General features: G+C 45.2%; 47 protein-coding genes across 47 annotated transcripts; 26 read left to right on the top strand and 21 right to left on the bottom strand.

The window, feature by feature from the left end:
• Positions 1–13,447: 13,447 nt before the first annotated feature.
• Positions 13,448–17,637, bottom strand: HO173_000001 (uncharacterized protein; the record flags this gene model as incomplete). Its single annotated transcript, XM_037301952.1, has 3 exons — positions 13,448–15,048; positions 15,101–15,914; positions 16,027–17,637. 3 exons carry the CDS (start codon positions 17,635–17,637, stop codon positions 13,448–13,450), a joined length of 4,026 nt encoding a protein of 1,341 aa, XP_037170531.1.
• A 2,491-nt stretch (positions 17,638–20,128) lies between these two features.
• HO173_000002 (uncharacterized protein) lies at positions 20,129–20,622 on the bottom strand (the record flags this gene model as incomplete). Its single annotated transcript, XM_037301953.1, has 2 exons — positions 20,129–20,310; positions 20,532–20,622. 2 exons carry the CDS (start codon positions 20,620–20,622, stop codon positions 20,129–20,131), a joined length of 273 nt encoding a protein of 90 aa, XP_037170532.1.
• Positions 20,623–20,958: 336 nt separating this feature from the next.
• On the top strand, positions 20,959–21,630 carry HO173_000003 (uncharacterized protein; the record flags this gene model as incomplete). Its single annotated transcript, XM_037301954.1, has 1 exon — positions 20,959–21,630. One exon carries the CDS (start codon positions 20,959–20,961, stop codon positions 21,628–21,630), a length of 672 nt encoding a protein of 223 aa, XP_037170533.1.
• A 2,997-nt stretch (positions 21,631–24,627) lies between these two features.
• Positions 24,628–27,396, top strand: HO173_000004 (uncharacterized protein; the record flags this gene model as incomplete). The annotated part of the gene is made up of 5 exons (XM_037301955.1): positions 24,628–24,982; positions 25,029–26,092; positions 26,150–26,253; positions 26,297–26,908; positions 26,973–27,396. The coding sequence occupies 5 exons, from the start codon at positions 24,628–24,630 to the stop codon at positions 27,394–27,396; spliced, it is 2,559 nt and encodes an 852-aa protein (XP_037170534.1).
• A 1,043-nt stretch (positions 27,397–28,439) lies between these two features.
• On the bottom strand, positions 28,440–28,949 carry HO173_000005 (uncharacterized protein; the record flags this gene model as incomplete). Its single annotated transcript, XM_037301956.1, has 1 exon — positions 28,440–28,949. The coding sequence occupies one exon, from the start codon at positions 28,947–28,949 to the stop codon at positions 28,440–28,442; it is 510 nt and encodes a 169-aa protein (XP_037170535.1).
• Positions 28,950–29,281: 332 nt separating this feature from the next.
• HO173_000006 (uncharacterized protein) lies at positions 29,282–29,812 on the top strand (the record flags this gene model as incomplete). The annotated part of the gene is made up of 1 exon (XM_037301957.1): positions 29,282–29,812. One exon carries the CDS (start codon positions 29,282–29,284, stop codon positions 29,810–29,812), a length of 531 nt encoding a protein of 176 aa, XP_037170536.1.
• A 132-nt stretch (positions 29,813–29,944) lies between these two features.
• On the bottom strand, positions 29,945–31,234 carry HO173_000007 (uncharacterized protein; the record flags this gene model as incomplete). The annotated part of the gene is made up of 3 exons (XM_037301958.1): positions 29,945–30,828; positions 30,893–31,121; positions 31,175–31,234. 3 exons carry the CDS (start codon positions 31,232–31,234, stop codon positions 29,945–29,947), a joined length of 1,173 nt encoding a protein of 390 aa, XP_037170537.1.
• A 2,127-nt stretch (positions 31,235–33,361) lies between these two features.
• Positions 33,362–34,070, bottom strand: HO173_000008 (uncharacterized protein; the record flags this gene model as incomplete). The annotated part of the gene is made up of 2 exons (XM_037301959.1): positions 33,362–33,626; positions 33,703–34,070. 2 exons carry the CDS (start codon positions 34,068–34,070, stop codon positions 33,362–33,364), a joined length of 633 nt encoding a protein of 210 aa, XP_037170538.1.
• A 513-nt stretch (positions 34,071–34,583) lies between these two features.
• On the top strand, positions 34,584–35,305 carry HO173_000009 (uncharacterized protein; the record flags this gene model as incomplete). The annotated part of the gene is made up of 2 exons (XM_037301960.1): positions 34,584–34,804; positions 34,876–35,305. 2 exons carry the CDS (start codon positions 34,584–34,586, stop codon positions 35,303–35,305), a joined length of 651 nt encoding a protein of 216 aa, XP_037170539.1.
• A 1,302-nt stretch (positions 35,306–36,607) lies between these two features.
• HO173_000010 (uncharacterized protein) lies at positions 36,608–38,935 on the top strand (the record flags this gene model as incomplete). Its single annotated transcript, XM_037301961.1, has 7 exons — positions 36,608–36,771; positions 36,824–36,871; positions 36,927–37,093; positions 37,151–37,238; positions 37,292–37,349; positions 37,399–37,779; positions 37,838–38,935. 7 exons carry the CDS (start codon positions 36,608–36,610, stop codon positions 38,933–38,935), a joined length of 2,004 nt encoding a protein of 667 aa, XP_037170540.1.
• Positions 38,936–39,257: 322 nt separating this feature from the next.
• On the top strand, positions 39,258–40,159 carry HO173_000011 (uncharacterized protein; the record flags this gene model as incomplete). The annotated part of the gene is made up of 2 exons (XM_037301962.1): positions 39,258–39,624; positions 39,681–40,159. The coding sequence occupies 2 exons, from the start codon at positions 39,258–39,260 to the stop codon at positions 40,157–40,159; spliced, it is 846 nt and encodes a 281-aa protein (XP_037170541.1).
• A 258-nt stretch (positions 40,160–40,417) lies between these two features.
• HO173_000012 (uncharacterized protein) lies at positions 40,418–41,577 on the bottom strand (the record flags this gene model as incomplete). Its single annotated transcript, XM_037301963.1, has 3 exons — positions 40,418–41,124; positions 41,192–41,330; positions 41,419–41,577. 3 exons carry the CDS (start codon positions 41,575–41,577, stop codon positions 40,418–40,420), a joined length of 1,005 nt encoding a protein of 334 aa, XP_037170542.1.
• A 1,562-nt stretch (positions 41,578–43,139) lies between these two features.
• On the top strand, positions 43,140–43,442 carry HO173_000013 (uncharacterized protein; the record flags this gene model as incomplete). The annotated part of the gene is made up of 1 exon (XM_037301964.1): positions 43,140–43,442. One exon carries the CDS (start codon positions 43,140–43,142, stop codon positions 43,440–43,442), a length of 303 nt encoding a protein of 100 aa, XP_037170543.1.
• An 818-nt stretch (positions 43,443–44,260) lies between these two features.
• On the top strand, positions 44,261–45,031 carry HO173_000014 (uncharacterized protein; the record flags this gene model as incomplete). Its single annotated transcript, XM_037301965.1, has 1 exon — positions 44,261–45,031. The coding sequence occupies one exon, from the start codon at positions 44,261–44,263 to the stop codon at positions 45,029–45,031; it is 771 nt and encodes a 256-aa protein (XP_037170544.1).
• A 147-nt stretch (positions 45,032–45,178) lies between these two features.
• HO173_000015 (uncharacterized protein) lies at positions 45,179–45,733 on the top strand (the record flags this gene model as incomplete). The annotated part of the gene is made up of 1 exon (XM_037301966.1): positions 45,179–45,733. One exon carries the CDS (start codon positions 45,179–45,181, stop codon positions 45,731–45,733), a length of 555 nt encoding a protein of 184 aa, XP_037170545.1.
• Positions 45,734–48,623: 2,890 nt separating this feature from the next.
• HO173_000016 (uncharacterized protein) lies at positions 48,624–51,528 on the top strand (the record flags this gene model as incomplete). The annotated part of the gene is made up of 2 exons (XM_037301967.1): positions 48,624–50,333; positions 50,380–51,528. 2 exons carry the CDS (start codon positions 48,624–48,626, stop codon positions 51,526–51,528), a joined length of 2,859 nt encoding a protein of 952 aa, XP_037170546.1.
• A 538-nt stretch (positions 51,529–52,066) lies between these two features.
• Positions 52,067–52,625, top strand: HO173_000017 (uncharacterized protein; the record flags this gene model as incomplete). The annotated part of the gene is made up of 3 exons (XM_037301968.1): positions 52,067–52,105; positions 52,185–52,398; positions 52,492–52,625. 3 exons carry the CDS (start codon positions 52,067–52,069, stop codon positions 52,623–52,625), a joined length of 387 nt encoding a protein of 128 aa, XP_037170547.1.
• A 591-nt stretch (positions 52,626–53,216) lies between these two features.
• On the top strand, positions 53,217–54,726 carry HO173_000018 (uncharacterized protein; the record flags this gene model as incomplete). The annotated part of the gene is made up of 2 exons (XM_037301969.1): positions 53,217–53,274; positions 53,324–54,726. 2 exons carry the CDS (start codon positions 53,217–53,219, stop codon positions 54,724–54,726), a joined length of 1,461 nt encoding a protein of 486 aa, XP_037170548.1.
• A 1,380-nt stretch (positions 54,727–56,106) lies between these two features.
• Positions 56,107–57,346, bottom strand: HO173_000019 (uncharacterized protein; the record flags this gene model as incomplete). Its single annotated transcript, XM_037301970.1, has 2 exons — positions 56,107–57,025; positions 57,087–57,346. 2 exons carry the CDS (start codon positions 57,344–57,346, stop codon positions 56,107–56,109), a joined length of 1,179 nt encoding a protein of 392 aa, XP_037170549.1.
• A 1,168-nt stretch (positions 57,347–58,514) lies between these two features.
• HO173_000020 (uncharacterized protein) lies at positions 58,515–60,573 on the bottom strand (the record flags this gene model as incomplete). The annotated part of the gene is made up of 3 exons (XM_037301971.1): positions 58,515–58,865; positions 58,913–60,454; positions 60,517–60,573. The coding sequence occupies 3 exons, from the start codon at positions 60,571–60,573 to the stop codon at positions 58,515–58,517; spliced, it is 1,950 nt and encodes a 649-aa protein (XP_037170550.1).
• Positions 60,574–60,975: 402 nt separating this feature from the next.
• Positions 60,976–61,762, top strand: HO173_000021 (uncharacterized protein; the record flags this gene model as incomplete). The annotated part of the gene is made up of 2 exons (XM_037301972.1): positions 60,976–61,079; positions 61,132–61,762. 2 exons carry the CDS (start codon positions 60,976–60,978, stop codon positions 61,760–61,762), a joined length of 735 nt encoding a protein of 244 aa, XP_037170551.1.
• A 167-nt stretch (positions 61,763–61,929) lies between these two features.
• On the bottom strand, positions 61,930–62,872 carry HO173_000022 (uncharacterized protein; the record flags this gene model as incomplete). The annotated part of the gene is made up of 3 exons (XM_037301973.1): positions 61,930–62,598; positions 62,670–62,781; positions 62,835–62,872. The coding sequence occupies 3 exons, from the start codon at positions 62,870–62,872 to the stop codon at positions 61,930–61,932; spliced, it is 819 nt and encodes a 272-aa protein (XP_037170552.1).
• A 542-nt stretch (positions 62,873–63,414) lies between these two features.
• HO173_000023 (uncharacterized protein) lies at positions 63,415–64,427 on the top strand (the record flags this gene model as incomplete). Its single annotated transcript, XM_037301974.1, has 2 exons — positions 63,415–63,805; positions 63,868–64,427. 2 exons carry the CDS (start codon positions 63,415–63,417, stop codon positions 64,425–64,427), a joined length of 951 nt encoding a protein of 316 aa, XP_037170553.1.
• A 903-nt stretch (positions 64,428–65,330) lies between these two features.
• On the top strand, positions 65,331–68,872 carry HO173_000024 (uncharacterized protein; the record flags this gene model as incomplete). Its single annotated transcript, XM_037301975.1, has 3 exons — positions 65,331–66,396; positions 66,734–66,938; positions 67,000–68,872. The coding sequence occupies 3 exons, from the start codon at positions 65,331–65,333 to the stop codon at positions 68,870–68,872; spliced, it is 3,144 nt and encodes a 1,047-aa protein (XP_037170554.1).
• Positions 68,873–68,883: 11 nt separating this feature from the next.
• Positions 68,884–69,201, top strand: HO173_000025 (uncharacterized protein; the record flags this gene model as incomplete). Its single annotated transcript, XM_037301976.1, has 1 exon — positions 68,884–69,201. One exon carries the CDS (start codon positions 68,884–68,886, stop codon positions 69,199–69,201), a length of 318 nt encoding a protein of 105 aa, XP_037170555.1.
• Positions 69,202–69,643: 442 nt separating this feature from the next.
• Positions 69,644–69,859, top strand: HO173_000026 (uncharacterized protein; the record flags this gene model as incomplete). Its single annotated transcript, XM_037301977.1, has 1 exon — positions 69,644–69,859. The coding sequence occupies one exon, from the start codon at positions 69,644–69,646 to the stop codon at positions 69,857–69,859; it is 216 nt and encodes a 71-aa protein (XP_037170556.1).
• A 953-nt stretch (positions 69,860–70,812) lies between these two features.
• Positions 70,813–71,544, top strand: HO173_000027 (uncharacterized protein; the record flags this gene model as incomplete). Its single annotated transcript, XM_037301978.1, has 1 exon — positions 70,813–71,544. The coding sequence occupies one exon, from the start codon at positions 70,813–70,815 to the stop codon at positions 71,542–71,544; it is 732 nt and encodes a 243-aa protein (XP_037170557.1).
• Positions 71,545–71,760: 216 nt separating this feature from the next.
• HO173_000028 (uncharacterized protein) lies at positions 71,761–72,659 on the bottom strand (the record flags this gene model as incomplete). Its single annotated transcript, XM_037301979.1, has 3 exons — positions 71,761–71,866; positions 72,010–72,414; positions 72,481–72,659. The coding sequence occupies 3 exons, from the start codon at positions 72,657–72,659 to the stop codon at positions 71,761–71,763; spliced, it is 690 nt and encodes a 229-aa protein (XP_037170558.1).
• A 415-nt stretch (positions 72,660–73,074) lies between these two features.
• Positions 73,075–76,052, top strand: HO173_000029 (uncharacterized protein; the record flags this gene model as incomplete). The annotated part of the gene is made up of 2 exons (XM_037301980.1): positions 73,075–75,267; positions 75,327–76,052. The coding sequence occupies 2 exons, from the start codon at positions 73,075–73,077 to the stop codon at positions 76,050–76,052; spliced, it is 2,919 nt and encodes a 972-aa protein (XP_037170559.1).
• Positions 76,053–76,290: 238 nt separating this feature from the next.
• Positions 76,291–77,080, bottom strand: HO173_000030 (uncharacterized protein; the record flags this gene model as incomplete). Its single annotated transcript, XM_037301981.1, has 3 exons — positions 76,291–76,572; positions 76,661–76,865; positions 76,932–77,080. 3 exons carry the CDS (start codon positions 77,078–77,080, stop codon positions 76,291–76,293), a joined length of 636 nt encoding a protein of 211 aa, XP_037170560.1.
• Positions 77,081–78,305: 1,225 nt separating this feature from the next.
• HO173_000031 (uncharacterized protein) lies at positions 78,306–78,827 on the bottom strand (the record flags this gene model as incomplete). Its single annotated transcript, XM_037301982.1, has 1 exon — positions 78,306–78,827. The coding sequence occupies one exon, from the start codon at positions 78,825–78,827 to the stop codon at positions 78,306–78,308; it is 522 nt and encodes a 173-aa protein (XP_037170561.1).
• Positions 78,828–78,914: 87 nt separating this feature from the next.
• HO173_000032 (uncharacterized protein) lies at positions 78,915–79,205 on the bottom strand (the record flags this gene model as incomplete). Its single annotated transcript, XM_037301983.1, has 1 exon — positions 78,915–79,205. The coding sequence occupies one exon, from the start codon at positions 79,203–79,205 to the stop codon at positions 78,915–78,917; it is 291 nt and encodes a 96-aa protein (XP_037170562.1).
• A 97-nt stretch (positions 79,206–79,302) lies between these two features.
• Positions 79,303–79,518, bottom strand: HO173_000033 (uncharacterized protein; the record flags this gene model as incomplete). The annotated part of the gene is made up of 1 exon (XM_037301984.1): positions 79,303–79,518. One exon carries the CDS (start codon positions 79,516–79,518, stop codon positions 79,303–79,305), a length of 216 nt encoding a protein of 71 aa, XP_037170563.1.
• Positions 79,519–80,426: 908 nt separating this feature from the next.
• On the top strand, positions 80,427–81,628 carry HO173_000034 (uncharacterized protein; the record flags this gene model as incomplete). The annotated part of the gene is made up of 3 exons (XM_037301985.1): positions 80,427–80,508; positions 80,570–80,913; positions 80,966–81,628. 3 exons carry the CDS (start codon positions 80,427–80,429, stop codon positions 81,626–81,628), a joined length of 1,089 nt encoding a protein of 362 aa, XP_037170564.1.
• Positions 81,629–81,794: 166 nt separating this feature from the next.
• Positions 81,795–83,105, bottom strand: HO173_000035 (uncharacterized protein; the record flags this gene model as incomplete). Its single annotated transcript, XM_037301986.1, has 3 exons — positions 81,795–82,360; positions 82,411–82,575; positions 82,796–83,105. 3 exons carry the CDS (start codon positions 83,103–83,105, stop codon positions 81,795–81,797), a joined length of 1,041 nt encoding a protein of 346 aa, XP_037170565.1.
• A 755-nt stretch (positions 83,106–83,860) lies between these two features.
• Positions 83,861–84,746, top strand: HO173_000036 (uncharacterized protein; the record flags this gene model as incomplete). Its single annotated transcript, XM_037301987.1, has 3 exons — positions 83,861–84,293; positions 84,352–84,684; positions 84,733–84,746. 3 exons carry the CDS (start codon positions 83,861–83,863, stop codon positions 84,744–84,746), a joined length of 780 nt encoding a protein of 259 aa, XP_037170566.1.
• Positions 84,747–96,756: 12,010 nt separating this feature from the next.
• HO173_000037 (uncharacterized protein) lies at positions 96,757–99,450 on the top strand (the record flags this gene model as incomplete). Its single annotated transcript, XM_037301988.1, has 1 exon — positions 96,757–99,450. The coding sequence occupies one exon, from the start codon at positions 96,757–96,759 to the stop codon at positions 99,448–99,450; it is 2,694 nt and encodes an 897-aa protein (XP_037170567.1).
• A 630-nt stretch (positions 99,451–100,080) lies between these two features.
• Positions 100,081–101,614, bottom strand: HO173_000038 (uncharacterized protein; the record flags this gene model as incomplete). Its single annotated transcript, XM_037301989.1, has 3 exons — positions 100,081–101,104; positions 101,164–101,329; positions 101,383–101,614. 3 exons carry the CDS (start codon positions 101,612–101,614, stop codon positions 100,081–100,083), a joined length of 1,422 nt encoding a protein of 473 aa, XP_037170568.1.
• A 12-nt stretch (positions 101,615–101,626) lies between these two features.
• Positions 101,627–101,866, bottom strand: HO173_000039 (uncharacterized protein; the record flags this gene model as incomplete). Its single annotated transcript, XM_037301990.1, has 1 exon — positions 101,627–101,866. The coding sequence occupies one exon, from the start codon at positions 101,864–101,866 to the stop codon at positions 101,627–101,629; it is 240 nt and encodes a 79-aa protein (XP_037170569.1).
• A 970-nt stretch (positions 101,867–102,836) lies between these two features.
• HO173_000040 (uncharacterized protein) lies at positions 102,837–103,234 on the bottom strand (the record flags this gene model as incomplete). The annotated part of the gene is made up of 3 exons (XM_037301991.1): positions 102,837–103,008; positions 103,073–103,154; positions 103,222–103,234. 3 exons carry the CDS (start codon positions 103,232–103,234, stop codon positions 102,837–102,839), a joined length of 267 nt encoding a protein of 88 aa, XP_037170570.1.
• A 3,624-nt stretch (positions 103,235–106,858) lies between these two features.
• HO173_000041 (uncharacterized protein) lies at positions 106,859–108,799 on the top strand (the record flags this gene model as incomplete). Its single annotated transcript, XM_037301992.1, has 2 exons — positions 106,859–106,934; positions 106,983–108,799. The coding sequence occupies 2 exons, from the start codon at positions 106,859–106,861 to the stop codon at positions 108,797–108,799; spliced, it is 1,893 nt and encodes a 630-aa protein (XP_037170571.1).
• Positions 108,800–110,969: 2,170 nt separating this feature from the next.
• Positions 110,970–112,440, bottom strand: HO173_000042 (uncharacterized protein; the record flags this gene model as incomplete). The annotated part of the gene is made up of 2 exons (XM_037301993.1): positions 110,970–111,585; positions 111,653–112,440. The coding sequence occupies 2 exons, from the start codon at positions 112,438–112,440 to the stop codon at positions 110,970–110,972; spliced, it is 1,404 nt and encodes a 467-aa protein (XP_037170572.1).
• An 822-nt stretch (positions 112,441–113,262) lies between these two features.
• On the bottom strand, positions 113,263–115,190 carry HO173_000043 (uncharacterized protein; the record flags this gene model as incomplete). Its single annotated transcript, XM_037301994.1, has 3 exons — positions 113,263–113,550; positions 113,603–114,262; positions 114,393–115,190. The coding sequence occupies 3 exons, from the start codon at positions 115,188–115,190 to the stop codon at positions 113,263–113,265; spliced, it is 1,746 nt and encodes a 581-aa protein (XP_037170573.1).
• Positions 115,191–115,648: 458 nt separating this feature from the next.
• HO173_000044 (uncharacterized protein) lies at positions 115,649–116,595 on the top strand (the record flags this gene model as incomplete). Its single annotated transcript, XM_037301995.1, has 3 exons — positions 115,649–115,693; positions 115,758–115,984; positions 116,031–116,595. The coding sequence occupies 3 exons, from the start codon at positions 115,649–115,651 to the stop codon at positions 116,593–116,595; spliced, it is 837 nt and encodes a 278-aa protein (XP_037170574.1).
• An 870-nt stretch (positions 116,596–117,465) lies between these two features.
• Positions 117,466–118,009, bottom strand: HO173_000045 (uncharacterized protein; the record flags this gene model as incomplete). Its single annotated transcript, XM_037301996.1, has 3 exons — positions 117,466–117,535; positions 117,597–117,938; positions 117,987–118,009. 3 exons carry the CDS (start codon positions 118,007–118,009, stop codon positions 117,466–117,468), a joined length of 435 nt encoding a protein of 144 aa, XP_037170575.1.
• Positions 118,010–119,012: 1,003 nt separating this feature from the next.
• Positions 119,013–120,865, top strand: HO173_000046 (uncharacterized protein; the record flags this gene model as incomplete). Its single annotated transcript, XM_037301997.1, has 2 exons — positions 119,013–119,918; positions 120,674–120,865. The coding sequence occupies 2 exons, from the start codon at positions 119,013–119,015 to the stop codon at positions 120,863–120,865; spliced, it is 1,098 nt and encodes a 365-aa protein (XP_037170576.1).
• A 1,849-nt stretch (positions 120,866–122,714) lies between these two features.
• Positions 122,715–124,588, top strand: HO173_000047 (uncharacterized protein; the record flags this gene model as incomplete). The annotated part of the gene is made up of 7 exons (XM_037301998.1): positions 122,715–122,922; positions 122,973–123,031; positions 123,080–123,112; positions 123,159–123,391; positions 123,482–123,865; positions 123,930–124,374; positions 124,427–124,588. 7 exons carry the CDS (start codon positions 122,715–122,717, stop codon positions 124,586–124,588), a joined length of 1,524 nt encoding a protein of 507 aa, XP_037170577.1.
• Between the last annotated feature and the right edge of the window lie 1,131 nt (positions 124,589–125,719).

Genomic DNA, 125,719 nt, shown 5'->3' on the forward strand with positions numbered 1-125,719 from the left:
GAATCATACCCCTAATTACTGAATTATACCCCTAGGGGTATGATTCAGTAATTTGCCATTACTTGGGGTATGATTCGGTAATTTGCCATTCATGATAAAAATCGCAAAGGAGAAAATTCGCGACCTGGGCCATCCGACCATAGAAAAGAGGAAATATCTCCGACCGTATTCAATGGGTGACCTATCAGCTTAAATATATCAGATGAAAGCCGAGTGGGTGTTAGCAGCAGCCCCCACGGGGGCCCTGCGACGGCCCTACGGGGGCCCTATTTAGGTTCAAATAGGGGTGTCTAGCTTTTAAGCGCAGACACCCCCGGGACCAGACTTTTTTTGCGCTTGACAGCCAGACACCCCTATTTGGACCTAAATAGGGCCCCCGTGGGGGCTGCTGCTAACAGTGGGCTAAATTTGGCCCCCCAGCCTGTCTACACCTAGCCTGTCTTTACACCAATAGTCTTTGTGAACTCTCTACCGATCATAAAATTTTGGTGTAGGGGTATGATTCAGTAATTAGGGGTATGATTCGGTAAGGATTTATAGTTTCGGGGTATGATTCGGTAATTAGCCCAACCTGATGGCTTCGCAAAGTACTACCATTTCCGGACGTAGTACTACTCGGGCGACCCGCCTCTGTACCACTTCATCGCTGCCGTGAATCCCAATCGTTTGTGGAGACCTGATCGACAACAGGGGGCGTTCCACGTGGCAAGTTTGCTAAGTGTCTGCTCACTTCTTGGCATCTGAACTTCATGTTCTTGTGATCTTTTACCAGGATAGTATCAACTCTATTCCCCCCAATGTGACATGCCGAGCAGTTAGAGCTGTGTGGAGGAGCCACGGTTTACCACTGTGCCACAAAGAGGCAACCACACAGCCTGATAGACTGCCAGGATTATCATGGCAGTCTCGAGTTTTGTCACATGATATCGAAATTTTTGACACTATCGTAACTTTCCAGACGGGCCGTTTTGATAATGAGAAAGACAGCGGGAGAGCGGTGCAGCTCAATCCCTGGAGGCAACTTTCCGAAAACAACTCCGTGAGTAGTAGTCACAAAATAGTAGTAACGAGAACACTCTCTGACGGTACTCAGTCAGACTGTGAGAAGCACTATCGAATGGAACAAAACGGGCCGTCTTGGCAACGGCTCAGCTCGATTTCTAGAATCAAGCTTTCGAGAACTCCTCATGAGTAGTAGTCACTGAGAATCAAGCAACGAGAAAGCTCTCTGACATTCCTCGGTCAAGCAATTACAATAGTCTATCACCGCCCTTAGTCAAGCTATGAGAAGCGCTATTGAACGCGGTCAGACGAGCAATCCTCGTGACTCTCCTCGAGCCTCCGTCCTAAGATGAGCGAGGCGCTAGCAAAGCGAGCGCTGGGTAAAGTCTCCTTTGTCCGGCCCGGGGGGACCGAGGAGACTGAAGATTTTCACTCATTCCCTGGGCGCGTAGCGAAGATTTGCGTCGTAGTGTCCTTAGATATCTAGTAAGGACGCGGCCAAATCGTGTGCCCTTCAGCTTCACGGCAAGAATCGCGCCGGTGAAGAATTCAGCCGATATTCTCCAACGACACCCCGGAAACGCCTGAAGGGCCTCAGCTTGGCCAGCCAACGCTGGTCTCGCTGCCTCAAACATTACCATCGGCGATCAAGCTCCAAAGAGTGGAGTAGGCAAGAGAGGATCATGATAGAGTGCTTACCGTCGTAAAATGCCCAGTTATAGGACTCACAAGCAATGCCCCATGACGGCTCGGTGATCTCGATATAGTCTAACGTCCGGAAACACCCGGAGTCCACAAGACCCCACGGACATCACGTGAGATGAGCACTTTTTTGCTGCGGCCTGCTATGTTGAAATTGATGACGGCTTGTTGTTTTTCTATGGAGGAGTACTGCTACTTATAGTCCATGCCAAGCACAATAGGGCTGAGTTGCTGAATTCCAACACTCCCCCTACAGCGAAGGCCTATTTGCTCCCCCCTGGGACTGTAGCTGTAGCTCCATAAATCAATTACCTATATCCTACTTTAAAGCCTCCTTAAACCCGTAAACCTCGCTCGTGTAGGGAAATCGGGAAGAGTGCTTTGGACGTGAGTGTGTGTGCCTACCGTAGTAGGGCTTTCCGAAATGACTTGCTATAGGATATATCGAGTAACTGATTCGTAGACTTCGAGAGGGTGTCTGTTCCTTCATGCCTCTTTTATCCTCTCCTAGAGCCTTATCGAATACCTTCGTAGAGGACTTTATGGCGTGTTGTAGGGTATATCGAGTAACTGATTCGTAAGCTTCGAGAGGGTGTCTGTTCCTTCGTGCTTAGGCTTCGTGGTGTCTGTTCCACGGCCGTTAAATTGTCCTCCCCTAACTATCTTGTCGAATACCTCCGTAGAGGGCTTTGTGGGCGTGTTATAGGGTTTTCCTCTAACTGTCTTATCTAATACGCTTTTACTTTTCTCCCTATATCCTAGCCCTTTAAGCCCCTTAATCTTCTATCTTTAATAGTGTTATAATTAATGTCATATTATAGAATACGAGTAAAGGCCTATAAATTAAATTCATAACCATTTTTTTTATTAGAGCTATCGAGTAAATTTTAATAAGCGATCTTTAATAAGCGATATTTGAATTTCTTATCTATAAATATCTATAAGATTAAATTTAGTAATTCTTTTTTTTATCTAAAAGCTTACATTACGTTCTATAATTTAAATAAAAAATCTTAGAATTTTAATAGAAAACAAAAAAGTTCTTTTAAAATCAAATAATGTATATCTATTTTTTAATTAGGGCTGTAGAGCGAACTTTAATAAGTAAACTTTAACGAGTAAATTTTAATAAGCGAATTTTAATAAGCGATATTTGAATTCCTTACGCTTTAATAATTATAAGATCAAATTTTAAAATTTTTTCATTATTAAAAAGCGTAAGTTTTAGACTATAATTTAAAAAAAAATCTTAAAATTTTAATAGAAAATAGAAAGGTTATTAAAGGGTTAAAAGTAGAAGAATAAATTTTTAATAGTTACGAACGCTAATTTATTTACTCGCGAGGTCGCGATAACTTAGTTAATTTAATTAAAGAGCGTAGATCTAATAAATTAATAATTAGCTATATATATAAATTTAAGATTTTCTAATTTAATTCTATCTTATTCTTTTATATATATAACGAGTAAAGATCTATAAATTAAATTTATATTTTTTTTTTAATTAGAACTATCGAGTAAATTTTAATAAGTAATCTTTAATAAGTAATATCTAAATTCCTTACTTTTAAATATTTATAGAACTAAATTTAATAATTCTTTTTTTATTTAAAAGCTTATATTTTATTCTATAATTTAAAAAAAAATCTTAAAATTTTAATAGAAAATAAAAAAGTTATTTTAAAATTAAATAATATATATCTAATTAGAGCTATTTAACTATCGAGCGAACTTTAATAAACTATATTTAAATTTCTTACGCTTTAATAATTATAAGATTATATTTAGAAATTTCTTTTTTATCTAAAAGCTTATATTTCGTTCTATAATCTAAAAAAAATCTTAAAATTTTAATAGAAAATAAAAAAGTTATTTTATATATTAATAACGTATATTTAATTTTTAATAAGAAGGCGTAAAAGGGCGAGATTTTAATAGTTACGAACGTTAATTTATTTATCTACGATATCTAGTTAAAAAGCGTAAATCTATCGAATTAATAATTAGCTATATATATAAATTTAAGATTTTTAAACTTAGCTCTATTATTAAATCTAATACTATTATAAATCTTAATACTACTTATATTAAGACGCTAATATTATATATATTATATTAGAGTTTCTTTTAGAATTTAATTTTAATAATATATCTTATATACTTAGAAGCTTAATAAATATAGATTTACTTTATATATCTCGAAGTTTTAATATTTCTTAAAGATTAATTCTATTATTAAATATACTATTAAACTTTATAACGATATTACGTCTTTTATAGTCTATATTCGCTAGCTAATTACTAATAAACTACGCTTTTATAATTTTAATCTCTTTATCTTTTAAAGAAAAAGATTTATTATTATTACGATATCGAGTTTATCTTTAAATTATATAGTAAAAAATAAAGATAATATCGAAAGTCGTTATAGCGTCGATAATAAGTTTAAGAATTTCTTATTAATAAAAGATCTTACTATAAAATAACGTCTTATAATTATTAAAGTTAAAAATTATTATTTAAAATAAGAATAAGAATTAATTACGTTAAAGATTTATAATCGCGAGCTTTATAATATTAGCTTATTATCTATAATTAGCGAAAGTCTATCTATATTAATTATTATCGCGTCTCTAGCGAATATATTAATTAAAACGAAAATACTTCGCTTTAAAAGAATATATTTTTATAAGAATATTAATAAGAAAGAGTATCTACGCTAATTTCGCGAAGTCGAAATTAAGTTTCTTATAAGTTTTAAATATTTTACTATTAATTAATTAAGAATTATTTATTATATATAATTCTTAAAAGATAATTTTAATATCTAATAATATAAATACTATTAAATCTATAGTCTAAAGAATATAACTTTTAAATTCTTTAAGTAATTTTTACTTAATTTAATAATAGATTTAATAAATCGTTATCTTCTTATATACGAAAAGTAGAAAAGATTAAATAATACTTTAATTAGAAAATATTTATTTTTAAAATCTATTTAAAGAAGTTAGAGATTTATTTATTTTTATTTTCTAAAAAGTATTAAATTAATTTCTTCTTAATTAAGTTTAGATTAAAGCTTAAGAATAAGATTTTAAATATTAATAATATACTAAAATAACGAGAAAAAATTCTTATCTAGACTATTATATAAAAAAAGATTTTAAAATATATATACTTTAATAACGATTTCTATTCGAAGTCTTTAGAGGGATTCGCTAAGAATAAGTCTTTAAAGAATTAAATTTCGAAGTCTAAATTAATTTTAAACGGCGGCGCTTATATAGCGTATATTTAAGATAATAATATAAAGTATAAAGTTAAATTCTTTAATTTTAATTATAAGAAGAATAATTATTTTTATTATAATAAATAAGATTATTAAATATCTAAATATTTAGATCTTAATAAATTATTTATTATTAACGTCGATATAGTATTAATAAAAAAAGATTAAGCCTTATAATTATCTTAGAAATAAAATAAAAATAATAATTAATAGAAATAATTTCTTTTATTTTTATAAAGAGATAAATAAAGCTTTAGAGTAAATAGAGATAACTTATTACTCTACTCGATATTAAAGCGTATATTAATTTAATTTTATAAAAGTTTATAATTTAATAAGATTTAAAATCTTATAATATTATTTTATTATAATTAAAAGTATTAAGCGATTAAAGTATATATTATTATAGCGTATATTAATTAGATTATTAGTTAATAAATAGCTAGAATTAGAGTAAAGAATATAATATATTCTTTTATATTATTAATTAAAAGGCTTTAATATTATATTAAATATACTCGAATTAAATTAATTATAAGTATTATTAGATTTAATAGCGAAGTAATAATAATTTAAAGTTAACGCTAATAAATTATAAATTAAAGAATTAATTAAATTTATCTAAATTATTAAATAAAAGTTAAATATATTTATAATTATATACGTTATAATAGCGCGTAGCGAATTAAAAAATAAACGTAATTTAAAATTCTCTTAGAAGTTATTAGAGTTTAATAATATTTTTTTAATAAAAAAGTAGAGATCTTATCTACGCTTAAATAGAGAAATTATATTATTAAGTTTAAAAGTAATAAAAAATCGCTATATAATTTTTTATATAATCTATTTTAAATAAAGTTAGCGAAATTATAATATTATCTAAAAGATTCCCTTTAGAAAAATTAAATTTAGTATTTAACTTTCTTAGTCGAAGTATTAATTCTTTTTATTTCTAAAAAGAATAGAGAGCTTTATCTTTATATTAATTATCGAGATTTAAATATAATAATTATTAAAAATCGATATTCGCTATCTCTAATTATTAAGACTCTAAATTATTTATATAAATTTAAAATCTTTATAAAGCTAAATCTTAAGAATATCTATTATTAAATTTAAATTAAAAAAGATAATAAGTAGAAAATAGCGTTTTATAATCGCTACGACTACTTTAAATATTTAATTATATCTTTTAAACTTATTAATATATTAATAACTTTTTAAATATATATTAATAGAGTTTTTATAAATTTAATAAATATAATATATATAGTATATTTAAATAATATTCTAATTTATAATATTAATTTAGCGAAGTATTAATAATATATTAAGTAAGTACTTAAGCGTTTATATTAATTTTAACTATATATTAATTTAAAAAAGTATTAATTCTATATTAAACGAGTTAAGTTTCTAGAGTTTATTATATCTATCGAAGATATTATAATAAATTAAAAATATATTACTATTATTAAGAAGTAGTTAAAATTAAAAAGTTATTAAAATATATAAATCTTTTTAGACTTTATTAATTTCTATTAACGATTTATCTATAACTATTTTAATATAATAATATTACTTATTAACTTATTTAAAGAAAATAAAAATAATAAAAAATTTAAATTATTAAAGTAAATAGATAACGCTAAGCTAGCGTTTTAATAGCTTCGAAATACTTTTATAATTACGCTATTTCTATATTATTACGATTTAAATTTAAAGCTATATCTTAAAATCGACGCTTTTAACTTCGATATAAAGATTATACTTTTATAATTAAATAAAAATAATTATTAATAATTAATAATATTCTAATTTAGAAAAATAATTTTTATAAAGTAAAATTATAAGATCTATAATTAAGAGCTACTCGCTATTATAGTATTTATAAAATAATAATATTACTATCTAGAAGATAATACGTTTTATATTAAAATTCTAATAAATTATAATAATTTTAAAGACTTTATAAAATAAAATAAATTAAATTTTAGATAAACTCGTTAAACGCTAAAATTAACTATTTATAACTTTAAGATTTTTTATTAAGTAGATAAACTAAATTCTATCAACTCGCTATCGCGACGTCTTAATTATAAAAAAATTTCGTTATTAAATATTAAACTACTATTAATATTATAGAATAAACTTATATTTTAAACTAGTAATAAATAATTATAAAGAAATAAAAAGATTATAGCGGTTATAGCGCTTATATTTCGTATTATTAATATTTAAAGAATTATTTCTAGAAGAAAGTCTAAGATCGTATAAGAGATTACTTATAATATATTTTAAAGATTAATAAAAATATTAATTCGAGATTTATAAATTTATAATAATTAAGTAAATTTTTTTTAAATTAATATTAATAAATTAATAATTAAATATCGCGTATATAATTAAGTATAAATCTTAAACTTTAAAAGATTATTAAGATATAATAGTCGCCTTTATATCTCTAAAAATAAAATCTTAAAAAAAAGCTTATTAGTAAATATTATAATAATTTATTATTTAAATACTTTAATACTATAAAAATATATAAGCTATTTATTTATAAATATTATTAAAATAAGAGCTTAAAGTAAATTATTAATTATATTAAAATATATAATATTTATTAGCGAACTAAGACTTCGTAATATCATCTCTATAATAAATTAAATTCGCTTCTTATCGCTATTAAGCTATAAAAGAAAATTTCTATAAATTTTATTATCGACTTATTAGCGAGTAAGTATAAGAATATTATTTATAATATTATTCTAATTATAATAAATCGATTTATAAAAATAATAAAATATATTTCTATATTTATTATAATCGATATCGCTTAGCTAATAAAAGTATTTTATTCTAAAATAATATATTACTATAGTATATTAAACGATATTATTAATAATAAAAACTTTATATTTATTAATAACTTCTAATTTATTATTTATTTTTATTTTAAAACTAAGCGATATTTAAGTATCGTCTTTTATTTATAAATCGATAAATAAACTAAGCGTTAAAATTAGATATTAAAATACTTTTTATATATATTTATTAATAATAAATAAAATATTTAAACGAAATAACTATTAATAATAAAGTTCGCTTTTTTTATATTTAATATTTTTTTATTAAAATAATATTATTCTTTCTAATATATAGATATTATTCTAAAATCTATTAAGAGATCGAGAATAACTTTATCGAGAGGGAGATATCTATTATAAATAATAGAATAAAGAAGTTATAAGTATTAAGAAATAAGATAGTAAAATATTTTTATAGCGCTATTATAATTTAGTTTAAATATTATAATAAAATATATTAACTTTAAAGCTATAAGATAAGCGATTTAGTAATATTAGCGATTAAGAATTTAAAGTAGAAATATCTAAGTAAGAAGTTATTTTATAAATTTATAGAATTATTTTAGATTATAAATAAGATAGAGGCGTAAATATATCGCTTACTTTTATTCTCGATATATAGAATTTATAATATCTTTTATATATCGTTATTTAAGTCTTATTATAATCGCGATTACGATAATATAACGAATATCTTTATATATACTCTCGAGCTTATTAATAACGATAAGCTTTAAAAAATTAAAGAAATCGTTAATAAGATTAAGTATAAGAAAGGCGTTTAATATAAAGTTAAATAAACTAATTAGAATAAAGAGTATAATTAATAATTATTAGATAATAAACTTACTAATAGTAGCGAGTTAATTTAAATTTCTAAATAGATAAATAATAAGTATAAGTATTAAGTAATAGATAATAATAAGTCTCTTATTATTAAAAAGCTTATTTAATTATATAAGTTAATAACGAGTAAGCGAACGCGATAAAATAAGATATAAATATTAATTAGATTAGATATATTTCTAGATAATACTTATACTACGCGCGTATTTCTCTATACTTATTATTATTAAAATATAAATTAATTAAATAATTATATTATTTAGCTATCTATTAAACTCTACTATAAAAAAATTATATCGTATTAAAGTATATATTATTAATATAAATATATTTTTATCTAAGACAGCTATTAAAGAACTATCTAAGAGCTCTATATTAGCGCTACTATAAAAAATTATTATTTAAATATTCTTTATTATCTTAATATTAGATTTTAAATTAAGTTTATTAATTTATTACTTTAATAAGAAGATAATTAAAGTATAATCTTCGAGTTAATACTTATTAATATTTATTATATATCGACAAAGACTCTTAAGCTTCTTCTTTAATAACTTATTTATTTTCTTTAATTTCGCTATACGCTTATTTATCGCTATAAATTAATTTTAAAAATTTATAATTATAATAAAAACGATTAAAGTTATCGCTATCGTATATCTCTATAACTTATATTATTAAATAATTTTCTTATTAAGCTTAGCCCGTTAATAAGATAGCTTTTAAAATTATTTAACGCGGCGATAACGTCGTATTAATTTTCTTATTTATATTTAAAGATATAGAGGGATTTTAATATAGCGGCTAATATCGCGCTTTTCGACTTTATAATTATTATAGAGAGAAGATTTATCTTAAATATATAAATTATTATTTTAATAAAAATAAGTTTTATATAGTAAATTAGATATTAGAATTTATTAATAGTTATATATATAAAGCGATAATAATAGAAATAGTTAAGAGTTAGTAATCGCATTTATAAGACGATTATATACTTATTATTAAAGTTATTATTATTATTAAAAAAGAATATTATAAAATTATTAATCTATATATTAATACGATTAATAATAATAAAATACTTATAATAAAGAGAAGTAGACTATTAATATAATAGAATATATTATACTTATATTAATATTAATATTAACGTTATAATATTAAAGTAAATACTTATAAAAGAGGCGTTAAGAATTATAAAGAATAAAAATAAATAATTTAAAGAGGGTTTTTATATTCTCTATTATAGCGCTATTATTAGTAGATAGTATCTAGTAATATAAATAATAGCGACGCGGTAATATTTCGCTATTATCTATAAAGCCGCGTTATCTATCTATTATTATTATTAATTAATAATTAAGAGTATTATCGCGAACGCGTCGCTCTATCGATTATTCTCTTTGAAATCTTATAATAAAGATTATTATTACGTTACTTCGCTATAGATGTAATACGCTATAAAAATAACGTTATTTATAAAGAAACTCTTCTCTCTTCTCTTATCTATTAGATTTTTAAGATTTTATTATAAATTTTTAAATCTAATATTATTCGCTATAGAAGTTATTAATTAACGCTATAAAAATATTAATATTAAGCGTATTAACTTATTATAAATTATTATTAATTAATATTATAAAAGCGATATTATTCTTAAAGATAGTATTAATATTATTATATAATATATTAATAATACGCCTATAACGCGTAATAATTAATTCTATTATCTTATTAAAATAATATTATAATAGATTAACTTTTTTCCCTTATTTCTCTATTAAAATTTAAAGATTTTTTAATAAATATTCTATTTTTACTTAGACGTCTAGAGATTAAAATCTAAAAGAAGAGATAATTATTAAATTTAATACTATTATAAACCTTAGCGCTACTTACGCTAAGGCGCCGATATTATATATATTATATTAGAGTCTCTTTTAGAATTTAATTTTAATAATATATTTTATATATTTAGAAGCTTAGCGAATATAGATTTACTTTATATATCTCGAAGTTTTAATATTTCTTAAAGATTAATTCTATTATTAAATATACTATTAAATCTTATAACGATACTACGTCTTTTATAGTCTATACCCGCTAGCTAATCGTTAATAGACTACGCTCTTATATCTATCTTATTCTATTATATATACTAATATATAAAAATATAAAAATACGCTAAGAAGTCGTAGAGATATAAGAGTTAGTTCGATAATTATATATTTTAAAAATAACCTCTACTTATTTTCAACTTAGCGTTATATATATATAGAATATTATTTAATTATTATATTTTTAAGATATATTTTTAAAATATCTAAAAATAAGTCTCGAGTCTTATTTTTTAATAAAATAAGGCTAAGTACGCTAAAATAATGAATATTTATAACTAATATATATATAAATATTAGAGTTATTCTAACTTTAATCTTATTAATAGAAATATTAATAGAGATATTAATAGAGATATTAATAGAAATATTAATAGTAATAACGAAGATAATAAAAGTATTAATAATAATTAAAGTCTATATAGTAGTAGTAATAGATATCTTCGTTATAATAACGTGAAATTATATAAATTTAATAATCACTAATAGAGAAGATAATTTTCTTAATTTTTTACGACGTTTCTAACTCAGTCTCAGAAATAGAGTTATCGAACGAAATCGTATATATATTTTACATATTTTAAATACAAATTAGTATCATTTTTAAGTCATATTTTTATTTGTTAAGAGATGACGTTATTTAGAGCCCCTTCGATAATCATATATTTTCAAAATATATTAACATATTTTTAACTTTAATTTTTAAATAGAGATAAGATATTATATTAAGAGAATTTATAATTATACCTCGTAATCGCTCATAATACTTTCCTCGAGAATTTCTTTAGAAACCGTTAAATTCTATAATATAATAGTAATATTACTATCGATTAATACTATTCGAAAGAGTATAATTAATAAAGATATATCTTCTTATTTACTTAGACGAAAAGCGTAAAATTTAAATCGCTATTATATTAAGATTTCTAATTTTTAAAGATTTTCTATCTAGATATCGCCTTTTCTCGTTAGACTTAAATTATGAATTAATTCATAATTTAAATATTTTCAAATATTTAGCCCTTAGGGCTGAAATCTCAATTATTAAAATTTTGGTCTTGGCGCTAAGCTTGCATAATATTTCCATACACGTATTAAAGACGTAGGGCTGGTAATTGACTAACGAAAAGTCAAATGTCATATTTTGAAAATATGTGGTTATCGAAGGGGCCCTAAGTGAAAATAAGTAGGGGTTATTTTCAAAATATGTGGTTACCGAACTGGCCCTAAGTAGCAACTTGTGTTAACGCAGCGGACGTCGACCAGAACCTCTACTCTGTGGCTTGAATTGATACGACGTAAGAATACCTTTAATAATCCTTTACGAAGGAAGCCGTCGTGGTAACGAGTTTCGTTAAATCGAGCTTATAACCTGATGAAATTAATGACGGCTTATTGTTTTTCTATGAAGGAGTACTGTTACTTATAGTTGTTGCCAAGCACAAGAGGGCTAAGATGCTGAATTCCAACGTGCTAGGGCACGGTCCCTGCACACAGGGCTGCAGCGTTGTCGCGAGAGGGTTTTGGGGGCGACTATTCCTTTCGCCGCTAAAAGTTCGTGGATCCGATGTACTCGATGTGCCGAATGCTGACCACCACCGTCCATTCGGACGCCAGCTCGGGGCCAGCTTATATCGTATTCTGTTGTCAAAATTTCTGACACCCCTTAAAGCTGCAGCAAAGGCGTGGAGATGGGTTACCTATGTCGTGTAGATGTGTAGCCCGACGGGCGAGGTCATGCACCCGTAAACATTGTGGTCCTGCGCCCATGCTGCTATGGTCTAGAGCTAGAAACCGAGAGCAGCCGCCGAAAATCTTGACCCTTACTGTTGCTGAGCGTTGGCCTCCACGTGGGCAACCGCTTCCAGCATCCCCAGCTTCTGGCCCGCAAAGTCGAGAAGGTACTTCGTCCCAACCCTTCGCTTACGAGGAACTAGAGGAACCAGCTCCGAAATTGAAATTCCGCGCTTTCTGAGACATCCAGAACTCGAAGCATCCTTGGCACCACTCTATCAACGGCTCCCATGTTTCCTTAGCTTCGAATTTCCACTAGGGCCGTCATCGTTCGTCAAGCGACAACCCACAGATGACTAGATGGTTTAGTGGGCATTGCGAAATCGGAGCAACTTTGTTGGTTTTGCACCCCAGAGTTTGGCTTTGGTAGGGAGATCAAAACGCTCAGATAGTCTGGATCCTCACGGTGGTGGAGAAGGACAAAGGCCAACGTAAAAGATTTATGGAGGAAAGACTTCGGGCACAAAGATATGTTTGGCGGAAAGTGGTAGATGAAACAGCGAAACCAAAGGAGGCACAATACATATACAAAATGAGCATCGAGGTGGGAAGATGTATATACAGAGCAGTTTGTGGGAATGCAGTAGGTATACCGATGACCATGAGAGAACGATCTGATGATGATGAGTGAATAAGACTTCGACCTACAACTCTCAACCCCGTGCAGTACGAAATGAAGCCGTCATTTTTGATGCCTTCGAGATAGGTTGTCGAAGTTCAACGATTGCGAGTTTCGAAGCCTCCACCTACCCCGATTGCCAAAACAGCTAGTCGTCCTTTCAAGGGTGCATCAATAAGAATGCCATATCCAGATATCATTATCATATTGACTGTTGCCGTCTCGCCTGGTGACTATGCTTGTCTTTCCACTCCTTAAACCATGGCAACTGTGTCATCGGGCCCCTCAGGTTCACCTCCCAAGGCGGTATCGGAGCTGCCAGTCCAGTCTCCTCCAAACAATTAGTTCGAAGCTCCTCCCACGACCCACCGCGATTGAAGACCTCCTCTCTCCCCCTCTCACGAAGAGGTGCAACTCTCATCTCTTCCCTCAAATTAGCCGTGCCTTTTGCATCCACAGTGCAGTTCCCATGCAACACGACACCATATCTCCTCGCACCCTCAGCTGTAACGAGCCTGCGACGGACTTCCAGCGCCACAGCCTCAGGGTCGCGCTTAAGAGGATCACCCCAACCGCCGCCACCCCAAGTAATCCACTCCAGTACATCTCCATTACTTACCTTAATACGGTCTTGCTTACTGCCCAGCGCTTCTCTGGGCGGGTTCTCCTGATCCTTCGAATATTTCACCAGCACCTTTGTAGACCGTGCACCCGGCTCACCACCCAGCACACCCCACGGCTTAGACAGCCATCGATCGTCATGAATCGAGATGAATCCATCTTCCAGGAAGCGCCAGAAGATACGCTGTGCATTCCCACCACGATACAGCCCAGGTCCGCCAGAATCTGCAACAGTATCAAAGACCTCAATGCGCAGCGGATAGTAAAGCTCCAGAAACTCGTTCGGTATAGCCTTCATCGCCGGCCAAAGACAGTGTCCATCAGGCCCATCCCCAATCGGTCTCCCCGGTATGCCGCCGAAGCCAATCCAGTAAAGTTGGAACCACTCTCCGCTCTGCCTATAGCCCGAGTACATCAGATGAGGACTGTCACTGAACCCCGCAGCTGTCATGAACTCCGGAGATTTCTGGCCCAGAAGAGCGGACAAGACGTCCATCACTCTAGCTAGGAAATGTGTGCGACAGGACACCGCGGCTGGCCGGATTGGTTTGAGAAGACTGCCTTCTGGAATGTGGACATCTATGAGGTCATGGAAACCGTCATTAGCTACAACGCTAGAGTCGTAGACGACCAAGAGGTAAACGCCGACAAAAATTTTGAACATGTTGACACTGAGGTAGAAGTTGATCGATGATGGCGACTGCGGGTCGGTCCCAGAGAAATCGAACATCAGTCGGCCGTCCTTTTTAAACATAGTGCATGCTAACTTCCAGGGTCCAACACCTTGCCCGTCATCATCGATCCAGTCTTCGAAATAAGCGGGCTCGTCGGCGATGGAGGTATTAATGATGGAGGAGACCGCTTTACGGTTACGACTAAGGAGCTCGTCGATGGCGGCGAAATAGACTGTGTCTCCGAAACGCGTGTAGAGTTCGGTCATGCGTTTCCCAGCAATGGTACAAGCAGCTACAAGTGCTCGAACGTCACCACGATTCCAGTCAGGAAGGCGGACATTTCTGTAGATGACTTCCATCAAGTCCTCGTTCCAGACTCCTTTCGAAGCGACTTTGGTAATGGGGATCTGGATGCCTTCCTCGAAGATGCTACTAGCTGCGCATGGAAGAGATCCCGGAACGCTTCCGCCCACATCCGTCATGTGGCCGAAATTTGCTGTCCAAGCAACTAAGTCCGACGTTAGTCTTCATGTGCGAAATACAATCAGCGCAGATCTTACTCAATTTTTCGTTCACGTGAATTGGCATCAGGATAAGCCAGTCGTTGTGGTGCGACACAGCTCCAGACACAGAGTAAGGATCGTTTGTAAGGAAGATGTCTCCAGGTCCAATAGTATCTTTCCACACATTCAAGAATTGACCAATAAATGATCCAAACTGACCAACAACCATCTTACCTGTGGGCTCGGCGATGACGTTGAACTCGTCTTGCTGCTCTCGAATGGCTGGACTCATGGTTGTCCTGGTCATCAATGTGTCCATCTCATTGCGGGCGTTACGCAAGGCATTCTCGAAGATATCGACGGTCACAGTATCAAGTTCCTTGATATCAGGATTTTCAGGGTCTTCCTTGTCCCTCACTTGATATATTAGAATGTTTCCGACGGGATCGACTTCGGCTCGAAACCCTGGAAGGACTACAGTGTTCGAGTCCATCTCACTGATGATGCAAGGGCCGAGTACGGCATGACCATTCTTCAGACTCAATCGGTCCCAAATTGGACTGTCTAGAAACTCTTTGCCTTCGAAAATCAGATTTGTTTTCGAAGAGACTGAAGAGTACGGAGGGTTGATAGAGGTAGCGTGCTCCAGCTTCTTGATGGGTAGGTCAGTCTTCAGCTCTTCTGCAATTACTCTCAGGTTCACAAGCTCGACATCTGAAGATAAACGATACGTGAAGAGTTTAACATGTTCGGCTTCGAAGAGCTCCTGTAGATATGGGAGCTCAATTGTCCGCAGACTCTCGAGGTCGACGTTGACTGGGATATTGATAGACTGTCCATTGTAGCGTAGATCCGCTTGGAATTTATGAAGCTGTGGTGCTATATATTAGCAACTTCGAAAGCAATCAATACCAATCGCGTCATTCAATGAAATAAGCAAGACCGGGGTTTCCGATGAGAGTAGCGATTTTTGGGGAACCAACCTGTTTTTCTTCCGGCACACCCTGCTCATCACGCATCACAGCTTTAGCCTGTCCAAGCAACTCATCGAAGGCACCCAAGATTTCCTGCTTATCCGTTTGCTGCAGGACTCTAATGAAGGTTTTCCCAACTTCATGACGAAGAAGAGTCATTGCGTCACCAAAAGCGCAGAGTACCCCGGGAGACGGTGGTATGATGACGGGAAAGGCGCCAAGTAGTTTTCCTAGAGAATTCGCATGTAGGGGTCCTGCGCCGCCAAAAGCAACGAGGCTAAAGTCTCTGGGGTCATAGCCTTGTTCGACGGAGACCAGACGGAGTGCACCATACATAGTCTCATTCGAGACCTTTAGTATGCCTTCTGCAGCTTCATACAAACCAATGCCTAGACCATCTGCAACTTGCTGCACAGCCCTTTTCGCTGCATCCAGATCCAGATCGAAGGTTCCTCCCAGGAGAGATCTTGGTAGGTATCCTAGCACAGCGTTTGCATCAGTAACGGTAGCCGTAGAGCCACCCTTGCCGTAGCATGCTGGTCCTGGCACTGCCCCAGCACTCTCAGGACCAACCCTGAGAGCTTTCGTTATTTCAGGAACCCTCGCGATTGAGCCACCACCGGCTCCAACGGTACGGACATCAACAGAAGGTGCCTTGACAACTAGATCGGCGACTTTGGTCTCTCGCCGTATCCGCGGTACCCCATTTTCAATCAGTGCAACGTCAGTGCTGGTACCACCCATGTCCAAGGTGATCAGATTCTTGAATCTAGTCTGATCTGCGACGACCGAGACTACGCCAGACACGCCTCCAGCCGGACCAGACAGGACCCAGGTGACGGGGAATCGACTTGCGAGACTGACCGAAGATAGACCCCCATCAGATCGTAGAATGCGAAGATGTTTGGCTTTTCCCTCTAAAGACAGGAGAAGATTGCTAAGATAATTTCTGACACTCGGCTCGACATAGGAGTTGACAACCGTTGTTATCGTGCGCTCATACTCCATTAGCTCAGGTAAGACCTCCGAGGAGATTGAGATAGAGGTGTCTGGAAGTAGCTTGGCTACCACACGCTTAGCGGCTTGCTCATGCGCCGGATTTGCGAAAGAATTGATCAGACTGATTGTCACAGCATCTGGTTTTTCTTTCACGATAGGCCGAAATTTCTTCTCAAAGATCGCCTCATCGAAAGTGCGGACTTCTGTCCCGTCGGTAGCAAGTCTTCCTGGCGCTTCAACTGTAAGTTCTAATGGAGCCAGTGGCTCCGGCTTCGGCCATATGATCCAGCTCGCCAAATTGCCAGGAACCTGGGATCTCCGCGTCTGTAGGATATCTTTGTAGCCCTCGGTGACAACAAGCGCAACTTTTGCACCCTTCTGCTCCAGTATCACATTAGTTGCCACCGTGGTCCCGTGATTGACCACGTGGAGAACTGTATCCGCACCATTGGGTATCTTAGACAGAATCTGACCTTTGCCTCGTATAACGGCCAGAGATTGATCTTCGGGGGTTGAAGGGACCTTGGCTCGCAATGTCTCCCCAGTATCTTCTCGAAGCAGCAACAGATCGGTGAAGGTACCCCCAACGTCTACCCCAAGGCGGTATGATGGTGAGCTCATCCTTAGAATCGGGACAGATGGCGCACTCAAGGGAAAACGGGTGGCAAGACAGCAAATCGGTTATATGTACTTGGCAGAAAGAGCAAGTCGAAGATTGTTTTGCTGTTGACATTGACATCTAGCCGCCTGGGTCAAGCTCTTGACCCTCGGAAGTCGAGAGACGTAGTCCAGTCCTACCCAATCCAAGAACGCGTTTGAAGAGACTCAAATACCTTCGATGGGCTGTTCTATTGATCCTATGGAGCATCCCACGACTGCGTGGGGATATGAGCGCAGTATGCATGATGATGCGATTGTGCAACCGCCGATATTTGATTGGCTTGATAGATGATGGTTGATAAGGACAAATGAAGAAGGTGCTGGCTAAGATCAACAGCGCTAATAGATTTCTATCACCACCTAAAGCTAACCATCTGTGAGCTAGCATGGAAATTTCTTGGCTGAAATCACAGCTGTCCTTTTCTTCCAACGAATATTAACGCCTCTTAGACGGACATATCGATCGGGAGACTGCTTCTTTTGGCTTCTCCTTCATTATGCCTTCGAGCACCACACATCTCATATCTGACCCGCTGCATAAATACACAGCCGCAGCCCACCCGTATTCCACCTCGCAGCTATGGACGAGTCAATCCTGGCATACGGGATTCTACTTTGCTAGAGGGGAAAGTAAATCCATCGATCGCAGTCAAAACAGATGCACAAGTTCTCCTTGGTGCTCATACTGTGACACAGATACTCTGAAACTGCATGAAGTCAGCATTGAGTTACATCGTCTCTACGAGTGTTCAAAAACATAAAGGGAAAACCCTCACCACACCAGCACTTGTTGCTGCTGAGTTGTATATCCCGCTGTTCCCACCACAAGGCAACCAATCACCACTTGTGCCACCACCCCCCGAGATAGCGTTGCTATCGCCGTACTTGATCATCAAGATCAGATCCACGCACATCTCTAAATCGAGGATGACAGTTGCTTGAGCCTTCTTATCAACATTTAGATCTCCTGTGATGGTAAGTTAGAACAGGTTCTTCCTACAAGGGACCGTCGAGCCAGTAGTGGCTCGAACAACAGCGAAAAGGGAGACGCTACCCCACATCGCGATATTCCTTCCTTTGCTTTCCGTCATCTTAAGCCAGGCAGTGTTACACTGGCTGGGAAAGTCAACTTCGTCTTTTGAGGTAGCACTCTCGCCGGCGTTCTGCGAGCACTAATATCGGTAGTCTTGGTCGGTTACGAAGCTGCAAGCTTCGCCAATTGCATCCTCTAGCGCTCTTCGTCAATTAGAAACACAATACAGGATTCGGCGGTCCGTGAGTAGATTTACTCGTGGTATGACAGCCAGGAGGCCCAGCAAAAACGTATAGTGGGAAGATGGTCAGGATGAAGCTGCATGGCGACTGTATCGAGTGTTTAAAAGAGATTATGGGAGCGTGAAGCGGTTGATGTGCCACTAGGAAAGGTATGAATCCAAGATGATGGTAGAAATATGGTCGGGACGGATGTGCTAGCCCTGCCATATACTGCGGCCGGACAGTCTCAGAATTTCATGCTCGCTAAGAGTAGAAGACCGCTCCTTGCTGTGCATTCAAGGCGTATCTCTGGTGTCCTCCACTACAACATACGGTGAATACTGTGGAACGGCCTGCAGTCTCTGTAGTCAATATCAGAAAATTGAGGCGCAATAGAGGTGGCTACGTCAGAGAGCGAATCCATGCGAATTCGAAGTTGGAAGTGGAGACGCCGTGGAAGGCATGTTCGGTGAGCTGTCGAAGACTACTGTAAGAAGTTGACAACTTTGCCCTGTAAGTTTTATGCCCTGAGAAGTTAAAGGAAGAAGCCAGCCTGCCATAACGCCGTTGTGACCCTGTGCATCGACATCAACATCCTGCTCTTTATCCGTTCCTACAATCAGTGGCTGTATCCCGACGAACCGGAAATGGCAGGCGAGATGGTAACTTTCATACAACACGATATTATTCTGTATTGGACCGGCTCTTCGAGTGCTCGTCTTGTGAACTTAGATCCAAGAAGGGTCAACGTGGAAGTGGTAGCCGTTCCTTTGGCGGAGGCGGTAGTAGGCGCCGCCATGACGTACGTTTAAAAGATCCAACACCGTCGGGGACACCGTCGCACAAGCCGTACACAACCGCGCAGAAATATCTAACGCTTGCTGATAACTCCACAGAAGTCGCCGAGCTGAGGCTGACCAATTTGACGGGACATCTGGACGGGAATTTCACCAAGCGAGCCACCATCACTGGCTCGGACTTCTATCCTACTCTCGTACCATGCAGAGCGGTCGAATCACTCTGATTGGAACGAACACCATATCATGTGCAGCGTGAGTGGCATGTAATTCGGGGGTTCCTATTTCGAACCATTAGGAATCTGAGAGCTGGCATCGGGGGCATAGGACATCAAAATTCTTTGGAGCACGCAACGCATGCTTCGAGTAGTCCTTATGTCAGTATTGTACGGCATTTTACTCTAGGCTTCTTTCGCTTCCTCTAGCTTGCTGTTGATGTTTTTACGTGGATGGAGCTCCACTGAGCTGCTGTCACCATCCTTGACGAAGTTGGCAGGGCTCAGCTCAGCTACCAACTCCGTCTTCACTATTCCACCATCGAGCAACTCATTCAGGAGTGCCGGAACAAGAAGCTTGCTATCACCTTTACATCCAGCGTTTAACGAAGACAAGAAGTCGTCGGTAAATGGTACTAACAAAGGAGCAGTAGCAAATTATTGAAATCGCCCTGATATCTATCGCGAGACGGTACGAAGGAACACTCAGACTCAAAGTGCGGTTAGCCCAGCGCAAGACAGAAACCCAGTTGAAATAAAGAGCCAAGTCACATTTCAAGGCTTCATTTGCATCAGGCAACGCAGATACCCTCTCCGGTCATTGCAAGCGTAGGGAACTTGCGATCAATGGGAAGAGAGCCTGCGAAAACGGAACCAAAGTCCATCATTCTCTGATACATAATGATAACAGATCGCAGAACCCATGCACATCAGTATGCATGATGACGCCAAGCGGTTCAATCTAGAGGCCCACACAGGGATACTGATAAGAAACCCCCTTAATCAGCCATTGATTGGGATTGTAGGAATCACAAGTCTGTGCTGTTCATGAAGTGAGTAACGGAACAACCAATGCAACCAGCCAGTATTATCAGACGCTGGACGCGTCGTTTTTTAGAGGAATCTACAGCCGTTGAGCTTAGTCTGATGTAGTTAGTCACCAAGTGGACATATTCGCCCCCAAGCTGCCGAACCTTTCTTTCTTCTTACTTTCGAGATCCATCCATTTTTCAGCCATGTCTTCAGAGGCTGGATCCTATCCTACCGATCTTTTGAGCAGCTACTCAGCCTCGGGCTTCGCATCCTCGGCCCGCAGTCTCCCCTTCGGCCAGAAGCCAGCCCTCCTAGTCATCGATGTCTGCAACGCCTACCTTACACCCGGAAGCCCACTGTATGCCCCCGAGCGATTCCACAACGCTCTGGCATCCACAAATGACCTCATATCCCGCTGCCGCCAGCACAAGATTCCCGTCGTTTTCACGCGCGTCGTGTATCCGAGCCCAGAGTCCGGCGGCAATTGGTACAAACACAAGCTCCCCGGCGCGCTACCCTGTTTCGACGTTGGCAACGAGCTCGGGGATTATCCGACGGGGAACTCGATTTGCAGACCGCAAAAGGGCGAGATGGTCATCGAGAAGCAGTTCAGCAGCGCCTTCTTTGGGACGTCTTTGGCCAGTCAGCTTGTTGCGATGAAGACAGACACACTCATCATCTGTGGGTATTCCACGAGCGGGTGCGTTCGCGCCACCACCACCGACGCGATGCAGTACGGCTTCAACCCGTACGTGGTGAAGGAGGCTTGTGGGGATAGACATGCTTACCCTCATGATGCGAATCTGTTTGACATCCAGGCCAAGTTTGGAGAGGTCGTCTCTATGGAGGAAATCAAGGAGCTTACGAGGCGATGAGTTGGGCCAAACGGTCACGAAGGTCCGGTTGAGGGGCTTGCTTTTTACGATACAGTTGCACAGGTCGTTCATTTCATGTTCATCGTATTCATCATCTCCGTTTGATGGTCTAAGGTGGGAGGGCTCTCCGATTCAGTCTAGGGTGCAAACGAATGAGGGCCCCTAGTAGATCGACTTTGCCGCGAAAAGACTACTGCATTTTCTTGTTGCCCGTATTTGTCTGGCGCATCTTCGTTTTGCGGTTGTCCCAAGCCCAGAGACTGTAGCAACGGCACATTGAACAGAATGTCCTCTGTAGCTTGTGTCCGAGGGAAAGCCACTGTCCTGCCCTCCTCCATCACCATTTAACGGGGAATGGCAGCAAGATACTCATTGGCTTTGTGCTTGAGAAAGAGAATCAGGCCTTCGTGGTGCATGAGCGTCAAATATTTGTTTAAAAGCTAGAATAACCCTCGTGTCTTGCTTGCCCATGAGAGGCCGAGCAAAAGTATTCAAGTAATACATGATAGTCGCAATGTCGCTACAATTGACACTCTTGCTGGTTGTGTTGTCAGCAAAACTACGAACTATATCCCGCGTTTTATTGCCTCTCCGTTGCATCTGGGCTCGAGAAATCTTGTTCTCTGGCTTGTTGGAGCGGCCTCTCTGATTCCTCTGTTGACGGAGGCGTGCAAACTTTCATTGCACTGGGTGTGGACCTCATCTATGGGGCACTTGATTTTTGCCATATCGGGCACGCTCTCGCGGCAGTCTCACTCAACAAAGTGTTGAAGCGAATGAAGTATATGAAGCTGGTCCATGATGCAATCACTGGAGTGATCCAGGGCTTTTTGCATATACCGCAACTTGTGTGACTGTCGATTGCGGTGTATGGAGGCTGCATGAGTTCAAGGGCGAGGGTTCGAGGAGTAAAAAATCTGAGCAGATGGAGTTAATGTTTTCGTGGGTGTCGAGCCTCTATCCCTTTTCCTGGGTTCGGGGTGTATACGCTAGCAGGGGCCAGATGTAAGGATCTTGATTGGTCAACTCAGGTCTGCCGCGCCCAAGAGTAAGCAAAATCTTAAGCCGCAGTAAGTCGCAATGATTGGACAAATGATAATCCCTACAGCTGGCCCCTGCTAGCGTACCTGTATACACCCCGAGCACAGGGAAAGGGATAAAGGTCTCAGTGCCTTACGATCTAACAGAAGGTTTTTCATGGGGGCCGCAATGTATGATAAGCTAGAGCTCCAGCGTCTCATCTATATTTATTAATATTGTTCTGTTTCCGACGTGATCGATAGTGACGACCAATACTTCAGCGCTAATGTGCGCTAGGTTCCGTCGAGAAGTCAAAAAAGCGAGGGAAACTGTGAGTACGATAACATAATCATGGTTCCACTCGTCGCTTTCGACCCTGCTTGCTTCCCTTTTTGAATCAACTGCTAGACTTCGTGACCCAAATACAGCTCCCACGGCTGAATGCTCTCAATCATGTACACAGCGTTGCCTTTGCCACCTTTGCTGGGCCGGATGAGACTTGGCAGATGTCGGCTAATTTAGCACTTGAAGTCAAGCGGTCGATATTTGAAACACTGCTAGCAGGCGAGATTCCATCCACAAATCTCTTTTTATTACTCCAAGATTTCAATTATTCAGCGAGGAAGTATGAGAGGGTAGTAGGCAGCCTCGCGATATGCCTACCACTAATGAAGCATCAGGTCCGTTTCGTCTCGATAGCTTGCTTTTTGCCGTTGTTGTACAATTTAGGTAATATACCTGATACCTATTGATACACGGTTCATATAGCACCGACATTGACCCGAGATTGCACCAAACCCCATACTCTATCGCTAGTCTCATCACCTCAGTAGAACTCCAATCACAGCTCATACTCCATTCAGATACCGAGCTAGTAGCTACATATTCAATGTTATCGAGGCTCTTAACTGCTTACTATTGTGCCTCTACCCATCGTGCCCATACTGCTTGACTGCAATACCTAGGTCCAACAACCAGCACCGTCATTGCTCGGCTCGGGCCGTTGAAGGGTCCTTGCCAACTCATAGCAAGGTGAAAGCCTTGCCCAAGTAAAAAACGGTAACAATCCTTCCCCACCATCCACCCCGCATGCGCCGTCATCGAAATGTTATTATCATGTTGGCTCTTAGTCACAACGGACAAAGGAATTCTCAGCTTCGGAAACCAGGGGCCGGAACGCTGGGAATACATGCGTCTTATCAAGGTACTGGCAAGTATCTGATGGCTATGTACACTCGGCGCTGGTCTTGCCGAACGTCGTTCGTATTCAATAATCGCGCCGGATATGGAAGGGTCCTAAGAAGCTTAAACCCACCCGGACAAAGCTCACGCTTGTTTCAAGTCTATGTGCTGAGTTGGTAGCAACAGTGGCAACAGGACCGGGTTAGCTCATAATATGGTATGTCAAAAATGGATTGCGGAGTCAAATTACGGTAACACATCAATTTAGGAATTGGATGGTGCAATCGTCTCGCAACAGGAAATATTCACGATAGAGATCTACATGACGTGCTCCCATACCTTTTCTGGATGCTTACGCCGAATACTTCAATTACTGGAAAACAGATGTGTACTAGTACTCGTGCGCCCGAGCAATCGATACATCCTCTTGGTTGTCCGGCACGGATATACCAACCAAATAATTTTAGACTGGAGGTATCATAACCGACATCGAACGTTGGATTTTCCGTGCCGAAGAAATAGATGTTTCGGCCCCACGGGCACTGTTGTATAACTGCTGATCACCTTACACCTAGCATCTTCAATGCATCGTGCACGCGGATCCGGGGAATCTGCGCTAGAGCACTGTGTTCCTCTATAGCGGAAAGGCCCCATTTCCCCACAAACTCTCAAGAACTACTTTAAAGCATCTTGGATACCCTTCGCAAATGACACTGTCACTCATTCTCTTCGGTTAATTTACTCACTCTCCTTCATTCGGGCGCTCAGTCGTCAATCACTGCGATCTTTGACAAGATGCGCCGCTACTTCCTTATAGATTCAAGCCTGTGCTTGCTCTCTACCTTGCTGATAGCATCCAAAGTCGCCGGCGATAATGGCCCGTTTTCGATCTCGGTAACATCTCCGGAAATCTGCACCGCGAGCGCTTTCACCTATTCGTCGCAGATGGCAATGCCTACAGGGTCCTTTGATATCGATCCCGGTCCGTATGGTATGGGCCAACTAGGTCAGCAATGGAGCTTTACCGTCAGTCCGGGGATCGTTTTGGATGGTGATACTTGGGGTGACGATGGCCAGCACATTGGCAAATACATCGTACAGAATGCCGATGGCTCCTATACATTTACGGTTCCAAGTGACGGAAGCTGGCGTACTTATCCAGAACCCAATTTCGTTGTGCTAGACTAATGCCGTAGTAGTTGGTGGAATGATAACGGGTGCGGCCAATGCGCCTGGCTGCGCTCCGGCAACTAACCAAAGGGCCCAAACAGCATCTTCAACGAGTCTTGCAACTGGACTAGGTTCTATGCTCAGTCCCTCTGCTTCATTATCTGCTTCCGCAACCGGAAGCCCAGGGTGCCCAGGTACACCTCAATGTGTGCTAGTACCGAAGGGTTTTGATGATCAATGCCTCGATGCAGATTGGGCCTATTGCTACTGCAGTGGATCGCCAGCGCCACTTGTAACATCGTGGATGGGATCTTTGGTCATGCCCAATTGCGATTACTCAATTATTCCCTCAAGCCAATGTCCGGGAAGCCCTGTGATACCGTACGTGCCTACCGAGAGTGCTGCCTCGATCGTTGAAGTGGATGGCCTGTTGGTGATACATTCCAAATTGAAAAGAGCCATCGCGGCAACGTCCTCGTCCAGCGCCTCTTGTGCCGTGAATTCAGGAGCTTCCGGTTCCTTTACACTTACCGTGTCTGCGACACTTACATGTACCGGACCTATAGTTACCCCCGTTCCGTGCACAGCTAATTACATTCCTCCTCTTACACCTGAGCAATGGGAGGTGCAGAAGGTCGATGACTTTTTCGAGATGTACTTCGATAATACATCCCATTGGCAAGAATTGGGCCTAATGAGAACGTTCTTTCAGGATTTTGCTGGTGGGGAAGCCGGTGACGGCGACACATACGTTTGTACTGCAACTAATGAGGCAGATTGTGCAATGTTAGAAGGATGCTCACTTATCGCAACTGGTCCTGAAAACTGGCTCACTCCGTACAAGACTCAAGCATATTACATCTGGGCAGGAATGACGAATTTCAGCAAGCTGATGAACATGATGTGGCAAACACTGGAATGGGCAGAACAGGATATGGACTACTACGCCGGAGAAATAGGTTCAAAATTTGAGGTGCAACTCCCTGGTGCAAGCCTGTGGTCGAAAGTGTTTCCCATATTGAACACGATTTTAACTCTTCTGGCCATTGCTTTTATTATCGCGGACCCATTCGTGGATGCCGCTCTCTCTGTAAGCCTCCGCCGGTCCTATCGCAAAGTTGCAAAAAGGCTGAAAGTGCGTGTCTAGCCTGTTGTAGGGGTTTTAATCGGTCTTGCCGCCTCTTTCGGATTGGCTGCTGATGTTGACAGCTTCTTATCTTCCTCCGAGCAAGCGGAGGTAACGCTTCAGACGTAAGCTTTCTCATGATGTTTAAGACCTGACTGATGAATCTAGTATCTACACGGATCTCGGCTTTTCGCAAGGCTGGATAGAAACGCTTCAAGACAATGTCAACACAATGCACGATGCAATTTGGTACAATGGCACGTATGGCAGTGGCACGTCTAAGTCGACAAACGCGAAGCAGCTCATGACAGGCGGTGCCTATGTCACTTCGGCACAAGTCCTTGGAGCAGTGGATCTCAACAGCACTAACCATGACAACACCAACTCGGGCCCCACAAATGCACTCACAAACTGGTTCGAAAATTTGCTTGTTGCCAATCTCATCAACAATTGGTTCAGGTCGAACAATGCCTACATAGTCTACATACCCTACGGCCAGGTCTCAGGACTCAACAGCGATAATTCGATGGAAAGTTTCACGGAAGACGATTGCAACAGTCAATGGGTTGTGGGCAAGAACTGGTACTCGGGGGCCGACTGGAATAGCAGTGTTGTAGTCAACTGCGAAAGCGGCGGCATGGCTGTACTAACGAATGGCGGTAGCTCGATAGAACAGCCTTCTTTTTACGAAGTTGCAAACATGACCTACAATGGGTACACCTACAGCGCGCATGACATGATCACATCGTCTTTAAACGGCTTCCTCCAATACGGGTTCAAGTGAGCAATACATTTCCTTCTGCGCCACCATACTCTTCGCTAACGTCTGACTTCTGCGTTCAAGCTACAACGCCACGGATTCCTTTGTCGCCAAACTCCTCGATCCCACCGCAGAGAACCTGAACAACATCGAACAATATCTCAACTTAGATCCTACGAGCCCGGGCATGTACAATCTACCCGTGTGTCGGCTTTACGACCTGGGCGCGGTGCCGAATAGCATTGCTGGTCCTTTCCCCAACGGTCAGTACCCGGGGTGGCCTTCGCAAACACAACCCTGTACTTGCATGTCGGACGATGCCAGTGTCACAATCAACGGGAATACGACGTATTTCCGGGACTTTGCCGGAGATCCTACCACGACTGAATTCAACAAATTGATAAAGGAGGACTCGAACCTAGGTAGCACTTGTTACGTTACCGCAAAGAATACCATCGACTGCAACGAATTCCCAGAACTGTGTGATCCGGTAGGTCCTCCCTTCTGATGGATCGAGGCAAAAGAGGTGGATACGAGTGAGGGCTGGAATGGCTCTCACTAAGATTTTACAAGTCTTTCTGCTCCACGTCCCGGGCGGGCGCTGGAAGAGCGAGCGAGCATATCTGGCATTTAGCGATTTGGTGGGATAAAAAGCGGTTTGGTTGACTGGTGATCTGATACTGGCATTTGATGGCGTGCCTACTTCAAATTCGAAGGTCTGTATCGTTACTGACGATTGAGGCGCTCCCTGGCTTTCCAGCCTTCGATTCGGCCAGCGAACTTTTAGGGCCTGTATTCTTGGGCGTTTCCTGCGGGAGCTTTTTCATCCACTCGCAGAACCCATCGAGTGGCACAGTCAAACCACAAACAGCCACCACCCCAAGGCATACAGCAAGGTAGACGATCTAAAACCCCAGCCAAATCAGTACGGAAGCATAAGTCCTGGTCTCATTTCCGAGCATTAGCTCATGAAAATACTTGATGACCCACGCTACCGTGATGATCGAGTCAAAGATGAGTGTATATACCGAGTCTTGTCAATAAAGTTGCGCCTTGACTTGCTCTTTGCCAACGCTGAAGCGACATCCGCCCTCAGCTCTGCGACGGTCTTAGTGTGGTCGAAAAAGATTGCTAGCCAGAGTGCGAAGCAGTACGATGAAGTAGTAGCAAGCCAAGTCAGGTGAGCGGAGAAAGGGAGGTGGCAGAGTGGCGGGTATTTCCTGTCGCACCTGAGAAGATGCACAGTAAGGGCGATGGTGGCGTAGAGGGTTTCCTCAAAGAAAGCGTCCAGTCGTTGATCAGTCCGTGGATGTACCGATCTATTTTTTAGACTCCGTGGCCGGAATCCCTTCTCTTCAAGGGCGACTCAACTTGCGGAAGCCCCTGTGAAATAACCATGACTGGGATCCACGTCAGTATCACTGGCGCCATGGCAAACAGAAACAGTACAGCCATGACAGCCATCCCTGCAGCCTACCACAGTTCCGAGTCCTCGCTTCCGGATCCCTAGACGGGCAAGTTGGGCCATACTTTCATGAAAATGACATGGAATTAAGTCTTTACGACGTGCACGGTAGAAGCCGAAGCAGAAACGCAGCCCACGATGTGAACCAGAACGGTGTCGGAACTTCTCTGGACCCACATGCGAGCACCTCCAGCTATAAGCGAGGCGGATCCGCGACGGGCCAAAAAGGTAGCTAGCCATAACACGAACGGAACCGAAAAATTTCCAGCAAGCCAACGAGGATTCAAGCGAAGGAGGATGAAGTCTTGTCCGAAGTCGATATCAAGCGGGAACCAGCGTAGGCTGATGAGGAAGATTCGCATAAAGATGATGCAACCAATGACGATACTGGCACTGAAATGAACATTCTCTCGGATTGGTGATGCTCCATTCACAATGTTGGCGCTTGGAAGAGACTGGCGGTCTCCGTTGGTAACTCCACGAAGCGGACACTTTTTCGATGCGTCCATGACATAGCTTGCGACTGGACAAGCCTGGCGATCAGATTTGGCTCGACACTGTCTTCGTTGTGCTGAGAAAGTATCTTGAGTTGCCATGGTAGGATGTAGCTTTGAAGATGTTTCACCGTGGCGATACACAGAGGTTTGTGTGTTTCTTAAGCGTTAAAGGTTTCGAAATAATGTGACTTCGCACATCAGGTTTGACGATGGAGACTCGGATGTGAGAGGAAAAAAAATTCAAAAAATAATGCGATTTTGTACCTTCACATTTCATGTGATCCACGGTATTGGGTCAGAATATCTCTCAACTCAAGGAGGCCAAAGACAACGATCCAATAGAAAGTTGCGTCAAGGCACAGCGAAGCTTGGACTCCGCCCATCGGTGAAAGGCCTCTGATTATCTCATGCCAAGTCAATGCACGAGGAGGATGAATCTTGGCATACGCACCGAGTTCCACATGACTTTTACATCCAAAGCCTCTCGACTACATTGCTCAAAGGCCCGAGCTCCCCTCTTCCAACGACAGCATTGGAGTAGCGGCACTCCTGCAGACGGAGCCATGAAGATCGATTTGCAAAAGACGAGGCCCGCAAGACCGTTGCCGAACCTTTCGAGGATGACGGATTTGGGGATTGTGCACGGGGATGCAGTGCATCTTGAGGTGGGGGGTGGAGATGACGATGGGCAGGATCTTGAGGTTCGGGGTAAAGACGATGATGAGTCGGGGCAGAAGAAGGACGTGGATACGGGTGATGAGAGTGAGAGGGAGGAAAGAGGAGGTACAGCTGGAAAAAATAGGTGGGTGACGAAGGGTTGCGATGAAGGAAAGCGGATCACCGAGCAGTCCGCCAAGATGTGTCTGACGGAGCTTCAACGAGGCGTACCACTTGAGGCCACCAGATTGATCCTCACCGTAGGTAACTTGTATATTGACAGCGTTTCTGAGATGTTTCCTTGAAGGAAGACTTGCGAAATAAGTTAGCGCCTGACTAATTCCATATCTTCACGTAGATACGTCTGGATATCATATCATTACCCAGTCCACCCTTCCCCTCGTCATCTTTTGCTGCAGGCAGGGTAGGCAAACGTCTCATTCCGAAGGTATGATCTTCGCCACCCTCATCCTCTCAAATGCTCTAGTGTACCCTTCAACAGTCTCCATCTTCTCCTGAAAGCCCACTGCCCGACAAGCACTCAAATCATACTGCCGATCGAACGTGATCGCACCCATGATCGCCGACATGAAATCCCAACTCGTAGCTTCCAGCGCTCCCACTTTTAGCCCGTTCTCCTTGACCCACTTCCCCCATTGTCCCTTTCGGTCTTGCACCCACTCCGCCCCAGTCTTCTTTGAAGGATCCGGTCCAACGCCTTTCAGGCCAAACCAGTGGCAAATACTAGGCCAGACTTGTTCCCATGTCACAACTTCCCCGTCCGCGATGTTGAATGCCTTCCTCGAAACGGCCTCAGGATGAAGGGAGGCGTAGATGTGGAATTGCGCAAGTACGTCCTGCGATGTATCCGTATGCAGCGCCTTGAATGCCTTCTCGTCCCCTGGAAAGACCACCTCCGTTCCCGTCCCTTCAAGACTTCTGACCATAGCTAACCAAAGCCCAATCGCGTGCGCTAGGTTCATAGCATTGTTCTGCGGCACGAACCCGATAATAGCATCCGGTCTGATCTCACAGAATGTCCACTTCTTGTCCTCACTCAATTGCTTGATGGTATCATATTGAGCGTAGTAGAAGACATTGGAGGCCCACGGTTCAGGGATGCGGGGCGCAGACTCTTCCAGAGGGGGTTCGTACTTGATGCCCTTGTCCAAGAACTCTACACCGTATGCCTTTCCGCCGGTCTGGAGGGTCCAAAATACAAGGCTAGGGCATGTCTTTTCCACCGCTCGAAGGGCGTTGGAAAGGATGGCAACGTTGGCACGTTTGAGGGTTTGGTAGTCGCTGCCGTGGGCGGTGTACGCTGTTAAGCACTAGGTGTCAGCTCAATCCTGCCATCTGGAGAGCACGCTAGTGGGCTGGCTGACAAGTGAAGTACACATGGGTGACTTGATCGACGTCCTGAATCACTTTGAGTTTCTCGGCTACAGCATCCACGTCTTCCTCAAGGTCTATGCCACTGTGTAGCTCCCATCTTTCATCTTCCGCGTTCAGCAGAGAGGCTTCCTTACTCAATGGTCGGTTCGTCAGACCGATGACCCGAGAGAAGGTGTTGGACGAATCGGAGGAAGTATGGCCTAGGCACTGGCGCATGATCTACTCTCTGTTAGCAGCCCACACCCAATGCTGCGAGCGGCCACGATGCTGACAGCCCAGCCTGAGATCCCCGAGGCTCCGAACACCAAGGCTGTATATCCATTGTTTCCCATTGTTGGAAGGCTTATTTGCTGCAGGAGAACTGAAGAAGAGTGAGAGCCTCTCGAAGTGGCATTGGCATCCCAAGCAGGGATCTACAACATATGAAGCCTCGGAAATGACATCACAGCCCGGGGTTTCTCCGCAAGGGGGGTGCTCGGTTCTCTTCCGCTTTGCTCAAAATCATTCCTTCTACTCACAATATATTGCTAGCTATCTAGTAAGGTTAGCATATTTAGTTGTATGTACTAGTAAAGCAACAAAGCTGGGGAAGACACTATTTCCTGCATCAATGGTTTCAAATGGAAGGTTTTATAAGTTACTCTGAACATTAGCTCACACTTCTCAACGAACCAAAGATATGGGTCATCACATCCCAATAAGCCTCAGTTGACTCTTCAGTCGTTGAAGTTATTCTATCTTCTTCTCCACTACTGCTAACCATCCCCATCAGCTGAGTCCCCTAACTTGACGAAACCACCACCTACCGTAGATCACTCAAGGTTCTTTTCCCAAATCACATCTCGATCCTGATGCATCGTTGACCATAGCGTTGAGCACCCTCCATATTCCACGAACATCACCCTTTCCCTTTACCTCTCTCCGCCCAACTCCGAAAAGCTATCAAGGAAGAACCCAAAAGCCTCCCTAGATCGGAGTCTCCTTCCTTGGCCTCCTTGAAAGAACGAGCGCGATGCCATCCGGAAAGACTAGAGTCTCCGTGTCATTGGTCTGCCAGCAGTGTCCCACGCAAGTTCGAGCGACCAGAAATACTGCCTGTCTCCGAACCGACCAAGCTGAAAGCCCACTACAGGCTCTTCCGAAAACTCATCGTGCACTCGCATCCATCCGATTTCAAACACGTCCTGAATCGCAAGCGCGCAACTGAGCCGATGTTCAAGAGATTCGAAGCCATCCACGCTCTCACACAATATCAACCGCATTCATACCTCGCCCCACCCCCACCCCCGTCCCATTCTCGCCTCCAAATCCCACTCTCCTCGTCCCCAACTCCACCACAAGCCCGTTCTCAGCCCCCGACGTAATCCACCCCCCAGTCCTCTGCTCGCCCCCCTCCTCAAACGGCAACCGGCACACGAGCAGCACCTTAACGGCCGCATTACGGATATCGACCCAAGACCCCATCTCGAGATCGAAGTCCTCGTTCAAGAGCACAAAGACGGTGCAAGTACCATAGCTTTCGCTGTGCGGCAGCCGCCAAAAACTTTCATCGGTGCCGATGTGGAACGTGCCGATGTAGGGGCTTTGGGGGAGCGAGCGGATGGCCCTGACGCAGTCTGGGGACAATGGCAGAGGAGGCGTGGTCGGTGCAGCTTGGGCGCAGTGGGCTTCGGGGTTGGGGTCCACGTTCGCTAGTCGTGTCACATTGACGGTCGGGTTTGAGATGGGAAGGGGAGGAAGAGTGAGCGCGGAGACGATGAGGTGGTATGGGATCAATGATAGAAGAATTGTAGAAAAGAACATTTTCTGGCTCTGCCAACCGGACTCCGAGCTTGCTTGCTTGCTTTGAAATTTCAAAAGGACTCGAGGCCATGAAGTGCCTAAGCAGAGCCTGCCATCCATCCTTCTTCATACCATTCCCGAAGATCCATCGCAACGAGATGACGTGAAACACATTGCCAGGCGCATAGCGCCTTTGAATCCTGGCAAATCATTTTCCTTCTCTACCGCGCAACAGACATCCCCACGCCGTGGAACTGGAAACAATCGTCGCTAGGCACCCAGGCAGCATGCGATTTCCAACGCAAGCAGGCAACTCGCGCTGCTGGGCGGTTGTTCTAAAGGCGGGCCGTGTTTACATTTATCTCTGGCCGATGCAAGGGCGCGGGTAAGACTTCACGCATGCAAGCGCAAAGTGTATAAATTCAATACCGTAGTTCTGCGGGGAAGCTGTGCACTGACCTGAGACCACGTCGTAGAAGCGGGCCTCACTGCGAGAGATGCGTCTAAGAGGGTGGGATAATCACGGCAGTTGGCGGGAGCGTCGAAAATAGAAGCGTCAATCAAAGACACTCCCATATCCACAGTCTCCTTCAAAACCCTCCACTCCACACATCGTCCATCTTAGTTGACCCCGGCAGCTCACCCATCACCAGCACATTGTCCTTGATACTCCGCAATTAAAAATATTCTGTCAGAAAATCATCCGCATGGATCTTCATTGTGCCCTCAAACACACCTTCCTCGTAATGATTATTGATCGTATCCACAGCAACAACGTAGGGTTTACCTCTCGCCGGGTGACGAATGACCGATTCCATTGCGTCCCTACCGATCATGAGAAAACCAGCGCCGCATAAACCATCATCGCGCTCCGAAGGGACGACTTGGTCCTCTGCCGCTTCCGGATCGACGGCCGGAAAGACGTAGGAAGGGGCGTGCCTCCTGTTGGACGTTGCGTCAGTCTGTCTTATACCGGAAACGACGGCATCAGACCGATATCTGCAACGCAAATACTCACAATCTGACTTGCTCGGCAGTAGCGCCATCGAGCTCGGGTTCGTCTTCGATGAAGTCGAAAGTCACGCCATCCGGATCTCCACGTGCATCAACAATAGCATCACGTCCGCGCTCGACGTGTTTCCAAATCTTTTGCTTGAAGGTCTGCCATTCGCCGTCGTTGCCGTAGACCATGCGGTAGATGACGAAACCCCACGAGTCTGCTTCCTTTAATGCTTCGGGGGTACGTCCGTCTGCTTGGGAGACAGGGCCAGCTGGAGTGGATACCTCTTGCTTCGAGCCTTCGGTCTCGTCTTCTCCGTCATCTTCGTGTTCTGATCCCTGCAGCGTTAGTAGTGATGATTCCATATGTGCAAGGGATGGTGGCATGATATCGGCGGTAGGGGTAGTAGACGCATGACGACGACGAGTTGATATGCGTCCTTGCTCGGAATCCCGGTCGCCATTGGCTGTTAGTGCTATTGTGCGCTTCGTTTGTAAAATCAAGTCTCGAGAATTAGGCGAAAATGAAGGAACGTGTAAATAGTATAGTTGATCAAAGAGGTGCAAGGACAATCTTCTTGCCTATTGGGGATTTTAGCAACCAAGAAGGATCATGCGATCGAAGCAAGACTGAGTGAGGTCGCCTGCTTCTGGAGGGTGACTAACCCATCTCTATAATACTTACACAGCTGTGAATCCGAGTCTCTTGCAGATCCCTATCGTAAAGACAAGACGGATTTCTTGGAACCTCAGAGGCTGAGTCATGGAGGGCCAGGAACACGGATGAGTGGAATCTAGACGTTGGCGCGCATGGATGACCTCATAAAAAAGCCGAGTCAAAATTCAACAAGACAGTCAGGAAGTTATGGTGATTACAATCAATCATCATTGGGTCTCAAAATGCCAGACATCACACTCTATTTCCTACAAGCATCCCGATCCATCAGGATTGCCTGGCTTCTGGAGGAGCTAGGCCTTGACTACAAGCTCGAAGGTTATGATCGCGAGAATACGGGTCTAGCTCCTGCAGGATTTAAACAATCTTGCGGGACGGTATTGGGGAAGGCGCCTGTCCTCAAGGACGGAAAGCTCACGATTCAGGAGAGTGGAGCCATCACCGAGTATGTTTTTCCAACCCCTGCCTTTACTTCCGCCCGTTCTGAGTATTGCACCATTTGACCGTGCCTGCCAGGTATCTCTGCGAGCATTACGACAAGTCCCACCGCCTCCTCCCAACAGACGAAGCCCAACGTGTCAAAGTGCGCGAATGGATCCACGCAGCGGAAGGTGCCTTCATGGTCCACTGCCTCCCAACGGTGTATGTCCGACGGCTTGACGCCTCTGCCGCTGAGAAACTTGGGCCAGGTCTAGCAGGGAACGTAGCTAAAGACCTTGACTGGCTAGAAGCCGAGCTGAAGGGGGGCAATGGAGGGTATTTGGTGGGCGACCATGTCACTGCTGCGGACACCATGGTAGCCTTCTCCATTCAGTTCATCTTCTGGTTGAAATTGGCGCCGCAGGATAGGAAGTGGGAGGGTATTGAGGCATGGCTGAGGAACGTAGAGGCTGCAGAGACGTATCAGCGTGCTGTGGCCAAGACTGGGCACCACCTTTATGTCTAGAGTACCGATTTATTTGAACGTTAGGTCCATCTCTGGCGTTGGCTTCTTGCCCCAAATGATCTTGATATCAGAGGGTTCCGTCTCGTCCGCAGTAGCCTTGCGCATGACCTATCCTCGTATGCCAGCGTCTGAACCCATCTGCGCCAAATCTTATGAACTTGCATGAGCGCAAATGCTTAGCTCTTCCTCGCTCGTAGGCCATTGTCTTGAAGCAAACGTCCCCGTATACTCTTGACACAGCTTGCTCCTTCACTCCTGCAAATCCGTCAGTGGATCCGTCCGTTTCCTGTGTCGTCTTTTGAGGTCTTCAGAGGACGGGCAAGCCCGCGGATCGCGGTAACCGTTGACCATTTGGTAGCAACATGGACAACTGCGATGGATATGACAGAATTAGGTATAGGTGAAATAATTGCAGAGTGCGGGGATGTCTGCTTGACCAGTGAATTGAAGCTGAGCTTCCTCCGTAGCCCAGGATGATCGACGTGGAAAGTGCAGTGTTAAGAAGGGAAGCTTTTGCCGAAAAGCCAAGCGGAGACGACCATCCCGGGGCCGTCATTTTCCCCGAGCTACAAAAACCCGCACAAATTCGTTTTTTTTCTTCTTCTTCTTCTTCTTCTTCTTCTTCCTCATTTTTCTGGATGCTAACGGGGGTACTAGTAATGTCTACTTTTCATAATATAACTAGTGTTAAGAATCTGCTATTATACGGTGGGAGATTCATTTGCAGGATTCTCGCTTAAACATGGCTTCAACCGACACCATGCATGGCAGATGTCCATCTCTCAAAGGGGAAGGTGAATGCAGATTGATGTCATTCAGCCAACCAATCTTCTTCATCCATCTCCCACGTGTATCCAATCGCCTTTTTTCGATCAAGAAGCTCCGATTTATTCGTATCTGAATCGAATCAATCGTCATGCTGAACGCGTTGGAAATTCATTGCCTCCTGCCTCCTGCCTCCAAGCCTTAGACACCAAGGCTCGACCAATTAGGCACAAAAGCAGCCGTTACCGGTCCGAGTTGCTCAATCTTCACGAGTCCTTGCCATTCATGCGACAACATCCATCTATCATTGGTTCTCCACAACTCGAATCCCCCCCCCCGCACCCTTTACATGCATCCTCTAAGCAGGTACCATGCGGAGCTTTCTATCATAGCTCTCACTCGGTGCGGCCACTCGTTGAAAAGTGACAAGTATATATGAAGCCTTCCCGCAATAGCAACTGTGCACTCCCTCAAACGCCCAAGGCAAAGATTATCCAGCTATTTCTCTTCGTCGCCTCTTGCGCTGCTCTTTCCGTCATGCTCTTCCAAAACATCGCTAGCCTTGCACTGCTGCAGTACGCAAAGCATGCAGCAACGGCAACAAACTATACGCCGCAAGCGCTGAACCCGCAACTGACCAACACGATTGGTGATAAGGGAGGCCCAACCCTCTATTACAATGGCTCCGGCCCAGTCCCGCCGTAAGCGTCTCTATCTACCCAATTTTCATTAAACGCCGCTCACAAATTGCAGGTACAACGAGACCTCGCCAATACCAGCACCATTTACTCCACTCTATCCGTATGTACACACCACGTGGCTCGTGTCCTCAATGCCCTACTCATCAATTTTCTAGGACTAACCAGACGGAGAACTCCTTCTACAATCAAATTGCAGCCATTGTAGCCAACGGTAGTAATTACACCACCAAGTGTGAAAAGTGCCTTGCTTCCACCAATGTCTTCCACGAAGCCGCAATTTCACAACCAGTGTCTGTTATCACCGATTTGCTGATCCGAGTTTGTGGGTCTCCACCTATATACTTCGTTGGAACAATATTCGCATACTAATGTCGCCAAGGGAATCTGACGGATTTCGCAATCTATGCGGTGAATGGCGAATCCGAGTTTTCTGGTGTTGGCGGTCTCGGGCCATACTGGGCGCAGTTGTGAGAGGCCTGCAGACTGGCAATGAGGAATCGCTTTACTGACCAGGTTTCAGATTTGCCAAAATGAACGAGTCTACAGGCGACTACCAAGCTTGGTGTTACTATCAATGGGTAAGTATAGAGGTTAGATCTGTGCTCAGCTGGGACTGAATAATTGCAGGATACGTGCACAGTCCCACCAACCATCGAGATAGATGAAAGTCTTTATTTCAGCCCCAAGCCACCGGCGGCTTCCGTCGTTCCTAAGCCGTCTGGAAAGACCATCAATGTTTTGCATCTTTCGGATTGGCATTTGGACCCTCGCTATGACATTGGGTCGGAAGCAAATTGTTCCCAGTATTTGTGCTGCAGACCTTATTCGACCAACACTAAGCTGGATACTGGGGTCAGCAATGCCTCGGTGCCAGCCTCGAGATTTGGTTACTTGTATTGCGACTCACCGCCAGACCTGGCGTTGTCTTCTTTCAAATCTATGCCTTCCTTCTTCAACGTCGACGATATCAGCTTCACCATATTCACAGGTGACATCGTGAGCCACGACGTAAGTTTCATTTCGCGCTTCTGCTGTATGGCCGTGCTAATCCAGAATGTATCGGCAGAACGACGACCAACTGAGCAGAGCATACGTTGAGTACGAGGAAACTGTGACCTACGAGGTCTTCAAAGCTGAAATGGGTAACATTCCCATCTATCCAACTTTGGGCAACCACGACTCTTTGCCAGAGGCCTATAACACCCCAAACAACATCGATGGCAAGAAGACAGCTGGCGCAAATAACATTTTCAGCTGGAACTACGACCTTCTAAGCTCCATGTGGGAGCGAGACGGCTGGATCACTGCAGCAGAAGCGGATCACGCGTCCACGCACTACGGAGCCTACGCCCACACCACTGCTCAAGGTCTCCGAATCATCTCCATCAACACCGATTTCTGGTACGTTGACAATGTCTTCAACTTCTTCAATTTCACAAATCCAGATCAGTCCGGCATCTTGAAATTCCTGATCAAGGAACTTGAGGCTTGTGAAGCAAAAGGCCAACGTGCATGGATCATTGGCCACGTCTTATCAGGATATGACGGGTCCAACGGCCTACCCAACCCGACTGCGCTATTCTATTCGATAGTCGCTCGTTTCGCGCCTGCGACGATTGCCGCCATCTTCTTTGGTCATACTCATGAGGATCAACTACAGATATTTTATGACTATAGTGCCACTAGTCTCAACGGAACTCTCCGTAACACGAACGACATTGACATCTCCAAGCCACTAACAATGGGTTTCATCGGCCCCTCCATCACCCCCTTGACTGGCAACAATGCCGGCTACCAGCGATACCAGGTCGACGCGGAAACCTTCGAGATCATGGGCATCCAAACATACTTCGCCAACGTCTCCGAATCTCTCACCTGGACTAGCCCAGTCTGGCAATTCGAATACGATTCTCGCTCTACATATAATGTCAACGGCACATGGCCTGCTACGTCTCCTCTCAACGCCACTTTCTGGACCGATGTCACATACTCTATGCTAACCAACCAATCTCTTGTTGAGAGGTACAACCTTTTGGAGACCAAGAGTAGTGTCGTCACCAAAAATTGCTCAACCGCAGCCTGCGCAAAGCAAAAGGTCTGCTACATCCGGAGCGGAAGTGGTGGACAGGGTTATGCTTGCCCGTATGGTGATGGGCCATTCTAGAACGTAATTAATGCACGCTCTGTCGTTGAGACGGCACTCAAATTGCGAGAGAACAAAGCATGTAGCAGTATACAAAAAGCTTATAATACATAGAGTAATCAAAGATACAGAGAAACCCGATTTCACGAAAAAATTCCAGTCAATAGTAGAATCCCAGAGCGTACCATCTTTCCCTGCGTAACCTTCTACTCTCGCTTACTGGCAGATGAGAGTGCCAAGAGATATCGGCAAAAGGTTCCGCCGTCCCGCTGCCTGATGCGCAAAACCTCGAACTCAGCACTTCGCTCAATCCAACCTCCATCAGCCTCCACCTTTGATTAGGATGGCAGAACCACCAGCCAAACGCGCAAAGCGCACTGATAGCTCCGCCATGTGGGAGCGCAGCAGCCCCCGCCCAACAGACGCCAGCAACCACCCGCGAGCTACAAACGGCACCAGCGGTGTCCGAGAAAAACGAGATGATAGAGACCGGCATCATGGACGCGACGATCGAAGATACAAATCTAGGTCTAAAGAGAGGCGGCGAGATAGAAGTCGATCCAGAGACCGGCCAGAAAAGCCCCGCAGGGAGCGGAGCTACTCAAGAGAAAGAGGAGGGCGAAGACATAAAGATGAGGATCGAGACGGAGCGAGAGATAGGAGGGATAGGGAACGGAGCAGGAGCCGGGAGAAGCACAGGTCGCGGCGAGGTTGGTGCACTGGATTTAATACCAATACGTACAGGGAAGGCTGACCAGTGGTGCAGACGAACCCGCATCACGCCGCTCACGCTCTCCGCGAAAAGACCACACCTCCACCCGCGCCCGAACACGCACACCACCTCGACCTTCCAAACCACCTCGGTCTCGAAGCCCACCTTCGAAACCTGCCAACGACCGCGCCCCACCCACCGGTCCTCGCGCCTCGACCAGACCTCCACCGTCCAAACCTCCTCTCCCCGCCGCAGACTCTTCTCCCAAACCCGCCACCAAGATGAACGGCACCAGCTCCTCAACCGAGCCTCCTAAGAACCAGGAGACAGATGACATGCAAGTGGATGCAGATTCCGACCCCGAGATAGCAGAGATGCGTAAAGCGATGGGGTTCACGGGCTTCAAGTCAACGAAAAACACGAAGGTGAAGGGCAACAACGTGTATGGGGTGAGGAAGGAGAAGAAGACGGAGTACAGGCAGTATATGAACCGTGTTGGAGGGTTCAATAGGCCGCTGAGCCCGAGTCGGTAGCGGAGCACGGAAGACGCGTCTCATGCCCCGGGGTTCATGTAGAACAAGCGACTACTGGGACGGGGAGAATGTAGCATTTGGAGACAAGATGAACGGCCGTGTGTAGCAGATCTTGGCGCATGCTATTCACTCTTAGCAGCTATTCAAGAAGATAGCTGCCAAACACGAAGCATTCAAGAATGGAGCATCGACCATCTTGCCTTCAGCTCAGCCTCTACCTCGGAGCATCATTTTACACTGATAGCGCCTACACCTATTTCAAATTTCATCCTCCTCCTCATCGAAATCATCCTCAACGCCCATATCATACAAGATCCTCCCCCCGCCCCCCCCCTCCTCCTTCTGCGCATCGAAATACGGCAACACCACACCCTCTCGATCCCTCCGCTGCTTCGCCGTCAAGCCCAATTCAAACGTCGCCAGCTCCACCCGAGCCTCCACCCCGTCCGACCTCCCCTCACGGTCATCGGACCGCCGATAGAGCTCCTGGTCCTCCAGCAGCACAACGGCCCCGCTCCCATTCACCTCCGGCAGGAAAAACCACTCCTCGACCCCCCTGCCCGATTTCCGTCTATGTTCCATCTCGACGACGCAACCCCGTTTGTCATTCGCGCCCACGCCCACCAGCACGCCCTCCTTGCCCTCGTCGGTTCCGAACAGCGGATCCGGCCTGCTTTTCTCCTTGGCGCGTTTGCGGGCGAGCATCTGCGAGAAGCTGTGGGTGGTGAGGACTGTGGTTGCGAGGTAGCGGAGGAGGGTCAAGGGGGAGGGGGTGTATATGCTACCGGTGGTGGTGGTGTTGGTGAGGGTTGAAGATGAAAGGGAGGGGGAGGGTAAGGGGACGTCGGTGTGGTAGATCGCTAGGAGGGAAGTGGTGGGGGAAGGGAGTGAGGAGAGGAAGGATGAGAGGGGGAGGGAAGGGTGCGTGGTGAGGGGGTAGAGGGAGTCGAGGATCAGGAGTGTGCCTGCGGCTAGGGTTTAATATTCTAATGTAAAGGAAATACATGAAAAATCCGGGAAACAATTACTCACGTCTCGAGCTCGAAACACACCTTTCAATCTCCTTTCTCACCGCAGAAGGATCTTTCCCCCGCGCTTTGATCAAAGCAGTAACATCCGCCGGTGGCTTCAAGCTCTCATACGAAACAAAAACCACATCCATCTTCGACGCCTAAACCACCCCCCTCAGCCAAAGCCCGCACGAACAAAAACGAACAAAAGTAGACAAACAGATAGATAATAGAAGACATCAAGCATACTTTTGCATGATGGATATAATGCCGCACCAGCGGCCCCGCAGACTGCTCTACCGAATCCAACACCAGCGTAAACGGGGACGATGCGTCTCTGGACGAGAGCAGCTTCTGGATCAGGAGCAGGTTGTGCACGCGGCGGTGCTGGAGGGCTCGATCGGACATGTTTGCGCACTGGGGAGTGCATGTATCAACTCTTCCTCATGCGTACTCTACAACTGACTTCTTGTCAGAAGGTGGTTTCGTAGAGGAATGAAGATGAAGAAATGACTCAATTGTGCGTGATGATGTAGCAGCTTGGCCTAAAGCGCTGGGGAAGGGCCTTGCCAATGTATTGAATGTGAGAGCGACCACGTTGCGAGGTTCTGGTGACTGGAAAGGATTCGCGGAGGGATCTGGGAGATGTGATATGGCCACAGGTGGTCATTATATTTACACCCAGAAGTGTCCCGACTAACTCTAGGTAGTTGTTTTATTACTAGACTGAATTAAAATGTTGACAACTAATTTAAGTTGACAATGGTTTGATATGTTTTTGAAGTAAACTTTTTTTTTATTTTAAGTAAAATGGGTATATACGGTACGTCAAAGAGGACACTAGGCTGAATCGAACAAATTTATTAATTTATTTTTTATTCTTTAGTTACGTTAATGATGATAGTATTTTGATTTGGTTATATCGCTTTAAATAATATAGAGAAGATTTGATAAAGTATTGTAAGATATATTAAATTATTTTGGTGGAGAGCTCCTTCGGTAGGGCCCTGGGGTCCGGAGGGTTAGGGGGTTTGGGGGCCGGTGTAATAATTTATGGGTTTGTTGTTTTGTGGCCTACCTTCTAGGGTGGAGTTATCTGGTGGGCTTTGGTTTTTTGGTTGTGAGGTTTAGAACCTGTGGTGTGTTCATCTTTTATCCTTTGGTGGGCGTTTTGTGGGGTTTGGGGGTGATTGTGTCCTTACTTGTACTAGTATTGTTTCTTGTTTGGGGCTGGGTTAATATCTAATATTTTTGTTTCCCACTGTTTTAAAGTTTTTTATTCTCAACATATTGAAAAGACGCTCTGATTACTCCTTTCCATCCCATCGGTCACGGCATCCTTAAGTGTGACTTGACTCTAGATCAGTATCGTTCCGTAACTACATAAACCTTCATCAGCGGGAAATCAAATATACTGGACGTGAGTATCCGACCGTGCTTCTCGTCCTTCCTGCCGTCATAGCAATCCTCCCTAATTACCTTCACAATGGGTATGAGCTATCGAGCTCCTATGTAAAAGCAGACCTGACCAGCACATACTCGGAACGGAGATGCGAGACTCAACGATGGTACGTTTCCCGTGGTGGAGGAAAGCATGTAGGTTACTGCAATGCTGTTTGCTGGCTTCAAGGCTTCGTAAACATTTCCCAGCTTACTGAATGTACTTGAGGTCCTGAGGATGTTAATCATAATAATTATAGAGGAATTTTATGCTCAGGACTAGAAAATCTCGTTCTCATTCTCGTTCTCATTCTCATTCTCATCTACCTCCACGAACCCATGTATTAATGTCTGATGGCAAACACACGATCAATTATATCGTAGGTGGTTTGTTCTTGATGTTATTGAGTAGCACACATACATTTCCCGCATCTGCAAAGCGATTCGTAATCGAAGTGCTCGTCATCACTCGTCATCCAAATGCCCGCAGAGAAACAGCGTCTGTCGAATCTAACGCTAAATGATTGTCCATGGCCCCGCGTATGGTCCACCTACCCCATGGGCAAATCATCACTGTCTCGTCCGTCTCTGCTGGCCTCTCCTTCAAAGCCAATGACCTGAACATCCATCACTCCATCTTTCCCCCAGGCTGGACCATCATCCTCGAGACCGTCGACGGTAACGATGATAATAATGGCATCCGATCGCCTCCAGACGCAGGTGAGCAGCTCTATGGATTAGTAAAACATCCATCAAAGCGCTATGAGACTCCTACGCTACATGACCATAGTCTTATATATCCTTTATCTCAAATCCAAGCAATCCGGATTTGAAGCTCGCTACCTCTCCTACGCGACAAATAGCTATAGTGCTATAGGCGAATTTATAAGGACATTTATATCAAATAGCCCCCATCCGTGACGCCTTACGTGGGGCATCAAACTGATTCTGGAGGCAAGCCCGCGCCGAGTGCGCGTCTCACCGCTGGCGTACACCCAGACATACCAGAAGAAGGGAGGTCAATGGCGAGTCAATGTAAGAAGAGAAGTATATTTACATATGGCTGCTTGGGCAGACAGAGTTGTCCCTCTTGCTACGCATTTTGTTGGGCACTTCTGGTACAATTTATGCAGATACATACACCCGTTCGTAGCCTATTGCGTGATTGTCCATGAGGTTAATTGCTTCATGGGCCCTTCCACGTAACGTTGCGATTTTTGTCGTTCACATCTGCACCGTTGGGACTTTTCCGTCCGCATTTATCATTTATCATCATCTAGTTTCTGTCACGTGCCACCGAGCCGATGTTTTTCGAGTCCCTTCGATCGATACTGCCGTCGCTGCCATCTATTCATCTTCAATACGCTGAGGCTTCTCCTCCTCTCCGCGGAAAGGCCTCAAAACCCCCCAGCAGAGCCCGAACTTTGGACTTAAAGTCGCCTCACTGCCGAACGCTTCCGAAAGCGTCCCAGCCAGCCAGGCCTGAGGCGCTCTGCAACCTCAACGATCGTCTGATACCGCTGTCCAGCAATCTACGACCACTCTGAATGCGAAGACTAGTACAATCTTCTTTTGCAGCACTTTCAGCGCTGTGGGGAAAAGCCTAGGGGTGATCAGCTCAACAACCATTCGAGAGAAACCCGCAAGACAGATGCCCCCTGCAAAGTCAACACGAAGTGTGGAACTACAACCACTAAGTCGATCCGCTCTCAGAGCTCGTGTTGACATGCCAAACACCCCTCAAGATCTAGTTTATGCAGTATCCGCCCGGGTCCTCATCCCTGCCGCCGCTCAAAGCACCCAGATCGCCGCGACATCGCCGTTGACCAAAGCCAAAGGCACCGCCGCAAGCAACAGCGGTGGTGTTGCATTGTCTCCAAGCGTGGGGTCTCTCAAATCCAAGTCCCAGTACATCCTACCCTTCCGCCAAACCCTCTCTCACGGCGATGCCGTTACCCGCAGCCTGGGAATTCCCAGTCCAGTGTCAGAACACCAGGCCTCCAGCGGCAAGACAACGCTCATAAGCGGTCCAAGTACTTCCTTCCAAAGTACCAAATCTATCGAACTACCAGCTCTTGTAATCGGCTCTCAGACCATCACAGCTGATGTCCAAAACCGATATATTCTCGCCGGCGGGCAGTCCCTCCCTCCTGGCTCTACCACTACCATGGGATCTGGCACCTTCATCACAGTCCTAGCCCCCCAAAGCTCCGGCACCCAAATGCTCCTCGCGTCAGGCTCCAGCACTGCGCTGTTATCCCACGCAACCGCCCCGCCTAAGCTTTCCAAGATACCACCGCTCCTCCCAATACGTTGGCAAAATATTATTAGCATTTTCCCATTCATCTTGTACAGACGCGAGACACATTACTCGCTGCATCGCATGTATGTAAGCAATGGTCCAAGCGCGGCGGAGCCGTAAGCGATGCGTTGATGCGTTCTTTAGGGGTGTTACAAAATTGGCGACACTAGGCGCAAACAAAACGTGGGAATTGGGATTCATCCTTTTTCCGATACCTGTTCGATACCTATCTTCCGCTTCTGCACCTCCCATCCGAACTCCAGAACCATGTGCCCACTTCTCTTGGCCGCTTCTCTCCTGCTACCATTCCTCCTCGCTACTCCTCTCGCACTCGCCCCCACACAATTACTCGACCTGGCCCCCCTCACCCTCGCCCCTCTATCTCCCACCACCAACAACACCAACCTCGGCGCCAAAATCGGCTGCTTCAAACCGACCAGAGTCCCCCCCTTCGTCGCAACCAAAAAATCTGACTGCGAAGCCGCACTCGACGATTGGGTCCGCGGCCAATCTCTGATCCAGCCTCGCACCTTCAGTCGAAATCCCACCGCGGGCTCCACCCTCGATGACGTGCTGCTCCCTTTCAAGAAGGCGAGTGGGAGCTGTTTGATCTATTTGAATGTGATCAATGAAGACGACGAGGACACGTTGACACTGGCGGAGATATATGCGGAGCTGCTCGGGCCGGACGGCTTGATGAAGCAGTGTTTGGGGCAGACGAGGTCGCCGGCTATTGGGGGGAGGATGTCGTTGGGGGCGAAGGGGTTGTTGAAGGCTGTGGTTACTGGGGTGGAGGGTGGGGGTGTGGGTGCTGAGAATTAGCATTCGAACCTGGGATGATGCGGTCACTTTTGTGGCTGACGATTTTGATATGGGAATGGATGGATTTTTCTGTTCAAAGGAGGAAAACTACTTGCGAGGACAGTGGGTTTCTCGACATCCGGGATTGTCTTCCGTTCGACTTTTTAGAGGAGAAAACAGCGAGTATTGGGAGACGATGAGGGTTGTTAGATCAAAATGGTATACAGAGGTCTAGAAACTGTCACTACCACTGATGGTATTGCCTGCTTTCCTGTGAAATGCTATTTATGTTATAGGATTCCAGAGTAAATTTATTCGGCAAATTTTGAGAGCCGATGACGACTTTCGAGGTTGCGGATGACGATCCGGAATTGGTATACGGGCATGAAGTATGAGAGGGTTGCTTTAGTTAATTCTATCAGGACGGTGCAGTGAAGAGTCAAAAGGAAATGCAGTTGAGGTTGTTTATCAGGAACATACCGACATGACGGGGTCGGATGTGGCACAGAATTGAACTCAAATATATGAGACGGCATTGGCAAAGCTTAGTAGTAAACATTTTCGTTTTGGGAGTGCATAAAACAAAGGTATGTGACTGTGCAAGGTCAGTAATAGCTCGCGCCAACGATCCCGTCTTATACTGATCAAGGACACAGAAGAGATTCCCTTTGCTGGACGTTGGACGGTGTTGCGAAGGAACTTCTGCACAAAGGACATTCGGAAACCATGCCCGCTGTATCATCCTGGGCCTCTCGGTAATCCCAGCGACGTACTTCAAGACTATGCTCCCACTCTTCAAAACTCTCGTGCGGGTCAGGATTAGATGATCGCCTTCATAGTTGGGTTTCTAGCTTCTCCACGAGTATTGGCACCATCCCTGCTCGGTTGATCTGGGCGTAGCAGTCGTCCCAACAAACTATCTACGTGGATTGCTTCCAGTCCACAAAGTCCTAGTAATGAGGAAGGTATTCAAGGGCAGCAATTTCGAGCTTCATCACATACGATGCTAGCCACTCACATCCTGTGACTGAGCTCAGTCCCTACCAGCTTTTTGGGGGGTTGGTAGACGAGAAGTGTCTGAATAGAAGGGGCACAGCGGCCCCTGCCAAAATTTTTGTTGACCATCCGCACGCCCACACTTACGGCTTTTTACTCTGTCCTGTTTACCTACAGACTTGCTGTTGTGTCAAATTCATCTTCCAGGTTTGGCAGAGCCGCATTCCCCCGACATGGAAGCAGAGGGCAACTATAGGTGCCCTTTTCTTCTGACCTCCACTGCCAGAATGCGTGATAAGTACGTTGTAATAGACGGTCAGCGATTGCGTCCGTCGCAACAGCCCGCACATACTGTGTTTGACTTGCAGAGACGGTCACAGGGTCTTGTGCTAGCAGAAGCTCGTGATCGTGATACCTCTCAGAGTTTGCTTGCCTGGCAATCAGAATGGCGGTTGTCATTTCCTGATATGATTCAGCTTCCGCTCCCCTCTTCCACTTTCCAAACAGAACTTTGCTCTCAACAGATCGACATAGGCTCGTCAATGACTTCTTCCGACCAGTCATCTCATGTTCCAAGTACAGCACACCAAACCCCTCTCGTAGAGACCACGTACAAACTCGTGTACCCATGGATCAAAAGTGAAGCTCCCAGCGACGATGTTTTGGGAGCTGTGCAGTTGAGCAGAGAGGAGGAATTGAGGCTTGGTATTGGGGGCAAGAAGTGGACGGGGCAATCGCATTGACATGAGCGGCGCTATCATTCTCGACGTTCCTCCATTTAGGACGTAGGCTGTTGGTACGATTGCTTTATCTCCAGCGAAGGAGGATCACCGAGCCTTGAGCCTGGTTTTAGAGACCAAATTTTTGTAAGCTTGCACTCATCGAGGAACAGCTTTGAAGGATGTGCCTCAAAACTCCGAATTTGTGAGGGTATGTATTGCAGCGTTGCGTGGTCGTGGATTTGGAGGGATTCTGAGAAGACTTGCCCATGAGTAACCCGGTACGAAGAAATGGCGAGGTCGATATTGGGCACGAACGCTGGCGTGTGGGGCTCTCATTTTAAGTACCACAGACGCTATAGATCTTTGTTTGGAAATCTTCTACTTGCTTCAAAAGCTACTGCGTATAGACTGATGATGCAGTATCTTCCTCCACACCAACCCGAAATATCACCCCTCGAACTGCCGCCCAGGTTCCTGAAAAAACAAGAGCCTTACAACTCTGACGTCCGTACCCGCCATGCACCAAAGCAGAGAACGCAGAAGCTGCGACGGGTCCGAGTAGGAGATGTTGCGCTCACCGAGAAGGTACCGCTAGACAAAAATAACAGAAATCAAAACCAGGCTGTCCACCAAATGACTTGGAGTTGTCAGGGGTTTCCACAGAACGCTGGACCGAGGGCCAGCAAGTCTCGATTTCTTGAAAAGCTTTCGCTGTCTTTGCCAGCTGAGGATGGCCAAGCCGAACCGATACGATTCTTGCGCATGGTAAAGCCTTCAATGCCCCGAAGTAGTCAATGCGCTTTAGAAATTGGCGCAGATCTAACGGCCATGTCAGGTTCTGGTGAATTTTTGTCCGTCGTGGGCCTATACAAATATACCCATCATCATACCCTTTGGTGGTATTGATTGATCTTATTGCATCCGCTCTGTTGGGTTGGCCAAGAGAGATACTAAGCTCATCTGAGAATACAATATTGGGGCAAAAATGTCGAATATGAGCAACCTTTCTAAATAATGCATTTCTTGTATAATCGCATTTCCACTTTTCATCAGTATTGGTATATTTATTCTCTTTCCCTTTAGTCCATTCTCCAAATCAAATAATCTCCAACCAGTACTTCTTTGTAACCAATACGTCCTGGTCTCGATAACCCAGAAGTCTCTGCCCGTTCTCACAACAAGTAGCTGTGATCATGATCTCCGTCTCTGGCTCGCCCATGTGTCTCGCTGTGCTCAGCTGCTGCCTTCTACTGAGCTTCTTGAACAGCGCTGTGGCTTTTGCAGTCCCGAATCCAGGTTCCAACATCACCGTCAGCAGAGTCTACCAAACTCGTGGATCGAGTTTTTCTGTCTCTTCTCTCACCCATGCGCATTCATTGAAGGCTTCGTCGGTCTCCGGAAATAATGTTGTCACTGTAAACACCAGAGCCCATCTTGTTGACTCTGCCAATGCCACACTTAGGCTGGCGAACTACACGGCCGCGACGCTCTCTTTGGAACCCATAAGCCTTGCAAGCTCACGGGCCAAGGTGAACAAAACCGGTCATGAAACTGTCACCCACGTCACCAAGACCATAGTACAATTCCCAGCTAACACAACAAGAAGCGCGATTGTACAGACTTTGGTATCGCAGTCGCTCAACGCGACGAGCCCTGTTATTGTACTTTCAACTGCGTATACTACCATCTTTCACACGCTGAAGACGGTCGTCAGTATAGCAACTTCGTCTGAGTATCAATCAGCCAGTTCAAGCACTGCCAGTCTAAGAAGGTATCTGTCGGGTCTCTCATCTATACCCTCCAGGTTGGAACTCACGTTCGAGCACAACCCGACTTCAGCCACGATGGCTTTATCTTCTGGATCTGTGATGACATATCCTACGACTGGCCTCCTCAACGGTACATTGTCTGCTTTCTCCTGGGCGACTCAAGTCTTGACTTCTACCTCTAGCCGACCTACGACCACGGTCGGGAAAGTCCTGTCGTCTGAATCTCGGAAAGGAAACGCGACAGTAGTCAGATCCGTTTGCACATCATGTGCTTCTTCGTCGTTTATGACTTCGACTGTCATCTCGACATCTGGCGCAGCTTCAACGACAAAATCTATCCCGCTTCGGATCCATGCCAGCAGCACCCCAAAGAGAACCGAAAAGTCTTCTATTTCGTCATCCGCAGCGCTGTCAATCCAAACAGCAACCAGCCAAAACCAGACCAATGATGCTACCTCCATTCCGCCCTCTGGTACAACACTCAGTAGAAGCCGTTCATCGAGCTCCCACAGGACCAAGATGACGAGTGTCAAATCGTTGAATAGATCCTTGAGATCGTCCTCAAAGTTTTCCAGATTCAGTTCAGAACCAGTCACCACTCGAACCCAACCCGTGAAAGTAACTTCATCTACTACCAACAACCCGACCACCACTCAGACCGTTTCTGCTGGCAATGACACTATTTTAGTTCTTCCACTCGCTGCGGTAGTGAGACCTTCCTCTACCCAAAGCACAGGATCCACGTCCGCAGCGATACCTACAGCTTTGCCACCCGCCGATCCTGCCCAGCATGCCAGGCATGTCGCCAAACTCGCCGAGATCCTCGCCCCTTCAATTGTTGGAGGCACAGGGCTCTCTATCACAGTTCCATGGGCGATCTGGAATTTTCTTAAGAAAAAAGCCGTGTCGGAAGGTAAAGCTGGGGTCGAAGTCGTCGAGGAGCAATCCGCCGTAGTACAGACACTTACGAGAGTGAGCAGCGTGTCACGGCTGTCCGAAGATACCGTGTGGCCGGGAGATATAGGAGCAGATCTTGACCGCGCTGCTGACATCGAAAACAGCATTTTGCAGGAAGAGGCTGTGAATCCCGGGATTTTGACGAACGTGCAGGTTGCGCAGATCGAGGATGCTGTTGTGAGTTCGACATTCTGTGTAAGCAGATGAATTGCTAACCTGTCAGACTGCTCCACCTCCCCCACCAGGCCCTCTTCCTGGGGAAGACACAGCCATTGAAGACCCGCCTTCCACTGGTGATCCACCTACTATTGGACCGCCAAAGTTTGGACCTTTTGAAATAAAGCCTCCAAAATACGACGACCCAGAATCGGTCCAGTTTGCTGACACGCTACCGCCAATGGGGAGACCCGTGAAGGTTCCCGTCATGGGTGTTGTTCTGGACTACCCCGTCCGCATTGTTCCCCAAGGATACAGTTTATTATCCTTTGACGCCAAAATCTTCTATGCGAGCAAATACGGCGAGAACGTCTGGAGTCGCACTCTTGTATATGATAATGGGAGACCGGCGGCGGTAGGTCCGGACAACAAGCCCCTCAAGCTTCCAATGGATCTCAAGTTGGACTCTGCGGGCAATGTTGTCAGTTACAAGGGCCTTACTGTTAAAGATTTGGAAACATTCGGATTCCCGAAGGACGGTACGTGGCAGGCACAGCAGGCCAAGCTAGACGAGATCAAGAAGCTCTTGTATCGATACGAAAAGAAAATCAAGGTCGATAGAGCCGAGCAAGAGCGCATCAAGCAGGAGCAAGAAGAGTACAAGCATCAAAAACACATGGCCAGGATCAAGAAGATGGAAGATGGTTTAGAGAAGGTACGGAAAACGAAGGAAGACCGGAAGGAGGCTGAGAAAGAGGCCAAAGATGAAGCTGACCGTAAGGCCAAAGAAGAGGCAGACAGAAAGGCCAAGGAGGAAGCTGACCAGAAGGCCAAAGAAGAGGCAGACAGAAAGGCCAAGGAGGAAGCAGAGGCAGATAGGAAAGCCAAAGAGGAGGCTGACCGGAAAGCCAAAGAGGAGGCTGACCGGAAAGCCAAAGAGGAGGCTGACCGGAAAGCCAAAGAGGAGGCTGACCGGAAAGCCAAAGAGGAATCCGACCGGAAGGCCAAAGAGGAATCCGACCGAAGAGCGAAAGAGGAAGCTAATCGGAAGGCCGAAGAAGAGGAAAACCGAAAAGCGGAAGAAGAAGCTGACCAGAAGGCCAAGGAGGAAAAGGACAAGGAGACCGATGACCGTGACGACCCCAACACAGGCAAATGGAAGCACAAGTCATACTGCGGGTCTAGCACTCCACCCTCTCAGCGTCTTACATGCTAAACAGTCGGTACTATGCCGCGTCATGGCCAAGACCACTGCAGCCGACAATGTATGATTAACATGATGAGGCGAGGGGACTGTAGTGATTTGCTGATTTCCGAGTTGAAGATACCCATGTTGAGTTGTTGAGATTCTTGAAGGTATCTTTAGGTATATGCAGGACCTCATAGAAGTCTAGAAGAACTGAATCATTATGTAAAAGATACGAAAGGCGAATATGCTCTTGATATCTGCAAAGTGCTAAAGAGACAATATCGATGCCAAGAGCCATAGGGCTGACAGATCCCTGCGAGCTTGGCGCCCAAATGCCGCAAAGACCCAGCCCTGCTTCTTCACAGCGGCCAACACTACTGTCTTATTGCTTTCCTCGACGAGTGATATCGCCTTTAATTGCATCTACAGTGTGTCGACAAAAGCAAAGCCATCCTCATCTATCAGTCTCTAAAAACGCATCTCTTCAAGTCCATCGGCAATCAGCGCATGCCTCCCCACTCAGCATAATCCAGGCCCCAGTCCGTGCACGCGACAGACCGACAGGATGGCAGCGGGCCTCAAGACTATCATCGCATTGTCCTTCGTATGCTCCTCCCTACTCCCCTCTCTTCCACCCCCATCATCCGACCACTTTACCCCAACTAATCACGGAAACCTACTAGGTCCTCGCGATAGGCTTCCTCCTCGTCATCCTCTCCTCCGCTCTCTTTCACAGCTACCTGACCCTGCTCGTCGTAGCTACCTACATAATTGCACCCTTGCCGAACTGGATATGCGGAAGATGTGCGAATCCCGATGATTTCATGGAAAGTGCTGGGAGCGCAGTGGTGGATTTTGGAAGATTTTGTACGGGGTTTTTGGTTGTGATGGGTGTTGGTATGTGTGCTGTCCTTCCACTGAGTTGGCTAAGTGTTGGGCTGTGGGAGTGTGTGTGACGAAGGGTTTGTGCTGATGGGTGTCTGTCTACAGCTCTTCCGGCATTCCTGGCCCACTGCGGTCTGATCGCTGTTCCGGCTATGGCCATGTCGATAATTGGAGGACTGCTGATCTACGGAACCATCATAAGCTTCACAATGTTCTTCCAGGAGGAGCAGGATTTCTAGAGCCTGGTTTGGCATGTATGAATAGAGAGCGGGCGTCACATCGATAGTACAACCGAACGTCATATATGAGACTGTGGGATGTGGGCCATGGTAAAATTAAACAGCTGTGTTCACCAAGTTTTTTGAAAGACGTTGAGAATGGTGTGGACAAACGCTTGTTCCTTTCGTAATACCGATGCTCCTCAACATTCTGCAAGGAAATGCAGCGATTCGTCTTAAGGTTCGCGGGTAAATCTGGCTTGCTCCTATCGTTGAAGATTCAGATAGTCGTAGATACTGAAGCAGGAAGTGGTGGTGATAAAAAGCAGCAGCAGCCTGTTCCCATCAAAGCTTGACACAACTATGGCGCTTCGAGAAAGCTCGGACAAGGCTCGGAAAGTCTCGTAGAATTCGGAAGTGCCACTTTTGCCTCACGCGTCCTCCACCATCCCTGCTAATATCACCACGACCAATTCATTATCCGCTCGGCGAATGATGCAACCCTCGACCGTATCACGCGCCGATAGGTCTGCATTAACCACGTCCACAACGTCCAAGCAATTGCCGCCCAGATAGCGACTCGACCTTGAGAGTTGAGACAATGCAGCAACAATGTCCCAAGTATGGAGCGGCAATATCAGCACGGATGATCTGGCTACCTGCATCCAAGGTAATGCCCGACCCCTGATGCAGCTACACGCACGCTGACCATCATGTAGATGTCCAAATCTGGGCTCCCCAATCTTCGACACAAGTCCCCCTTTCTCAGGACGCAAAGCTGCATTTCCTGTCCCTTGTAGAGGTCACTCGGATCCCTTTATATCTCGCCGCGGGACCATCCTGCAATGTCTCTACAGGAAATGAGGCTACTACAAGATGGTTGACGGAGGCACTGCTTGATTATGAGGAGTCTGACCTCCGTGGGGACGCGTCACGGGAGCCGTGGTGGTCGCACTCGGGCAGGCAGTCGGAAAATGGCATACTCCTCAGAGTTGAGACTGAGAAGGTGGAGGACCGTGAGATACGGAACGTGATCACAGAAGTGTTGCTCTATGCTGCGTCCACGAAGACTTATACATCGCTACCAACTCCGCCGACGTCTTCCTCCCCAGCGCCTCCGGATGAGGATACTTCGGACGCTTTGGACCAGGTTGGAAAGACGGTCAAGGTCTACGCTTTACCGCTATGCTCGAACAGCATCGGCCGCGCGAAACTTTCACTGGAAACCTGTCCATCAACCCCAAATGAGTTCCCGAGCGTTCCGCAAGCTTGCTTTCTTCCGCACACGCATGATCCAGGTCGAGTCACGCAGCCGGTTCCTCAGAAGCGTCAAAGCATCTCCACCTTATTCGAGGATGCAACGAAGAAGAGAAGAAAGTTCAAAGGACGCGGCGGAGAGAGTATCTCTGAAGCCATGGCCAGCATTGACCGCCCACCTTCTCAGCATGGACTGCCGGAGAAGCAAGAGGCTCCTCCGCCGCAGCAAAACGACTTGACCAGGAAGAGTCTCTCGCGAGCATCCAGCATGTCATCTGTCGCCGTCTCAGAACACCCTCGGCCTGGATCCCGCTCGGGGCTACTGGCCAATGGAAAGCGCTCATCGCTGCACCACGTAGAGAGGGCGATTTCTCCTCGCGACAGCCCAACACCCTCAGAGTTAGATGGAAGCTGTGCCCAAAAAAATAGGGCTGCACTCACGAAGGTCATCATGGCTGGCATGCGCCTGCATGGACTACAGCAGAAGAAAAAGCCATCAAGCAAGCCACAGCCACCTATCCAAGTGACATCGCACATCGACACGACTTCAGTAGCCAATGAGGCCGAGGACGAGTACAAGCTCGTCTACCACCAGACTTTCAAGGCGGCCATGTTCACATTTCGAAAACATCTCAACGCACAGCTCGTTTCTCAAGAGACAATGCGGGATGTTGTGGATCGACTGCTGATCATGTTCTGTACCGACCCCATGGTAGTAGATCATGATCCCGACAGCGGCCATCTCCAGGCATCTGAAGCCAACAACGGACTCCCTTCTTCCAGCCCCTTTGACAAGCCGAGTAGCCAAGCCCGGTCTTCCGATCTTGCCAATGGCTGGAATACTCCGATGGTGAAGAAACGCTGAACGTCACGAAAAGACGAGATCGCATATGCTGCTAGCACGCAGGAAAGGTCATTCAGGATTCGTAGTAGTTTGCTGCTGCTGCAGCGCCCTCAGGAGCGGCCGCTGTTCCACGAGTGTGCCAAAAACCTCACAGTGACTCCCCATTGGACCCACGCGACTATCGGACAGCTTGGAGCAATTGGCCGTTAGTAGGCCAGGGCGCAAGCATGCTTGTAGACGACGATGGCCACCGAAAGATCCACTGGACGCTCTCTCAGACGCAGAGTAAGCATTTTCTTCTCATCCGTCTCTAAATTCTCACACTATATCCGTACGTGACTTCGCTTTTGCTCCGTCCACGCTCGAGCGCTCAACTTGCTAACTCAACGTTTAGAACTAGTATGCAGCCCGCCACCGAGCAAGCCAGTCGCGCACTTGTATTCTTGAAAAGCACAAAGCTAGGAATAGAGCAACGACGGAATCCTGCGTGTATAGAACATAGCCACAGGAGGAATCCATGCCCGTGACCAAGTGTGAAAATTTACTGCCTGTAAACGTATCTATCTAATGCCTACAGAGTACACGATCCGCTTAAACCCCAAGGGCTTTTACCCTCATCCGCATCATGGCACACCATTCCACATTTAGACAGCGCTTTCCTTTTCCGCCAGAAGCGTACTTTAATTTCCTATTATTCCATCCCACAACATCTGACGAGAATACGAAACCAAAGCATAACCATCACCCTGCCTCACTGCCATAAAATCTACATCGTCTATAACCCCCCACTCCTCTCTTAAATCCACCACCACCACCATCTCCAACACATCTATCCAACACCACCGCATCCCTCGCAGCAAAAGCATGCAAGCGCCTCTATCACCCGGACCCTGCCTACTCTCAGTCGGCGCATCAGTCTGCAATCATACCCGACCGCACGCGCTCGATCATTTATTCAGGGCAGGAACCCGTGAGGGATAGGCGCGTGATGAGGCGAGGATCCCTCTCTTTTGCGGGGCACTGTCGGTTTCCGGACTCAATTTCCGAGCGTGGGATTTTCTTCTCTCGCGAGTTGCGGTTTGAGGGACGCTGGGGAATGGGTAAGGGAGGTAGGTGGGTTGTAGATTGGCCACAGCAATGATGATGATATCTTGTTGTATGGGCGGGCAGGGAGTGAGGTGCGTGTTCGAAGCGTGTTCGAGTAGGGTGTCGGGCAGGGTGCGGGAGTCGTGAGGTATGGTTGTTCCCGGGTTTGCCGTGGGGACCTTGCGAGGAAGCTATGAGGGCGCATAAAAAGCAGAGAGCGGTGTTATCGTATCCAGCCCCGATGGGATCAGGCAATGATCTTTTCAGATCACGAGCCACTTGGCGTTCCGTCACCTTGAAATGATTACTTCTCTCTCAACCACCCTTCCCACCCCTCCCCGTCAGCCCTGCCTCCAACATCTGCGCAATCTGCGCCGCCATCGCCTCGTGGACCGCCGTGGTCGGATGCAGCGCATCATGCCAGAGATACCTTTCCAACTGAATCCCACAGACGTCATCGAAATCATTCTTGTCACCCGCCGACTTATACTCCTCGCAATTATCCGTCGTGTTTTTATACCCACTCGTTTGGGGATAGGATTTCGGGTCGTCGATGACCTCGTCGAAGAGGGCGTGGGTGTCGAAGAGGAAGACGGTGGCGTCGGCGTGGCGGAGGGAGAGGTCGGACGCGAGGGAGGCGAGGCCGGCGTTCCAGGCGGCGACGGCGCGCGGGGGCACGGGGTGGCCCCATTTGCGGGAGAAGGGCATGCGGTCGAGCGGGGGGATGTTGAGGAGGAGGAAGTTGCGGGCGCCGGCGGTGTAGAGCTGTTGCGGAAGGGTCAGCTTTGATTCCCATTCTGAGATTGGAGGTCGTGGATGAGGGCTGTTCACCTGCTCGAGCAGGAAGCCATAGATGGCGAAGAGACTCGCATAGATTTCTCCGCAATCGTCCTTCGAGAGGGGCTGATCCGTGCACCTTCTCACATCGTTGATGCCGAAAAAGGTAGCGAACAGACTATTCGTCGCGTTCCACCCCGCAGCGCCCGTGTGGTTGGCGATGCCGTAATGCGGCATGAAGTGCTCATGGTAGAAACGGACGAAGCCGTCCATCGTGGCGCCGTAGTTGGCCATGTTGTAGGTCCGGATGGCACTGCTGTTGTAGGTCATTGTGAGATAATGGATCCATTTCTGGTCGATGGATGAGGACTTTGGTAGGGCGGGGTTGCCGAAGGGGTTGGTGGGGGAGGGTTGTTCTTTTTGGGGTTTGAAGTCGGTACTGGTGTAGGAGTCTCCGCTGGCGGTGATGATGGTCAGTTTGCGTTCATCTTTTCCCGGGTCATCAATTGGTGACATACAAGACGATGATATTCTCCACGTTGGCCCAACCGTGCCAGTGGGTGGTGGTGGTGGTCCTTGCATTTCCCTTTGAAAGAAAAGATGGCAAGCGGTCATAGGACAGCAGTAACCAGAAGATGCTGAAGGGGACCGCAATAGTCAAAAAGCTCAAGACCCTGCGTGGAAGAGCGAGTGCAGGGTTGCGCAAGGAAGCATATAAGTCCTTGGGGACATACTCGTACATATCTTGGGCACCATCAACATCCTTCGGAACACGCATCGTGCTCTGAGGACCGGAAGGAAGAGAGACGAATTATGTATATGAAAGAGATGTTTAAAGAAAGAGCAAGAGCAAGAGAAAGACATGTTAAGAGACAACGAAGACCTCCCCACCCTCTCCTCGGCACCGTTCAGCCCTTCAAACATTCACATCTCCAACTCTGAGGGTTGCCGCAGCCCCAAAGTTAACGGTCTCGAACTAACACGACATTACTCTCGTGTCAGAAAAGAATACGGAGTCTAGCATCCCTTCTTTCACATTGCGTACGGCGGAGATGGGTCAAACCGCCCAATCAGTTCTCGGACCCTAGTCGGCCGAGAGTGTCGCACGAGTATATGATAGTCTTTCGCATCGGCCACCGAGGCAGGGATGCGAGTGCTCTGGACACCACGCCGAAGCCACAGCTGACGGCTGCTGATGGAGCTGATGGAGGGGGTGTGTGTGTATAAGGGAAAGGAGCTGTTATCATTGCGGCATCTCTCAGCATGGTTCGATAGGAAATGAGAAGCACCGCAACACCATTGTATCAGCCCGCTATCAGGAATCGAACCTAATACGAATTAAAGATCTCTAACAACATCGATGCGAAAAGAGTGACAGAGTTCGGTCGAATAAGCTGCTGCCCTCGGTGCCCGGCCCCTGGAGATCTTCCGACAATGCCAAGTCTCGCGCTTCTAGCTATGTTAGGACTAGAGTAGTCGTTTTTTGCCGCAGCCCTTCGGCAATTCTTGCTAGGATTCCGACAATGCCAAGTCTCGCGCTTCTGGCTATATTAGGACTAGAGTGATCACTAATCGTTTTGCCGCAGTCCTTCGGCAATTCTTGCTAGGATTTGTATCACCTAGTAAAGTAGAGACTACTTTAGGGTTTGGAACCGTCGTACCTTTGGAGCCGGGAGCTTTTCGTTCGTTGTTTCATCATCTATCCGGAAGTGTTACATATAAAGTACATCTCGTTACTCCACATTTTCGGGATTCATCGTCTCGAATACCCGTTGGGCCCATGTCTTGAATTAGAAATCCATAGTGGACGTGTGCGAATCATCGTCAGCCTCGCTGGCATTATTATAGGATTACCAGTCAAATGTGTTCTCCCAACAGCGATATCTACCTGCATCCTTCGAGGTTTGTCTTTCTACATACGCACAGAGCAATAGTGACTATTTGCATCATCTCCGCTTCTTCGCACTTGCCTTCTGGGACCCAGTGGCCTTACTTGCCACCTTCGTATCCACCTTCGTATCCACCGTCGCATCCGCGTCCGGAGGCGCCGCTAATGGCTTGTGGGCAATCTTCTCCTCCACCTCCTCATCATCTCCTCCTTGTCCGAACTCGTTGACTCTCGTGCTGTCAACTTTGTAAGCGTAGCTTTGGTACAGGTAGACGAAGAAGATGACATCGTCGCGCAGAGTGGCCAGTCGATGGAGCGTAGGCATTTTGATCGTGAAGGCGAATAGATCGTCGATGAATGTGTTGAGGACTTTGTATGTCATTGCCCTCGCAGGCATGTGGGCGACGCTCTGTGCCATGGTAAGTATGGAGTAAGGATGGGGACGGGTAAGCCTACCTTGAGCCTATAGTTGATGTACAGACTCGGGACCATCATCAGAAAGCCATAGGCGTAGACGCTGCCAACAAGGGTAGTAATAACAAAGCTGTACCAGCTCTTGTGGGTATCGTAGATGAGACTGTAGACTGCGTACGCTCCGAGCAGCGGTACTGCTACCATGTAGAGATAGCGGAAAGCGATCTCGTCATACTCTTTCGTCTTCTCCTCTGTTTGCGAAAGCTTATGCTTGTCCTCAAAGGTAACTTTATAAGGCAACAACGATCCCGGCTCCGACTCGCGCACTCGGACATCGACAGTTTTGGTGATCTTCCACGCCTCAAGCAGGATGCCCATTCCTTGCCCCAGAAGAATCATCCAGGAGGTGCCTTCGCTGTTGTCCATGAGATACAAAAAGATGACAGTCTGCATGAAGACGTTTGCAAGAATCGTCCTGACGGAGATGCCCACGTTGTCCTTCTTGTTGCGCCAGTGAGAGACATCGCTTTTGAACGCCAGTGCTTCAAAGATCATATGAAGAACGCTGACTACCCCCGTGGTCACTAGCAGGTAGGTGTTCGTGTCGACAAGTACGCGCTTGAACATCTCGAATTCGCTGCCATCTCCGCCCGCCGGCATTGGACCACCGCTGGCAGCCTGTCTTTGCGTCTGCTTCATGCCCTCGTCAATACTGGCGTAGATACTGAACTTCCAATTGGCCATGTTGTTCAATGTGATATGAAGAGGGAGCTCTTTGACTGTGCTGTTCAGCTCCGTCATGTGGTCCTTGAGCTGCCAGAAGGTATTCACAAAGAGTACGGGGTAGTACCAGCCATTCTGCCCCGAGACATCGCGCGCTCCGGTAGTCTCAAGGTGCACAAATTGGCGGACGGCTGGGTGCATACTCGTGAAGGGTTGGGAGCCAGAGTCCGGGATGAAAGACATGGTGAAATTGGGATGATAGTAGGATCCAACGCCCGGAGTCTTTGATATGTCCTCTTCCCCGGTTCCATTCTCGTTCGAACTGCCTAGGAGACTCTTCGTCTTCGTCACTTTCTTCTTCGGCAAGAATTGGTTTAGAGGCCGAACGAAGTGGTAAGCCTTAGCCACGTCGTAGCCTCTAGCTGTGGGGTCGAATGTGTGCCCATGCAGCGCAATATAGAAATGCGCCCATAGGGTACCGTTGTTCTGCACCTCCTTCGGGACCTTGAAGATTGTGTCGATGTCCCGACTATCCTTCCAATTCCCAATTGTGAATCCTTTCTCTTCCAACACCAAACCCTCAGTCTTCACCGAGCCCAACGAAGGCATGGCGACCGATGAGGACACGTATATTGACAGGTCCAGGGTGCTGTTTAACGGCCATATCGGAGCGATCACTTGGGGTATGGGGTTGTACGTCGCTACTGGGCTCTCCGCTCTTTCATCGAAGGCAGGGACTGGGGCTCCTGCGAGCGGCGCGGACGTGTTCGAGTTTCCACCTTTGTTTCCGAAGAATTGGGATATGGCGAATTGTACGAGCATGAATATGGCTATACCTTGAAGTGCCGATTTCATGGTGGCCTAGTACTTGGTCAGCATCGATGGCGAGAGAGGCACGAAAAGTCTCAACGACCAATTCTCACACTTAGACCTGCTTGTCTTTCGCCTGCATCTGCAGGCTGCGCTGCTTGAGGAGGCATCTTAAACGGTCCTTCGATTACTATTGAAGTGATGGGCAACAGGACAGCCAGATTTCGTTGTCACCGTATTGGACCCTGATCGTCATCGGAGATGGATGTAGGACCAGCTCATATGTCGAGGACAGAGTATCCCCGGTTTTCGGCCGTCGGGCCTGCATCAACTCACATTGAAGCCAATTGGAGCACCCAGGCGTCCATTCACTTGGTAACCTTGCGATTTGCACTTAGGGAAAGACGAAAATGTCCCTCCATTATCGTTAACGCTGCCTTCAACGAACTGACCACCAAAAGGCCCTGAGCCTGGCCTTCATTATCTTGCAGTTCCGACATTCCTGGGATAAATACCCAGGCATCTGCTCAAAAGACCAAAAGCTCCAACGTTCCCCCCTCTGAAAATCAATAATGGCATCGGAACCCTCGAGACCAGCTCTTCAAAGCTCCACCGTCTCACGCCCCGCCAGCAGCAGCATCTCCAGCACTACCGAACGTCGTGTTATTTGCGTCTTGTGAGCCTCCTCCCTCCTATCCGGCCTCTGGCTCATACTAAAACAATAACAGCTGCGGCTCCTCCTCCGGCACCTCTCCCACTCATCTCGCCTCCGCCAAATCCCTCGGCGAAACCTTCCACAAGCACAACATCCACCTCGTCTACGGCGGCGGTACCGTCGGCATGATGGGCGAAATCGCCCGCACGCTCGTCTCCCTCTCAGGCCCCGACTCCGTTTCCGGCATAATCCCCACGGCTCTCGTGCAATTTGAACAAGAAGGCCGCCCGGGTACGGCATCCGCACATAACGGCTGCTCGATCGACGAAAACGTGTACGGCCGCATGACAGTTGTGGCGGACATGCATACACGCAAGCAGTTGATGGCGAAGAAAGTCATGGAGGGAGGGCCTGGGAGTGGGTTTGTTGCGTTATCAGGGGGCTACGGGACATTGGAGGAGTTGATGGAGGTGATTACATGGAATCAGCTTGGGATACATGGGATGGGGATTGTGGTGTACAATGTAGAGGGGTATTATGATGGGTTGATACAATGGGTGAGGACGGCGGTGAGCGCCGGGTTCATCGCGCCGGGTAATGCGGGAATTTTGGTTGAGGCGCTGGATGCGGAGGAGGTGGTTAGGGAGTTGAAGGAATATAAGGTAGCGGAAGGTAGATTCAAATTGGATTGGGCTCAGAAGTGAGTTGGGTTGAGGTGCTGGGCCGGGTTATTCTCAAAGTGGGCACGCATCACGAAATCATGCCAGCATGCATAGCGAGGCGTTGGAATATACCCACAGACGCATGAAAATCACCAAGCTTGAAGAGATATGCTTGAACAATTACAGCTTCCAGCGGCCGGAAGTCCTCTCTATGTGTCCACCTCCATGCTATCACCAGCATCTGCGCCTTCACCACCCTCGGCCACCCTCGTCTCAGCAGCCGGCTCTGCACCCTCCAAAGCAGCCTCCAACAACGGTCCCACCTCAGACCCATCATACAACTTGAAGCTCTCCGTCTTCCTCTTCCCATCACTCGCCATGCCCGTGACCCCCACACTGGCGTTATCAATCGTCAGCTCCTTGTCTTGACTCAAGCTCTCCTTCAGCGCCCTCAGCCCATGTTTGATCAGCTCATCCCTGCTGGAGTCCGCAAATTCCTCTAGATGCCTCTCCAGATACGTCCTGGCCATTTGACTTCTCGCCCCAATCGCACAAGCCACCATCTCCTGCGTCATCCCTGAGGGCTGGAACTCGAACAGATGCGGTCCCGTCTCGTCGACCCCAGCAACCAGCAAACCAACGCCATAAGGCCGCTTGCCGTAGACTTGTGTAGATGTTTGAGCGCGGTCGCCGATCTGGGTGACCATGCGTTCGAGGGGTATGGGACGGCCGTAGGTCATTTTAGATGCGAGCGCTTGCTGTTTCATGAAGTTGGAGAGGACGCGGGCGTCGGAGGCGAGGCCGGCGAGGGCGATACCGACGTGCGAGTCTATGCCTATTACTTTTTTCTGGTAGGAGGAGAGTTCTTCTGCATTTCGCTGGGGTAGGAGGGCGGGTTAGCTATTTGGTGTAGAGGATTTGAGGTACCCGAGGAAGAGGAAGGGTGTACCTTAAGTGCTACTAGCACGGTATGTGTCTTGCTGGCGATTCCAACCACCACTGAGCCTTGCTTGACAGCTTCTGATGCATACTCGACCTGGAAAATACGGCCCTGCGGCGAGCTGCAGTGACCGTAAGCTAGAGCTCATCAATGGTAGGACATGGAGCTGCATACAAGGTCACCGAATCGTTGTCATAGTTGTTTCTGAACATCCTGAAGGACCCCAAGCATCAGTGGTCGTGTTATGAACTTCCAGTGAGTTTGGAACACCGGGTGTAGGATTATGAGGTGGTCGGTCTGAGGAAGCTTGAATCCTTGGAGAGCTCAGGCAGTCGAAGGCGACGTGATCCTCGTAGGGCTGAGTGAAGTGCACCACTGTCAGCGCCAAGAAGACAAAAGTCGGCGGTGCGACAGCTTCTACTGGCTCCAAGGACGGGATACCTCGCTCTGCGGGCAAATACAATTAATCATATCCGAATAGATCAGCTTCAAGGACAATCCTGAGTAATGGACTCAAGGCTTCCTTGCCGGTTAACCAGACGCTTTGCGTTGAATCCAATGCACTGTGCATGCAGCTGCACGGCTACGCACCGAGGCATTTGAAGTCGAAAATCACATGGGCGTTCCGGTGAGGCTGTGATTCACGCCCGGCAGTATCTTCTATGGAGTATGTATGATACATAAAGAGCCGATGACCGGTTCGATTCAGAAAGGTTCCTAACCTAAGGACCGTTACTGAGAACTCCTACAAGTGATGATGGCAGAAGCCGCTGATGGAGATGACTCATACTCCAAATCCACAGGCCCCAATGTTCAGGACGATTCCAATATAAGGATAGAGAGTTCGGAGACAGCTCGTCTTTTTCGTAGTTTGTGGAGCAATATTACAGATGACAATGCCCTTACTCTTTATGGCTTCCGAAGGTTCAGAACGACTCATCTACTCAATCTACGACTCTTAGAGACTGAGATCGACAAACTTGATCACCAGGTCTATCAAGCTGGACTGAGTCTGGGTCTTCCAACGACAAGCGGAGATAAGTTGGGGTTGAAGCACAGCAAGAGAGATAGACATGCACCAAGCCCGGAGGCAGTCCTCAATCCTCAGCTTGTGTCGAAGCTACGCCAGCTTCTGAAAGAGTACGGTATGTTTCTATAACAATCACGAGACCAGGATTACTTGGACTAATTCAGTGTTCCATCTCAGATGAAGGATTAGTCTCATTCAATCAGATCATGATGATGGAGACCTTTGCTTTGGCGGACAACAGCTGGCAAGCTAGCCTTCGAAGTGACAACCAAAACCCCTACGAGATGTACAAAACGCGGCTCGTACGCGTTGACACGGTCAGTCGAAGCCGCTCAGGTGATCTTCTTCGGCGCAGTTTGCGAAAATACTTGCGGGCTTTCTGGTTCTTTATTCGCTTTCGAGGACAACACGCCTACCAAAAGCGCAGCGCTTACTTTTCGCCCACCGAGCTGGAATCCAACCTCAAACGATCTTATCAGAATACCAGCCGACTCGCAGATATTATTACCCGGTTTTTGATTGCGCTGATAGCGGGTGCTTTTCTTGTGACACCGCTGGCAATTCTTTCGCATCAGTCAACCGTTATAGCACATCTGGTCACTATATCCGTTTGTATTGTTTTGTTTTCTCTGCTTGTGTCGCTTCTAACCAGGGCCTCGAACGAAGAAACGATGGTGGCTTCTGCGGCGTATGCGGCTGTGCTATCAGTGTTCTTCTCTAACAATTCGGGTTCATGAGCTGTTGTCAAAGTCATCGAACCACTAGCTAGCTAATATGAAGTTCTTGAAGGTAGCGTTGATGAATGAAAGCACTGAGTAGCCGTCTCTCAAATAGCGTTTTACCTGCTCAGGATGATTCAATGAACTTGTTGTTACAACCTAGGATGTAATAGAAATCACTTGGCACGAGCTAATTGGTTGCTTGTTCAGATGCGTACAGAAGTATGCACCTGGCGGTCGGGCTTAGCGCTATCGCAGCACAGATTTATCGAGACGGGGGACACGAAGTACCTTTGTACATTGTTCGATCCCCACAATGTTGTGTGGCGACCTCAAATCTACGAATGCTCGGATGAGCGAAGATTTGAGCATCAGTATGTAACGCCAACACAATCTTGGACGTGGGGTTAGGACTTTGGGAGTGAGGGCGACTTTCTCGCAAGAACCCTCATTGCTTATGCGGGCGCGGAGGTAGGTTGGATGGGGTGGGGTGGGGTGGGGTACATTGTGATAAGCCCCTTTTAATGTAGGCTTACAGCTTACTAAGTCAGATACTGGTACCGTTGATACATCGTCGAAGTGGTAAAATGATGTCCCGAGCGAAATAATGGTGTCAAAAGAACTCTCGCCCAAATCAAATCAGCTGATATTGGTTTTAGCTGTGAACCATTTCGTCATGTTACTGTTATCTGTACAGCTATGAAGGCATGAAGGCACACTCGTAAGGTAGAGCTAGCCGTGCATTAGTTTGAGATCTTCACCACGAGGCGTCCAATCATTCTCAGATGCAGTCCACCACCTCGCTGATCCTTCAGCCGCAGTCCAGAGCTGAGCCTGGGGAACTGCTCAGGGCCATTCTTCATCTTCCATCCATTGACGAAATCAGATCTCCTGCTGAATTCCCGCCAGTCAAAAAGAATCATGAGTGCGAGAAGACGACTCAGGCCCGAAGACTACACGGTTGGGTGGCTCTGTGCGTTAGCGCGGACCGAGCAAGTAGCAGCCATCAAGATGTTAGACGAACAGCATCAAGAGCTTCCGAAGCCCGTCGGTGATCATAACACATACACCTATGGCTCCATCGGTAGTCACAATATTGTCATCGCATGCTTGCCCATCAGCCACCCTGGCACGACCCCTGCCACAAGAATGGCAGACCTACTGCCCACAAGCTTTCCAAATATGAGACTACATTTGTTTGTGGGCATAGGTGGGGGGATACCGCACGATCCTCCACATCTGGATGCCAGTCAAGACATTCATCTGGGGGATGTTGTCGTTGGGGTGGATCAGACTCCCGGCGTTGCAGGTGTTGTTCAGTATGACTTCATGAGAGATAAAGGAGAGGAGGGCAGAGACCTGCTGGGAATATTTGATAAACCGAACCCAGAATTGTTGACCGCCTTGGGAAAGTTGTTCTCCAACTACGAAATGGGAGACAGTAATCCCCACCTACAACTGGCAAAGTTGACAGGATTGAGGTCAGATTTCGCCCGTCCCCCACCGGGAGGAGATAAGTTCTACCGGTCAACCTACAAGCACATCAACGGTGCCCCAAACTGCGATCAATGCTCTATCGATCAAATAGTAGTCCGAAATGAGCGTCAGCCACTTAAGCAGGAGTCACTGGAGCAGGAGACTCCGATTCCGGTATTTCATCAAGGTCAAATTCTGTCGGGGAACTCGGTCATCAAGGACGCTAAACGCAGAGATGAGCTCAGCCAAGCATATCCTCACGCCCGCTGCCTTGAAATGGAGGCTGCCGGAGTGGTGGACCAGACGCACTGTTTAGTGATACGGGGTATTTCCGACTATGCGGACTCTCATAAGAACCAAACATGGCAACCTTATGCGGCAGGGACAGCAGCAGCTTTCGCAAGAGAACTACTCTTGACCGTCCAACCTTCTGTTGTAAAAGAATTGGGAAACATAGCTCCCACCGCTGGGCAGGCTGCTGACCCGCAATCTAGCGGAAATCTAGAGCCAGGTGCGTAGGACTGTCTCACATCAGCAGAATCAAACTTTCAGGTCGAAGGGTGGAGCGGCGCCGCTTAATTCTGATTGTGTATAATCGCTGTATGCAAGCAGGGTCAATGCCCGGGGAAAGTTCTAGAACCGAAAAGAGGCCTGAAAAAATGTCAATGAATTTGTAGAATTGTCGTTAGGGAGGGGCCGATTCTCTTCAAACATGCACCTCATCATCCCAGCTTCACGTGTATCGGTTTTGACTGTAGAAATTTCTCGATGTTCTTTGTTTGGCATTAGATGTTTAAGACGTAATACTGTTGGTTCAGCTTCTGGCAGATACTGACCACGGCTGTTAGGCAATGTGCATTGGATGGTTCCCAAAAGGGCCAACAAGCTTTTCACCGGCCGGACCCGGATTCTCGAAAAGCTAGGCCATAGCCTGGCGTCCCAGCCCCCTTCTTCGTCGGCGAGCGAAGAGCAGAAGGTTTTTGTCATAGTTGGTTATGGCGGGATTGGAAAGAGTGAGGTGTGCTTGAAGTTCGCAAATGACCATCGTCAACAGTGAGACACCACTACATTGAGCACACGCAGTTCTCTTCGTCATCTAACACTGCTCAAACAGTTTCTGGGGCGTTTTCTGGATCGACGCTAGCAGTGAAGAAACAGCAAAGCAGTCCTTCATCGATATCGGGAAACTGTGTGGTGGAAAAGCGGAGTCTTTTGAGCAAGTGAAAACATGGCTTGCCAACATCTGTTATTCTTGGATCCTTATCATCGACAACGCCGACAATCCTGATATCGACTATGCTATGTTTTTCCCATCCGGAGAGAAGGGTAACATTCTTCTGACCACTCGGAATCAGCAATATCGCGACCATGAAACCGTCGGTTGCGAGGATCTAGATCATCTGGACCTTCAAGATGCTACGTCGCTTCTCTTTAAAGCCGCTGGGATAGCCGAATCATCGCGTGGAGACAATCACAAGGCGGCAGAGAAAGTTATTCAAGATCTGAGTTACCATACTCTCGCTATCGTTCAAGCAGGAGCATTCATCAAGCTTCGGCTTTGTTCACTTGGAGACTATCCCAAAATTTTCAAAGAACAGAAAGAGCAAGTCCTGAAGTATTGTCCAACACCAGCACAACCGACCGATAGAAGTGTATTCGCGACGTTTGAGATCTCGGCTACCCATCTGGAATCATCTCAAGACCAGAATGCTGCGAATGCGCTCAGCTTGCTTCAACTCTTAGGTTTCTTTCACTTTCAGGAAATACCTGAGCTGATGTTTTTAAGAGCGCGGAACCAGGCTATTGCTATACGTGAAAAGATAGGCAGAGGAATGCCACAGGATGAGATTTACCGACTGTCTGAGTTACAGATCTCTCGCCTACCTGAATTCATCATGCCGAGGAACCACATTGCTACAGATTCCATCCCATGGCAGTGGCGCGAAACCCTGAATCTCCTAGAATCCTACTCAATCATTAAATTTAGTGGGACTGGTGAAGATCTTTCCTTCTCGATGCATCCACTTGCTCACACGTGGGCTCGCAGTCGCCCCGGACTAACATCTAGAGAGCAGAGTTGGGCAGCAGCTGGCTCGGTCATCGCTTTGTCGATGCGTGGAACGAATTACAATATGTTCCATGAAAAGCTTCGATCGCACGTTGAAGCTTACCTAGGTTACCCGATTCTTGAGTACCGAGCGGAAATGACAGAACTGGAGATTTGTCAAACTCATTTCCGAATCTGCTGGCTCGTTCTACATCTGCTTCATACTTCAAGACTTCGAGATCTTCTTAAAATACTCGAGACATTTGAGGCCTGGACGGGCGCTAGTGGAGAATCCAGCTTACAGATAAAACTCCTTACTGCCAACTGCTTTCTTGAAGAGGGACAGCACCAAACAGCGGTAGGGCTACTGGAGCGGCTAGTCGAGACTGATCATGCTGATGATCTCGATCTGCAAGCTACACTTGCAAACGCCTATATCGAGTGCAAGCAGCACCAAAAGGCAGTACCTCTACTCGAGCGCCTAGCCAAGATACAAGAGAGAACAGAAACGCCGGATGATGAGTATCTTTTGTGGTTACGACACCTGCTTGGATGCGCATATATTGGAAACAAGCAGTTTGAAAGAGCAGCACCGCTTCTTGAGCAAATAGTCGAGATACAAAAGGGATCGATGGTGTCTACACATCGTGGTCGTATAGCATCTGAATTTATGCTTGGAAGAGCCTACATAGGCAATAAGCAGTATGAGGAAGCGGCAAAAATCCTTCAACAAGTACTTGACATACGATCTCAAATACTAGATGTCAAGGATCCCGGTCTCCTCGCTACGCAGTATTGGCTTGTAAAAGCTTATATTGCCATGGGAAACGGTCATTATGGAAGAGCAGCGGAGCTCCTTGAGCAGGTGTTCAGGATAGATGGAGTTTTCTGGCACCTGAAAACCCTGATCGTTTGGCATCGCAGCACGAGCTTGCAGTAGCTTATATTGCCATGGGAAACGGTCATTATGGAAGAGCAGCGGAGCTCCTTGAGCAGGTGTTCAGGATAGATGAGGAAACGCTAGCATCGGAAGACCCTGATCGTTTGGCATCGCAGCACAAGCTTGCTGAAGCTTATATTGGTATGGGAAACGGTCATTATGGAAGAGCAGCGGAGCTCCTTGAGCAGGTGTTCAGGATAGAGGAGAATATTCTGGCACCGGACGACTCTAATCGTATTATTTCGCAGCAATTGCTCGAAGAAGTCCGTAGGCGTATTGAGGCTGAGAACGATGCTGAATCCGCGTCTGCATCTGGAGAGACGACTTGACCTTCTATCTAGAGCCAAAGAGCAGCTGCAGGATTTGCAAAGATATTTCATGGCATTAAGAGTTCATATCGCCAAAGCGTTAGGACGTGGTTTGGAAAGAGATAGATGAACGAAATCAAAATATGGGAGCGATGAACCCAGAATACAACCTGGAAGAATGTTCCCAGTCCATGTTCCAAACTTGTTACGATGTGCGGCACATGTTTCAGTTGTCCCCCCAAGTAATTGGCCTAAGTGTGTTATACTAGGCCTCTTCGAATAGTACAATTAAACGGCCCCTTCTGGCCCCTTACGCTCGCTCGTCCCAATATTTACGAGTAATCTCCCGATAGGGCTAAAGGTGTACCTTTTAGCGCCAAGACCTTGTCATGCTCCGACAACGACAAGATTTCCATATCAGCTTTGAACGTGGCAGTGTAGACATGCATCTCACTCCAGCGCTATGGCTAACCTTTGGGATATCGCCTGCTCCAAGCTGCCCGAGGAGCAGCAAGGTTTACTCACGTCAGGACTGACTCTTCTGGCCCAGTTCGACGAGTTGAGCTTTACAGTCGAACAGACCCGCGGAGATGCGGAATCGCATCGATGGAAGATCAAGACGAAGAATGGAACCATCGTCCTGCGCAAGCATTTCGATAAGATGGTTTCGTGGATTTAGAGATTTATAATCCTTGCGAACGTAGGTCTTCCCCAGTTCAAGAAACCCTAGACAATGGTGATGATAAGTCAGATTTTCTTTACTTCTACAGCTTTCTAGATCCGGAGGAGCTGGAGCGCTGGAAGGTCGCAGAAATTGCCCGCTCGATTGTGAAGCAGCTGTTGGTCCGGTCCTAAAAACCTCCAGCTTACGTAAATGAGAAGTAACAGTTTAGCCTGGTTATCTTTGATGATACAACCTGCCCCTTTCGCTTCGCCCACACCTCAGTCTAGGACTGACTCTTGTATCTGCGGAGTGAGTAGAAGATGCCAGACGAGAACTATGCATATTTGGCTCAGCGTTCCTTTAGATACTATTGCAGGCGTCCACCGTGTCATTGATTCGTCGAAATTTCCAGGACACTGCAACAGAAACTGGAACCACAGCCCCGGCCCGATCCAAAGAGATGCATCGAGATAGCGGGTCCCAAGATGATCCATTGCTCTTCGAGCGCGCCTTTATTGATGCAAGAGGCCAACCAGTGAAAACAATCATGTGGGTAGAAGACCACTGGGCGTACTATACTACCAAATGTGAGGAACGACGCAAAATATCGTCACTGGTCCTTTTGGAGACCGAAATTCTAGGCATGGTAAAAGTCATGATATAACCTACGATGGCTACAAATATTGCTGTCTTGCTTGAGCACATGAGAGGCCAAGAAGTGCTCTGTTCCCGAAGAACGATGTTGGAAGCTAAAGAAGTAAACAACAACACACTTCTCCAAACTCCTTCACTTTGCAAGCAAAAATTCCAAGCGCGCGTCAAATACGGTGATCCAATAGCCCTTTAAGGATGTGTTCCAACCACATTTGGGGCGTTAAACACTCAATTCTCGCTCATTTGTCTTCACGAACATCTACCCACGTTCACCCCATACACCACCACCACGCCTTTCCAGCCAGTCTCCAGTTATGGCTACCATCCCTCCCTATAAGCCGAGCACAAAACACTCAGCCAAGACTACCATTCCTCCTGATGATCCCGAAGCAGAATATGAAACCGCCGTCGCCGCATACAAAGCGCAAGTGAGCGTTATGGGCCCAACGCGCAAACAGTACGAGGCGCTTTTCTTTCAACACAAACAAGCTCAAACACGCTATGACAAGATCATGGACAAAACGACATCGCAAAACACCACATACCAGCGCCATAAGCGATACGTCATCTCACTGACAAACGCCTTGCTCGCATCAAACCTCACACTACGCTCCGCTTCAGGACCGGTCAGCGATTTGCAAGCTCTAACGCACGCAACTCTCCTTTATGATATTCGACTCTCTGCTCGCACGCTCGTCGACATGATGGTTCAGAACAAGCGCCTGGACAAGGCAAGAGAAAGGTTTTGGAAACTCGATCAGGAACTGCATGTGAAGTGTGAGGAGTTGTTTGAAGTGGTGGACAAGAATTGTAAAGAGTTGGATCGACTGCATGCGAAGGTGCTTGAGGCAGAGAAGAAGATGGGCGAGGAGTCCAGATGTGGGATGGCAGAGGGGAAATGTCTTTCTTGTGTCAGGAATAGTGAGAAGGAGGCGAGGAGGCTGGGGGCGGACGATGTGGCGAAGGCGAAGGGAGGGCCTGGGAAAATAGGGAAAGGGCTGGGGGCGAAGAAGAAGTTGGAGGATATTCTTGAGGAGGTGGATTAGGAGAACGGGCTGAATGGAGTGCAAAGACCGTTGAACGTGTGTATTCCCGGTGCTGAAGAGATACGCACATCACACTTGTCGTTGCCGCTTGTCAATAAGGATTCTAAGTTTGCAAAGAAGAGAAGCACTTGCAGCACATCTGTCAATCTCATTAGCAGGAATGGTTATGTACTACCATAGTGACAGGAAGCACGGGTACCAAGTCTATCAGTGCCATCAGGCAGAACAAATATTGACGGTCACAGTGAAGCCGAGAACTGATGATCCCATAAGGAAGACCTGACGTGCAAAGTGACGATGTAGAGGAGCACCGGCAACAAGGCTATGAAAGCCATCAGTACACTATGCAAACAGCCCTAGAAGCGCACGACGCAATGGGTATTTGGCGTGCCACAAAACGATCAAAAGAATCTCCACCATATGAGTACAATCATCATCACTCCCACTCCCACAAACGGTCCATACTGTTTAAGCAGTAACTCCCAGTTAATCCTGACTGCCGCCCTCCTATACTTCTTACTATCTTCCTTCAACCTCCCTGACATCTCACCCATCCGCTCCAAACTGTCCCCTCTATACAGCAAATCCTCAATATTTTTCGTCATGACCTTCGTCACATCTCTCAGCTCATCATTCAGTTTATCCAGGTTCTGACTCGCGCGGCTGTCTTGGTAGGTCTTCTTTGTGCGCTGCATAAAAGTGTCGAATTCGACAAAAGCGTAAGGGCGGCAATTGGGGGAGAGGTATTGGGAGGAGGAGTACGTGGTTGTGAATTCGGTGGCTAGGTCGGAGAGGTAGGTGAAGGCTAATTTGCGGGGGTAGGAATGGTCGCAGATGGTGAGGAAGCAGAGTTGGTCTTGTATCAAATAGCTGCAGTGCACCCAAAGAGTTCAGTACTAGCTTCTCGGCAAAGGGGAGAGGGAGCAGGCGACGTACTGCAGAGTGTATTTGCCAGCTTCTATGCTGGCCTGAGGCTCAGAATTGCGGTTCAGCCGCCGTATGATCATCTTCGCATTTGCTTTGGGATCTGCAAGCTCGGTCTCCGCTTGCTCGTCGTCAACGGTGGCTGCGAGCAGGAGGCCATCGATCCTGGCTATCTGTGTTGATTTGACCATCTTGCTTTGTTGCCCGTCCTCCCTTATAGAACCACCACTACTACTAGCTATTGTAGTTATGTAGCTATCTCAGGCATTGACGTTAGAAACGACTGCTCCGGGAAAAATCAATTCTCACTTCAATAGACTAGAAGAACAGCTGTAATCAAGGTCGGTTCATCAATTGCTGCATGCAGTGACCTTTCTGACATTAGGGTCGGGGAGGCTTCCGCTCGGGGTGCGGCTGCCGGAGGGCGCTTGAAGAATAGCCGCGACAGGAACAGCAAGCATGTTTATTGTTCGCAAACAATTCTGAGCTTCAAACTGAACACTTCATTTACTTGTGCCCAAGATGTGAGAGGCTCTGCTTGAGCACTCTTTAAAGTCAGTCTACCTCATGTGTAATGCGTATTCCACACCCTCTGTACAAATCAAGATGATTCCTCAGAAACGCAAGGCGGACGCCGCATCACCAGCAGAGGCTTCTGACGAATCACCCCACAAGCGGGCCAAGTCTGAGAGTATTGACGACATAGTTAACAAGCCGGATAGTAATACTCGCTCTTCTGACGAGTCTTCAGAACACCATGTCGAGCAATCAATCTCTGTGGCCAGCCCTTCGAGTAATTCACGCACAGTTCCTGGTGAAGAGGACGAGACTGCCCTTCCTACAGATCTACCACAGACATGGGATCAAGCAAGTGACGCGGATAAAATGTTGGTGAAGATGAAGGAGGAGAACACAAAGAGCACCTGGGCTAAGATTGAGCAACGTTGGGAACGAGCGACGGGGAAGAAGCCTGCTGGAGGCGTATTGCCGGATAGGTATTGGCGCCTCAAAAAAATAATGGCATCTTCAAAAGCCGGCGGCGCAATTGGAGGAAACGTGGAGTCCAAAGTTGTTGAGGAACTCTTGGAGACTTCAGAAGACATATCCACGCTTCCAACAAATGGAGTCAGACGTCCAAGCCCTGCAATCGGCGGACCCTCAGAAAAGTCTTCACGTACTATCTCCAAACTCTCAGAACCTGCGATTAAATCTTTGACAACTGAAAGTGCAGCTTCTGCCAATGAGATTGCCCCCGAAAAAGACTTTCCGCAGTCATGGGAACATGCAAATGCCGGGGACCAGCTGATAGTGAGAATGAAGACAAGTCGAAAGGCCTGGCCCAGGATCGAGGAAGCGTGGCAAGACTTGACGGGCGAAACGCCTGCGGAGGGTGCATTGCGAGATCGATACATGGGCATGAGAGAACTAGTCATTTGCCCAGGAATCAAAGGCCCATACACGAAAAGCACTTTTGACAGAGGCACTGACCAAGCTGTTTCTCGCCGCGCAAAGGATACGCTCAGAACGCCGAGGAAGCAGAAGGTGGAAGCTGAACCCTCTGAGGAATCTTCAAATGAATCTTCTTCTGTAATTTCGAAGCATTCCAAGAATATTGCACGTCGAAAGCCCCGTGGTGCAGTTGAAAAGCAGATGAGAGCCAATGCTTTTGATGGACCGTCAGATGAACGTTTTTCTAGACGTACGAAAACTACGGCCGAAGAAGCTAGCGATGGGAAGCCGGAGACAGGATTTTCGGATGAATCAGATGAGTCAGATGAGACCTCGAAGCAGTCATTGACGGTGGTCAAGTCTGCGAAACGTCCACGCTCAAAACATGCGAACTCCGGAGCTCAGAATACAGCGGGGACTGCTGACGAGATGGTGGTGGAAATGAAAGAAAGAGGATGCAATTGGGTCGAGATCAGCAAAGCATGGACAGAGCGAACAGGCCTGACGCACGCTCCAGATACATTGCGAAAACGCTACGCTCGCATGAAGAACGGTTCTGCTGCAAAGCTGGTATCTAAAAACCAGGCTTCGAGCAAACGGAAGGTGAAAGCCACATCTCCAGACGAAGGTTCATTCGAGGCGTCAGCGAAACGTAACAAATCGACGACCGAAACTCCTATCAAACGCAATATGGACCGTGGAAAGCGCAAGAGTTCAGTCAAGTACACAGATTCAACGACTGATGAGGATGAGCTCTTCGCTGCACCTGTCGAGCCTGTTGCCGTCGCCACCACCCCCGCCAAGCGTAATGCTGGTCGTGCTGCGAAGGTAAACAGAAGCGATCCAGAATGGCTAGTGACCAACGAGAAGTCACCTCTTGCCGACGAAGACCTCCATGCAGAATTCTCCAACCCCAAGACATACGAGAACTTCACCAAATCAGACTGGGAGGACCTTCGCGAAACCCTTCCTCCTAATGTCCCCATCAATTCTGATGGGTACTCCATTCCTATGGCATTCTTCAAGTACGACCCTGACTTCCGCCGCGGCATTCGTGAATTCCAGGAGGACCTCTCTTCCGGGCGTTTGGATCCCAAATGGCAAGCTGATGCAGCTCAGGCAATGGAGGAACGGGCTCAAGGGCAATTTGATGCGTACAAGGAAAGTCAGTTTGAGGCGTTCTGGGGACAGAAGCAGAAGCTGAACCATGATGCTCTTGCTGGGGAAAGCACTAAGATCAAGTTGGACTTACTGATACAAAATGAGATATTCAAGGTCGGAGATTACTTTAGCTACTCGAGGGTTTTTGGTCGCGGGAAGAATGGGGTGCTCGTAGAGAAGGATTGCAAGGTAAGCGAACTCCTTGAGATTATGCTAGTATGCCATAGGTCATCGCTAACAATTCCTAGATTGTCAAGGTCGATGACAAAACACTAACATTCGCCATTCCTCCTGGGCAACGAAAATACTCTCGCCGTATGTTTGAATCAGGACCTTCAGGAGATACTACACTCGAAGCAAAAGCCACCACGGCCGGTGACGATGAACAGTCCCCAGTCGATGTGAAGAACAGTCTCAACGATGCTGAAGCCGGTGTGGATAATGACATCAACGCTAGAAAAGGGTTACAAGCTAGCGAAAATGGTAACGGAGTCCTGACAACCAGTGAGATGGCCGAGAATGGCAACTTGCCGGACATGGAGCCAAAAGAGGATGAAGCCTTGCCAGATAGTAAGGCGGATGAGCATGGTACTGGAGGACCTACGCGGTCAGAAGGCACCGCAATCTCAGCAAACACCAAACCGCAAGAAGACGAGATTCACGAAGCCACGGCATCAGAAGGGGATAAAGAAGACGGAGCAACTGTCCAAACCAACGGCGACGATCAATTGTCTGCAGTTGCCTCCCAAGACGAGGACGTGCTACACAGCATCTCATACCTCACCCAGCTCGAGAATAAGATTGTTGACATCGATGGCCATTTCAATTCCAAGGATATTGCAACGCAGAATTCATGGAAAAATTTCCGTGGCATACGCAATCACCAGGATCTCGGGACGCTCTTCGAGATGCGCGAGGACTTCTATGTCTATAAGCACCCGCAGATCGTGAAGAAGGCGAAGAGAAAGAGGTAGTTGCGGCTGTGATTCGAAGGGGATGGGAAGGTTGGGTGCGGGTTTCCGCGACATTCCTAGGCGTTCATAAGATACCCCAGCATACCAAGCGAGCATGATACTTTTCGATGGATTCCTAGGAGAAATCATGACGAGAAAAGTTCTACAGAAAAACCAGTAGCTAGAAAGATAAACCATCACGACCTCAACAGTCCCCCAATCTAGAAACCCCATAGCTCTACTCTTCTTCCTTCACCTGTCAACTCACACTCCCATTCCCCGCGCCCACCATCCCCAGCACCAACCCGTCCGGCCTATCAGGCGTGATCTTCCCAACGCCCACGGTGCCGAACTGATCATCCCGGACCTCAAACGCCGCCATCTGGAACCGGCCCGCTCGGTACAGATACAGCCACAGCCCCTGCAGCACGTTCATCACGATCCCGTACGTCAGGTGGTGGTATCCGATCGGGAAGGTGGCGACGCCGAAGAAGCAGCCGGAGTAGCGGATGTCAGATTCGTAGGGGTCGTCGAGAGGGGCCTGCTCGTGTCAGCTGGTGTTGCTTTGGGCTTGTGTGATGTGTGTGTGGGGGGTGGGGGAAGGGATGGGTACAGCATGTTGTACGTACGAGGGGTGTATCATCCGCATCGTAGGTCTTGATGAACGCGGCCAAGGATTGCTGAGTGCGTAGGATGGTGCGACCGATATTGGGCTTCTGGATGGGGTTATCCTGGAGGCCGATACGGAGGAGGGTGCTGGTGTCTGGGACGCGGTATAAGACTATGTCTGCCGGATTCGAGGTGTTCAAGAAGAGGGCGAGCGCGTTGATGGATCTGTAGAGGAGATGCAGGGTCGTCAGTGAGAGTGGATTGGGGAAGAGTTGGGGGAACGGGGCTCACTCTTCGCTAGAGAGAGAGGGAATTGTGCGGAGATCCGGTGCAATACTGGTGTTCAAGGAAAGAGAAGCTGGATCGACAGCGGCAGGAGCCGCTTGGGCGCCGTAGAAGGGTTGGAGAAGGAGGAGCAAAAGGCATGTGACCGGTAGCATGTTGATCAACGTTCATGCTTGAGAGGGATGTTCTCGGGGGTAACAGCATTCGAGAAGACCCTTAAGACTGTTGCGCATTGACTTTGAAGCGATAAACCCTTTCAAGGTCTCACGGTGCGAGTAAGTGTGGGGAGATAGAAAGCGACACGCGACAAGCGGAGAAGTGCACAAAAGAAGCCAACCATAACGACGCTACTGAAACCGAGAGTATAACTGTACATAGGCGTGAGCTTCGACCTAAAGATCGCATGAGAGAACGTATGGCTAGTATTCCCAACCCCACCCCAAATTCTTCGACACCACTGGTGCACCCACTAGCCCACCTCAGCATCTTCAAACCCCCATATCCATGTGTTTTTTGGGAATTACTTGCTTCTCAAACGAAAAGGTCCAGCAACCCTACGTCGGGACTTTGGAATCAAGCTAATACACACGGAAAGCATCATCTTCCTGGCGCCATGCCAGATCGATGCAGCAACTCCCGGGCGGCATTCCTCCTAGCTCAAGTCTCCTTCATCCAGCGTTCTTGAAAAGATGCCAAACCCTCATCGTCTTCGATTTGGATGTCCGTACCGTCGCGGCAAGAGGCTCACTCATGATCTCTCCAGGCCCGATCAATTCCGATGTTCTCTGGCTGCGGTAGCATCCCTCCCTCATTCGAATCAATATATGGAGTCACAGATGCGTCCACGACAAAAGGGTCTGTGAAATTTCGCGATGCTTGTTGTTTTGGCAAAAAGAGCTGCCCTAGGTCATCTGGTGCACTGCTCGTGGACCTTGGAGCTATGCCAAAGACAGCAAAGCCAACGACTCGAGATGCTGACCAACATGGCCCTGTAAAGTGTCCTGGGACTTAACGCCGTCTGGGCAAAGGTTGCAAAATGGGCAAATATGGAAAATCGTATCCTCGCGTCGTCCGTTCACCTCCGCTTGCCAGGGGAGTTGCGAGCGCTCCATGCACCGCGGTGATCACGTCTCAAGTGCTCGATGTACGATTCAGCATCCACGAATGTCATTCTCTTGTGATCTGGACCCCAGCAGTCCCATTTCAAGGGCATGTGTGCCGATCGAATGTGCGCGATCCAACCGTCGAACGACCGGAAGATTCTTTGTGGCAAACAGCATTCTAGAAACACACAGATATAGGTCTCGAGGTCCTGCATGACATGGTGCCTTGATGGTTTAAACACTTGCAGCTCCACAATATAGAGGAGGCAAGAAATGGTCACCTCCAGTGTTTCCCAATCGACTTTTTAACTGGACACAGTATGTAGCAATAGGGACATTCAAACATGCCGTTGCTATCCACCTTGGGTACTGGGAGAAAGTCGAATCCTGCAATCTGAGGCGAGGAATCTGAAGTACTTGTAAAGACCTGAGAAGGGAAAGGTGATTCTTGGGGACGTAGTGGCTCAGGCACAATCTCTGAAGCAGAAATTCGGTGCAAGTGTGTGGGATCTCTCGATTTGGGGGTAATTTGTTGATGCTTTGGGTATAGTACGGCCTCAGCTTTCCCATGTAGAAATTTTCGGTCTTCGCGGTCCAAAGCCAGGCGCTTGTTGACATGTGAGACTGGAAGCCGATGACGTCTCATTGTTCTTTCCAAGGCTAGCGATTCGGTTCCACCTTCGAAAATTAATTCGGACAACCGATTACGAAGACTTTCATCAGCTTGCGGGTACTTACGATTCATGATCAGCGCCGCATTCGAAGATTGCGAAGTCATGTTGTTGTCGAGCTCGTCCATACCAGCGAAGGCCTCCACCTCTTGATCATGGTACCGAGACCCTGAATACCGAATGAGAGACGACAGTCCGTCCAAATCATAGATCTTTTAACTCACACAGGCTTTCGCGGCTGCAATATCAGCAGAAGGATCAACAACCCATTGGCTCGAGAGAAAGTCTGAAGAGGAACTCAAGGAGCTTGGTGGCAGGGTGGGAGAGTCATCGTCAGCTGCATCATTATTGAGGAGTACCTGTGGCTGGTCATGTTCTTCAGTAGCCTGTCTTGTAGGTATCGCGCAGAACCCTGCATGTCTGGATTCGGGATCAAGGGCCACGATCACTGTTATACGATGAGCGTGTGCGGATGTGGCATTGGAGATTCCCATCGAAAAGTGCATCGTCCAAGGATAACTTACCGTAAAGGATATTCGCATGCAAACTTTCGAGCTTCCGAGTAACAAGTCATAGAGCTTCGAGTTGTGTCTCAAGTGGTGCTCAATCGAAGCTTGTCCCAGAATGAAAACACCTTGACGCGGAGCCCACAAATTCAGAACGCTCATGTGATCTTCGGCTCATACTGTCCCGCTTTCGATCCATGCCTTGGTTGTCGCTTGCCCCTGCAACGTTGTTGTCGGAAGGTAGGAGGCGTTTGAAAAAGCAGAGGCAGGCATCTACACGATCTGCGATCGTGGCTTTGCCTATGCTCGCCATGGTAGAACAGCAAATTCAGGAAGAAGTGCAACTATCGATGCAAAGGCGAGAATGTACTCTCGTACGTGGATGGAGTTTATTTGAGATTGCATAAAACTGCAGGTGAAAAGTGAAGAATCTATTTCAAGTCGCTGGGGGACACGTACTATATAGGTCGCCACTCGAGGGGCTGAAACAATACCGGAACTGGGAAGGGGGAATCCTCGATGCCGATGTTTCCAATGTTTCCATTTCATTCTAAGCGCCAATCCTCCCAATGCTTGTCAGGGTGGCTCCAGATTCGAGATCTTTGGCATTGGCAGCCATTGTAGCTTCACCAGGTGCAGATAAACTCGACATCCAGGCACGCCTTCATACCAAACTTCGTGATGGGCCTACGTCCTTGCGGTTCCGGTGAAACAAAGGCTTGGAATATGGACGTTTGCGAGACCTTAGCACTTGAGTAGGCGGGATACCGACACAGTAGTCTACTGTACCAGAGTAAGACTTTTTGTAGAGTAGATCATGTTGCGAGAGGCAAGAGATGTCGTTCATAGACAAGCTAGCCTAGTTGCTGCCCTTGGCATCATGGAGCTGCTGAAGTGTACTTGCAGACAGGGTGGATGAATACTTGCGGGCCTTTGTTGAGTGCTGTACAGTTTGCTGTACATTGAATTTAGAGCACAGCTTGCAAAGCAAGGTGCAAATTGGAAAGGCCAGCCTGGCACAAGGTACCGAATAACTGATGGAGCCAGAAAAGATAGCTGGCTTTTGACTGCCAAGAAATCCCACTGGTTTTGCATACGCTAAAAAACAGTCATTCTCCCCTTGCATGAAGACAGGGAACATATCTCATATCTCTCTTGATACTTGCTTGATCACCTCGTCTTGACTCTCCACATGTCAGTCTTGACAACGAATTCCAAACCATGGCGCAGGAGCCGCCTTTGGATGAGATACAATGGCGATCTCCCAAGGCTCAGGAAATGGGCGGCATCCACACTAACACCGGTAAGTCACTGTAGAGTCGCCGCTTCCCAAGCTCCGTCAGCTCACTGGATGTCTCTGACAGTTCTTCCCTACTTCGCCGAATCGCCGTTCTTCGATGCCACTTCCAACAACGCCATCCTGACTACGCAAGCGCTCTACAACCCCAACATGTTCTACATTATCCAGACTCGCGAAGCTTTTGAGGGCAGGTTGCGAACGATGCAAGGGCTGGAATTCATGGTCACCCATGACCCGTCTGAGAACGATTCCAAGCAAGACCATAGCGGGGTCTGGGTTATACGGAAGCAGAATAGGCGTAAGAGACAGGGCGCGCCGGACGAGGTCACGGGAATCAGCTCGTACTATGTGGTGGGGGAGAATGTTTACCTGGCGCCTTCGGTGGGGAATATCCTTGGTAGTAGGCTGGTATGTGCCATCGTACTGCTATTCATCGGCCGCGCTTACCTCGATGCGCCAGCTCTCGACAGTCGCCTCCCTCACCAAGCTACTCTCCACAGCGTCTTCCCTTCCCAGCTTCACCCCTTCGCTTGGCCATACATACCTCCCTCCAGTATCAAAAATTCCTACACCCGGTTCAAGCTTCCAGGCAACCCAGGCGAGCAAAGAGGGCACACCGATGCCGGCAGGAGGCACACCCTTGCCGGCAACGCAAGAGACTACTACCAGCGCGAAAACTTCTAAAGTTACTTCGGACATGGGCCTCCAAGGCGTCCACATGCTAGCGTACTCCTACGATCTATCTGACCGCTACGCAAACGAGTACATGGACGAGAATCCTATCGTGGGCGAGCCGGGGTCATTCAAGCTGTCGAAATCGCACAACACTTCTTTGACAACGTCTATGAATACGTCAAAAACCTCCAGCCAAGCCCAAGAAGTGTCGAAACCCTCAAGCCAATCACTTGAGGTGGCAACTCCGGCGAAGAGTGCAGCACCGACGCCGCAGCTGAAGACGGAGGACTTGCCAGCACCGCTCAGAAAATCAACAAAGAGCAGCGAGAAGAGTCCAACCACACCAGGAACCAAGGAGAAAAAGTCGAGGCGAAAGAGCAAAGCTGCCGGCGACAAAGGGGCAACAACGCCGAAAGCCACGACCCCTAAGCCTACTACGCCAGGATGATCACCACAGGCCTCGGAATCTAAACTTCGTTTTCTGGGATGCCTAGATACAAAAAAAACTGGGTCCTCTGCGAAACAGGCAGCCGTCTGAAGATTGGCGCTCTGGCCAAATATAAAAAATGACACAGCACAATACGGCCCTGGATTCCAGAGATCAGCGCTGTTGTCTACAACATCCCATCTATACTGCCGTTTGCATCTTCGATGCCATGGCCGTCATCGATATCAACCGCACAGCTGCAGTCCACGAAATCCTCCAGCTCCTCGCTCACAGTTTTCAACTTCTCTTTCACACTGGCTACACCTTCATGGCCAACGATATGTCTCGCGGGCGGATTGTCATGTCCGCCGATCGCTGTGATGGCATTGATCGTCTCCGCAAGGAGCGAAGACTGCATCTCGGGCGGAAGCTTCGGGTAGAGGGTTTGGATTCGGTCGCCTGCCAAAGAGGCAGGCTCATAGTTTCCATTCTGCTGGACAAGATCAAGACGATCTAACAGACCTCCAATTATACCCCTAAACAATGGCGCCGGGTTGTTGTCCGGTGAATACTGGGGCATCGAGGGCGCAGATATGATCTTGTTGGTTAGGACACCAATTTCCATCGTAGGTTGGACGATAGTCATCTTGATATTGAAGGGAGCAATCTCATACGCGAGGCTATCGCAGAAGCCTTCAAGTGCCCATCCGGCAGCGCAATACATCCCTAAACCCGGAGTTCCCAGATGCCCGGCTGGACATTGTGTTAGTGCAGGCCTCACAAGCTGGGATATATGGACTGACTTATACCTGTCAATATCATCACATGTCCACTATTCCTTCTCCGCATCGTCGGTAATGCTGCCTTGATGCAGTTGACAGGACCGAAGAAGTTGCTTTCGAATTGTTCTCGTACTAAAGTTTGTGTCCGTGGAGAGGCCGCGAGCTCTTCAACCGTGCCGACCAGCGCTGTAACAACATATCAGCACTCACTTACCCCACTCAAGCAATCAGTGTAGAGGCCAACCTTCGCTCGCGCAACATAGCAGAATATCCAACTTGCCAAATACCTCCACCGCCTCAGCAACAGCAGCTTGGCACAGTCCCATCACACTGTTCCCCCAGAATCAGCCCCTCCCTCTAACCCCCAAGCAGCCAGCCAAACAATCAAGCAACAAGGGGCCCTCACACCTCCCATCCAACTCCACCCCCTTACACCTCTCTTTCCATCCTTCCTCCTCACACTCCCGCCAGAATTCCCGGAACTCCTCTCCTCGCTGCGCATCCCCCTCTTCCTCCCCTCCGTCACCGTGCCCTTCTGCAAGGTGTCGCGGATTCAGGCCTGCGATCACGTTATCGCCGTGGGAGAGCACTTGACGCGCGATGGCGATGCCGATGGGGGAGGTGCAGGCGGTGATGAGCCAGTTGCGGGGAGCGGGGTGAGGGGGGAAGGTGGGGGTTGGCGGGTGAGTGGTGGCGGGGGTGGGGGCAGGCGTCATTGTTAGAGGTGTTGGGGAAGCATGGTCGGTTGGATCTATATAAGGATTTGAGGAGGAATGAGGCAGTGGTTGTACGGATGAATGCTTGTTGGAAAAGTACTTTAGCAAGAGAAGTGGGGGTGGAAGGTCAGAGCGGAGGCTCAGCGTCAAGCGCTTGCCGCAAGAGGCGCGCTGTTTGCATCCGTGCATGCCACACCGGAAGGCTCATCTTGTTTCCATCTTTGTTCCCCTTGAGACGTTCTACTGCTACCTTCCGGTGTTGATTAAAATATATGCATCCTTCAAACCTATTTCAACAACGAGAAGTACTCCGAAGATGGACCTGATTGTTCTGTTTCTTCGTCAAATCGAATTCTGAAAGTCTTCCCTGATCTGCCTGTGGATGTTCTAGAAGTGCGTAGCTGGAGTCATTGACTACCCTGCCCGATTTCCTTGGATCCATTCTTGTATCTTTGGGTCAGACACCTTAGACATGGTTCCGTCGACAGCATGCCGCGGAGCGCACTCATTGATCTCCGTTTGCTGCAGGCGTACTGATTGTCGTGTGTCTCTGGCATTGCCGTGTTTGCTGCTCTTTGCAACGATGTTTTAACCACTCATGCTCCGATCATGAAAAGTGCTCTTCTCGTATTTGTTTTTCCAATCTCGTTCACCCCCCCGTTCCTTCTACTTTTATTACAGGAGCTGGAGTTTCATCTTTGCACCCAAACTTTTTTCTTGTCATCTATTAGGAATTTCAAGAAAACCCCCATGCCATGGCGACTTATGGGATCTCACAAGTTCTCCAACAGGACATTCTACAAATCGCGAATATGAGCTCGAGATTCACAACAGCAGATCCGCTAACAAACGTCATGTTAAGAGATCCACGCGGTGTATTTATGAGCCCCATAGAATCGCGCAGAGATGTGGCACTGCACAACTATTACAAGGGACTGATGGGTTCCATCGGACCCATCACAAATTCCTTTCTTTTGAAGTCATACAGTCACTGTGCGCCACAGCTCACTGAGGCTTCCGCCTGGATCCAACAATTTCATCCTAATCAATACTGGCACGTTCCATGGAAAGACGAGCCGGGAACATTTGATATACCTCCCGACTGCGTGAATGCAAATCTTTACTACTATATTGAGAATGCTCTGCATACGAACCGGAAAACCTACATGCAGGGCAAAGAGCACTATTGTGTGTCCCTCATGTCTCTCATATACAAAACGTGATAAATGCTGATGCGACACTGAAGACATACGACAGCTCGATTTCAGAGTCTTCGAACTGCAAACACCAGGCAAAGAGGCGGCCAAATACCTGCTGGCGTGTATCAGCAAGATCCACCCGCAAGTGGACAAATACGCGCACTTCACTCTCGCACATCAAGACCTGCTCCAAGGCTTGGGATGGGAACACCTCGGCCACGTTACTTTCAATCCGGAGTTCGCTCGTGATGGCAGCCTCTTGACAGTTCCTCAAAGTACGAGAAGCTGGGTACTGAGAGGCGTGCCGCATTCGAACAAAGCGGCTGCGCCAGCGGTAAGCAATTCAGACGTGCCGCCGAAGCCAGACTTTGCAGGATTGGGTGATTCATATTCTTTTTGTTGAGCAGAGAGTATTAACAAGCGCACAGAGTGCTATGGGTAGACGCTGGCATTCGAAAATAGCTGTATATAGTGTTCCTAGCTTTCTTTAAACGTTAGCAAAACAATTAGACATACGAATAACGTTATAGCGTCATAGTGCATGAGATTTTGGGAAAAAAAAAACTTAAAAAATCAAAAATTTTTGAAAAAAAAAAAAAAAAAACACAAAAAAAAAAAAAAAAAAAAAACCCCCCCCCCAAAATTTTAAAAAAAAAAAAAAAAAAAAAATTTTTATTATAAAAAAAAAAAAAAAAAAAAAAAAAAAAAAAAAAAAAAAAAAAAATATAAACCAAAAAAAAAAAAAAAAAAAAAAAAAAAAAAAAAAAAAAAAAAAAAAAAAAAAAAAAAAATTTTAAGGGGGGGGGGGGGAGACCCCTCACCCAGGGAGAGAAAAAAAAAAAAAAAAAAAAAAAAAAAAAAAAAAACCCCCCCCCCCCCCCCCCCCCGGCCCCCCCCCCCCACCCAAAAAAAACAAAAAAAAAAAAACCAACCCCCCCCCCCCCCCCCCCCCCCAAAAAACCAAAAAAAAAAAAAAAAAAAAGCGAATTCCGCAACTTCAAATACCGGGTGCCATTCGGGTGCATGCTTGATACCCTTGGGTACGAGTACTACACCGAGCGCCCTATTTTCGAAAACTATGGCAAATTACATTTTCATACCCCATGAAATAACAAATTACCGATTCATATCCCATTGGAATATGAAAATGTAATTAGAGGTATGGTTTTGGGGTATGAATTTGTAATTTACTCGAGTATTTTTTACAATACTCTTAGAGAGAAGTATTTTAAGAAAGTAAAATCTTTATCGTTAATTATTAATATAATATTATTTATAGTTAATTCTAAATTATTTAATAGCATTTAAGATTATAATCTAATTTATTTTTAATAAAATTAATATAATATACTTAGTTTCATAAGAAAACGCGAAATACTAGAAAATACGAAATTTTTAAAATTAATAAATCCGATTTAATACTTAAAATATCTACTTCTTATTAAAATTATATAGTAATATTATATAATAAAGATAAAAAATTCTAATTCTTTCTTACTATTAAGGCTTTTATATCGAAGAATTAATTTATCGTTTTTTAAATTTTATCGATCTATTACTTCGTGAAAATCGTATCTCTTCTTCTTCTATCTCTTCTTCTACTACCTCTTCTTCTATTATCTTATCTCTTTTATCTCATTTATCTTATTTATCTCGTCTATCTTATTTATCTTATTTATCGCTTCTATCTCTATTATCGCTTCTATCTCTTTTATCTTACTATTATTACTATAATAAAGTCTACGATAAAGTCTTTAAGAAAGTCTACGAGGGAGTCTCTAAGAAAGTCTATAAAGGAGTCTACGAGAGAGCCTTCGATATAGCGAAGAATAGTAATCTTAATAAATCTAGCGTGGGAGGTACAGTAGCCTTTTTTTTAATTAAACTTCTACCTCTCTTTATATCTTTAAAAATAGCTAGTTCGATATAATAATATTTTTAAAATTCTTATTTAAATTACTTTATAGCGAAGTTATTCTTTCGCTATTAAATAATATCGAGATTTATAATTTATATTTTATCTTAATATACTTATCTACGCTTACTCTTATTCTTTTTTTATTTATCTATCTTAATAAGATTATTATTAATAATCTTAAATAAGATATTAATAGCGAGAGCTAAGCTAACTACTTTATTAAGCTTTTCTAATATTATAGAATTATAATTTTTAATCTTTATTTATTAAAGTAGCTAATTAATTTACTTTATATTTATTAATATATAAAATATAAAAATTAAATTATTATTAGATATAATATCTATAGATATATTTAATAATAAACTCGACGATAATTCTAATACTTTAAATTTAAATCTATTAAGAATAAGTTAGAGTTAAATTAGAAATAAGTTACTCTTTTATTATATATATTTAATATTCTATATCGTTATAGCGTTCTTTCTTACTATTTAAATTATTTAAATAAAGTCTACTTTATTTATTAAGTAACTATCTCTATACTTTATATTTTTCTTTAAATATTTATAATATATAATTATTAAAGATAAGAAAAATTCGATATTAAGTAATTAAAGTATATATATAATATAAATAAATAGATATAAAAGAATAATATTATTATTAATATAAAACTCTATAACTTTAATATTAATATATAATATATATTCGTTATATATAAGAAGATATTAGGCCTAATACGTTATAAGCCTTAGCGCTACTTACGCTAAGGCGTTAACATCGTATATACTACGTTAGAGTCTCTTTTAGAGTTTAGTTTTAATAATATACTCTATATATCTAGAGACTTAACGAATATAGATTTACTTTATATATCTCGAAGTTTTAATATTTCTTAGAGATTAGTTCTACTATTAAATATACTATTAAATTTTATAACGATACTATATCTTTTATAGTCTATACCCGCTAGCTAATTATTAATAAACTACGCCTTTATAATTCTAATCTCTCTATCTTTTAAAGAAAAAGATCTATTATTATTATAATATTAAATTTATCTTTAAATTATATAATAGAAAATAAAGATAATATCGAGAGTCGCTATAGTATCGATAATAAGTTCGAGAATTTCTTATTAATAGAAGATCTTATTATAAAAGAACATCTTATAATCGCTAGAATCGAAAATTATCGCTTAAAATAAGAATAAAAATTAGCTACATTAAAGACTCGCAATCACAAGCTTTATAACGCTAGCTTATTATTTACGACTAGCGAGAGCTTATCTATATCGATTATTATTATATCTCTAGCGAATATACTAATTAAAGCGAAAATACTTCGCTTTAAAAGAATATATTCTTATAAGAATATTAGCGAGAAAGAGTATTTACGCTAATTCCGCGAAGTCGAAGTTAAGTTTTTTATAAATTCTAAGTATTTTACTATTAATTAATTAAAGATTATCTATTATATATAATTCTTAAAAGACAATCTTAATACTTAATAATATAGATATTATTAAATCTATAGCTTAGAGAATACGACTTTTAAATACTTTAAATAGTTTTTATTTAATTTAATAGCGAATCTAGTAAATTATTATTTTCTTATATATAAAAAGTGAGAGAAGATTAAATAACGCTTTAATTAGAAAATATCTATTTTTAAGATCTATTTAAAGAAGCTAGAGGCTTATATAATCTCATTTTCTAAAAAATATCGAGTTAATTTCTTTTTAACTAAACTTAGATTAGAGTTTAAGAATAAGATTCTAAGTACTAATAGTATACCGAAATAATAAAAAAAAATTCTTATCTAAGCTATTATATAGAAAAAGATTTTAGAATATATACACTTTTATAACGATTCTTATTTAAAGTCTTCGAGGGGGTTTACTAAGAATAAGCCTTTAGAGGATTAAATTTCGAAGTCTAAATTAATTTTAAACGACGGCGCTTACATAGCGTATACTTAAGACAATAGCGTAAAGCGTAAAGTTAAATCCTTTAACTCTAATTATAAGAAGAATAGTTATTTCTATTATAAAAAATAGAGTTATTAAATATTTAATATCTAGATCTCGATAAATCGTCTATAATCTATATCGATATAATATTAATAAAAAAAGATCTAGTCTTATAATCGTCTTAGAAGCGAGGTAAGAATAATAATTAATAGAGATAATTTCTTCTATTTTTATAAAGGGATAAATAAAGCTTTAGAGTAAATAGAGGTAACTCGTTACTCTACTTAATATTAGAGCGTATATTAATTTAATTTTATAAAAGTTCATAGTTTAATAAGACTTAAAATTTTACGACGCTATTTTATTATAATCGAAAGCGCTAAGCGATTAAAATATATATTACTATAACGCGTATTAGCTAAATTACTAATTAATAAATAGTTAAAATTAAGATAGAAAGTATAATATACTCTTCTATACTATTAATTAAAAAGATCTTAATATCATATTAAATATATTTAAACTAAGTTAATTATAAGTATTATTAAATCTAGCGACGAAGTAATAATAGTTTAAAATTAACGCTAGCAAATTATAGATTAAAAAATTAATTAAATTTACTCGAATTATTAAATAGAAGTTAAATATATTTATAATTATATACGCTATAATAATATATAGCGAACTAGAAAATAAGCGTAATCTAGAGCTTTCTTAAAAGTTACTAGAGTTTAATAACGTTTTTTCTAATAAAAAAATAGAAATCTTATCTACGCTTAAGTAGGGAAACTATATTATTAAGATCGAGAGCGATAAAAAATCGTTATATAACTTCTTATATAATCTATTTTAAACGAAGTTAGCGAAGCTATAGCGCTATCTAAAGAATTTCCTTTAGAAAAACTAGATTTATTATTTAACTTTCTTAGTTAAAATATTAATTCTTTTCGTTTTTAAGAAGAATAAGAAGTTTTATTTTTATATTAATTATTAGAGCTTAAACGCGATAATTATTAAAAATCGATACTCGCTACCTCTAATCACTAAGACTCTAGATCGCTTATATAAAATCAAAGTCTTTATAAAGCTAGACCTTAAGGATATCTATTATTAAATTCGAATTAAAGAGAGCGATAAGTAGAAAATAGCGTTTCGCAGTTACTATAACCACTTCGAATATTTAATTATATCTTTTAAGCTTATTAATATATTAATAACTTTTTAAGCGTATATTAATAAAGCTCTTATGAATCTAATAAATATAATATACGTAATATATTTAAATAATATTCTAATTTATAGTATTAATCTAGCGAAGTATTAGCGATATATTAAGTAAGTACTTAAATATCTACGCCAGTTTCAACTATATATTAGTTTAAAAAAGTATTAATTCTATATCGAGCGGGTTAAGTTTCTAGAGTTTATTATATTTATCGAAGGTATCGCGATAAACTAGAAATATATTGCTATTATTAAGAAGTAGCTAAAATTAAAAAATTATTAAAATATATAAGTCTTTTTAGGCTTTGCTAATTTCTATCGATGATTTATCTATAGCTATTTTAGTATAATAACATTACTTATTAACTTGCTTAAAGGGAGTAAGAATAATAAGAAACCTAGATCGTTAGAGTGAATAGATAACGCTGAGCAGGCGTTTTAGTAGCTCTAAAACACTTTTATAACCGCGCTATTTCTACGCTATTACGACTTAAATTTAAAGTTATATCTTAAGATCAACACTTCTAACTTTAATATAAAGACTATACTTTTATAATCGAATAAGAATAACTATTAGCGACTAGTAATATTCTAATCTAGAAAAATAATTTCTGCGAAGTAAAACTATAAGATTTATAATTAAGAGTTACTCGCTATCGTAGCGTCTATAAAGTAATAGCGTTACTATCTAGAAGATAGTACATTTTATATTAAGATTTTAATAAACTATAATAATTTTAAGAACTTTATAAAGTAGAAGGAATTAAACTCTAGATAAGCTCATTAGGCGCTAAAGTTAGCTATTTATAACTTTAAAATTTTTTATCGAATAGATAAATTAAATTCTATTAACTCGCCATCGCGACGTCTTAACTACGAAAGAACTTCGTCGTTAAATATTAAACTACTATTAATACTATAAAATAAATTTATACTTTAGACTAACAGCGAGTAATCGTAAAGGGATAAAGAGATTATAGCGGCGATAGCGTCTATATTTCGTATTATCGACGTCTAAATAATTATTTCTAAAAGAAAGTCTAAGATCGTATAAGAGACTACTTATAACGTATCTTAAAGGCTAATAAAAATATTAATTTAAGATCTATAAGTCTATAATAATTAGATAAATTTTTTCGAACTAATATTAATAAGCTAGCGATTAAGCGTTACGCACGTAGTTAAGTATAAATCTTAGACTTCGAGAGACTATTAAAATATAATAGTCGCCTTTATATTCTTAGAGATAAGACTTTAAAAGAAGAGCTTATTAGTAAATATTATAATAATTTGTTATTAAGATACTTTAGCGCTATAAAGATATATAAGCTACTTATTCGTAAATACTATTAAAATAAAAGTCTAAAGTAAATTATTAATTATATTAAGATATATAATATTTACTAACGGATTAAAGCTTCGCGATATCGTCTATATAGCGAATTAAGCTCGCTTTCTATCGTTACTAAACTATAAAAGAAAATTTCTATAAACTTTATTATCGGCTTATTAGCGAGTAAGTATAAGAGTATTATCTACGATATTATTCTAGTTATAGTAGATTAATTTATAAAAATAATAAGATATATTTCTATATCTATTATAATCGATATCGCTTAACTAATAAAAGTATTTTATTTTAAAATAATATATCGCTATAGTATATTAAATAATATTATTAATAATAAAGACTCTATATTTACTAGTAGCTTCTAGTTCGCTATTTACTTTTATTTCAAAATCAAGTAATATCTAAATATCGCCTTTTATCTATAAATCGACGAGTAGATTAAGCGATAAAACTAAATACTAAAATATTTCTTACGCGTATTCGCTAATAATAAGTAAAATATTTAAACGAAATAACTATTAATAATAGAGTTCGCTTATATAAATAGTTAATATTCCTTTATCGAAATAATATCATTCTTTCTAATATATAAATATTATTCTAAAATTTATTAGAAGATCGAGAACGACTTTATCGAGAGGGAGATATTCGCTATAAATAATAGAGTAAAGAAGTTATAAGTATTAAGAAATAAGATAGTAAAGCGCCTTTATAGCGCTATTACGATTTAGTTTAAATATTATAATAAAATATATTAGTCTTAAAGCTATAAGATAGATAATTTAATAATATTAACGATTAAGAATCTAAAGTAAAAATATCTAAATAAGAAGTTATCTTATAAATTTATAAAATTATTTTAAATTATAGATAAGATAGAGGCGTAGATATATTATCTACTTCTATCTTCGACGTATAAAATTTATAATATCTTTTATATATTATTATTTAAGTCTTATTATCTTCGCGATTACAATAACGTAGCGAAAATCTTTATATAAATCTTTAATCTTATTAATAATAATAAGCTTTAAAAAATTAAAAAAATTATTAATAAGATTAAGTATAAGAAAGGCGTTTAATATAAAGTTAAATAAACTAATTAAAGCGAAGAGTATAATTAATAATTATTAAATAACGAACTTATTAATACTAGCGAGCTAATTTAAATCTATAAGTAAGCGAATAGTAAGCGAAAGTATTAAGTAATAAATAATAAGTCTCTTATTATTAAAGAGCTCGATTAATTATATAAATTAATAGCGAGTAAGCGAAGATAATAAAATAAGATATAATTATTAATTAGATTAAATATATTTCTAGATAATACTTATACTACGCGTATACTCCTCTATACTTACTACTATTAAAATATAGATTAATAAAATAATTATATTATTTAATTATCTACTAAACTCTATTATAGAGAGAGTTTATTATATTAGAGTATATACTATTAATATAAATATATTTTTATCTAGAGTAGCTATTAAAAAACTATCTAGAGATTCTACGCTAGCGCTATTACTAAAAAAAATCGCTATTTAAATATCCTCTATTATCTTAGCGTTAAAAATTATATTAAGTTTATCGACTTAATTCTTTAATAAGAAGATAATTAAAGTATAATCTTCGAGTTAATATTTATCGATATTTATTATATATTAATAAAGGCTCTTAAGCTTCTTCTTTAATAACTTATTTATTTTCTTTAATTTCTCTATATACTTATATATCGTTATAAGCTAGTCTTAAAGATTTATAATTATAATAAAAATAATCGAAGTTATCGCTATTATATATTTCTATAATTTACGCTATTAAATAATCTTTTTATCGAGCTTAATCTATCGATAAGATAGCTTTTAAGATTATTTAACGCGGCGATAGCGTTATATTAATTTTTTTATTTACGTTTAAAGATATAGAGGGATTTTAATATAGCGGTTAATATCGCGTCTTTCGATCTTATAGTTATTATAAAAAAAAGACTTATCTTAAATATATAAATTATCGCCTCGATAAAAGTAAGTTCTATATAATAAATTAGATATTAGAATTTATTAATAGATATATATATAAAGCGATAATAATAGAAATAGTTAAGGGTTAGTAATCGCGCTTATAAAACGACTATATACTTACTATTAAAGTTATTATTATTATTAAAAAAGAATATTATAAAATTATTAGTTTATATATTAACGCGATTAATAATAATAAGATACTTACGATAAAGAGAAGCAGACTATTAATATAATAAGATATACTATACTTATATTAGTATTAATATCGACGTTATAACGCTAGAATAAGCACTTATAAGAGAGATATTAAAAGTTATAAAGAATAAAAATAAATAATTTAAAAGAGATTTTTATATTCTCTATTATAGTACTAATACTAATAAATAATACTTAATAACGTAAATAGTAGCAACGCGATAATATTTCGCTATTATCTATAGAGCCGCGTCGCCTAGCTACTATTATTATTTCTACTATTATTATTAATTAATAATCGAGAGCGTTATCGCGAACGCGTCGCTTTATTAATTACTCCCTTCGAATTTTTATAATAAAGATTATTATTATATTACTTCGCTATAAACGCAATACGCTATAAAAACGACGTTACCTACAAAGAAACTCTTCTCTCTTCTTTACCTACTAAGTTTTCGAGGTTTTATTATAAATTTTTAAATCTAATATTATTCGCTATAAGAGCTATTAACTAACGCTATAAAAACATTAATACTAAACACATCAACTTACTATAAATTATTATTAATTAATATTATAAAAGCGATATTATTCTCGAAGATAGTATTAATATTATTATATAATATATTAATCACGCGCCTACGACGCGTAAGAGTTAGTTTTATCGCGTTATTAAAACGATATCGTAACCTTAATAAATCGACTTTTTTCTCTTATTTTCCTATTAGAGTTTAAAGGTTTTTTAATAAACGTTCTATCTTTACTTAAGCGTTTAAAGATTAAAGTCTAAAAGAAAAGATAATTATTAGATCTAATACGTTATAGACCTTAACGCTATTTATACTAAAGCGCCGATATCATATATTCTACGTTAGAGTTTCTTTTAGAGTTTAATTTTAATAATATATCTTATATATCTAGAAGCTTAACGAATATAGATTTACTTCGTATATCTCGAAGTTTTAATATTTCTTAAAGATTAATTCTACTATCAAATATACTATTAAATTCTATAACGATACTACGTCTTTTATAGTCTATGCCCGCTAGCTAATCGTTAGTAAACTACGCCCTTATAAAAGGCGATATCATTCTCTAATTATCTATCGAGTTTATAGTTTAAAGTTTCTATAAGAAGTAAGTTAGACGCTTTTTTAAGAAGTACTTCTCTTATTAAATTTATATAAGAGAATAGCTTATTTAATAAACTAATTTAGATTTAATATATTATTTATTTAGCTAATTTTAGTTATTTTAATTTATATAATTATATTCTCTATAATATTATATTAAGTTTTTATATAACACTTATCTTTAAAGATAATAATTAATATAAGAAGCCTTTTATTAGCGAATATATATTCGATAAAAGTTATCTATTCTCTACTTTTATCTTAAATTTTATATATCTATATATTATACTTAAAAATTACGACTTTTATTCTATTAATAGAATTAAGAGTAATTTCTTTCTTATCTATATTATATATATTTTTCTTTTAAATATTATATTTCTAAATTATTAACTTTATAAGTTAAAATCATCGTAGTAATTTTATTAAATTATAAATTATAGATTATTCTTTATTTAATAGTTAATTATATCGACTTTATAGCTCTAAATAATATTTTAGAAAGCTAATTACCTAATTTATATCTAGCTCTTTATAATCTTTCTTTACTATAATATTTTCTCTAGCTATATATTAAATAGAGATAACTCTTAAAAATTAATCTTACTCTATTACTTATAGAACTTATAAACTTAAAACTTACTTCTCTATAGAACTTATTTATTATTTATTCTTATATACTTCTTAATAAGAATAAGTCTTTTTATTAATATATCGATTAAGAGTAAAATTAGTAAAATTATAGTATAATATAATTAATAAGATAGTAGACTTCTTTTTACGAGGCTCTTCGCTAAGCTTATAAATTATAAGAGCTTAATTATACTTATTAATTATAAGATCTAGGCGTATCTCTTTAGATAATTTCTTTAAAGCCTTTAAAGAAGTTATAATAAGAAGAAATACGATTTACTCGCTACGTAGGACTATAGATTAATAAGTTCTTTTCTTAGCTCTCTAAATTATCTATTCGATAAATTAATTAATATAGAGAGACTTATATATATATATCTATTTTAAATTAAGAAAGCTTATAGAAAGACTTATAGAAAGGCTTATAGAAAGGCTTATAGAAAGGCTTATAGAAAGGCTTATAGAAAGGCTTATAGAAGGCTTATATATATCTATTTTAAATAATAGAAGATACTCGACTTATAATATTAATAGGCTATCGATAGCTTAAATATCGTATTTTTAAACGATTTAAATTTATTCGAAGTCTTTAGAAAGCCCTTTAAAGCCTTATTTTTCTATATTTAAAAATCGATTACTTAGACTCTTATTATTTAACGATTACTTTACGTAAGATCTATTAAGTACGCTACTCTTATTATTCTATTTATAAAGAACTTTCGAAGTTATATCGCGTTATTATTCGATCTTATTATTATTATTTAATATTTTATAGCGATTTCGTAGATATAATATCTTAAGAAGAAACTTATTTAATATTAATTTAAGAATTAAAGACTATAACTCGATTTAAGAGTACTCGAATTAATTAGAGCGTATTATTCTATAATTTCTTCTTCGCTTAAAGATATAATATTAAATAGTTACTCTATAGTAAAATACGTTTATAACTATTATTTCTTTATTTCTTTATCGAATCTCTTTAAAGTTAAAGTCTTATAATATTATAATACTAGATATTAAGATCGTTATATAAGATATATTATAATTCTTATTCTATATAATATTTTAAAGTATTAAAAAAGAAGTTTAAAAGTCTAATTAAAAGTAAGTTAGTAGAGATCTAGTAAATTTTAGATATATATAAGTAAATTTTAGCTATAAATTAGAATAAATTATATACTTATAATATAAACTCTCTTATAATTACGAGAAATTAAATATTAAGTTATTATTTTTTTATTATTTTCGAAATTATTAAGATATTTAGTAGATTTAAATTTATAGTTATACGTCGAGAGGCTAGTTACTAATTAGATAATTTATAATATTTTTAATAGATATTCTACTATATTATATAATCTAAATAAAATATCGTATACTATTTAGATATATATATCGCTAGAATAAAAATAGACTATATCTAAGTCTAGAATAGAGATATTTATTATACTAGATATATAGACGGCGACTATAGTATTATAGTATTAGCTATTATAATAGACTATAGTAGTAGATTATTTAAATAAGTGATAGTAATAGCTATGATAGTAGTAGCCATCTAAGTCGGATTTATCGGATTTAAAAATTTCGCATTTCCTAGTATTTCGCGTTTCCTCATGAAACTAAGTATACTTTATTGGGGTGGGAGCAATTGCTGATGCCAAGATTTCGCGCTTTTTCTGAATGCGCTAAATTCTCTACAACCACCATTTCTCATTCTTTCACATCCTCTCGTTGCCAATATAATTCAAGTGTGAGCATCATTCATGATATCGGAAGACAGACTGATAATACCTCTATAGTCCGCTGACCGGACACGCTTTTCTCCCAATCGCGCTTATCAAGCCAGACGCCCCCCAAACTCATCTACTCAGTATGTAAAGTAACGAGTATACGAATCTTTTGTCGAATCTACTATACGACAGAACCGATGACTTCTCTTCATTGCTGTATATGATCGTCGCATCTTTCATTTTAAAAAATTTGAGAGGAAATGCCCCACGCCACCACCCACCGCGTCCTCTTCATCGACGCCTATGATTCTTTCACTAACAACATCATCGCCCTCCTCGAAACGAATCTCCGCGTCGAAGTCACAACTATCAAAATCGATGAACCTATCCGGAACTTGGCAGAGTTCCTAAGACCGTTCTCCGCAGTCGTCGCGGGACCTGGTCCCGGCGACCCGAGGAATCCTAAGGACGTAGGGTGGGTTCAAGAACTGTGGAAGCTTGGAAACCAGGATTTGTTACCGGTTTTGGGAATCTGTCTTGGGTTTCAGAGTCTCGTGCTGGCTTTTGGGGGAACGATTGATAGGTTAGGGGAGCCGAGACATGGGATTGTCAGGAGGGTTAGGGGAAATGGGGAAATTATTTTTCGGGGGGTGGAGGAGGTAGAAACGGTTCAGTATCATTCCCTTTACGCTTCTCTTGGACCGGAGGGCAAGCATGAATGGACAAGGTCCTACGAAGCGAGAAGTTCATTACTCAAATGCTCGGATCTCCGACCTTTGGCTTGGGACTACGAAATGGACAATGCCGGAGACCGCACAGAGGACGCCATGTCTTCCAATCCGCCGCGAGTTTTGATGGCTGTAGAGCACAAGTCAAAGCCGTTCTTTGGGATACAGTTCCACGCAGAATCTATTTGCTCAAATAACAGTGCCCGAAAGGTCATTGAAGCATGGTGGGAAATTGCAAAGAGATGGAGAAGGCCACGCCGAGACATTGAATCTTTGCCGGCTTCACACCGTTCGTGTTACGCAGGCCTTGGAACCGTTCACATTGACTCGAAGGACGAGAATTCGCTCCTAGAATATCGAAGAGTACTTGATGACTCGAAGATTCATTCGAACTCAATCAGTGACCTCCGCAATGGGCCAAAGCACAACCTGAATCTCCAGGAAGACCTAAAAGGATACAACGGTGCCTATCTATCGCAAGGTCACCGTCAAAAAAGCAAAGTCCGGGTTGAAACACGAATTATAAATGTGGGAAAAGCCACTGTACCCTCGATCTGTGAGACTCTTGGCTTGACTGACGGAGATGCAATTATCCTGGACTCCGAAATGCATCAAAGGCATGATGTGGGAGAGCACAGCATCATCGGCATCATATCCACAGACTCCATGCATTTCGATTATAATGTTGGCACGAATGAGGTCCGCCGAGTCCACAATCAATCGAGCGACACAATAGATCTTCGACGCTGTGGAGGGAGTATCTTCTCATACTTGAAAACTTTCATGGCTCAGTACAAGGTCGAAAGTTCCAACACAGGGGTTCCCTTTTGGGGCGGTCTCATGGGATTTATCAGCTATGAAGCATGTCTGGAGACCATTGGCATCACCCACTCGCAGCGACGCACCGAAAACGACTTCCAAAGACCGGATTTAAGTTTCAAGTTCGTCGAACGAAGTATTGTAATTGATCATTTCCACCAAAAGATCCATGTCCAAACAATCAAGCCCGATGATCAAGACTGGCTTGATAAGACTACTCTGCGATTAAATAGCACAAGACCTATAGCCCCAGTATTTCCGACCCCAGATCCTCTCTATTTCAATGCTGAAATGTCACTCCCCGACGCTGCCTCCTACCAGTCCAAAGTCCGAGCCTGCCAATCCGCAATCCGAGCCGGCGACTCCTATGAGCTCTGCCTGACAAACCAAGCCACCATCCACCCCCAGAACCGTCTTCCAACCTGGCCACTCTACCTCCGCCTTCGCCAACTCAACCCAGCTCCCTTCTCCGCCTACGCGCGTCTCGGAAAACTGACTCTCCTGTCCAGCTCACCCGAGCGATTCTTGCGGTGGTCGCGACCAACAGAGTCGTCAGGTTCCAAGACCAATGACGCATTTGACCGCAAAGAGAAGACCATCAATTGCCAATTCCGTCCCATCAAGGGCACCGTGAAGCGCCAACCTGACCCCAACACTCCACCACTTACCCTCGCCGAAGCGACAGCTCTGCTCGCGACGCCCAAAGAGCGCGCGGAGAATCTGATGATTGTGGACTTGATACGGCACGATCTCCACGGCGTAGTGGGGTCGGGAAAGGTCAGTGTGCCGAAGTTGATGGTGGTGGAGGAGTACGCTACGCTCTTCCAACTCGTCAGTGTTGTCGAGGGAAGTCTCATCGTTGAAGACGGCCATGACAGAGACACCAGCAACGGAAACAACGGGACTGACAGTCACCCCACCGACAGCACCCCCAATCACCCCAGCATGGGAAAGACCACGCAGAGCACCCACGCAGCCAAAACAGGCATCGACATCCTCGCCGCCTCCCTCCCACCCGGCAGCATGACCGGCGCCCCGAAACTGCGCTCCTGCCAGATCCTCCGCTCCCTCGAGAACCGCCCTCGCGGTGTATACTCCGGCGTACTCGGCTACATGGACGTAGGCGGCGGTGGGGATTTCTCCGTCGTCATCCGCAGCGCCGTGCGATGGGATCACAATGCCCGTCCCAAGCGCGAAGCGAGTGGAGAAAACGGCGTCGTTGGAGATGACAATGTTACAGATGGAGATGGAGGGAACGAAGCTGAGGGCGACGAATGGACGATCGGGGCAGGGGGCGCGGTGACGAGTCTCAGCTCCGAGGAGGGGGAGTGGGAGGAGATGCTCGCGAAGCTGAGGAGTACGTTGCGGCTTTTCGAAGGAGATGGATGTGGTGAAGGGAGGGGGTAAGTAGAGTAGGTCTGCTTGAAGTGTGCACAGGGCTGTTTCTTTCATTACCTTGTATTTGGGACGAGAGGATCAATCATTAGGCGTATAAGGGTGTAAAATGTCATTTTGGAAAGCGCCAACCCTTCAACAATTGGGCACGAGGGGATGAGATCGGAAAACTTGGGCATTTAACATGTGAGATAAATACCAGTGGGGGGTTTTTGTTTTCGGAGGCCGGGGGGTTCAACATAAAGGTTGCGTGCGATCGATCGATTCAGGGTGTTCAGCCTTCAACATACTGACTTTGAAGGATACTTAGGAAGATAGACAATCGGAGGCCGTGTTTGTAAAGAGGTGTGGATATAAGATATAACAAACCTCATACTGAAAGGACGTTGTCTTTCAATTGCCGCCTCAATACGGATCTTCGAATCAAGGATGGGCGATGCTAACAACTCAAGTGTCACGCCTCCTTCGTGCTTTAGATATCGGATAAATCCCGAAGCGATGCGCATTTTTGCCTGTTCAAAAGCCTGATATAATAGATAGAAGCCAGCAGATCAATTGCATACCCATCCTATTCATAGCTCCTCATATCATGAAAATACGTCAATCCAAGGGTTATAAAATATAAGCCACTCGACCTCCCAATCACCGTCCGTCATGCCCCAGCTCATACGGACCTTGAGAGAACGGTTGGATCATCGAAGCTCCCATCATGCCCTGTTGCTCACTGCCCACCGGCTTGCGCAACGGTGCCTGCTGCACCCCACTGCTCATCCTGCCGTCAATCTCCGCAGCGCTCGGACTTCCACCCGGCATCATTTGGTGTTCAATTCCATGCCCGCCGGCTGGTACGCCCGGGTTTCCCATCGTCCCGTCCACCTCTGTTGGCGCACCATGTGTCACGCCAGTTGGGACGCTCGGATTCCCCATTGTTCCATCCACTTCTGTAATCGTAGGGGAGAGAGGTGGTTTATAATAGCTTTGCCTTTGCTCTGGCTCAATTGGCCGCGGGGAAAAAAGGCTAGTAGTTGCTAGGCTAAAGCGTGGGTCGTTTGCGCCGGTGGACTGGGGCGAGACGGCTGAAGCTGGTGGAGGAAAGTACGGCTCGGCTTGTTGATGGGGACCAGGGTATTGTGTATATTGCTGTTCGTGCTGGGGGACGGATTGGTAGCCGTCGAAAACTTTTGGTGGTGGTGGTTGTTGTGGCTGCTGTTGCATGGGAGGCGGGAAGTATGTAGGAGGAGTTGAAGCAGCGGCGATCCTTTTACGCCTGCGGACGCGGATGCAGCAGAATACGACAAGGCCGATTATCAATGCACCAATGATGGCGACACCAGCTGCGATGCCGTCGATTGCGCCTTGAGCGAGACCGCTGTGAGAGCCCGGATTTGAACCTGAGCTTGATCCCGAGTATGAGGCTGAAGTTGACTGTGAGGCTAAGCCTGTGTCGCTGTTTGTAGGGGTGGCTGCGAAGGAGTCGAGATAGGCAGAGGCGGTGAAGCCGAAGGGGTTTGTTGTGGCATCGGATGCAAGGGTGCTACCAATGGCGGTTATGTAGAAGTCGTTCAAGAACTCGACGTCCTGAATGGACATCGATGTTACCATGCAGTCGAAGAGGGTGGTATCGCCAGGGAATGCGTAGGTGCCGCAGAAAGGTTCGAGTGCATCGCTGGAGAAAGTATCCATTAGCAAAGCTAGAAGAAGAAGCGTAGGAGATTCGTTGCGCACCATTTTCTTATCGCCAGGTCTAGCTGGCACGGTTGGTCGCATTCATATTGATAATTGACACAGGTGGTGTAGAGCGCTGAGCAAATTCCCGTGGTAGCTGTACAGCAGCCAATTGCTTCGCCCGAGTTGACGCAAGTCAAGCCAATGTTGCAGGAGAGAGGATCATCTGCGCGACAAGTTAGGCGGTGACATCAAGCCGGTGACGACGCATCTACTCACCATAGATGCCACTGACGAAACCGCACCAATTCGCGGGCGGGGGATATTGCACATTCTCTCTTTTTAGGAGCTCTTGCGGTATCCCATTTGAGCCGGGAGCTTCAGTCGGTCGCGGCGACACCCCGGCTATAGCCATCAGGCCAACAGGTGTAGGCATCGGTCCTATCCATGGCATAGCGATAGCGATCCGCCAGAGCAGCGACGCGTAAAGGATTACTCTGTTCGCAGCCATTGTCGCGGGAGCTCACAATTTCACCAAGATGCCCGATGATGACTGTTTGGCATAGAGTGTAGGAGGGAAGGGCGAGGAGAGGAAGGTGTAGAGCCCCTCCATGGCTCCTCGACGGCAGCGGCTCCAGGAGTCCAGCCTCGTCTGGCCATGCGTGCGAGGGAGGACTAGCAACGAGGTTAGGAAGCTGAATTGGGCAATTTTGAGCGATTCTAAATCTTTGACTTGCATGAGTGTGCCTAGCAGACCAATCATGGCCCCCAATGCTCCATCTAGCCGCAGTAGAGCGGGTGAATTAGCAGGATAGTGTCTGGTGTGCCGAACGGGCTGGAGCTGTAGCCTTGGAGACCATGGTACGACTCAGGATCTGGTTCTGCATCGGTAGTAACGTTCTGAGCTCCAGCTTCAGCTCACCAATGTCATATTATCGCAATGTGGGCGAGGAGAAGGGAGAAGCGCGATGGTGGGAGTCAAGGAAGTCGAGTGAACTTGTGGGTGACAGAATGGCAGAACCCTGCGTCGATCTTTCTCGTCTACTGTTACTACTTTGGGTTAGCGCGATATCTACTTTAATGAAAACTGTTCCCGTGCAATAACGATCTGAGTCCCGCTACAACCTTCGCAGAACCTTCAGATATTCTGTGCGAGTCACTGCTCTTTAAAACACTCGGCTAGATCCATGAAGTATAGAGGGAGCCCCAACGTCCGGGAAGCAGACCTGCACCATCGTACCCAATATGAATGTCGTAGTGAGTTCGAGATCTTTGCAGCATTAGGGTAAGGAAGAAGACTCGGCCGCGCGAGATTTCAACATGCAGGTCAAGACCTTAGGGCGTAACAAGCACCTCGATAATGGCCCATCAGTGTCACCTTGCGTGGGGATTTTGCAGTGTTGGACTACGGTGACCAGTCCCACGCCCTTCACAGTGTCTACAAATGGGTAGGCCGTCCCACGATACCGCCCCGGGCTCTCTCGTACAGGTAACGCCATTGAATTGGGACTTGATGCGAGAATTCTTACGACTGATTGCAGCTCGATCAGGCGGGACCTTGTGATTCGGTGTTAAGAAGAGAACATCAATATTTGGAGATAAACATGATACCCCTTTTATGCCAAACATGTTACAATCATACGTCAACCACGCAAGTCGAATTTCCCCTTGCTTGTTTCCCTTGCCGTGCATGACCTTCCGAAACGGCCTGTCTTGTACGCTGTCTGAGCTGGCTATCCGTTCCCCGGGTGACCTCTCGAAAAGGAGCTAACGGCACTCCACGGCTCTTCCTGAGGGTTTCCCTCCAACCACCTTGACATCTTGTCATAGATTTCGACGGAATTGTAGTGCTCGTTCTTTCTAGTGCCAGAGTCTGCGCGATTGGTCGGCGAGTCTTGCTTCAATCTTTCATGGTCCAAGTTAGCGTCCCGTGTATGACGTTGGACAGAAGCACTTTGAGGTTACTCACGAAGCGGTCTCATGCTGGCTCTCCCTTGCTTGAGTGTCGTCCCCTGGTCCCCTAGCTACTTTGCTCTTCTCTTTGCCGTGGCCTGTGACATGTTCAGCAGTGTCATACGGCCCGGCCAGTCTCATGTCTACTTGAAGGGATGTCTTTACCCGAGTTGCCCATGTTTGCAAGAATTGTCAGTGGGACAAGTCTGAAGTCTTGAGTGAATGATGGTGTCTCGTGCAGGACTTTGTGAGAGGTATATTCTAGCAAACCCCAAGGATGTGGGGTTTTTTGGCTAGATGGAACGGATTGAGGAGGAATCGGTCAGGACCACAGGCCATAAGGGCCAGAAAGAGTGAATAGACACGTCTGGCGAGTGTCCATGAGAGTGTTTGCCTTGTTCGAAGGGATCAGAAAGGGGTGAATCCGACGTAATGAGGCCCCTCAAAAGTGCAAGAGGATGTTAGGAAATATCACTGTATCAGCTGCAACGCATCGTGCGTAAGATCTCACACAATCTAGAGCAGGAGTCATCGCCTCGGGCTTTGGATCACAGTGGAATCCTTGCAACCAATTGAGTGGTACCACGCGTTTATTTCAGTACTATGGCTGGTTGCGTCTGCCATTGAAAGCCTGATGTGTAATCATCTGTCTCTCGAGATACTGAGACTTTGGTGTGAAGGATATCAAAATCCTATGATGTAGGATCAAGGGTTCCTAGGCACAAAAATATCATTGGTCAAATCCTACTGCACTTGTCAGAATTCGCTCGGTTTAAGGTAACGCAGAATGGTGCCCTACGTAGTAGTGTCCCGCGCCCGCATAAGCGAGCCCTAGCGGGATTCTTCACTGCGAAGAATCTCGCCGGGATCCACATCACAATGCACGCCGCAGGGCTGCAACGAGCACAAAAGTCACAAGATAGCTTGAATCGTTTGGCTAGTCATCGATCTTGCGTTTGACAAGCTCCACAATTGCCTTCTTGGGTATAAAGTCGATGAAGTTAGGGTTGCCCTCAGCTCGTATCTCTCTGCAGTCTCCGCACAACTGAAGCATACCTTTGAAACAATCTGACGCGTACACAATCCCGACATCTCACCCTTTCGGCTAAGCTCTACTAGTACGTGCCTGCCTAAAAGATCCAAGAGACAAATCCTCACCTGGACAAATAGAGCCGCAGTCCGAATCCGATTCTCTAGGACGAAGTTAGGAAGGCCGAGTGCGCGATGGCTCGATGGTCTCGTCATCCAGATTGCATTTTGGATCCCATTCATCTATCCTCTTCACTTTCTGTATTTGTCTCCCCCGAGTGTAATTACTGAATTTCATTATTCTTGGGGTAAATTACAAATTCATACCCCAAAACCTTGAATCCTTACAAATTCATACCCTAATTACATTTTCATACCCCAGGGAAAAAAAAAAAATAAAACCAAAAAAAAAAAAACCTTACAAATTCATACCCCTAATTACATTTTCATACCCCAATGGGGTATGAATCGGTAATTTGCCATTCCTTGGGGTATGAAAATGTAATTTACCATAGTGCGCTGAGGTTAGATCTTCGGGGGTTGCGAAATTAGCCCGGACCGGCCTCGGGAACCCCGAACTGAAGACCTCTAGGGTTCGCCGTGTAACTCGTCAAAACCTCGCTCCGGGGTCTAATCCCCAACTCACCCCAATCCGCGATAAATTTAGGGTTCAATTTTCTAGGGGCTTTTTAATGCTTCCGGGGCTTCTTTAGGGACGTTAAACGCCGGACACTCAAAGGCCAAATTTTAATAAATTACAAATTCATACCCCAAAGAATGGTAAATTACATTTTCATACCCCAAGATTTGGTGGAGGGGTATGAAAATGTAATTAGGGGTATGAATTTGTAAGGATTTAAGGTTTTGGGGTATGAATTTGTAATTTGCCCTTATTCTTGCATTTTGGATCTCATCTATCTATTCTCTTTCTTTACTTTCTATATTCAAAGAGTGTAAATAGTAAATTCTTTTATTATTCTTTAAGTATTTACTTAGTTTTATAAGAAAACGTATAATATTAGAAAATACGAAATTTTAAATTCGATAAGTTCGATCTAATACTTAAATATCTACTTCTTATTAAAATTCTATAATAACTTTATATAATAAGAATTAATAACTCTAATTCTTTCTTACTATTAAGACTTCTATATCGAGAAACTTAAATTATTATTTTTTAAATCTTATTAATTTATTAACGCGTAAAAATTATATCTCTTTTATCTTATTATATTATTATAAAGATACTATAGTAAAAACTATTATAAAGTTCTTAATAAAGTAAATAATAGTAATCTTAGTAAGTCTAGCGTAAGAGATATAATAGTCTTCTCTTTAATAAAACTTTTATCTCTCTTTATATCTTAAAAAATATCTATATTAAAGATACTTATTATATTAAATCTATAGTCGATAACTATAATATCGTAATATTAGCTCTTATAATAGAGTCTAGTAATAAGCTATTTAAATAAGTAATAGTAATAGCTATGATAGTAATAGCCAGCTATGTCGAATTTATCGAATTTAAAAATTCCGCATTTCCTAGTATTGTACGTTTTCTTATGAAACTAAGTATCAGACTAGCAACTCGATTACAGCTCTGTGATGTCTTGGAAGAGAAAATGAAATCGGCCCATGTAGCGTTCTCGGTTCAAGTCTCGGTTGAAAAGTGACGGGGACCGTTGGCAGAGTCAGAGCTACGGTACGCCATGTCCATCTTGATGTGTATGTTAGGACGATATGATGCTCTGCTTAGTGACTAGTGTCCATAGGCAGTAGGACAGTGATTGCTCCAAATGTTGATCCTCCCAATGGCATCGTTCGTTCTGCCGATCAGCGATTTCTCGTCTTTAGGAGCTCATGGCAGCAACTGATCACTTGGGCTGGCGGGTCTTTTGCATCATAACCTGCTGCTAAGAAGACATGTTCGTGCGTTCCAGAAGTGAGCTACTTGATAGAGCGAGGACACCAATCGATCTTTTTACTTAGTGGGATGTCGCTTGATCTATTGGTGTCCTCGCTCTATTAAGTAGCTCACTTCTGGAACGCACGAGAGTAAGTTGAACAACAAACATGTACCGATGGTGGTACTTGTAGACTATGAGGCTAAAGGTCAAATAAAGTCCCAAACGCTCTTTGAATGACTTTATCAAAGATGAGGCGACTTGGTGCTGTTTTAGGTCCTTCTGCTTCCTATTTCAAGCCCCCATCAAAACCGGGCGCAGAGCCTTGCATAACCCTCACAGCCATTGGAGTCGCTAAATCAATGCGGAAGACCCTGCAGTGAGAGGCCGGCCGACAGGACACCTTTTTACCCTATGAATTACCCATTAGGCTTTCTACAATTCGTACGGCGTACTTGTATCCCTTAACATCTGGAAACAGAACCAATACTGCTCGTACTAGGTAGTACATACGTCTACTCTATCGCGATCAAGCGACCTGATACAAATATAGGACTTTATTATGACCGGTGGATCTATCTGCGATTTTCGTATGCCCTTGTGCAGCGGTTTAGGATGAATGCCATGTGTGACAGCCTACAAAAAAGCCGAGCATAGCCAAGCCACAATGCTGACCTCGTTCTCGGCCTCGCGACATGAATAATACAACTGCTGCTCCCGCATATAAGCGCTGCGGAGTGCGGGAAGTGCATGGTGCTGCGTCCAATCAGAAATAACACTAAAGCCCGAGGCTGCGGCCATTCTTATCTCTACGATTGAACCCACATTATCCCGCCTTGCTAGCTTCCAAACATTCAACACGAAGCATGCCCGTTCCATACGGATTCGGAGTCGGCGACTTCGTCGCTGTAGGAACCTTAGCATGGAGTGTCTATAAATCTTGTAGGTCCGAACCCTTTGTAGGCCGCCAGCCGACTGAACTGTGAGCAGGTAAAGCGGCCCCCGGCAGCTTTGATAACATCAGCACAGAGGTCTTGTCCTTGCACGCTGTGCTGAAAGAGAGCGAGGAGACACTTTTCACACATCCCTTGCCGCCTGCGAGGGCGGAGAGGTTCAAGGTGATCAAAGACGGATGCAATGCAGTCCTTGCAGACTTGCAGACCCTTGTGAATAAGTACGAAAGTCTGGGCACCAAGAGTAAGCAGACATGGGACCGAATGAAGTGGGGCAACGAAGACATAGCCGAGATCCGAGCTCGTCTTACCTCGAACATCACCATGTTGACCGCCTTCATCAGTACCTCTCAGATCAGTGTTGAAACCAAGCTCGACAAGTTCATAGAAGAGTTTCGTCAAGGAAAGAGGGAGGCCTCAGTTGCCTCGCTCCAGACTGCGGACAGCCTCTCAGCCGACGACAGGGTGGTGTGGCGGACCATTCGCAAGGAGCTGGAAGATATTGGCATTAGCGTGGCTGCATTCGACGCGAATCGAGGTTTCATCTTCGATTGGTTCGTCCGCGCAGTAGAGACAGGGGCGTTCGAAGAACAAAACGAACACGGTATTGATGAGGAGAGCAGTTACAGCGACGAGAGAGAATCCTGGAGCAACCTCGAGCAGGTTCGTCGAGGCACGGGACGACAAATCGAGCGCGCCGAGTCTGAGTCTCTTGGAAGTATCAGCGAAGACCAACCGCTCGCCTTGGCACAGTCGTCGGGGTCTGCCCTTAACGCAAAACCCATTGTTCCAGGGCGTAAGATTAACCCTAAGGCGTCCGACCGGATCTTCGCCTCTGCGCGTACGCCGCCCAGAGATAGAACACACATTCCCCGTGTTGCAGCCCTCTTAGCAAGAATGTCACGTCCGAGACGACGACTCATCAAAGCTGTCGATATAGGAGATGTTTCTGAAGCGCTTAGGATTCTCAAGGATGAGGCTTTGTTCCACGTCCTCGACCTAGAAACACTAGATGAGGCGCTGTGGAGTGCTAGCCGTCTGATCGATGATTTTGATCCTTGCCCTTTGATTGCTGAGCTCATAGCCAGAGGAGGTTACGTCAACTATATAAGAAACGACATTCGTGGAGAAAGTCCTCTTTGCAACAGTGTTGAAAGCAACTCATTCAATGTCGTACAGCTCCTCGTCGAGAACGGGGCTGATGTTAACGATATAGAACTCCCAGAAAAACGTGGATCGGCCAAGTCTGCTCCTCGAGTAGCGTTGACCAAAAAAGTAGCCATCTTGCGGCTTCTGCTTTCTGCAGGTGCGAACGTCAATCAACAATACCGCGAGACCTCTAGTTACTTCCCCAGTGAGGTTACCCTCATTCAGGAAGCAGCATTACTGGGAGTGGTCCCAGTTATAGAGCTGCTACTCGAATTTGGTGCGGATATCGACGCTGTTTCTCCAAGACATGGCACTGCACTCATGATTGCTCTCTCGGAATCAAATGAAGAAGCGGTACGGCTTTTGCTTGATAAAGGTGCAGATGCCAATTTTGGGAAGGCCTCAAACACAATGTACTATACAATCAACAAGCACTATTTAGTCAACAAGCACTATTTAGTATCGGACCAAGATCTCTACAGGAATCCAATCGAAGCAGCAATATTTGGGTGTGGAGACTCCATGGTGCAATTTTTATTGAATCATGGCGCAGAGCCAGATGAGGGCACACTGAGGTACGCGCGGAAGGATTTGAGAAATTTTTCGATAGATGAGGTCAAGCAAATCAAGCAACGGATGATTATCAATATGCTTGAAGATGCATTGCGTGCAAGCAGAGCCGTGCCAACTCTTCCCTCTTCGTAGACTGAAAGGGTCTTGGAAAACGAGTTCTCGAACTTGCTGGCCTCGCGGAAAGACGTCTGAGCCGTACAGAAGCTGTGTCGGGCGCTATCGAGTGCAAATATGCCGGGTTATGCCTTAGTTGCGTCTTCAAGTACCATGGTCCAAGGGATCCGTGTCAGAGTAAAGAACAGAGATATAAAAAGAGGCCGAAGGCAACGAATAAGGGCCCCTTGACGCACTCTTAGGGAATACAACAGTATATTAAGAATTAGGGGTCGGACTCGGAATGAGCCTGAGCATGTGGTTCTAAGTCAGAACTCACTTTTTTGCCTTGGTATACCTTTGGAGATGGCACAACTTATAGATTCGATCGGTCGGCCAACTGAATAGTGGGAACCAACAGGGCAGAATATCCATATGGATGGTTAGAAAGCAAAGTCTACATCCCGTCTCCATCCTCATCATGTAGGCTACCTGTTCTTACCTCTTGCGCTTCTGTCCATACCTGCCATCCCGAATTACCTAAGCTAGTATCGCAACCTCCATTTGCATCTCACCACCCTATTGCACCGACTTGGTCGCCACATTACTCCACAAACCCATCTTGAACACATCGCTCTCCACAAACCACTCCTCAACTTTCATGACCACGGTCACGTTATCGTCACAAACACCGACGACATCCCCCACAACTCTGCGACTGGAAAATGCCGAAGCTGACTCGAGGTGTCACGACAGGGCAACGATGCCATGGAGTTTGACCAGGAGGTAAAGGCACCAGCACAAGAGTCGAAGCCAATATTGCCCTCAAACTGTCAGAAGAAAAGTGCTAGGCGAGCAGCAGCCGTGGTACTTTGCAATGATACAGAGTCTGACTGCCAAAAGATAGCTAACACTTACGCAGGCTCTGCTCATGATAAAGATAGATTCAGACTGGATCAAGGAGACGAAGAGGATTTGTCGGAAGGACATAAAGCGATAGGCAAGTTTTTCAGAATTGAAGGAACGGGTACGACTGCCCTCCAATCGTAAGATACTACCTACATCTAACCGCAAAAACATCGGCAACAAAAACCCCTTGGAGAGCTCGCACTCCCGGTAGAGCCAGACGCCGACACGGCCGTGATCCAACGTGGCAAGCATGACGTGGCGAGCCAGCAAGTAAGAAGCGGCAGAAGGCCAAGAAAAAGGCATGCAGCCTCCCCAACCTTAGGATACCCACCATGGCTGGCCACTGATTGTGGAGAAAACAGCAGGCAGCCACCTTTAGAGCGTCAACTAGCCAGACTCTCGGAGAACCAAAGCAAGCGACTACCTCGAACGATCGACCCGGCCAAGTCGAGCGCCCAAAACTCTCCCCACGATCGCTCCCATACGTCTACACGGATCCCGAGCCACTCCTATGCGCGAACGAAGACAAGCTGCAACACGACTCCATGCGCAGAGAGCACTCATTGATCCTCAATGCGGCTCTTCCCTTGACCCCCGCCACGTCCTCGGAGCTTCCGATCCGCACCACCCGAGACACATCATTCGACCTCCCGATCCGCAACCACAGTGGTTGGTTACTCGAGCTCTTGGCGATGCAAGAGCAAGACCGCGTTCCAACGTGGAGAACTTGGGTGGCGAATAGACCTGGTGACCTACACGTAGCTGAGGTGAAAGATCGGAGCCAGGCTAGGGAGAAGGGTGCAGCTTTGCCGAGAGGGCAATGTACACATCCAATCAGACCACTCCTGTAAAGCCACAGACCTCGGATCATTCTCTGGTGACAGTAGTTGTCAATAGATGTTGAGTTGAACGGTGCTGAAGGATGAGTAGTGATTAGAGCTGAACCATATAGAAGCCGCCGGTTGCTCAAAGACGCCTGTCGCCAAGCTTCATAGACATCGATTCATGCGGCGAGACGGGAGTATCGGGCAGAAGCTTGCCCGTCGCCTCTTCTGCTTCTGTTCAAGAGCCTCTTTACTTTTGTTGATTTGTCAGGTTGAAGCGGCATTTAGATGAGAGATTGGGAGTTTCAGTGAGAAAGGTCGACGACTGCTCAGATAAACGCAAGAGTGAAGTACTATCCTAGGCCCCAGTCTGACCAGCTAATCCATTCGAGTGGAAAGAAAGTGAGAGACCTGCTCTTGATTTCTAGAATCCCTTGAAACCGACCAGTGCATGAATGACCTAATGAGCGTAGGTTTTATGACCAACGCCAGAACCTCTCCGACTCCTGGACTGCCCTCAGCGTCACACCCACCTTCTCGCACCTTTCCCTCAACGCCATCTCCCAGCCGCTTGGGCGGCGGTACCATGCCCCGATGATGAGGTTTCTGAGCTTTGGTAGCCGTAGCTCCTTTTGTTCTAAGAGGTTTTCGAGTAAGTCTGGAACATGAGCCGCCCCTCCGGCCCCAACGAGGCTTACTGTCTCAATGGAAGGGGGCAGCACATCAACCAAATGCCGGATGAAGTGTCCGTGGGTTTCGGGGTAGGAGATGTCGGCGGAGTTGGATTCTTGACTGTCATCCGGAGTGTGTTCGACGTAAACGCGGCCGTCAAGGACGATCTCCTTCAAGACTTCAAAGTCCCGTAATGATCCATTGCGAGGGTCAATATCGCTCTCTTCATCATGCGGATCATAACGTCCAGTAAGAGATAGATACTCGAGGCTGTGTTTGGCGTGTTCGAGGAGAACTCCAAGGATCTTGTGGGGTTCCATTCCAGAACCCTCAACGAGGTTTTCGTTGTGACTGTAAGTGAAACGTTTCAGTGCTCTGATTCCGGCCAGCAGCTCCGTTAGGTATTCGGCTATGACTGCGCTGTGTTGAAGAAGGATCTCAGTGACGTTGGAGGTGTGTGGTGGGAACTCCCATTGGCATTCAGCACTGTCGTAACCTTCCACGTAGTGCCCAAACATCGTCCGCATTGATGGGAGCGCAGCGTATGCCACTAAAGACCTGAAAATCCTCACCATCACCGATGTCATCAGACGAACCCAGAATGCGAACTTGGGACAGGTTCATAAGAGGCTTTCGTGTCCAGGGAGTCCGCTGCAGGTTCTGCTCGGAGATTGCGAGGATCGCGTGCTCCAGGGTACGAAAGTGCCATGTGGATTGGGCAAGACAGATTTCTTCCAGATTGGGCAAGAAAAAAAGCAAGAAAGCAAATGCTGAGTCTCTTTCTCCATTTCTGACATTGTCACACAAACGCCCCACGTCAAAACGCCTCTGATTTGAAACCCGTGACTGAGCGACCTTCTCTTCAATGTAACCCTGAATGACTGGCATGATTGTTTGGACAACCTCGTCATCTTCCATCTTCTGAATCTGATACTCTTCCACGTAATTATCGTCTTCTTCAGGGCTAAAATTGTCTGGATGACAAGGATGGTGGCAACACTCGATCATAAGAACTTTCGGATACTCTCCGATCCTCCAATCCATACAGATATCCTGTATCAATCGCAACGGATGAGCGTTATGTGCATGGCGGTGGCAACCATGTAGTACAACGTCTTCATAAGTCGTCTTCCGCTCCAGGTGGAGTGACACGGCGTCCCTGGCGACACGGTAGATGCGCAAGCGAGAAAGCGAGAAGTTGATGATGTCCTCAGGATGGATCTGGTCGACGATCTTATCGAGGATCTCATTTGGGAGGTCGAGGAGCCTAGGCATTGTCTGCTGGGTCCTGCTGCGCTGTGCGTGGGTAAGAGTGTCGCGTGTAGGGACAAGGCCACCAGCGGCGTTCGTCACCAGTGGTGGTAAGTGGAAGTGTTTGGGGTGCTGTAGGAGTCAGGGGGATCGTTGTCTGGCTTGTAGCACAAGGGAAGGCTTCAATTTGCATGTCAATTTAGCATCGAAGCGAAGTCAGAGCCGAGCGTGAGGCCATGTACCTTGAGCCAGAGTTGCTTTGATCCAGATGGCGTGAGGCAGAAAATTATGCTGGCGAGAGTGATCAAATCTAAGAGTTATGGTTATGGTGCACAAATTTGGAGGGGGAGGATGGGGATGGAGCCGGGAGCGGAGTGTTGACCTGCATCCACTAGCGCGCTTCGCGTTTAACACTTTCCCCATAACACTTTTCCTTTAACACTTTCCTTTAACAATTTCCCTTAACACTTTACCCGTCTGGTTCAGCAGCTAGAGTCTTGTATTATTCGTTTGGATACTTTGCTTCCGAAGGTAAAGACATTCCAAACGAGCCCACAGTACTGCATTCCCTAAAGCTGCTCTGACAACTTCACAATCTGTAGGTTCCAGCATGAGTCCATTCGAACGTGTACTCAGGTAGAATTTTGCACGACAAGGCACTGACAAGGCACTATCAAGATGGGTTTCCAACCAACATGTTCTCATGTTGCGGTATAGAATGCAATTTTCAATTCTGAATCGGTGTATTATGCAACGGATCCAGGATTCAATCTCTCATCCAATGCACAAAAGCCTTTCCACTCGGCCTAGTTTCCAAGCCTCCACTTCATACCGGCCGCCACATGCTTACTGCTCCGTAAAATACCAAGGCTTCTTATCGCCGTATGCGTCCCCAGGGACCTGCATTGGGACCGGGACGATGCCCTCAAACTCTTTCAGATCACCATGGTCGCTACTAGACACACTCAGACGCGCTGGCAGAACCACCCCACATTCCCAATTGCGACAATTGAGCTTGGGCTCTTTTGTTGCCCGATCCTTGAAAAGCTTGCCCCACGCGCTCTCCGAACAATTGGCTGACCCGATGTACGCCCAGGACTTGGATGGGTCGTCTTCCGACCGTACCAAAAGTAGCTAATGGTGTTAGCACAATCTCACAGCGAATAGAAGGGCATTCGAACCATACCTTGTTATGCATAAGCATACCAGGCCGTACACTCTTGCAGTCCCGTAGGATTTCCCGCGGGAAACTCGGCGATTTGTACCATTTGGACTGGAAGCAAATAGTACCTGCTGAGCCCGCGGTTGAATTCTTAACGGTGTCGTGAGTAGGGTAGTAGACCTGAAAATCCTGTCTTAGACGGGACCGTAATCGCTCGCGTACACTGTCATTTGCTTGTATATCCTCATGCGCCGTCTTTTTCTTCCTAGATGTAACGGGTGGGTTTCGCCAACTGTACTCTGTAAGACCGTCATCACCCTGAGCAGCAAGGTAGAGCATCGCTAAGAAGTCGTCATTGAGTGACCCGACCGAAGAAGTGACGAATCCAATGTGGAGGGGCTTGTCCGTTGCAAGGCCCAGTTCCTGCACAGCGCGACCCAGTCCACAATAACCCGTACGCTGCCACAAATCTCCAGAATGCGTACCTCCAATATTATGAACGAATGCGACATCTTTGGTTAACGTGAAGTCGAAACTGTACATGCTGTCGATGATGCTCTGCTCAAGACCCATAGCTTCCAAAAAGTAGATCAGTTCCTTGCCGAAGAATGTCATGTCCTCTGCTTTGGTACATTGACCTTTAGGCAGACGTGGCATATCGACGATGAAGACCATATTCTCCATCTGCGTGGATTTTAGAGTCAGCTTGGGCTCAACAAGGCAATGATCTGAGACGGGTATGGGCTGTCAGAAAAGGCCTTCTACTCCTTCAGTAGGTGCAAACCGACCGGCTCTCGAAATGGAATACACGTACAATGCCGGTTTCACCCCAATCGTACGAGACCAAATTAGCGGTTGGAACCGCCACTCTTAGGTGATGAGGATGAGAAAGCAGCATAAGCTTCGAATGCATGCAACTGATCTGGCCCTCCATGGGTGGAAAACAAAGCCGTAGATTTAACATTGCTGCGGTTTCACGCCGGTACTGCTGCTGAGTCGCCTGATCCTTAGCCTGCATTACAAGCGTAATGTGAGTACTTCTCGTATTGATTTTTGCCAGGAGCCAGTCTATGTCCCACTGGAAGGAACTCAGAACGGCCAGATTAAGTTCATCTTTTTGTAGAACTTCTTCAAGTTTGATGTCATCGCCTTTGCGTTCATGGCCGAACGCCCAGGTCTTCTTGACTGTTCCTGCAAGAAACACAGGACCCTTGCCGTTAGAGGCGGACGAGGCTCGAGATGCTGGGGCAGCCTGATGTGCTGTTGCCGTTGCCTCTCTTGCCGATACCGATCCTATAAGACGGCCACTTGCCCCTGTTCTACGGGGTGGTGGAGGTGATATTGACGGCGCTTTTCTCTTCCTACCCAACCGCTCCTGTTCCATTCGCTTACGGTCTAGGCCCGATAGATCTAGTCCGGCTCTTATATCTGGACACTCTTTGATCACGTCTGCACGGCTAGCTGTCCTTGTGGGCCTTGTCTCTGTTTCGCTGTCGCTGTCGAGACTGATAGCTTCACGTGCTGTTTCTCCTGCGCCGCCGGTGGTTGGATCCTGAAGGGATAATGCTATGGCTCGCTTCAGGTCCTCATCATCATCATCGGAGGATGCCATGATGATATGCAAAAGCGCGATCAAGATTGGTGTGATATCCTTCGTGCCTTGAAAAGGTCTCGTGGATGTTGAGTCATTATTTACTAACCGATTACGTAAGATAAAGGATGACTTTTGATTGGTGCACCAGTACTAGAGGGAGGTCTGTATGCCGAGGTTTCGCCGTGATAGGCGACCTTGCAATCGACTTACCCAGACTTCAAACTCCAAAAGATAGAGGCAGAGACTCTTAGCTACTTGAGTTCTTCTTTTGAAACATTCAACGCAGGTTCTGTGACGATAATTGGAAGCAAATGCAGAAGATCTTCAATGTTATTAGCCCGGTCACAATAAGCGAGGCTTAGTGTTCAGACTTCTGTCTGTAACCTGAGCCAAAATTTCCCCGACAGACTACTTCTCCTACTTTCTTCACCTGCTATCTCATGAAACAAGTCGATACCCCAAGCACTTGGACATGAATGTTATGCTACATCTGTCCTGAGGAAGTAATCCTCAACGAGATTGTGAGCATCAAGTTCATCTACATCTCTTTTGGTCATCTAGCTAAGCACTGACCCTCCCCCACAGTCATCCGTCAACAAGAAAGGCCCGGTCAAGACCAGCTCCCACTCAATCTCACAATCTTCCGCCGCCATTCTAAACCCTCGATTTGGCCGTATCAATCTTGTCTCTCCCACCTCTACAATGGCTACGAGTCTAGAGAATTTCGATGACTGCGTTCCAAATGACAAAGCCAGCTTCTACAAGCTTTCTCGAGAAGTCCGCGACGAAGTCTACCGTTACCTTTTTCAAAGGTACATATATCATCGCTGTACCGCCCAGTCTGACTCCCGCAGCCAGGTTCACCGCTACCGGCGGTGTAGGATACGATCCCGATGGCGTCGACTTCAGCATCCTTCGAGTCTCGAAAACTCTCAGCCAAGAACCGATCGGGGTGTTGTACGCAGAAAGCATCTTCGAGTTCTACCTCAACTTTTCTGAAGACGGACCGTGTACACAATACGCCATAAAAGTCACTGGTCGCATGATGAAGCTCAAGTACCATATGTTTGGCCTCGGCGCCCCCTTCCAGAGCCCATTCGACCTTTCGCGCCTGTCGCGACCCTACTTGGAGAACATGAAAGATATCTGCGACAGTACCATCGACCATTTCACCAGCACGGACATCACGCGCCACTCTATGCAGATCATACTCCGTGTGACCAGGGAGCTCGACGACACGCTATCGAGTCCACTGTTCCTCGCCATGAATAGGCTTGAAGGGTTCCGAACAGTGAGAGTTGAACTCCGTTCGTCTTTACCAATTTTCGAGAGAAAGGACCCCCAGCACGCAAGCGACCACTTGAACGAGGGATTACAGTCGGTCGAGGCACATCTTGAACCTTCATGGGACCTGCTACCCTAGGATACTTTGCCGGTCCTGGCGACTTCGATTATCATAGCTACCTCACATTCCACCCGCACCAGCACCTGATCAACAAGCTGGGGAGGGAGGCGAAGTGGGAGGGAAGCGAAGTGGAAGGGAGGAGGTATCTAGAAGATGGCGCTGGAACTTCCCCAGCAGCAGACGAAGTTTGAGTAAGACCATTAGCTAGAGGAGGAAGAGTATGTATGGGTAATGAGCGGCAGACACACAAGCAATTGAAAAACTCAAAGAGATTTGCCCGGTGCGATGGTAGTCGAGTTTCGAAAATGTGATTTTGTAAGTAGTATGATAGCTCGAGCTTGTGGCAACGGATAGGAATATCTGTCAATACGCCATGCGAGTTACGACGCGCCTTCGGTGCTGCCCTCCATCTGCCAGGTCTTCAATTGGTCTTGGCATCGTTTGTAGTCCATGCTACTGTTTTTCTATCGGGTTTAGATGTCTGCTGCCGCCGAAAGACCATGCTCATACTAATGTGCTGTCCGGGCCTAACAATTGCTGTCCAAGTTTTTGCGAGGCTGAGGTCATGTTTCAGTCTTGTATCCTCGAGGGCGAATTGGGCTTTCTCTATCTTGCGGAGCCTATGTCCATAAAGCGGACTTTCAAGATGGCGATAAAAGCCTGCAACGCCAATCTCAGGACTGGTGCGTGAATTTGGTTCCGCAAATCAGGAGGGAATACGTACCTCGGCGAAGTCGATGGATTCAAGATGAATGGGAAAAAACCGCCCGCGAGCATCAAGCAAGATGACTGGTTTCGATTAAAGAACCTGGGCAGGTATTTCCTTGTCCACCTTAAGGATAGTGTGAACGTCTTGTAGCTTTGCTAGCATTTGCTCTTGATTCTCTATTATTCTATGGCTTTGAGTAGCACCATCAAGCAAAGTTGGAGCATTTGCTTCTGGAAAGGCGTCGAACCTCTGCGAAATGTCAGATACGGAGCTTCTGGCCTCTTACACCAGGCATATAAAAAATACGAACTCTGCAAGGGATCGCTGTAAGGCCAAAATGGCTTCTACTTGGGCGTTGGCGTTCTGGACATTGATGCCGATCTGAGTTGCAGCGGACTTCTGAGACGGGAATGCTCTTTCTTGATTTCGTGCTTGAAAGTGCAGATGGTCTCTGACCTCGGTATGCTGAGTGCTCATCGAGCGCCCTAGGGATGCCTGCTGCTTGATGATCCTCTGAGTGTTAAGACAAATCCGTTTCGCAGTGTCTCGCTGGTCACTAAGCACACTTTTCATTTCCAGTTGCTGGGGGCCAAAATTTGATACCTGGGCGCTGATGGTCTCAGACAGAGCTTTGTGGGCGTCACTTTGCTTACTTCGATAGGTCAGTAAGAGATGTATCATACGCATGGCATGCTACTACACTTGTAGCTTAGCCAGCAGCATCCCGATGGCTCCGGAATGGTACTGAACCTGATCTCGTTTGTGGAATCAAGAAAATCTAAAAAGGAACGCTCAGGGTTGAACAACCTCGATCAGTACACCAACAATAATCAAAGCTCGAGGCTTGGCCAGTATGAATGGCCTCCCTCATACCAGAATTCATCGTTCCACGTTATTCGGGATAGGCAGCTCCTACATTGACATAGTAGTGAAATGTTGATATTGACATTGGGAGCCTTGTTACTCATTGGATCTTGGCAAGGTTTACGATGTAAATTAGAGTCTGAGGCCGTTGCTTGTCTAGTGCTGTCTCGCGTAACGTCCCATGAAAACTACACGCACAAATGAGTTCTAAATGATGATTGGCTGGGTCCTAAGGCCCAGTAGCACGTAGACAGCGGTCCACTATGCAGCTCAGCCATAGAAAAACTCCCTCTACGTAAGGTAGAAGACCTGGAACCTAGGTACAAGAAAACGCTGAAAAAACAAGGCGCGGGTGGGTGGGAAAAGTGTAAAAACCTCTTCTTGCGACGAGAGGAACAAGAATAAAGAGTAAAAAACAGGAGGGACACCGCCTATTCAAGGCTCTTCCAACATGGCAATCTCGCCTCCATAAGTGTGCTGTGCCTCTCCCTCACTAGCCCCCAGTCAAGCTGTGGCGATGTATCATCTAGCGCTAGCTCACCTGCTAGTGTTATTACTATTTCCCGTTGATTTGTCGTGCAACCGTAACTTATTAGCTACAAAATATTCATGGCAATATCCAGCCAGCGGAAGCCAAGCTCCAAGCGACAAGTCTACACAGGAAAGCTTATGAGCTGAAATCCTGTATCATACTACCCGTCTCGTATCAACAGTGCAAGTCAGATATCCTTGACACTCCAGGAATCAGAGCCGTGTGCCTTCCTCTATCCGCCTCGCGAACCCTCTCTCCACACAATAGATTCGTGGACCATCCTTAATACATAGCAGGCGGACGCCACCTCAATTGGGGAAGACTTTGACCATGTCAGTAGTCACCAATGTCGCAGGCTCGACCGCCGTGAAGCAGGGAGGCATACTCTTCAACATACCGCGCGAGCTTCGTGACGAGATCTACCGTTACCTCGTCCAAGGGATTTTCCTTGCCGGTGGACAGGTGGAGTCGAAATCAAGTCATGTTGAGGGCGAAGAATACTACTCTGAAGTGGTAGCCCCTCCACGCCTTAATCTTGGAGTTCTACAGGTGTCCAAAGCCATCAGTGAGGAAGCCATGGTGGTTCTCTACTCGGAGAGCATCTTTCGAATCCATCTCCTGTTCATGAAAGACAAAGCCAACTTGCTCCCACCCCAAAAAGCTGTTGCACGTATGGAGAACATTGAACTGAATGTGGGTCTGGCCATGCGAGTTGGGGACGAGGGTTACGGGCCCTCCACAGCCTCGAGATCGGGGTTCAAGAAGAACATGAAGCAGATTTGGAAAGCCACTTTGGACCGTATCAACCTCACAGAAACCACCCACAACACTTTGAGCATCAGGTTCCGGCATTGGACCTTCAACATTGAGCAGGAGCTGCCCCAATGGATGTACCGAAGGTTGAAAGCGCTGACGCGATTTCGAACAGTCATTGTGGAGCTTTCGCCTGAGCTTCAGCACCGCATCATTGACGGAGCGAGATGTACTGGAACGAACAAGAGCGAGGGTACCCTCGAGGACCTGGAGTCGAAGATACAAGCTGTCAAAAAGTATCTCGAGAGTACATGGGGACCTGCTGTCGTCGGCCACCTGCATGATCCTGGTCATCTATATTATGCCAGAACCCTGAAATTTCATCCACAACGGCATCTGCCTGCGATCTTGAAGCGTCGAGCAGAGGTTTTGAGAGCGGAGGCACACAGATTAGAATTTGAGGCGGATAGAGCTGAGGTGGGGGTACGAGCCACGGAAAGGCTCTGAGTGAGGGAAGCTTCTGACTAGCAAAGGGCACTGAAAGAAGGAACGCTTTGAGCAAAATCAAACGGTGGTTGCGATCAGCTTCGAGCTTGACTTGGGCAGGACAGCTGGCTATCTCCTACAGTTACTGAGAGACAAGTGCATCATTGTTTGTCACCAACAGGGCTTTCTCGTGTCCCGAATGGGAAAGTCAGTGGTTGCTATTGCAGATTACCGATTCCTCCTGTAGTAATCTCCTAAAGAAACATCCTGTTGTTACACTTCAGGCGTTTAGAACGGACACTTACTAGTGCGTTTACACAAGTCCTCATCTAATCAGTACTAAAGAAATCATGACTTCATAACAACCATAATCGAACCCCCTATATCTCTTGGAACCGATTTCGGAATCATTGCCACGAATGTTCTAAGCAGCGAGGACTCCCTTGCAGCTACTAAAACTGTAATCACACAGACTCACTTGTAACTGCTACTTCGACAGCTACGCTTGAGCCAGCCTCTTATGATCAAAAGCAACTACATACTTTCTATTCATATTCCAACGCATGAGGTCTTCATGACCGGAGTCAAATCGGCAGAGTGCAACAGAAAAAAATGCTACATAGGTGCCCATCATCGTCAGAATAATGTCGTCCAAGCAGTTTTCTACATGTATATTCCCGAATGGAAGACGATCCCCAATGGTTTTGTCGCCCCATTAAGGGTTTCTTTCTCTAGACTGATTTTACCGCTAGCTCGCGACCAGGAAATCAAGCACGCATGATTCATTTTCTTCATTCAAGAATATTCTCATCCTCTTCAACCCATCATATCAAAGCCATCTCAACCACCCGACTCGCTATTCGAAGATAACAGACAACAGCATTCAACAACTACGAGAATATCTGTCTAGCAGCCGTACCGAAGCAGAAGCCCTGCCACTTTGAAAGCTAGCCATCGAACCAGTCAGCAGCCACATATCAGCACACTCACTTTGAGCTTAACCGACACCAACAAGCCTATTGCCAAAGAGCAGAGCTTTGAAATACGATGGCTACCACCTGTCAGCCACCCGAGATACGCGTCATCATCTTCACCGAATTCAGGAAACTCTTCGGGTGGTCCTGCCCGCCACTTTACCATATCGAGGGTCTGAAAATGGAGACAGCGGCAATACTGCTACCACTGGATCTGGAGTCAGATAGGATGGTTCTGAGAAAGCGGGGGAAGCAGCAGCCATTGCGAGATAGTCCGACGTTGAGCTCTTATGATATCATTGATGGGTCGGCTTTGGAACTTGAGGCGATAGGTTGCAAACCTGAATAGTGTAAGGGCCCGGAAAAGAGAGGGAAAGGGGGATGGGAATGGAAAAAAGGGAAAGGGAAAGGGAAGGGAAAGAGACTAGGACGAGGACGTTATCGCTGAATGTAGAAAACAAAATCAGGTACCGATCCAAAACTTTAATTACAAAAAGAAGAAGAAGAATTAGCATCAGCCAAAGCCGAAGAAAAGACCAATAACCAGCACCTATCAGCCCGCCCTTTCTTCTCAACCGTACCCTTTTATGCAGCGCCATCCTCCTACCCATTTACTTCTACCCTTGCTGTCAACCCATTCGCGCGTTAGAAGGTGCCGCGCTTAATATTTATAGATTGCCTATCTTGAAATTATATTTAGCATTCTAAATCTTTCTATAAAAGTAAAAAAACAACTCCGCTGTCTTGATATGAGGTTAAATTTCTACGTCTAACGAGGCTACGTTAACACGTACTAATGTAATATTGACTACGAGAGCGAGCTCACCCAGTTGGGTTGTCCAGAGCTATCCTTCGAGCATAGTTTTACACAGTGATGCTCCAGACTCGAATGCCAGCGCCGCGAGGCAGAGACTGCTTCCGATGCTCGACGAATTTCGTGCTCTGCTCACGGAGCCCCACCCTTCTCTTAACCCCCGATCTGGCAGGTGTATTCGAGCGAACAGCTTCAGCGTGGATTTACCGACAATGACCCAACTAGCGCAATCCGCTGATCAGTGTGCACGCCATTATCCGCCTGGGCATCGCGGAGAACGTCCCACCTCAGGGAAACCACCCCCCAGGGTCTTGGGACTTGAGAGGCAAAACTGATTCATACCATCAATGTACATTTCCATACCTCTTCACTGATTCTCAAGACATGGGTTGAATGTTTTTTTAGTAGCGTCTACATGATAGTTATAAGAAGTCTAGTTTGTATGTAGAAGTGTTTCCAATCCGAATTGTAATTGTGAAGTTAATTATTTTGAATCCATAGAGTGCGTAAAAAATCTGATGCAAAGCATTAATATGGATTTTGAATACGCTAGAGTAAAGTAAGTAATTCCTGAGGCGACCTAACAAGCTAGTAGTATGTAATAAACTCCCGTCATCAAATTTTCGGATGTCACTGCGACATCCAAGTGGGTATTCCCAGGTGCAAGCTCCTGCAATGTAATTCTATGATTTGCGCGAATGGCAATGCGTGCAGGGCCGCAGAAGATTGCGCTGAGGCAAGGAAAGAAAAGGCGGCCTGCAGTGCTATCGATAAAGAGTCACCGCACTCCCCCATCCCGTTCCTAACGTAATCGATCAAAAATAGAGCTACGACTTGGCCTACTGAAGAATTGCGCTGGTGCTTTCATAGTCCTCATTGCAACCTCACTCCTCCTGAGTCCTGCCTTATCATAGGCTTGCCAGAGGACCTCGTTTACGAGATCGACCTACACCCTTTCTCTTCCTAGATTGTGTCTCACGCCTTTGCAAACCACATCGACCGACAATGTTCTTGGGGAACCTCTCTCTCATACAGACAGCTGTCACCTCCGTCTCCATCTATGCCGTTGGCTGGATCATCTATTGCCGCTACTTCCACCCTCTTTGCTCCATTCCAGGGCCCTTCCTGGCATCCTTCAGTCGAGCATGGATCGTCTTCAAGACCGTGAAGGGTGACATGGAACACACGCAGCGAGCATTGCACAAGAAATATGGTAATGACTATCGATGCGCCAATGCAGCTGCTCACAGGCTAACAGATCAGGCTATCTTGTTCGCATCGCACCCAACGAGGTTGCCTGCTCCGATCCCGAAGCCGTCCAGGTATAGCATTGTCATGACTACTTCCAAGCCACTTTCTGACAAGTACAGACTATCTACGGTACTAAGACCATTTTTACCAAGGTACCTATCCGTGGCTCGCTTTCACAAGCAAAGCTCACTCCATTAGACCGATTACTACAATGCTTGGGCCCCACCGAACAACGGATACGTCGGTCATTTCCCTGCACGTGATGAAAAAGAGCATTCTGAGCGCCGACGCATCGTCAATAATGTCTACTCAATGTCTAGCGTCCTCGAATCCGAAAAGGCCATGGACTCGTGCACGCAGCTCTTTTCCGAGACCATGCGCGAATTCGCAGAGCAGAAGTCAGTAGTCGACCTAAGTTTATGGACCAATATGTAAGCGAACCTTGCTCCAGGCGCCTACCCGTGGGAGTTTATCTCTCCCCAAGGGATGAACTTGGGGCAGCAAGCTGACATGTCCTGCAGGTACGCCTTTGATGTACTTGGTGAGCTCTTCTACGGTAACAAGTTCGGCTTCCTGAGTGAGCGCAAGGACATCGGCAACTACATGAAGGCCATAGACTCTTTACTTCCCGCCTTCACCATCGGCGGCACTGTGCCCTCTTACCTGACCAAATTGTACCTTGTATCTACAATTTTGTTCTCGCTATCCGTTCGCGGGGCCTTGGGAGCTGTCAAGCACCTTGAAAACGCCTCCGAAGCCGCCGTGAAAAGGCGGAAGCAGGAGATTGAGGAAAACAAGGATGACAAGCGGGATATGCTTCGGAAAATGCTCGAGATCCACGCCGACCGAGGAGAGAAAATCAACTTCACATATCAACACATTTGCGTCGAATCCCACAGCTCGATGTGAGTGACGATTCCCAAGACTTCCTGCATATGGGAAGCGGCATTTTGACGAGACTTGCCCCAGCTTTGCCGGCGCCGACACAACCGCTATTGCGATCAACAGTATCCTGTACCACCTCATGCGAAACCCGGCCGCCTACGAGAAACTGACCGCTGAGGTAGACGCAGCCGTGGCTGATGGCACGCTGTCCATGCCCGTCGCCTATGTGGAAGCGATCAAGCTTCCTTACCTGAAGGCGTGCATCAACGAGGGTATGCGTCTACACCCGAGCGTCGGGCTTACGATGCCACGACTCGTCCCGGCCGGCGGAGCGACCATCTCCGGTTTCCACTTTCCCCAAGGCTACCGCGTCGGCGTCAACGCCGCCGTCGTGCAGTACGACAAGGATGTCTTCGGGCCGGATGCCGAAAAATTCAACCCGGACCGCTGGATCGAGGGTGACGCTATGCGGATGGTTAAGACGATGATTCAGTTCGGTGCCGGACCGCGTACCTGCATTGGCAAGAATGTAAGTGCAGGCTTATATAGTGACTTTCGCAACACGCTAACGCGTTTCGCAGATCTCTCTGAGCGAGATCTATAAGCTGGTCCCTCACATCGTCAGGGTCTTCCACATCCGTCTCGCGGACCCGAGCAAGGAATGGAAGACGCATAACTATTGGTTCAACAAGCAGACCGACGTCTACATTTATATCAAAGAACGGACGTACGGTTTGAACTAGCGAACTTTGTTCACGGGTTGCTGTTGTACAATCACGGGAAAACTTGCGAGTCAGACCGAACTTCCTTCAGAGCTCGGCCGTCCCTTTTTCGTGTCAGTGTTGTTAAATCCTGCTCGGTGTGTGATTGATGGAGCTATGCTAGCCAGAACGATGCATCTGCTCAAAAAGATAGCGGTCTCACGTTTAATCCGTATTCAATGACAAGAATAACATGACATTCCATGGCAAACATTCTTATTCAAAGTAGCATAGCACCCATCTCATGGGCAGAATTTCATCAGTGCACCGGATAACAATAAGTATATCCTCTCCATACTGAACGACGAGTCAACTACAACTACTACTCACCTCCTCAACCCTTTCCCACAACCTTCACCACCCCTCTTACCAGCATCCCACCGCCCCGCACAGCGCCATCGCTATCCGCTCGCACTCTCCCTAACCACTTACTCTGAGCAGCCAACGCATCATCCATTCGACCCCTACCTGATCCCGAGACGCAGTCACCCTAATAGATAGTAGAGGAAGAAACGAAAGCAGGGAATCTACGCACTAGGGGCGTACGTGCAGAAGGTATATGTATATATGTATGTAGGCGGTGTGTGTCTGCGGAGGGCTCAAGATATGCGTAACCTCCCAATTAACAGACGAGTGTAGCAGCGGAGTTTGTGTATTTGAGAGATGTTAAATGGAAGAAGAAGAAGAAGAAGAAGAAGAAGAAAAAGAAGAAGAAGAACCCCCATCCCCATTAGCGAAAAGACATACTCCAAAGCAACCAAACCGGATACAAATAGCTTCAAAAAATCCACCATCGATTGATCGGCGTGACGTTTCCAAAACGACGCCGACGACGACGGCCGTAGGATCTATGAACGACACACGGACAAACACCCTACCGACAACAGTGCACTTTTTCCCCACGGGACGGACGCCGTACCATCTTGGATACATAGACAGACAAATAAACAAATCCCGTTCTCGAATCCGGAGACCACGAACGCATGTATCCCATATACGCCCCGATCACAGAAGGGAAGGCGCTATAACACAACACAACCCAACACAGCCGCGTTAATGCGCACGAGTGCACGCGGGGTGTGTCGTGTCGTATCGCATCGGGCTCGCGTTGCG

Source organism: Letharia columbiana (genome assembly GCF_014066305.1).
Source record: "Letharia columbiana isolate WasteWater2 chromosome Unknown Sc0000000_s0, whole genome shotgun sequence".
NCBI classification, from domain to species: Eukaryota; Fungi; Ascomycota; class Lecanoromycetes; order Lecanorales; family Parmeliaceae; genus Letharia; species Letharia columbiana.